Below are 137,500 nucleotides of genomic sequence, written 5' to 3' on the forward strand. Positions count from 1 at the left end.
GTGTCTGAAGCTATGTGATGTCTGTCGGCTGGGACCGGAAGATTGCCATTTACTCTGTGAGTACAAACGAAAAGAGAGCTCTCTGCAGCCTATCGGTATTATTTCTCCGTAGGATTTCAGAAAATCACTGCCTTCCATTCCAATTATTACTCCAACTCCGAGTCCTCCATTCTTCCAATTTATTGCATCCCACCACTCGCTACTTCATTGCCAGATATATACAGCACGTACAGCCTTTGCCATTGTTTGAACTATAGAGACATCTAATAAAGGCAGAACCGTCTGTCTGTCTGTCTGTCTGTCTGTCTGTCTGTCTGTCTGTCTGTCTGTGTCTATCCGCATAGCTCGAAAACTGCTCATCCGATTGACTTCAAACTTGGGGAGTGCGCTGCTTGGAACTCGACCGAGTGCATTGCTGCATTTCGTGCAATTCGGACACGAGCATAGTCATAGCGACACCTAGTGGCAACACTAGGTGCCTAATGCCCCGCTGACCTTGTATAGTTCCAGACCTTACCTCACCTTACCCTACGTTTGTGTTATATGCTGTGTTATACTGTATGTACTGTGCTCATGTAACATGTACCGACTGAAAACAAATTTCCTATGGGACAAATAAAGCTATCTATCTATCTAAAAGCGGTTTATCTTGAGAACCGTACATCCGACCGACTTCAAAGTTTGGGGGTGCACTGCTGGGAACCCCGACAGAGTGCAGTGCTGAATTCTGTGCAATTCAGACATGCGCATAGTCATAATGCCACCTACTGGCAACCCAGAAAGTGGTTCATCTCGAGAACCGTTCGTCCAATCAACTTCAAACTTATTGGCGGGTGCGCTGTTGGGGACCCGAGAATGTGGATTTCAGATTTCATGTGATTCAACCAATCAGAACACGGCTTTCGTGTACTTCGTTCCAGGACCACTTGTCTGATCGGCTTCAAACTTAGTGGGTGCGCTGGCTGGGGACCCGAGAAAGTGTCGATAATTGTGATATTGTAAGTCGCTTTGGACAAAAACGTCTGCTAAATGACGTAATGTAATGTAACGTAATGTAATGTCGAATTTTGTGCAATTCGACCAATTGTTCCAGACGACATTGTTTGCTGTTTGTAAGGATTTTATTGTGCCACTACATAGAATGTTCTACCGCTTTCACTACAGTTCAAAACACAAGGAAGTGCTTGAATATGAGATGTGAAATGTCTCCAGTGTGTTGACTGCGTGGCTGTGATGTGAAATGTCTCCAGTGTGTTGACTGCATGGCTGTGTTTTGTCAGGATGCACCTGAGGACCCTCATCATGTCCAGAGGCCGCAGCCTTCATGGCAGGATGATCTGGTGATTAATGAACTCCAAACTGTTTGGACAATAACTCTCAGATAAAGGCAGACAAATTAATTAGTAGTACAATGGGCGCCGACTGAGAATTTGTATTCCCCCAGGGTTAGGTTTTTGTTGACTGACTCAAAAGCTCAAAGTGAGATGGGTAATAAAGCGGATCTCTGGCCTGCTGTGCAACATTGCCTGCAGAAACAAATCAAAAACTTAAGCTATCTGTTACCCCCCCCCCATCTTTCTTTATCACTGTTTTCTTCATTCTTCCATTTCTCTGTTTTCAAGACTACTCTATCTATCTATCTATCTATCTATCTATCTATCTATCTATCTATCTATCTATCTATCTATCTATCTGTCTATCTATCTATCTATCTACTGTATCTATCTATCTATCTTTCTGTCTGTCTGTCTGTCTGTCTGTCTGTCTATCTATCTATCTATCTATCTATCTATCTATCTATCTATCTATCTATCTATCTATCTATTCTACTGTCTGTCTGTTAGAGAACAATATTTCCCTGCTGCTTCCCAATTCCAGGTTAGCCAAATTTAGTTAGTCATTAGTCACATTTAGTGGTTTGTTGTCGATGTACTGTATAACATTGTTGCTATCTTGCCCTGTGATAGCATTATTTGTGTTGAAGCACCAGGGCAGCAGAACTAGATCTCCACTGGATTGCATCTGTATGAAAGGCTCTGCCCCACTGTGTCTCAGCATGGTTTGACATGCATGGAGGGTTTTATGACTGACTCAGTTCAGCACCTGAGGTATATCTACCAAATAACCTTTGCCCTTCTATCACCATGCCTGAAGGTTTGTATGGGTTACAGTCATAGGTTACAGTACTTCAGTATTGAGGCTTCTCCCAGCCAATTCCCCATTGTTTCCATTGGAACATTTGCCAATAGCGATCCCACTACTAAAATGGCTAGTTATAACTTTAGGATTTGTGTTGGGACTCTGGGAGAAGAAAAGTTTGTTTCTGGCTGATACATAATTAATCTGACTCCAAAAGCCTATATATCAATTTTGGGACAAATCAACATTTCAATGTTTAACAAAGACACATTAGACCCTCTCAAATGTCACTATTTTGTAAGCCAAGGCAGGCACATAAGTTAATAACCTCGCTGATACTCCCTAGATAACTGATCATTTTGGCAGAATGGTGCGCTTCTCAATTTTGAAGTAAACTGTTGATGTTTGACTGTGCCCAAAGATTAGACAATCTAACCTTTCCCATCGCTGAAATTCAGTGAGATGCATTTAGATGCATGAAGTGACATTTCGGGGCTTTTTGGACTAATTGAAAGGAAAATATCAACATGTTCATGGTTCCCATGCTTGCCATATTTATCAAGGTGGTGTGAGGCAAACATTGACATTATTCTAACAAAGATCAACTACACTATATAGTCTGAATTCTGTACTTCTGCTTCATAGAAGGCTTTTACACAAGATTATAAACTGTTATGTACATTGCCCTAAAATAACAAACATTTAATACCCTTTGCAAAACGAAGTGAACCCTCACTCCACTATCAGCTAAAATCACCGACTGCAGCAATTACTTCAGCCTCTCACAATGGGAGAATCAATCCCCGCTAACATCACACATTACACTCCAACCCTTCCCTCCTATTTTACCTTTATAATAATATGGTCGGCCTCCCTCTGACAGCTGAGCACAATTCTCTCCATACGCTGTAAGAATCAAAATTGATTCTCACTCACAGGCTTTGATCCATTGTCGGAGGAGCCATTCAGTCCCTTGTCGTCCATGTGATTATGGCCGATGGATACACACACACCAAAGTGGCCCATTAACAGGGAGAAAGATAGTATTACAGTAGCCAGTAAGTAACGTGACCTCTTTTTATTATCTTCAGAGCCCTCTCGTGAATTGTCTTTCATTAATAGCCTACAGAAGATAGATCAATGTGTTCTATATTTATAGGCTTATATATTGGTCTACTATACTTCCCCAAGCATATAAGCCTCGGGTTAACTGAATTCTTATGGTGTGCCAGATGGCCAGTCTAGTATTGTGTCTCATTCAACTTTTTTTAATGTGTCCCACTCCTAGTTCAGCTTAACAGTATTTTGCTTTGATGTGGAAGACAATGCTGTGTATTGGCCCTTGTTGGTGGCGTTTCTCCAAGCAAATATTCCTGTTGTCTTCAGCAAGAAAACAAAACACATAAGCAGTGATGAATCACTCTTTCTCAGTGTTAAGTATGGTGGCAAAAACCATAATGATGTTTGTTTGGCTTGTCTGCTTGCTCTGGGCTTCAACATCAAGTCGATCCTTGATCCAACACCACCAAAGGCTGATACAATTTTCATTCAGGATTCCTCTCAACCAATCTCAATTCAAAAGAAAAACATCTATTTAGGTTGTTTTTTTGGTAAAGGGAAAAAAACTTTGATGTACTGAAATAGAGGTTCACTGCTATAGTGGTGCAAACTGATCATTTTTAAGTAGATAATGTAACGGTTGACATTGCTTTTATATCACATCTTGCTTTATCTATTAGAAAATACATAATGCTCAAATATTATGTTTAAAAATAAGGCCAACAGATGGCAGAAGCTTCACATAATGTTCCTCTGCCAGTGAAGCAGACTGGCAAGCTTAATACTTTTGCTCAGTTTGGGTTAACCACTGGAGTTTCCCATAGCGGTTCCCTTCGTAGTTGGGTTCCGGTTTGGCCATTAGGCATAGTGGTGCCTGGCAGAGATCTGCACTCTACTGAGTACACTTTTCTAGTTACCATTTGTTTCTGGCCCTTACCCTATTACATAAATCTCAGTCTAATTACCCAGATATACCCATTGTTAATACCAGGCTATTTACCTGGTTATTACTTTGGTAATTACTATACTTAATTATGATCACACTATTACCCCCCTATTACCATGTTGTTAGCGAGCTGTAATGTAAAGTGCTACCGAATACTGTTTTTTTTGCAAACAAAAATAGGATTTCCTGCTACAGTAACGACCAAAAATGAAGTCACGGTGGCCCTGTTGCACTACAAATTAATTTTGCCACGTCATCAATCAACCGTTTATCCTCCAGTTGTTTATTTATTTATGTATGTATGTTTTTTTTGTTTATTTATGTAGCCCTTCCCTGTTTCTGTCCCCAGAGAAATGGCCATAAGGACGACATCCTCTGCATTGCCCAGTGTCCCCCGTCTCTCCTGGCCACCAGCAGCTACGATGGAGAGATCATAGTGTGGAATGTGGTGTCCGGACACATACAGAGCCGGTTCCTCAGTCCTCTTCCACCTGAATACCAAAATGTTAAAGGTGATTTCATAGCTTTGAAGGGCGGGGTCTGGTGAAATGATAGATTCTGCACAGCCTACAACAAATATCAAGATCTGGTGATTGTCCAGGTGTTTGTCATGGTCTGTATAGCCTACTCATGTGTGGGTGTGTCCGTGTATGTCGACTTACTTTTTTTTTATATATATATATATAATCTTCTTACATTTTTATTCTCATCTTCTTTTATTCTTTGTATTCTTGTTCTTGTCTATTCTATTCTATAACTTTGGTACAAACCTGTTTTAATTAAGTGGTATTTGAACTTGAACTTGAACTGTATGAACTATTGATCTCATTATATGGTTTTTCTGTTATACAGGAGTGGATACAAGCATTCCAGCCATCATTTTCCTGAGAAGCTGCAGCTTACATGTGCAGTTTTCCTCTGCTACATCTCTTGTGTCATCAGGGAGCAGGGGTCAGTGTTGTGAACAGCATCCGTTACAGTATATGATTGCACCATACAACCCTTCGCAATTGTGGTCTTGCAATACAACACTAATGATGTATTTTCTTACCTTTATTTTTTTTAAAGGTTATATTAACTTCTGGAATGTTCTCAATGGAGGAAGACTTGTGAGCAGCTTTGAAGCTGTAAGATATTTATCTTTCAATCTCCACTTTGAAAAGTGATAGGACACCAGCTTCACATATTTTTTCTTCTATTTTATTTTATTTTATTTTATTTTTTATTATTTTTTGCAGTAGGCTAGTTCTCTCACCCCCTAAAATAGCTGATTAAACAGTAACAGAATCCACCATGCTCTACTTTGCTCTAGTTACTGGAGGGCTAGTGGTTACCTTGCTTGCAGCCACTCATTATTCCCACTGTAGGGAAGACAGGGCCCTCTCAGTAGATGGAGTCAGCGAGAGCAGCAGTGTCTCCCCAAGGTTGAAATAAAACTCTGCTTATAGTTCGCTGAAAGAAGGCAGGAAGCTGCCTTACAAAGTGTATAACGTAAATGCTGCCAATATGTACAATGAAAATAAATAAATACAATTGTACTTTGTTGGCTTTGCTATAATGCCACTTGAATTTGGTACCCTATAGCAAAAGTGCACCAGGTAACAGCTCTGAATATTTTTTACATTTGACATTTTCATGTCATTTCATTTCTTCACAATTAGTTTCTACAATTTGCTATTTGGCACATTTTCTATTATAGTACTGTGTGGTTTATTATTATAGTTATTTCAATAGGACTATTATCTGGGGGGTTGTATTAGGCCTAGCTGCTGGGAAGGTAAATGCTTATTTGCCAGAGGGGAGATAATGGTTGGAGTAAAATGGAATTTGGAATTAGAAAAGGATGGATTCCATCCCGTCTGTTCAAATAGTTACTTTAAGTGTAAGAGAACCATGCTAAAATAATGAAAAGCTGACATCTACATTTAATGTTAGACATGAAATCGTAAGAAGCTAATGTCTTTTTTGTTTCTACTTTTCAGTCTAAATTCCAGCAAAAGATAACAAAACTGGCTAAAACAGAGGGGGACAGGTTGCTGTACGCAGCTGACCAAATTGGTTACATCTATGTTTACAACGTGGAGGAATTTGCTCTTGCCCCAGAGCAAAAGCCACCAAGAGGTCAGCTTCATTTCCTCTTGCCATTACCTATGATCTGATAAACTGAAAATATGACGTTCTCTCTATCAGAGTATTCAAACATTTTCTTCTTCTTCTTCTTCTTTACCTTGATTCAGCAGAAAACTATTGGCGTGCCCACACCAGCAGCATCACTGGGTATGTGAAATGTGGACAAAGGACAATTGATACACAACATACTACCCTGTGGTTTTCTGTTATTTCATCCACAAACATTGACTGTATCCTTCATGCCACAAGTTTAAAACGGCAATTAGACTTTGCCTTATGGTCCTAACCTTCAGTGTTCAGTGTGCATACTCCAAACACCCCATGGCTACATGATCTTGGTGAAACCAATCATTAGGCTAGTTAGTTGGTTTAGCGGCAGCAGGAGCAGCATTACTTGCTGTTGCAGCAGCAGTAGACAAAGCGTGGAAGGCACTGTGTGTGTGGGATGGTCTTAAATAGACGACCATATTAGTACAGGTGAGGTGCTGCCTGGGGTGCATCTGCAGTGGATGATTTAGAGTGTCCCATCAGAAATGCCTTCTCCCATTTCATCCCATGTCTCTTCATTCTGTTCTAGCCTGCAGATTGTTGACAATGATCAAGTGGTGCTTACCTCATCCACTGACTGCACTGTGCGGCTTTGGAGCACCTCTGGAGAATTCATAGGTGCGTGCCATTTTGTATGTGTCATTCCTCTTGTTGTTGACCTTATTTAAGTTAATGCAAATAGCATTCATCTCAAGCATGGTACAAAACATTAGGTGGGTTAGTGTGACAGTAGATCCATTGCAACTCACCCTGACTTTTCTTCCAGTGTTGTTTCTTTAAATGCTATAGTAAGCAGTCACGGCATGAGTTCCTGAGCCACCCAGCTAAACATATAATGCCTACTCTACAAGATGATTGTTTCCTGGAAAGTAAAATTCATTATGGAATATCATTTATCAGCTACCTTAACACTTTTTGCCATTTGAGATCATGTCATTATGTTTTTGAAATATTTAGCAGTGCATTTTCTTCTCTAGGACTAAGAGGGATGTTGAGCAGTAAGGCACCACAGAAGAGAAAAGATCCCAAATGGAATCAGATGTTTAGACATTTTAAGAAGTTAGGGTTTTGGACTATGTGTCACATTCCTCCAACAGTGATGTGGATAATTTGGTCTCCATCCACAGGGACCTTTGGGCAGTCTGAGAAGTGGAGCACACACATCTCCTCTTCCTGGAAGCATCCCGCTGTCCCCTATGAGGTTTTGATTGATCCTCTGAGTATGCCCGTTCACCAAATCCTGAATGGAAATACACATGTTTCTGATGCCACTGATCCTGACAAGAAGGCTGATAGAGAGGAACTAAAGGTGGGTATGGCATGTTAATAATGGATTTTCCCCCCGCCTGCATTACTTCACAAATAATTATCTAAGCCATGCATGTTATGTCTCTCTCTTTCTCTCCTCTCTCCACTCCGAATGCTAAACTGAACTGAACTTGCCTGTTCTTCTTGATAATTGCAGTCAGAATCACACAGCAAACTAGAAAATCCTCTGCCATCCATCAGTGACATAGACATCGAGGAAGAGATTAAAAACATGTTGTACCCAGAGGAGCCGGGGAAACGGTGAGTTAAGAATGGCAAACACTCTATCATGCAATACAAGTCTGATACCAGACTCAATTGTGTGAGGAAGTTAATATATGCAAAGTGAATATGGCATTGTTTTGCATTTCAGGCTCTGCCATGAAATCAAGCATATTAACAAGCTGTCGGACCACAGCAGTGTGAAGTGCTTGGACATTGTAGAACTACCAAACACGTTTGTAAGAGCGGACCTCTCCCTTGCTGCTATGGATCCTTTCATAGGCAGTACAGAGGAGCTGGAGTCAACTGAATGAGATGAGATTATATGTCATTGCAGAAGCAAATTGTAAAAGGATACAGCAAAGAAAATCAGAATATAATGAACTTAATAGAGCAAATGTGGGTTATACATACTCAAGTGACTATTCCATCCATATAAATTAATGAGTGGAAAAAGTATGCATTACAATAGTCATTCTCAACCCTTTTTCATATCAAGGACCCCTAATTTAGTTCACATTAGGGCCACGGACCCCTATTTGATGAGATGTTGTCTGACCCAAATATGATGTTTAGTGTTTGATACAATTTTGTTGAGAATTCCATGACTAGCTGTATTGTATGTAGAGAGAGAACAGTGAAACTATGATCACAATAGTCATTCTGCATTCTTGTCTCAACTTCTTGGAAATGAAATAATGGTGAAGTTTCCCACTAGTAATTTCCCCCCAGGAGCCGCCTCAAGGACCCCTAGTGGGATCACGTTGAGAACCAATGCATTACATCAGTGCAAAGTTGCTGTGCAAAAAAGGCAGCAATGTTAGGAGCAGAACTTAGTGGAACAAAAATAATGTGAATGAAATATGCGACAATTCTAAAAGAATATCACATTACAGCAATATACTGTATACAAAGTACAAAATATTAGTAACATCTTCCTAATATTCCGTAGCAGCCCCCTTTGCACAATCCACAACGTAGAAATCTTTCACTAACTCATATGCGTCTTTCTCTACATGTCCTCATTGTGATTCATTAATTAAATAAACAAGTGACAATAGCTTCTACCTGCTTTCACTGTGTCAGTATACTTTATATGATTAGGTATGCCTGTAAGAGGAATACGAGAATATGGGAAAAACAATATATGAAAATTACATTTACATTTAAATTACATTTACAATTCCATTTATTTCATTTGTGATGTGCAAAGCATGTGCTCATATTCAAATTAATGTGTCTAGACAGCCAGCATGGTTCTAGTTATAGACCTGTATCATAATTCATAAAAGACTGAACTTTAGAAATGTTTTTGAATATGCAAATAACATTTGCAGAACATGCAGATTTAGATATTTGCATTACTGTCTGTCCACCTTGTCAAAAACTCCAGATGGGGGAACCATAAGAACAGAAAAAAGTGCCAATGAGACCATGGTGCCATGAATATAAATTAGCCTGTGCAAGTCCAGAGGGATTCTGGAGGTTTCTGCAGCAAGTTTGCTGTGAGTACAGCTCATCTGATTCCAACTGGAAGGACATGAACCCAAAATGCTTTCCAGAGTAATGCTACACTTACATCAGGCTGCTTTCTTTGCATTTCGAAAACGTGCAACTGTCCAGGTGTGGCAGTGCAGGAAGGGAATTGGAAAGGCATTGAGGACTTGTTACCACTGGTGATAACTTTCTCATTCATTATTTCAGACTGTGCAGAGGTGCATTTTCTCTTCAATGTTCCTGACACACAAGTAACCAATTTAGAGAGTGAGCTTATACAAAAAATTACCTAACTAATGTCTAAAGTAACATCCTTGCATACCTTTCTTTATAGCATGGCCAAATGTCTAAACTGAGAGCTGACAAAAGTGGTTTTATTGGGAAATTATTTTCACAGGAACATAGTTAATTACCCAGCACAGGCTATTACCTAACAATCAACTTTGGATGTAGGGAATGCATTTTTTTGTATATATATTTTTTATCAATCATTACTATTATTCTAATGAGGGACTACTGGCTGGGGAAGTGTGAGTCTAACATTACTGAGCCAGCTGCCCATAGTGGATTCTGACAATAAGCTATAATTAGCTCAAACATAATATATTTCAGCATTATAGCCTGCACACCATAAAATTTAATTATAGTGGCATAATTTTTTGCATAATATATTTGTTTATCTTAAAGATAATGATGTTTTCTGTTGTAATAAATGTAATACTGATGCTCTTTATGAGGTTCTCTGGCTTACGGGCTATTCACTTTTGAAACTAGACTCTAGACCTTCAGATTTTGTCAGCCTTATTTTACAAATAAATCATGTTAAGTTTCCCCCTTTTCGGTATCCTCATTAAAGTCTAATGCAATGCCCTACTTTTAGCCTCTACACCTGCTGCACAATTTCCAGGGATGCGAAAAAGTGGGCGGCCTATCTCATTCTGGGGTTTGTCCCATTAGATGCCACCTGGCCACTGTGTAGAATAGAAAAGGACAGTGAGTCTCATGGCACCTGATCAGACCACCTCTCTCTGTTATAAATAGTGTCTGCAGTAACATTTTACAGCATGTGACAGAAGACCTTGCAAATACATGCAGGTCTGCACACCGGGCGCCACATTCAGCCAATAGGAGGAGAACGAGCCACATTTGCCTGAAGTGCCGACACAAAATCATGTTTACGCACACAAATTAAACAGTGACGGAACCCAAACGAGGAAGCAATTGTGTTGTATGTACGTACTGTACATGCAATTACATTTTTATGCACTCGATCAAGAAAATTGTGGCGGTGATAATTAGGTTTTGTTGGGACACTGTGGGGTTCTGTAGAAATCGTACCCCACTGAGATCATGGGAAACATTTATCAGCTGTTCCACACACACACACACACACCACAACAACCCACCTTCTCCTATTTGGAAGGCATGGGGTCAACTTACTAATAGTAACCCTGGGGAAGGGTTTCACAATACATTTATTTATTGATACAGTGACAAATAGGACTTGGCCTTATAGCCATACATTCAAAGCAGTGCAGACCCTACATTATCCAGCATAGAAAGAAGATATGATAGATAGATAGATAGTTGTTTGTGTAAGGTACATTCACCCATTCACACAGACATTCATACACTAATGGTGGCAAGCTGCCATGCGGGGTGCTGGTACAACCATTGGGAGAAATTTAGGGTTCAGTATTGAAGGACACTTCAACATGCAGACTGGAGGAGGCGGGGATTGAACCACCAACCTCTTTTATCCAAGGCGATTGGTGGATTACCTGATCTACCTCCTGAGCTACAGCCCCCCCATAAATCAAATTGCAAACTTACAAAAATATCATTACAGGGACCAATGTGTCTATTTCCAACCAAAAATACTTCACTGAACACTGAATGTGTGACACGTTTTATGTGCATGAGTATGTGTGAGTGATGGATGGGTGTAGGTAGGTATGTGGGTGAGGGTGTAATTATATTGTTTTAATTGGGTATTTCATAGTTTATTTTACTGCCTTTCCAGGGACTACAGACGCATCATCTCTCATTATTTTTCAGACTTGTTTTGTTGTGCACTGTCCCTGCATGTCTAAATACACCTAATACAATATACATACAGTACATACAGTACATGCGTACGTACGTACATACATACATACATTACATATTATGTACCTCTACACATAACGCTACATACATACATACTGTAACAGCACAGGCGAGGCTGGTTTCGAACCTGAGGTCTCCAACTTACAAGCCCAACACGTTAACCATCCGACCAAAAGGACAATTGCTTTAGCCAAGGACCAACGTGCTTCCTTTATCCATCCAGACCCAGGATCGCTACAATACATACATACTGTACATACATACATACATACACGTACGTACGTACGTACACACATACACGCACGCACTACACACACACACACACACACACACACACACACACACACACACACACACACACACACAATACATACATACATACATACATACATACATACATACATACATACATACATACATACATACATACATACAAAACTTGCATACATTGCATAATAAAATGGTGGTATTTACGACTTGCGCGCTGGGAAGCAGAAGTTTCCCGGGAGCATTTGAAGGCAGCAGCAGTTCGCCTGTGCTCAGTAATCTCTCCGCCCAATAGAGGGCGTCCCTGCGCCTTGAACAGAAAGTGGGGATGCCTCCTACCAGAACACACTCCCCGTTTCCCGTGAAGCTGTGAAAAGGGAAAAGCTTGCTTCTCCTTCTTCTGTTTTGTTGAACACTGTCAAAAAGCCCATGCACTGCGAGCTTTCTCTGCCACCACGCAGCGCACAGGACAGCAGGCTCAGGATGCTCTCCAACAAGCCTCACGTCGGAAACAAAGTGGCAGGCTATTTGCTTTTCCTCTCATTCTGTAAGTATACCGTACTCACTTACTTTCTAATCCTCATGTCAGCGGGCTAGGCTGGACAGCTATGGGGGATATATGACAGACATGCGGGGTAAGCTTGTTGACTTGCAGACGGTAAACTGAATTCACGCACAAAAGCTGAACCGGTGTTTGGAAAGCGACTGACGTTACTGCTGTTCAGACCGTGAAAAAACATAGAAGCAGCTTCGTGTATTTCCATAACTGTTTCAGAAGTGTGGAGCCATGATTCTTCTCAACTTCCCGAGGAGTTGAAAGGCGAATAATAACACCCCCCCCCCTACGTGGGTAGCCATGTGGGCTATGCAGAGTAGTGTCTGTAGCGGTAGCCTAAATGTTTGTACTGTACTTCCAGTTAAACACGGATTTAAATACACTTCATTTGCGATCTCCCCCCCTCCCCCCGACCTCTCACTCGAGAAAAGCGGCAGCAGCCTGACACATCGGCGTTTAGTGGGAGTCAAGCCTGCAGGATTTGACTGTGAAAGCTGTGCAAAATGCAAATTCTATTTACTTCTAGATTTTTCATCGTGCAAAGTGTAATTTTGTTGTTTTTTGTTTGTATGTTTATTTTATGGACATGCATTTACATTCAGTGGAGCTTGCTGCTCCAATTCGAGCAGGTAGTTTCGTATCTCAATTAAGTAGGCTGTGAGTCCATCACACTTAATTGCTACAGTGATTTAGGTTTCCTGAGTTTCACAAGACATACTAACGGATGTTGCAAAATCGGACCTCACAAGGTAGCAAGGACAGAAAACTAAACATCTCTATACAGAATATATTTAATGTTGTGTTGTGTTGTGTTGTGTTGTGTCGACTCGTGTGCATTGAGCTGGGTGACACAGTGTGACGGCTGCAGCTGTAGAGGGGATTGCAGTGAGTGACCAGCAATGCCATGGCCCACTGTACCATGAGAGTGTTATGAATAGAGGGGAGATGTGTGCCATGGCCCACTGTACCATGAGGGTGTTATGAATAGAGGGGAGATGTGTGCCACGGCCCACTGTACACCATGAGGGTGTTATGAATGGGGAGATGTGTGCCATGGCCCACTGTACCATGAGGGTGTTATGAATAGAGGGCAGATGTGTGCCATGGCCCACTGTACCATGAGGGTGTTATGAATAGAGGGGAGATGTGTGCCATGGCCCACTGTACACCATGAGGGTGTTATGAATGGGGAGATGTATCAAATAAATAGTGAGAGCTGGAGCGCCTGCCTTCCTGCGGCTGACATGCACAGAGTTTTGCAAACATTGTAGTAGCGCAAGAAAAGGGCACATCCAAATGGACAAACATCATTGGGGGACAATACAATGCTGTCCTGTAAAATACATAAAAAGACAGACAGTGCAGGTGACTACTACAGAATCTATCAAACTGAATCTATGGAAGATTAATTACGGATCCTATTGACTAGTAGCCTGTTATTTATTGTAATTTGTAAATTGCAGTTCACTTGGCATAATCAATTTTATAATTTGTTTAGCCTGCTCTTTACTGTATGTCACTCTCTGTCCTACCTTCCTCCTGGCATGTATCTGATCATGGTCCTGCCTGTCTCCTATTTATTTAGCTTCATTTACCTTAGCCACCATGAATATTCTGGGAAGGCAGCGGTGTTTGTTCCATATTGTCTCGGTGCTGCAGCTCTGACCCTTTCATCCTTACTGCTGGCTGGGGCTCAAAACATTGAAGGTCATTCTATTCTTGCACGCCTTTTATTTTCAGTCACTTCTGGATAACGGTGTCGCCTACATTCCTGAAATGCCTGAAAATGGTGTGCATTAAAAAAAATATTAAGTTCAGTAAACCAGCACAGCTATCCAAGGAAATATATTTAAAAATATATCTGCTGAGCTATAGCACATGTTGATTGTCTGCTGAATTGCACTGACTAACCCATATATTTCAGTTGTGAGTCATAATATGAAACCCAGTCTCTTCATTTTACACATTTGAATGACACTTTCTAAATAAAGCACCAAAGACAAGTGAAGAAGTGTATATTGCCTTGCCCTGTGAAGAGATGCTACCGTATGCGCTGTAATGGGCCATGTTATTATAGTAGTTAATGTCACCTGAAGGGCACATCACCAAAGTGACATATCACACAATGTCTGGCTCAGCACACTGTAAAGTGATCAGAATTAATGCTGAGAGTCTTGGAAAGAGACTGGCAATATATATGTAATCTAATCAGATATAATCTAATCGGAGGAAAAGCAAGACAAATGAATAAATTATTCATGCTGTCTAATGTCACCGTGTTTGTTTACTTGTCGTATTATTATTTTTGGTTAGTTCAGTCAGTGGCCAAATTGTAGCCGTATCTATCTAGTACCACTGGAGTGTAAATGTATTATGCAACATCATAGGAAGTTTCTAAGCCTAAGCATGAAATAAACATGCATTTGTTCAGTTCAGTTCAGGTGAGAAAAGGAGTCTGCACTCTCCAACACAGCCAGATCCTGGGGGTCAACTTCAATGCCAACCCTACTCTTCCTCTCAAACCATTGGCAAGTTACTTTAGCCATAAAATATATGAGCATTTCAGCTCAATTATAGCTAGGTCGCTTCTTTCTTTTTTTTTACGCACGCACGCACGCACGCTCACTCACTCACTCACTCACTCACTCACTCACTCACTCACTCACTCACTCACACACACACACACACACACACACACACACACACACACACACACACACACACATTATGGAAAAACTACTGTGCCGATTTTCATGAAACTTGGTGGGAGGATGTAGCAGGGGCCAAGGAAGAACCCCTTAGATCCGGGGCGTGGCAAGGAAGGGGGTAGGGCTAGGGAAAAGGGCCCATAACTAGGGATAGGAATGTCTACTGTCCTCTAGAGAGAGAGTGGTGTCAGCGGAGGACCAAAATGCGTGACTCATTAGCCAATGAACAGCCAGGAAAGGGTCTCGCGCTGCTTTTGAACAATAAATACTTAAACAATAAAAATAAACAATAACAGAGCAGAACTTCCTCAGCTCCGTTGTGACGCGTTGTGACATAAAACGCGTCAGAACGGCACGCTTTGCCAGAGGAGGAAATGGGAGATCTCTGTGAGGTAAACACAGAGAGGTAAACACCGGGCATGTGGTTATATTACCGAGATTATTAATGATACAAAGTGGGCTGATTTAGGGCTGCTCGATAAATCGATTTTGAATCGTAATCAAATTAATTAGTTAGGACGATGTTAAAAAAATGAAACTCGTAAAATCGATTTTTTTTTTAACTAGGTACGGTAATTACGTTACGGCGGGGCGGCTCTCTCATGTACGCATGCTGCTACTCGTCCCTTCTCGCTGCTGTAAAGTCTCTCTGGAGGCTGTGACTACTGCTGGCTACAAAAGACCGCAGCAATGAACTTATTTCAACACCTCCCAAAAGCACAGTGTGTGAGCACTGAGCAGCGTGTTGCACTGCGGGCTGTGCAAGAGAACGATTACCACAACACACACGTGCGCGCACACGAACAAAGACGTTATCACTGGACACTGAAATGTTGCCTTTAGTTCACATAAAAACACGTGAGGCCACTGAGTAACGTTACCAGGACTCACCTCCAAAAGCGCAAATCCACCAGTGTCAAGTGACTGCAGGTTAGCAAGCAACAGCCAGGAAGTTAGGCATAGCAAGTTAGGCTAAAAAAGAGCTCTGCAAGGCAACAAATGTTTAGACAAGTATAATAGTATAAGAAAATCGAAAATCGAGTTTTGAGAGAAAAAATCGTCAATTTAATTTTTAGGCAAAATCGAACAGCCCTAGGTTGATTACCGGCAAAGCCATCCTCCCCAGGAGTAACCTTTGACTTGTGTTGTGAGCACCGTTTCTCTTTGCCAAAGCAGTTGATCTGTTCAGCATACTCTGATTTTCAAGACTTTCCCCCTTGCAACGTTATGTTGCATTTTTTGTGATCGATGACTATTTAGCATCTTTCAAACCCTTTTAGTTGCCTCATGTTGCTTTAAAAACTAACTTATCCTATAATAAGAATGCGGAGTGTCTGTGTCTGAGTGTGCGTGAGTGTGTGAGCAGATTTGTGTTCAGCCCAGCTATGCCATTTTACATGCGATCGGGCTGAATCTTTCAGGAAGTGTAAAGAGCACCCCTGCGGGTGACGTAAGGGAGCCAGATTTTTTAATTAGTTAATTGGGGCCAATGATGTGATGTCACTCGAGCAATGATGACATCATCTGGTGACATCTTCACTTCACGTTGTTGCTGTGCTGTACAAAACCTTATTAAATGCATAAAGGACATTCGTGAGTGCTGGCTATTGCTGTTTTTTGACATCTTCACTGATGACATCACTCACTGATGACCTCATCATTGAGTGCTCGAGTGACAGCACTGGTGACATCACCAATTATATACATATTGTGATATCATAAGTGCTTGAGTTCAAGGGAGAGGGTTAGGGACAGAATGTAGGGCAACAGTGGATGGATGAATCCAGAAGGAGGTGGCAATGCAACTTAAAGGATGCAAACTGCCATAAAACACCACAGAATTTATGATGAATTTGAGTGTGGTCTGGAGGCTTTGGAGACCACTGTGTTCCAGACAGGGCTTAACTCCCAGAGGGGTCTAACTCCCAGGGCGGATCTAACTCCCAGGCGGAACCTTAAAGACCACATGAAACAGGTCTCGGAGAGGGTCGGTGACGTATCCGACTGAAAACAAATATTGCCTGAGATGAAAGAGGGTTGAGAGGCGGGCCATAGCCTGTCGATGATTTGATTTGACAATTCTTGGGTCTGGAGTTGGTGTTGGCCAATCCTGGCACTTGTTCTGCCCTCAAATCCAGTGGGATTCAGCATGTTCGTTCTACCACTACGCAAGTGGGATCCGCAGAGAACCGAGGAACTGGCTGCCTTCGCGCGTACTGCTGTTTCAAAGCCGCAGCAAGAGTGCTGCCTGCCGACTTGAAATGTCCGAGGGGCCGGCCGGGGTAAGACCCACGGATGTTAACGTTATTCAGGGAATGTGAGTTAACGAGCCAGTTGCATGTCTTGTTAAAGTCATTTTTTATGTTTCCTTTTTTCATCCGTGCTCTGTAGACCCATTAACTCATTGAATGCCAATGACGACAGCTGTCGTCAATTCAAATACTGACGTAGAGTGCCAATGACGACGGTTGTCGTCAATTGCGTTTTTTGACGGTGGGACGTGGATCAATGCCTGATACATCTCTGGTACAACTATTGTAGCTATTGGAGGTCTATAACCTATTTTACAGAACCCTTAGGTGGCGACAGTGCTCTCCACATAACAGAAAGGCAAGGAAAAAACAAAGAAGAAGTCGTTATGGAAACGGAAATCGCATCGCATCCGTATGCATCGATATGCTGAAGCACGTTACTGCAGCTGTGCCTGCAGCAGCCAATCTGCTCCCACAATTGAGCCGCTCTGTGTCGGTTGCGACAGCACATCCGCACATCCACACCGTGGAGTTATTATTCTCAACTGGAAGCATCGTTGCCGGTGACAAACACACGCGGAACGCTGTAAAAAAGCTGCACCCTTCACTGTGCGCACAGCAAACTCAGCAGAGAGCCACCACAGACAGGAGGAGGAGTGTGCAGTTGAGGCGAGGCGGGGCGGGGCGGGGCGGGGCGGGGGGGGGGGGGGGGGGGGGGCACGCAGAGCAGCACGCAACACCCAGACAGACCCAGGCAGCAGGACAGGATTGACAAACGCAAGCCAGAATATCCGATGCCCACCAGCAGCAAATCAAGACCAGCAAGAAGCTGCAACCAGCAGCGCACGCAGGGGCCAGCGCTGCTGGTTGTAGCTAAAAATATTATTCTGCCAAACAAAATTCCCTGGCCTAAACTGTTTTATTGAAGGAAATTATTTTTGAGGTGTGACTACATTAGAAAAGATTAGCTTCAGAGTCAGTCTTGAAATGTTTAATTTCACAAAAGGCCAATTATCTCAGCTTCTAGAAAAAAATTGCTGTTTTTGGATGAATCAAGCTATCTTCTCCGGCTCATAACTAAAGAACGGAAAATGGGATCAATAAACTTTTTTTTGCAGATGATAGAATAGAGTCTCATCGTTCTTTGTGCGTGTTCAGTGTTTACATAGTAATATCACACAATATTCTGTGGGCCTCGAGAAATCACTGAAAACGCTCTGAAACTCTGGCACTGGGAGCGTCCGTTCTCCAAAAGTGGCTGGCACTCAATGAGTTAAAGACGGTTTAAATCCTGGATTTGAGTAACAAGTAAATCAGACTGCAGCCATCTGTCGAATGAGCAGATAATTATTTTTTACTCAATCACTCATCCATGCATGAATCTTAAATTATTGTTTTTACATGATTGACAATGACATATGTGTTATATACAGTATAATAGAGTTCCTTTGACAAAAAAAAATCCTAAATAAGAGTTCTTTGGAATTATTTTGTAAAGCATAGTACCTGCAATTATATGTGTATATTTTCTCTGCCTCTTTAAATTTTGCTGATATACAATCAGGACAACCTGATCCCCTCACATTGTTTTGACACGTTTCATTGGACTGATACTTTTGTTACAATGGCCAAGTAAAATGAGTAGCGTGTCAAAAAGATTTCAACCAAACAAGTTTTCTGAGCTTTCATCATGTAGATTAAGTACAAAAAGTTCATTATGCAGGTTGAGCATGGTGGTTCTCCCATCAGCACTCGTGACATCATGTAGTAGGGTGAACCCCCACTCCCCCATTCCATACTGTATGTCTCTGTCTCTTCCTCTCCATGGTGCGCCATGGAAAAAGATTGGAAGTTTGCGGCAGATGTAGCGGAACGTATTGTGAACTTGGATGTATTCCTGTAGGAAGCTTTGTTTCAAGCCAAATGTTGCATTTTTAATCCTGACAGGAACTGGGATGACAGATGAGAATGCATCAGTCTACACATTCTGTACGCGTCCGTCTGTGTGCTGAACCCGAGATTTGGTTGGATCAGATGTTGACAAGAATTGACATATTGACATATTCCTGAAGTAGACATTGCAGTTTGGATTCACTCACTTTTGAACACAGTTTTCTCAGCTTGAGTAATGGGTTTAGATGGCTGCTCAGTCCGCGTTGATGAAACATGAGGCAGTGAAATGGTTAAAGTTATATTTCCCATATTGCATTGAAATACTTGCTGCTTTGATCACAAAGCACAGGCTTATTTCTTTAAAAACCATATGTCCTGTGAGAGACAGTGCACTTACATGATGGTGCTGGTTTTACACTAATGGGATGCTTGATTAGAAACAAATGAATAGGGCTTCTCTGTATGATTATATGATTAGGATTTTAATTGGGCAGTCTTCTGCTCCTCTAAAAGCAACTCAGAGATTCATGAGGGTGTTTCGATCTCAGACATCGAAACATCAGTCTTCCTTTTGAAAGGAGCGTGGAAAAAAACCAGTAGCGCTACAGCTGGGATTGTAATTTTGGACTATGTGATAAACACTGGCATGCATCCCTGTTGTTTTTCCTGGTGCTTTCATTACTAAAATAATTAGGTTCATCACATTGTTCAAGTTTGATCTGATATGGTGTTACTCCAGGCTGTACACAAGTGTTTTGAAGTGACCTCTTTTGAATAATTTAAGAGGTGGTTTTCTGTGCAAGCAACAGGTAGTATTTATTTCTGACCAATTTTCTGCAGATTGGGTCATGAAAGGGGAGTCATTCCTATGTTCCCAGGGTCCTATGTCCTACAGATTTATTTGGCACATAATGGGAAGATGACAAAGCGTCCTATGTTGCCAGGGTCCTATGTTCCCAACTTCCCATGTTCTCAGGGCCCTATTTACTGTATGTTCCCCAGCTCTATATAGCACATAATGTTCCCCAGCTCTGTATTCGCTTAATATGACATGAGCTAGGGCTGGTTTAAAAAAAATCTATATATCAATATTGAATTGATATTCATTTGAAGGAACTGATATCGATTCATAAATCCCAATATTGATCTTTTAATACACACGATTTCAGACGGAAGCCCGTCTTTATTGTCACACGAACACACTACAACACATGCATGCGGCCACTACACACACTCATGCTGACGGTGGCCGGTGAAATATGTCCTCTGCATTTGACCCATCCAGGCTTGTCCTTTCCTCCAGGGGGCAGGCCAGGAGCAGTGGTCGCTATTTCTTTCCAGCGCCCGGGGACCTTCATTGGACCATCATTGGACCAACTTCAGATGTTGTTGTCACTGGTCGGATGATGATCTTCTGCATGTTTTTAGTGGGGGGTTATGTACGGAGGAACCCCCTGAGGGGTACGGAGAGAACATGCAAACTCCACACAGAAAGGCCCTTTCGACGAGATAGCCCACCTGGGCAGTAGGCACTGAAGATATGGGGGGGTCACAACTCCAGTGCCCACAACGTCCCAGGTGAGAATCGAACCCAGGACCTTCGAGCTGTGAGGCGACAGCGCTTACCACTGCCCCACCGTACCCACAACCTACAATGCCTTTTCCTGTGGATGCTTGAAGCTTTAATCCCGTTAGACTTGCATGGTTTGGTTCTTAGCGCAACGAGATCTCGTAAACATCTGTAAACGTTATTGTATAAGGTTCCTTACAATTACAACATTAGTTCTCTGAGACTCTCGTCCATTATAATCCAAGCAAAATTGGTATTGTAACTGAATATTAAATCGGAAATCGAATCGGGACCTTGTGTATCAGAATCGTGGGCATCAGTGGTGATACCCAGTCCTAACATGGGCTGTTGTGGGAACTCATCAAAAGGGTTATTTTTTGTTCCCCATCCCCAGCACTGCTGTCACGGCTCTCAATATACATCCCCAGCACTGCTGTATGGCTCTCAATATACATCCCCAGCACTGCTGTATGGCTCTCAATATACATCCCCAGCACTGCTGTATGGCTCTCAATATACAGTACATCCCCAGCACTGCTGTATGGCTCTCAATATACAGTACATCCCCAGCACTGCTGTATGGCTCTCAATATACATCCCCAGCACTGCTGTATGGCTCTCAATATACATCCCCAGCACTGCTGTATGGCTCTCAATATACATCCCCAGCACTGCTGTATGGCTCTCAATATACATCCCCAGCACTGCTGTATGGCTCTCAATATACATCCCCAGCACTGCTGTATGGCTCTCAATATACATCCCCAGCACCGCTGTATGGCTCTCAATATGCAGTAATAGGCCTTGATGGAACTTATCAAATGTTTGGAGTCATGGAATCACCAAAGGTCATAGTTTAATGCTTCCTTAGGTGAAAACTAGCCAGACGTTGGACCCTGGGAACACAGGACTTTGGGAAGCTAGGACCCTGGGAACCTAGGACCCAGTGAACATCCCATGAAAGGATACTTATGGAGAGTATATTATTTATGTTATCAAAGATGCCGATTTGTATTAGACTTTTTACCACAATACTGTGTGTGTATCTTTAGACCTTATAGTCGATATTCAACCATAGGAGCAACTTCTATCAGTGGTGGACTATTCCGAGAAGGCTTATCTTCTGCTTTTTAGATTTTCTGTCTTTAATCAACACTCTTGGTCGCGCTGTGATGGCTACTTCAGAGACAGAAAATAAATGTGACTACTCAGCCCTATCTTCTAATTCTTCTAATTAAAGTCTGATTTAAAGCTGACTGAAGTTGGAGTGCAGGCTGTTGCCAGATTTGATATAGACTGCTGTGTAAATTCATTGCTGGTGTTTTGATGTATTGATTTGAAATCTTGGGAATCCTCTCGCTACGGTTTTCTTGTCTTGGAATCGATGGCAATATAATTGGATAGAAGCTCTTTGGGCTCTAATTACAAACTTGGATAGATGAATGTTGTAGGCTACAGCTCAGGATCCAGCATAGACTGGTGTAGGCTACAGCTCAGGATCCAGCATAGACTGGTGTAGGCTACAGCTCAGGATCCAGCATACACTGGTGTAGGCTACAGCTCAGGATCCAGCATAGACTGGTGTAGGCTACAGCTCAGGATCCAGCATAGACTAACCATGAAGAATTAGGCTGCGAGGTATCTTTTTAAATGCTTCCCAAGTCCCAACTAACCTTTTTCCAAAGTTGCTTTTTGAGCTTCGCCTTTTAATGGTAGCTTTTATTTAGAGGAGTGAACTAGCCCCATGGCAGAAGGAAATGGTCTGTGGTTTGCTTTAAAAGTAAGGGTGTTAAGGTCCTTACACATCGGGAGCGTTTTTTTCATGCGATTAATTTGCACGTCAATAATATTTTCCGAACCTATATCAGTCAATGCAACCGTGCATACCAACGGCGAAGTTTCACCCAGCGTTATTGCGGTGTTTATTTTTTCGAACCACGGTCGATTTTTCAGAAATTCGCTTCCGACGTGTACACATCTGTGGCTGTGATTGACAGGTGGGTCAAAACTCGCATCGCAATTTCGTGCCGTATATTCGCATCGCTCTTGATGTGTAAGGACCTTAAGGGTACACAAAAATCACAGTTCGGTACATGTACGTACCTCAGTTTTTTAAAGTCAAGGTTCGTTCGGTTCATTTTCGGTACAGTAAGGGGGAAAATGACAAAATATTAAAATTGCTTGTTTATTATGAACTTATATAAACATCAACAGTTTATACATTTTTATGAACACTTTTATGTAGTGATCACTGGTGGTTAAGATGGGGTGGCAGTCAGTCTCAGTCTGACAAAATATAATTGTTAGAGTACAGCCAGCAAAACCCAATGGAACTGATACGGGTACCAACCAACCCCTTAATATGCCCCAGGTGGGAACTCGGATTTATTTAAATTTGAAATGTTTTCAAAATTCTGTACAGCTGCACCGTTTAGTACAGTTTCGGTACGGTATGAATACACGTACCTTTACACACCTATTTAAAAGGTTTTGTTGCCGTTTGTATCAGTGCCTAAAATCAAATGATTTTTCTCCTTCCCTTCTTTCAGTTCACATCAACCTTGCCACTGGCAGCTCAGGAAAAGGCTCACAGGTAAGGAGGATTGCCTTGGACATTTAGTGATTATTTATTTATCTATTTGTTTGTTAATGTTTATTTATTTATTTATCTGTATCCTTTTCCTGTATGCAAATTGGGCTGAAACTTTGTTTGGTGCTTTCTAATTACTATGCTTTTCATTTCCTGGTGGTTTCCTTCCCTCTGTTACCTCTGTCCTTACCTCGCCTTTATTACCTGAGCAACCTCAGGCCTTTTTCTTTTCTCTTTTTTTACAGATTGATCAATGGCCTTTAGATCAAAAGTTTCATTTGCATCGTGATACAAATCCATACCTTCCTTCTTCTCCCTCAAGGGTCAGATGATTTTCTTGCTGTTGCATTTCTAAGTCTGCAGTTGCTCAATAAGTAATTAACATAGTTCAGTTGCTCTACTTGTTATTGGCGTGAGAACATTTTGACAGTAAGGCTCTGGGCAGAGGTGCTTAGCATCACAGAAATGGGAAATTACCGTTTCCCATTCCTGTACCCCTTACCTTTGTCACTTTTTCATCTAGCTCATTGTAAAATGATGTTAGGCAGAAATTGTCATCGATGAAAAACTGCGGTGCAATCTGAAGGAAAGAAAAAAGAAAGACCCTCAGAGAGCGGCTTCTCTCTTTCGCATTGCATTTATTCAAAGTGCACGCCAAGATATCCATCACTAATTTGAACTTCAAAGGTTTTAAACTTTGCTTATCTGCTTCTTCCTGGAGTCATTTTTCTTACTACATCATTATTGTCATCTTAAAAAGACGTGCATGCTCCGTTAAAGTACATTCTCTTAAAGGGGTCCCCCCCCTCCATAAAAAGGAAGATTAGGGACAGCTGTGCCAAAGTAATGAATATCAATCAATTCACATCCATTCAGGAGCAGGGAAAGCGTTTAGGGAATGTAAATGAAAAATGGAAGAAGAACAGCGTTTCTGAAAGGACAGAAACACAATCAAGAACAAAAAGCCTACAAAAATACGTCAACCCCGTGGTACTCTATAGCCACTCCGAGTGCCGGAGCGCACACTGGACTGTACATCCGCGCTCTCGTTTCAGTGTAGAGCATCAGATTGGATTTGAATCAGTCCAGACCAGTGGGTAAAATTTGACAAGCAAGCTTTATTCACAAATGGCATGGCAACTAATTTTTGGCATAATGACTCCATGGTAAGATGCCCCTCTTCTTGTGGTGAGAGAGGAGGGCATCTGCTCAGTCTAGGATAGAGAATCCTCCCGCCTGTAGGGAATGAATTCTTCAGGAGTCAAGACGTTGGTGGTGGACTGGGGAGGTGGTTGGGGCGAAACACAGCTTCAGAGGATACGATCAGCCCAGGTACAGCAACCACTGAGGTGAACGATCAGGGAGGGAGGATGATGACATGCTGACCATGGCTATATGTACTGCCACGTCATAGACCTCAGCAGCAACGTCATAACAGACGTCATATTGACAGGGCTGATTGGCTATTGAAGATGGGGTGATGAGTCAGGAGACACACGTCATAACGGACGTCACACTTGACTTATGCTGAGAGCTGATGACTATTGTGATATGAGGTAACATGGCTGGTCCTCATCTTGAAACTAGGTCGAGACCAACATTTACGAACGCACCCAAAATCAATAAATATCCCAGGCAGTCGGCAGAAAAATAGGGCACGAAGACATCCCGCTGACTTAACCTTGGAGCAAACTGCATGGGCCATAGATTGGTCAGCAGGTCAGTTGGTCAGTTTGGTGCAGTCAGAAGCGGTACAGTTAGCATAGATAATCTTGCACTACAAAAGAGAAGATGTTTCAAACACCAAGGCCCGTCATTATTTGAATTTGGACAAAGCTGCATGGACGTCTATAGTGGGACATCAGCAATACTGATCTAAGAATGCAAGCAAGCAACTGCCAATGAGTTGAGTCCACAAAAAAGCACGGCACATTGAGGTGGCAAGCAAAAAAAGGGGGGTGGGGGCAAAGATTATGGTATTTTCTTAGGGAACCGTGGCAGTTCAAAACATCTCTACTAGCCTACATTGCCTACTTTTATGAAATTCCTCTGGTATTCCTGTTTATGCAAGAACCAAGGGAGCAAGACATACATATATTAACTATGCACTATGCATGTGAAGGGAGGAAGTTGCACACTCATAGCCATGTTCCAACAAATATATTTGAATAATTTACCAACTTTTCGACATGAGTCTTCTTCAGGGTATTGAACGCAGTATGCAATTTTTTTTAAAATATATATTTCATCATACAGTTATCCCTGAATATTGTGGTTCATTCATTATTGGCTATCTAGTTCTTGGTGTCAGGTGATCCAAGTTGTGTCATGTCATTTCCCCAATCATTGCCTCATCACTCCCTTCCCAAGGAGAGACAAGAAATTATTAAAAGAACATGTATTCATCATTTACCACTGTTCTCATTCTTGGGCAGGATTCCAAAAGACGTAGCTCAGCTTTGATCAATATTTGCTGCAAAAAGCTTGAGGGTAGCCTATGGCAGCTGCATCAGTAGACATCACACTGTATTTTTCAAGTTTTCTTTGAACACAGACCATGACTTCCATGCCTCCCCCCCTCCACTATATCCTCTCCTTTGAAGACAGCCCCGGAGCCTCTGATGACTGGCATCAATTTTAAGTCCGAATGACGCAGAGAAGTTGGCACAGGCAGGCACAGGTGCCGAGACCATCTTCTGCTGCAGGGCTTATAATAAGCAGCCTAAACGGCTAGTGTGCGCCTCCAACACTGCTAATGTAAAGCACAGGGGCCCTGATCCTCTGCACTCAGGATTCACAGCAGTGTGAGTGGATGCAAGAGCACTAACACACACACACTGTGAGAAATTATTGACCAACTCCCTGCAGAGCGTCCTGCAAAACCCATGAATAAACTTCAACTTGTTAATGTTCCTGTCACTCCGCCGCACCACCAGGGCCTTGTCTCGGTCCACAGGGACACACTCAGAAGAAATGGCAGGGCCCCGAGTACAACGCTTTTTTACACCAAAAGAGTGAACACGTGCTCCGCTTCGCTTTCAGGCGACGTTCCCAAAAGGCAGAGAAAAGGCAACACGGTTTAACAAGATTTACTCCATGTGCAAGAAGAACACAGGCAGCCACAAGATCCAAGTGGAGTAGAAGCAATTGAAAGTGCTGTTCCAGGATCCGCTCTGTGATTCATTGAATTATTCCAAGTGTTTCTCAGAGGCTAAATGGTGGCTCCATAAAATTATATAATAATCCAAACATTTTCTCGGCTTTGTCTTCCGGCTGTGTTCCCAGAATAAGAGGATAAAACGAGATTTGCTCCAGACAAGAGGAACACAATCAGACTTATTTCAAGGTTATTTCAAATGGTGTCCTCGTAAACGTGTCAAGCAGACAAGAGACCTCTTCTTCTGCCTGTTCTTATCTGCTGCCGTGACCTAATTGTAAATCTGCCAAAATTATTGACAGCCGCAGTGTCCCACTTAAAGCCTTGATCAATTCCACCACCCTTTCAGAGGGTAGCAATTGTTCTTTGTCTTTTTTACTTCAGCTTCCTGTAGATAACAATCTCAGAGTGCCATTTGTATGCTTTTTTCTTCTTTTTTTGCTTTCTGCCTAAAGGTCCTTACACATCGGGAGCGTTTTTTCCGAACCTATATCAGTCAATGCAACCGTGCATACCAATGGCGAAGTTTCGCTGAGCGTTATTGCGGTGGGTCAAAACTTGCATCGCAATTTCGTGCCGTATATTCGCATTGCTCTTGATGTGTAAGGACCTTAAGTCACATCAAAACAGATTTATTTCCCCATGCATCCCCTCAGCTTGTAAAGCTGCTGTTTCAGATGGGTTAGGACAATCACACTCAAAAGGAGATGACTGGGTCTGATGTTTTATCCCTTTTAACTTTGAGTGTTTATAGAGCTGAACAGTCACGTGACGTCTCCTGCCCGGAAGAGAGTTCCCCATTCATTCTCTCCATAGACATTTCAAAAAATCTTTATATAACAAGTTTTATGGCTGGAACCAAGCCAACCAGTGACCTACTGAATCATGAGTGACCATAAACATTTCACTTGGACCAAAAACAAAAAATAAAGACAGGGAAAATAATCGAAAAAAATTCAAAAAAAATTCTTTATTTTTTTCATTTTTCTTTTTTGTAGGCAAACGCTGCTTTGTTTCATGGAGCAGGTCTCATGTAGGCGCAGAACGTATGTGCTAGTTGCCCATTGGCTGTCATGTGTTCAAATGCAACTATTTGGCCCCAACACAGGAGACGTGAGGTGGCGCATCGGTCGGGCCAGAGTCCTGCACGGGTCCAATTTTGCAAACCCGTGCCCGCCCGGCCAGACCCGTCAATATAAGACCCGTGATTATCTCAAAATCAAAACCAGCCCAGCCCAGACCCATTAATAAAAGACCCGTGCCCCGACCCGTTACCCGTGGTTAATCACACAGGCTACAAACACAGTCGCTCACTTTGAGCCAAACCAAACTGCCCCCGTTTCACACAGGAGGCGAATAGCAGTCTTTCTGGCTGAGAGACTAATCGCCTGTAACATTAGCATTCGCAGCTGCTAACGTTAGCTCAGTCACAAGCTGGTCAGCACTTCTATGAGACAATACAGTGTTGTGCAACAAGAAGACTTACCAAATATTTCCCATACATGTCTGGTATAATCCACACTGCCTTTATGATCGCTGTTCCGCTGACAGAAATGCACTTTTACAACGTCCAACTAACTTTAACTTCGACAGCAGGACTTGCACTTTCCTCATTGTCATTATGGAAACGACAGCGTCTCTAGTCTAACACGTTGTTTTGAATGTTTATGTTGTGCAGTCCGTAGCATCAAACAATGCAGTATGCAGCATACTTGAACATGTCGGTTATGTAGAGAAACAAAGCGTAAAACTGTTTGACAGGGGGAAAGTAGCCTACTGCAAATCTCTCCTCTTGCCTCTGTCTGCCTAGTTACCGGACTGACTTCCGCCAACAACACACACTTCCCACCTCATGCACGATATTACCATAAGTGACTGTGAATTCAGTCTGAGCCCAACACAAAAACATACATGACTACGTTGTTCTCAAGCACTGCCCGCCCGCGTTTAGTTAATTTTTACCCGTGGCCGTTCCCGTGAATTTATAGATGTATATTTTTTTACCCGTTACACAAGCTTTTTGCGGGTAACCCGCAGGTACCCGACCCGTTGCAAGACTCTGGGTCGGGCTCAGTTCTCCTGGTGCGTCTTCTTCTGATGTTTAATGGCGGTTGGCAAACAGCATTTTGTGCATTACCGCCACCTTCTGGATATTAGCAGTCACAAAATATTCTCTTCAGTGTGAAAAACAAAATGACGTCCACCCAAAATACTCCAAATCATAATAGTGTCCATTCTGTCACCCAGACTCACTTGTCTGGGTTTTATCAAATGCTTCCCTCAGTATATTGTCTAGATCAGGGGTGCCCAATACGTCGATCGCGATCGACCGGTCGATCGCGAAGGTAGTGTGGTAGATCGCATGGCATTGATGGCATTTTTTTTTACATAGTGCCGTAGTAAGGATGGATGATAGGCTAATAGGCCCATTTTCCACTTGATTGACGTACAGGTAGCCAGTCAGATCTCATCTATACTGCGCATGCAAAAGTTAGCAGCCTATCATCCATCCTCACTATGGCATTTGCCACTTGATTGACGTACAGGTGCGCCAGTCAGATCTCGCTGTGGCAGCCAAGTTTGTATATATATATAAACAAATATGTTTGGTAGATCACTTTGACTTGGTCATTTTAAAAGTAGCTCCCAAGCTGAAAAAGTGTGGGCACCCCTGGTCTAGATCTTTCCCAGTTACATCCACCACGTCTAAAAACCTCCTGGCAGCGTCCAGCACCATCTCGATTCTCTCTGTCTTCCCCGTCACATCAACAGCACAGTTGATCACCATGGCAATGAAAGCCAAAAATCTCCTCTTTTCTACACAGATAACGTCAGCTCGATCCGTTTCCTCTTTTTTCTCCGGTTCCTTCTGTACAACCATCCTATTCCTTTCTTCATTTCTCTCCCACCCCCATCTCTTAGCAGCTTCCACATATGACATTCCCCTAGTTTCTCTTATCCTATTCACTTCCTTTTCTTTCTTTCTCCTTGGACACTGCACAGACCCTGTATAGTGATTTCCCTCACAATGTAAGCACTTAGCTTGTTCTTTCTCAGTGCACCTCTCTTCACTGCATTCCTCATTTCCACACCTGCCACACTTTCTCTCTTTATTACATACAGCAGCCACATGCCCGTATACTTGACAACAGTAACATATCAAGGGAGCTCTTTCAAATGGTCACACACACACATAATCACAGTACACTCTCTCTGGCAATTCACCATCAAATGTCAAGCACACAGATTCACTATCCTCCTTTTTCCCTTCATGAAATCTCATCAATCTCCTTCCATCTTGTACACCTTCAACCTGCAAAAAAACTTGAAAGTCCACTGACACTGGCACACCGCTTACCACACCTTTCTTCCATGTTTTGGCCCCGAGCGGGAAGCACTCCACACGCACACTTGTCAATTTGACTCTCGCCAAACGAATGGGTTTTCAGGGCTTCCTCCCTCTGCTTTTCTGACACACATTCAACTATAATCATACCACTCCTAGTTATCCTTATCGATCACACATCACCAACTCTTCTTCCAATATACCTGCCTACTGCATGTGGATCTTTAAAAACACCGTCCACCTTTTCCATAGCCACTATTCCAACAATGAAGGACTCCTTTTTCTTCACCCCACCTTCCTCGTCTGAATCACTTAATTCATGATCCTTCTTCCTTTTCTTCCTCTCAATTCCTTTCAAATCCTCCTCAACTTTGACCTTCGCACATCACTTCTGATTCACCCTCGGGACACCATTTCCTCTGCGCCAACCACTCCTTCATTTGCACAACAAACTTTATTCTTCTTCTTTTTCTTCGCCATCCTATCCTAAACCCAATGTTTTAAATACAAAATTCTAGAGTTCTCTTTCTGCGTTCAAACAATCCGCCTTCCGCACTCGTGTCTTGGGACCCACTTCCCACAATGCACTGCTCCAAACTCCCACCTCGCTTGCTATCCTTCCTGGTGCGTCTGCTGTGGCTTAACACGACTGTTATATGGCAGGCTTCCGGAAAGCTAGCCAATCAGAACAGTGTGGGCTCATCAGAAGGGGGACGCTTAAAGAGACATGAGCTAAAACAGCTGGTTTTACTTTAAACACAACAAATCAAGCATTCACATAATCTGAAGTTAAACTATTCCACCTTTCGTCCGCTATACCGACTTGTCTATATGTCACACATTTTCCACCCGTAGTTCAAAAATTCTGAAAATCCGGTAACCTTGAATAATCCCTGCCGTCACGGAACAGAAAGCTAATGTGACATGATGGGTCACTCCGTACCCTCTGGGAGTGACGGAGGCAAGGCAGGAAGCCAGCCTTGCCTTTCATGTGAAGGGCTGCCAAATCAAAGGCAGGGTATCAAAGGCTTGTCTTACCTGTCCTTGATTACATGACAACAATTATAAAGTCGCTTCAGCATTGGTCTTGACGAGTTTACAAATGTTCCCCTCTGCAGTCAGGCGGGCCTTTTTTCTGCTGCGGCGCTGCCGTTTCCTTCTCTAAGGTTACACGAGAGCACTGGCAGATTTATTGGCAGACCCAATCTCTCTGTCTGTCTGCATCAGTATAGTGGAGCATCACTCGTGCTCAGATCAAAACCACTCAAGGGATGGTGAGACTAACCCTTTCAGATGCCCAGTGTGGAATCGTTGCAATTCCTTTTTGAACACCCACCCGTGGGTTTCTGGACCCCACTGAAAATGGCAGACGACCTGCTGTCAAATGGGATTAAGGCAAGCCCTACCTGGGTGCAGCAGAAGAAGCATATAAAGACCAGAGAGAACAATTCATCTCTCAGTAATGGCGGAAATGATGCTGGCCCTGATCTGAGTGCTGTCAGCCACTGACCATAAAATCATTTACAGGGGGAAGATTTGTAGCCCACCATCATGTCACCCAACTGTGGAGGTTTTCCAAAGTGCTACCCAGGAATATGAATTGAAAACTCTTTTGTTAAAGGTACAATCCACGAATAACGAGGACAATGTGATGTCACACCAAGATATTTCCGGCAGAGCTACATTGGAGTTTGATAGCAGAGATTTTTTCAGCTATTCTAAAACATCAGTAGGAAAAGGTTTTGGTGTCAGCCCCTCTGGACTCACTATTTTGACGTTCAGTCATACAGGGTGAAATCCATCATAGACCGAGATACAAATTGATCCACAGACGGGGACATTGGTAGACCACAATGCAATACTGCCATAAGAGGCAGAGATGACGGACGGACATGTCACAATGTTTACAAGCTAGTTAAATAAATACAACAAGCTAGCCAGCTGTATTTGATTGGAAGCAACAAGTTATCTTCGGTTGCTCAAAGCCATTCTGGAAAACGATCTCACAAACCGAAGTTCAGATCAGTTATGTTTATAGCCCCTTATCACGCAAGCAAGTCTCAAAGGGCTTTACATACTGTAACATCACCACAGTATCTACTGCATCTACACACAACATACTATAGATGATATGCATTGCAATACTATACAAATACTGCATATCTTTAGACTGTGGGAGAAACTACAGTAGGGTGTACGGTGGCGCAGTCGGTAGCGCTGTCGCCTCACAGCTAGAAGGTCCTGAGTTCGATTCTCGCCTGGGACGCTGTGGGCGCTGGAGTTGTGACCCCCCCATATCTTCAGTGCCTACTGCCCAGGTGGGCTATCTTGTCGAAAGGGCCTTTCTGTGTGGAGTTTGCATGTTCTCCCCGTGCTCCCCAGGGGGTTCCTCCGTACATAACCCCCCACTAAAAACATGCAGAAGATCGTCATCCGACCAGTGACGACAACATCCGAAGTTGGTCCCCGGGGGCTGGAAAGAAAAAGCGACCACTGCTCTTGGCCTGCCCCCTGGAGGAAAGGACAAGCCTGGATGGGTCAAATGCAGAGGACAAATTTCACCGGCCACCGTCAACATGAGTGTGTGTTTGTGGCCGCATGCATGTGTTGAAGTGTTCGTGTGACAATAAAAGACGGGCTTGTCCGTCTGAAATCGTGTTTTTTTTTTTTTCGTGTTTTTAAACCCGAGCACCCGGAAGAAACCTACGCAAACACGGACAGACCATGCAATCTCCACACAGAAAGGACCCGGATGGAGATTTGAACCCACAACCTTCTTGCTGTGAGGCGACAGTGCTAACCACTGAGCGTGCTAACCACTGAGCCACCGTGCAGCTCAGTAGAAGTCATAGAGCAGTAGAAGAAGTAGATCCAGGAGATCCAGCATAAAAAGTAAATTACAACAGCTCATCAGAAAAAAGAAAAAAATACTCTGATGCACTGAACATCATAAATTGCCAACAACAATGAAGTAGAAGTAGAAGAAGAATATAGCGTGTTCCTTTTAAGGCTTTTGAACACACACTGAGATATCTTTCTTTAGACAAAGCTTGCTGTGGATCTGATTTAGGGCCGTGCACGAGACAAACATGCATGCGCAAACAAACAGTCGCACACACACAGACACACACACACACACACAAACAAAATCCATTTAATTGGCAACATTTCACAAGCCAGTCAATTCGTCACAGTGGACATCTTAATTCATTTGCGTGTGACAGTGACAGTGCAGTGATTTAGCAGTCGTCCTCTGCCTGAGAGTGGAGTTGTGCTACTGTTGAAGAGACTGGAGTGAAAGGCTGCTGCCGTCTCTTGAGCGTCGCTGAGAAGTCCTGTAGCTGCCACTCTCTGTCACTCTACTGTCACAGCCTCCATCTTCATCTCCACAAAGTCCTACACCGATTATCCTTACTTTCCCATTTGTTTATTGAAATTTGCTTCCTATTTTCCCCTAACTTCTCCTCTGAATTGACTATATGACTCTGTATTTATATTTTGTATTATTATTATTTCTAATGGAATATATGATCATTCTGTTCATCTGAGATGCAGTTTGCCTTCCCCTTCAGCGGAGGAAATAATTTGCACAGGAATTGTGTAAGATGAGATGAGACGGAAACCTGGTGGGCATGACTAATGCTACTGAGTCCAATTAAACTGATGTCTTGTACCCACTGAGTTAAATCACGCTGATAGGATCTTGTCTGTCTACGCATATATTTGCCACTAGCTCTGATCACCTGGAAAAAACACAGAGAGCTCGAAACATGCGCAGATCATCGCTCTCATCTGGGAAGTTCTACTTTGCCCTACTTGCTGTTATTCAAATGCCTTCGCTGGAAAAAAAATGTCAGGACGCTCTATTAGAGATGTGATGTATGTCGGAGGAAAGGCTGGAAGTGCAGGAAACATTTTAAATGATATGTAGTTATGACAGTTGTAGGGAGCCAGTCAGCAGCACGGAATGAGCTAAGTGAATTAATACTGTATTATTTAAATGGGTAGCGCTCTGAATGTGCTGAAATAGGTTGGTTGCACTGGCTCGCTCGCACAACCGCCACCAAATCACTGTGATTCCCTGGCTGTAACCACTGTACCAACCACACCCAACTGAATTTACCACTTGGGTAAGTTGTGCCCTCCGACGGCTGCCAAAGGATGTGGAATGATTGTTAGTCTAGATGAAGTCGCAAATCAAAACAGGCCTCAGTTTGTCGTTATCTATTAATACTCTGCTGCTCTTGCTGCTCTAGAGTTCTGGAAACAGTGAGAAACTTGCACATTCCTCGCTGTCACCCAAGACTGAAGGATTTCCTTCTGAAAGATGGAGGGGAAGAGACAGCTCTTGAAAGTTTGCTTGGCTTGTGATTGATTTAGTCATCCCAGCATGGTCTGCTGCCTGCGCTGACAGCTCTGGAGGTGGAACACTGTTCAATGCCTTAATTGAGCCAAATGCTCAGAGCTTCAATGCTGCAGGCACAAAACCCACACGATTAGGAAGGACTAATGACGTGCAGTATCGCCCATTATTTCTCCAAATAACCCATAGGGGTTTCCACATTTAGCATCGCTAAGTCTTAATGAGTGATTAGGGAGTGGTATACTTCACACAAGTCCATTTGAGTCAGTTCTACATCTTCTGGTGAAACAAAAGTGTTTCTATGTGGGTCATTATTTGTCATGTTTGAACTGCTTGTTGCAATTATTAAAAATGTCCGTCTGTCTTTTCCTTTTCAGAGCCAAGATGATTTGCATGTCATCTACAACAGTCAACTGGGTAAGTCTGATTCTCCTTTACATTGTGTAGCAATAGCAGCCAAAACAAAGAAAAACACGAAAAAGGAACCCAATATCAGTGTTAACGGTGTTGCTATCATTGCTATGAATATGAAATCTTGACACGGAATATGATGATTAAATGTGAACTTCAAAATGCTATAATGAACATTTATTTTAATTTTCTGCCTGATGTCAGTCTCAAAACAATTCATCTTTTCCCATCTTTGAAATGTAAGAATCGTTTAAACGTGTCCATAAATAGAGGCGCCTCCCCCTTTATCGATTTGACAACCAGCAGGAGTTTCATAAGTAGAGCAAATCAAAAGGCCTCATGTTTGCCTTTCATGCTTGGGGGGGGGGGGGGGGCTGAGCTCATACAGAATGCTCAAACTCACAGTGGTTTTCAGGAGCCTGCAGAGGAGTTTGTAGCCAACATGTTGGACCTCTGCCTGTTGTTCATTCAGCTGGGTTACCATAGAAGCAAACGCACAGTCGCACACAGAACCAAGTTCATACAGTAATGCTCTCATTTGGCACCTCGGCACAGAGACGGAATACAAACAGACAGCTATCTGAAAAAGGGAGCTGCACTATCTGGCACTGCCATAGTAATTCCCTTTGTCACACCGGCAAAGCTACGGCCGCCTGCAGAGAATATTGTTTGTGTGCAGAAATTCTAAAGATGATGAAATGAAAGCTGTACTGTACGTTGAGGCAGGGACTTTGTTATAGGGATTCTTTGAACAGCTAAAGGTAGAAGTGATTTATTTTCAGGAAACGTTTAGTCTCGCTGGCCCGCCTCCTCTCCCTTCCGTCCGAGGCGTCCGGCGCCGCAGGTCTCCATAGTGGGATTGCGATAGGCGGTGCTTAGCGGCAGTGCCCTTGGAAAATAGTTTCAAACAATCCAACTTGCCGTTTTCAGCGTGTAGCAATGAGCTAGCGTGTCGGTTTCTGCCGTTAGCTTGCTAGCTAGTTAGCGTTGTTGTTTTCACTGAGGCGGCAGTGGACTATTTACAGCAACACACAGGGAGGAGGGAGCGGAAGCCACTCTGATTGACATGGTCGGAGCCAATGACAGAGCTTCTTAAGCGGGGAGCGGAAATCCGACAGCGTCTGAAACCGACGCCTCCAATGGGAGAGCAGGGGAGGGTTTATCCCAGTTATGGAGACCTGCGGCGCCAGACTCCTCGGACGGAAGGGAGAGGAGGCTGGCCAGCGAGACTAGGAAACGTTTGACCTTTTGTGTGTGTATGTGGCTCAAATGATGTTTCTTTAGAGAGAATACATTGTGCTGAATCTAAATAAAGTAATTGCATGATACATGTTGTGTGGTTATTTAAAAAAGAAACCTCTCATACTGTACTCCGTCTCCTTACCAGTAAAATTACAGGGTAAAAAAAGTGTTCAATTCCTCCCCCCGGGCAGGAAGGTGTTGCATGTAATGATTCATAAATATGCAACATGCCACCTTCAACAACACAGATTGTCAGCAGAAACACAGTTCAGCGTCGCATATCTAAACCCCTCGGGAAAATACATTTCAAACTTTCAAACTAACGAACAATGTTGAGATGACTGTCTGGAACATCAAAATGCTGGGGCAGTTCATGCTCAAAATTGTGCATGCATGCGCAACATACTCCAAAAGTAGAGTGAGCCCCGTGTGCCTGTTCAGTGAACTGTAACCCCCTGCAAAATAGTCAACAAAACAGATGCATAATTCTGCGAGTGTTTTCCAGATGAGCAAATAGGCATTTTCTGATGTAGCGAACGTGCCTTTGTAGCGCCAACATCACTGATGTTCAGGAGCGCTCTTCTCCAAGTGATCATTATTTCAGTGCATGTAGGGAATATCCTGCTAACACTGAACCTGTCCTTAGATCTCTTCATATTAAATTACAATGTTGATGTCAAATGCCTAGCCGGAGCAGTTCAGCTAAAGTGTTGATTTATAGGCAAGGAGTCAGGAGTCACAACAATGAATAATAATGCTGAGAGTGTTGCGATTCATCAATCAATCCAACCATTTAATTAGGGATGGTGGTGAGATTCACATTGCAATGTTCCGCTCATCTCTTCTTAGATCTGTTGATATTAAATTATAATATTGTTAGCAAAGCAGCATTTTATCCTGCGGCACCACCACCACCAACAGATTAATATACAAATTGGGCAAGGCTATCGTCTACCAAGCTCTAGCAGTTCAGATAAAATGTTGATTCATAGGCAAGGCGTCAGGATAGATGAGTCACAATAATGAATAATAATGCCAAGTGTAGTACTCCATCAATCAGTCCATCCTTGTAGGTATGTATGGGTGGTAATAAATTTCAGATCATGTCCAGTGGTGTAACTTAGAAAATCTGCTCAAGGCTCACGTTTAAGGCTACAATACAGTATGTGTAGGTATATAAATACACTTTAAGACAATAATATTTATTTATGAGGACTGTGGACAATCAAAGAAGTTTTGCCAGCACTATAATTCTATTTAAGATACCGTCTCTGAGCCAGTCTGACATTTTGCTGTGCTTGCCAACCCCAGCTTTTTAAGTAAGTGGAACCAAGGCAATGATGTTCTGCTCTGTTTAGATTAAAATCCAGTCGGCTGTTCACCCAGACCACAGAATCAGGAATGTACAGAGTGTTATCACTTATTTTATCATTAGACTCGCTTTTTGATTCTATATACTTTGCGGTGGCAATTTATTTATTTCAGATGTGGATTACAGATGTTGCTGATCATTAAAGTCGAACTGAACCTGTTCGTCACGTGCATAATGAGTCCGTTTCAGACTGAAAACATAGTTTGTCTAAGATGACAGGTTGAGAGGCGGGTCATAGTATCATGTCAATGATTTTAATTCTGGGGACTGGATTGGGCTTTGGCCAATCCTGCCGTGTTCCGCCTCCAAATCGAGTGGGATTCAGTGTGTTGTGGCGCTCCCCTCGGGAAGAGCCTTTTGACGGGAGGAGTGGATGTCAGCGACCCGCAGGCAGCCAGCTGCCTTCGTGTTGCCGAGCGGAGAGTGCAGCACGTCGGCCTGGAATCTCCGGGGTGCAACCCCTGACAACCAAGCTCTCGGATGAGCGCGCCATTATCGCTGCTGTAAGGATACGATATCCCTGGAATGCGCGTTTTAACGAGCCAGTTACATTTCTTTGCATTCATAGAGATTATAGTTTTTGTTTTTTGTTCATGTTTCTAACAATTGGCCAAGTTAGTAGTTAGTTTATGGGATAGGAATTCTGCCAGATGAGAGACACTAGGCGCCATTTTCGACTTCATTTGGAAGAGAAAATGATCCAGAAATGAAGATTTGATTGACAGCTGCATGTCGTGATATGATTGGTTGAAATAGGGTAGAAATTTTATAGTACTGGGTGACGTCAGCAAACTGTAAATTACTGTTATCAATGAAATCTTGAAAAACGAACTTTTGATGTGAAAAACTAAAGAAATTAGATTGTTGTGATTTGTTTTGCATACATTATTAAATAGGTGCACTGCATACCCAGGTATTTGAACTAAAAGAAAAGAAAAGTAATTCTTGAGTTCAGCTCGACTTTAAATACTTTTTCCCCGGTTGAGCAGTCACCTTAAATGGCTGAATTTTGAAAACACAAGATTTTACTCTGCTGTATGATATTACAAATGGCCTAATTTTTATTTTATTTTATTTTATTTTATTTTATTTTTTATATAAATACAGGGAGGCCCTTGAGAGCAAGCTCTCATTTGCAAGGACACCCTGTTACAGTGCATTTAGACATTTATGAAAAATTACAGCAGAAATAGGTAATAAGATAAGATGATAAAAACTTTAAGAAAAACAAGAGCAATCCCTATGTAATGTATCTTCGAGAAGTACTCTGAATGACTCTATAGAGAGTTTGCATTAAACTATTTTTCCAGGCAAACTATCAAGATTTCCCCAAGGATTTTGAACTGAGACCCACTGAGACCTGATTATGAAATCACATCCCAATATATTAGATATCCCTTGAACCACTTTTCTGTTGTGACCCACCAATTGAGGAAAAACTGATTCAAGGAATATGAAAATAGCATGGAAAAACAAAACATATACCCTTAGTCTTTACACCCTTGTTGTTATGGTTATACATTATATTTTGTGACAAAGTGTTGTAATTTACTTTTTCAGTGTGCCCACTTTTCCTCGACCTGCATTGTAGACTTATCCTTCAATGAGGGATTTCCTACGTTTTGCAGAATGCCTTTGGACAACCTCCAGATAACGGATGTGGACGTGTTGCATTCAGCTGTGTAGGTGGAGAGAGCAGCAGTGATAGCAATAGTGGAGCAGGACTTTCTGCCTCTTTCTGCTGAGGCTGTACTCAGTGTAGAAATTGCTCCCTGCCTCTTCTAAGATGGACTTCTGCCTGTGTAGTTGTCTGTATGCTGAGGCTAGAAAGAAGCCCTTTCTCTTTGATACTGAGTGACTGGCTGACGCCAAAATCTATCTGCCATTATAGCTGCAATCTTGACGTGACATCACATTGTTTACATTTGGCTACTTATCCAGAAAAATACCACCAAACAACAAAATGTGCCCAGAAATGCAAGTTACATCGCAAAAATCTTTTTTACAGTGTTAAATTATTTTTAGGTGGATTTTTCCTTTTAATATGTAGAGCGTTTGATAGTTGAGTCTATAGCTCAAATCTGTACTTCAAACAGTGAACAAAGCTGCTTCAGAGCAAAGAAGGTCTGCCAGAGTTTAAATCAGATTATCGCTATAACAATAATTGGGCCCCAGGAAGACTGTCCCCTCTGCAGCAGCTCCATTGTATTCCTGCAGTGGCTGCAAGCCAGGCCCTCCCGGCCATGGGAAATCAGCACTGGAGCTCCTAGAAAGTATGTTCACAAGATGTTGATTGGACTCTTTTCCTGCCTACCAACTAGCACATGTTGTCTCTACCTCTTTCTCTGTCTTTCTCTCTCCGATGTTTGCCAAGTGCTGCTTGCCTGCAGTCTTGTCCCCAGAGACAAAAATCCATTGTCTGTGCTGAACGTGGCTGATGACTTCATTGTCCAGATTAAGACGGCACACCACGCATTCAACCTGAAATGTCACAAAACCTGCCAGCATTCTGGACACCTCGTGTTGCCAAGAAGACCTAATCTGTTCAAACGGTTGTCAAGCAGTTTCACTATTATCGGCTTGTCTTTCATGACATGTGGGCCTAATTTTAGATTTGATTGTATCCTGGTTTTAAACTCTGTGCATATGTTCTGGATGTATATTGTGTTATATATATAGTGGGACACCAGGAAGAATAGCTGGTGACACAGCTGCACAGCTAATGGGGATTCTTATCAAAAATGTGTAGCTTCAAAAAAGCTTTCCAGGAAGGTAGAGATACAGCCCTTATTTTGAAATGGACATCCTTCCATTTGTGAAATTCTATTATGGGTATTGAATGGGCTTCACAAGCAAAACTTGGAATCTGTTAAAAGTTAATTGCCTTAGGCTCCTGAATTATTGATGCAAAGTGGGGTTTAGGGCTGCCTTCAACCCTCATTAGTCTTCGGCAGAGTTGTCCATGGAGTCGTGAACTCATGAGAACCTATAATGACTGTGATTATTGCAGGTTGCAGCCACTCCTCTGAACTTCATGTGTTGAATCGTGTGTGTGTGTGTGTGTGTGTGTGTGTGTGTGTGTGTGTGTGTGTGTGTGTGTGTGTGCTTTCCTACTTGGAGAGAATTGTAATGAGCATTTTTTTACAGGAGAGTGGCTTTTTCTCTCTGATGGCATTCCCCTCATGCATCCTGCCCCTCTCTCTCTCTCTCTCTCTCTCTCTCTCTCTCTCTCTCTCTCTCTCTCGGCTCTTTTCCCAATCTTAGTGCATCGCCCTATCTCCATTGGTTTGCTTCTTGGTTTCACTCCCTTTCTGTTTTGCCTGCCCCTCCCCTCCCTGTTATTTTTCTCCTATTTTACATAGAGATAATTCTGACACTGACCTTTTGGGCAGTAAGCTAAACGTTAAATACAGCATGTTCTGTATTGATCCTGGAGCCGCGTAATTAAAAGTCTGTATTAATATGAGAAGAGGGCTGAGAGGAAATCGTTCCACTTGCTGCATGACACATAGGCCTGGCGCCATACTGCATGATTGCCTATAGAGGAAATATATTATTTTAATATGGCTAAATCAAAAAATCTGCAGCCTAACAGCTGGTTGCATCGGATTTGTGCCTCTAGATTGAATATCACCGCGTGTCTGTCGATTGGCTATTAAATTCTGGTGTTATCCAGTGTGACGGTCATGGTTAGCTTGGTCAGGAAACTGCAGCCCAATTCTCTCCGGTGCGCTCTGTCTCTCGGAAAGCGTCATTTGGGCACCGGGAGGGGGGATTTTTGAAGGAGAAGGATGGTTCTTGGCCATCTTGTCTCGGGGAGTGCAATGATTTGAGTCATCGGAGTGTGGCGGGTTTTACACCACTGGTGGACAGATACGGTAAGCAGGGCCTGCCGCCTATGGAAATGAGCTATTGACACCCTCCATCATCACTGATACTATGTGCCAGCGATGAAGTGCTCAGGATCTGTGGCAGTTCCATTGTTTCCCACAACAGCATAATGGCCCCCGCGCGCTCACTTCCAGCTTTTTTTCGACATTCGCCGACGTTTGTCATCGCGAGTGCCCTATTGATTTGCCTTCTGTCCTCCTGTGTGTTCTTCGTTTCGTAGTCAGAATTTTCCACTAGACTTAACAATCCCGCTGCCACACTAGACTAGTCACACTTTGATTTGTGTGTGCTGTGTGTGTGTGTGTGTGTGTGTGTGTGTATGTGTGTTACTGTTTTCTCTCGCTTGCAATGCCACGGCAGTCTGTTTACTTCACTGTTTGGCTGAAGTGGAAAGTTACTGTGAGGGCTGTGCTGACGACACACACCTGCTCTGTGACACTGATGGAGATGACAGAGCTGCAGGAGAGCCCACAGGTCACAGCTCCTCTGCCCCTCGGCTCCGTCTGCCACCCTGCTGTAAGGAAGTGTCACCACTGCTCAGTGTCAACGAGGTCACAGCGCCGCAGGGCCGGACCTCCACAACAACACAAACTACATTTATGTGCAGATTTCTAACCGCCACATGCTTAGGTTAGGTGAGGAGGTCGGTTAGGGCTGTAGAATAGCCAGATTGTTTTGCCTTGCTAAAATCTGCCCTTGCCTACCCTGTGTTTTTCCTGTTTCATTTTCTTTCTTGCCATGCTTGTTTTATAGAAGTTGTTCAATTCTGTTTATGGATTGTGTTGCGTTAGACCTATAAAGGCCTGTGCCGTTAAGAGGTAGTGAATACACACTGCACAACACTCAGAAAGCCTTTTGAGAGCTTGCTGTGGACCAGATGGTGATGGTCTTGAAAGGATGGCTCCATGCGTTGAGAAAAGCATCAGATCCGAGAGAAAGAGGCAGAATTCTCCCGTGTCTCATCCAATTTCATCCAATATATTTCAAGGCTGATAGTCTTTTTATCTATGGAATGGCCTCTATGGAATACTGAAGGAGCGAGGGCAGATAAACGAACACTACACTGGTGCTTTCTACTTCCATTGGTCTGGCAAAATAAATTGACTGTGCCCAGGTGACGAGGAGCCGGCCGCGGCTCTCCTGTGTCTCCCTGGGCACCTCCGCTCCGTCTCTTTCATTTGGGCCATATTCTTCTCAGCCGAGATCCAGGCATCAGCGTATCATCTCAGTGTGTCATTGGAAAGTGCTTTGCGCCTTCTTTAGCTGTTTCAAATCTTTGCCCTGTAATTCACTAGATTTATTGATTGCATACTTGCAATCTGGGATGGCCTTCAATGGAGTGTACAAAGGTGAGTGTGACAGCAGAGGAGAAGGACACAGGAGTGATGGAGACGAGAGGAGAAGGGGACTCTAAGAGGATTTTTCCTTTTCCCCTTTTCTCCCCCCGTTGTTTGATGATTAATCGAAAGCCATTAGTGTAGAGCCCAGGCCAGTGAATTCACTCTTAATTAGTTTCTTTTTTTACCCCTCATTCTCCCTTGCTTTGACATAGGCTCCGCATTATCTACACAATGAGGGATTGGCAAACTGCTTATCTGATTCTGCCTGCGAGTCTCATGCAGCTGCTCTTATTGCTGTACTGTGCAGTATCATGGGGCTGGTACTGCACCTGGGGCTTTAGAATACACTGCTTTATGTGGAATAAAATGCACACACACACACACACACATATTTACATGTGTGCACACACACACACACACCTTTCAATTTAGCAGACTCAGCAGAAGGACATTTAGAGGTGGTGTGGTGGTATGGGAGACATATTTGCTCTCTAAGCTCAGCTCTCGGCGGAGGTTAGATGTGTTGGAGATGGACATGCTGAGATTTAACAAGTAAATCCCCACCCCTTGCCAGGGCTGCAGGATCAATGGCTGCTTTGTTATGTGGGGAGCAAGGCGGAGACACACCCACCCAACTAAATAAAAAAGATCTGACACAGATACAGTGATCCCAACACACTGCCTACCCCTGACCCCACTGCTAATATCGCAGCGCAGGGTGGGAATAGGTTCAAGTAGTGTAATTGAAGAGGAGGCACTCCATCTAATCCTGCCTTTGTCAGCAGCACTCCCCCTTCCGCTCGCCCCGCACATTACTTTTCCCCAACTATTCCAAAGGGATGATTATAGACCCGTCAGCAGCTGCTGTTACTTATTTATGTTTTTGAGACGCTAAAATATCCTTACTCAGCAAATTTTGTGAAACTTCGTTTAAAAAAAAAATGTCTTCTGTTTAATCAGATTTTATGCCAAACGGTATATCCTTTATGACTACATTATGTACAAATACTTAAGTAGCCTAGCTAATTAAAATGTTTCCAGTTTGTGCAAATTATTTGGCACCAAGCCCCTTGTTTGTTTGAGCCCAGATTAATTGGAAAGTATGCACATCTCATTACCGGGAGTATCTGAGCCGCACATCATGGCAGCAAAACTGACGTCCCTTCCACTTTTCTACTTACTTTGGACCTGGATGTGGGCTGCCACCTCTCAGCTCTAAATCCTGGCTTTGAAAAGTTTTGTCTTGTTGTTGCAGTCATTCTAGCCAGGTGCTGCTGGAAATTTTCATTTTGATGTGGAGGACAGCTTAACGGATTTAAGAACTGGCAGATGTAATTGCACAGAGCAAAAGACAAAAGACCTTTTTTTTTTTTTTACCGTTTTACACCCCCAATCCTTCAGTCGAGTTTTGATCGTATTGGCCAGCCATGAGAGCCACAGGGTTTATATGGACTTATTTGTGCAGCTAATGTCACCGAGTCCTCCTGTCACTATTGCTGCACTTTAAATAGATTTCACATGAAGCGATAGACCTGCAATTTGCAGAACCAATAACAAAGATAGTATCTAAACATGTCATCAACGCTGACAAAGCTTATATTAGCAGCAGTTAAACTGACATTGGTGAGTCAGAGTTACCACACTGACTCAGTGTGAACCTTTGCCTTAACATGCATTACGAATGAATAATATTGACAATGTGGTTCGGAAACTCAGCCAGACAGCTGGGCTGTGTAAACCATTTGTTTTTTTTCCCACAGCACCAGATACAGAAACTCATCTCATTTTATTAAGTAACACAATCTGGGCTGTGACATTTACATACACTCTACCCCAAGCCAATTAAGCTCTTGATGTGGGGGTTATTATCACCAAGCCAATAAGGGAGATTAGCAAACGGAATCTGTTAACGCTGCCCTCCGCTGCAGAAGTCACCTCGCTTATACAGACACTGTCTCTTATCTTGTCTTGCTCTCAGAAGGTCATCGATTGCCATGATCCTTTTTCACAGTAGGTGAGCAGTCTCTGATCTCTGTCCTTTTGTGTTTCCCCCAGACCTGCGGGAGATAGTGTTTGTCATCCAGAGTCAGAGCAACTCCTTCCATGTGAGGCAGGCAGAAAGACGCAGAGCAGATTTACTGAAGCAGGCGCAAAGTCTGACAGAGGTAAGAACCTACAGTAGCGACCCTTCACATACACACACAAACGTACGCACACGCCCTTACATTCGCCAACAATAAACCTGTACAGGGGCACAGACCTAAAAAGATTCAACAAACAGTCGCTCTAATCCGGTATTTATCATCACCACCAGCACCCAAAAGTCCCATCTGAACGCGAGCTTGTGTAAAATGTTTTTATTGCCACATGGTGTCAGCACTGATTTTGAAAATGGATGCAAATACTGCTTGTTTAAATTGGTAGTCCATCTGAGAGGATGGATTTCATACGTTCTCGCATTGCTTACACAGAAAACAAAAACTTGCTTGGTTTATTATACTGCTTATACTGATTGCTGTTGTAATCTTCAACATTGAATTCTGGCACAAATAATTATTCGTGATAATCTTCAGATTAACCCCCTGCAGTACTTTAAAATATGAAACTTGAAACTAGGGATGTTCATCAATTATCGAAAATCGATAATCGATCGTTAAGGATTGGAATCGATCCTGTGGCATTTGGATCGATTTTTTAATTATTTAAAAAAAAAAAAAAAAAAAAAAAAATTTTTTTTTTTTTGGACTAGGTTTGGGTGGAATTCGTTCCTCCTCGCCCCACTCCATTGCACAGCCGACTAACGTGAGGTGGAGCTTCATATAGTCTCTAGTTTTCTGGCTGTGCACAGGCCTTTGTGCCAACAAAACTGTTTTAAACATGAGAAATTCACACCGGCATGCGCCGGGGACAGCAGTGTTGGAGAGGAGACACATTGAAATAAAGAGTTCATTGAGGAGAACACGTTGTCTTTCGTATTTTCTGCCATAGGCATTCATTTTGTTAAAAAAAAAAAAAAAAAAAAAAAAAAAAAAAAAATTGAAAAAATTGAAAATTTTCTAAGTATTAATAAAATCGATAATCGATAATTGATCGTTAATTCTCACCGATTATCGATTTTGGAAAATTTTCAAAATGAACATCCCTACTTGAAACTGCAATTTGAAATATGCAACATAATTTAGCATTAGACTGCATTAGAATTCCACAGCACCCTGCCTGCAAAGTAAAATGTATATATGTATGTCATGACATCATCCATTGTGGGACAGACATTTTAATAAACAGACAAACAGAGCCCACTTCCTTTTATATATGATGATGATGATGATGTATCATCATTCTACTCAAATCAACTCTCCATATCTGGGCTTCTTCTGAGTAAATTCTTGATAGAAATTGGTTGTCATCACACGGCGATGAACAAAAGAGAACTTTGCCGCTTTCTAGCCAGCTCTCTATCCGAAATCGGAATGTAGTGTGAAAAACAATGTCTTTTTTTTTTTATGTTGTCTCTGTCTCTGGGGCGCGGCTTCAGGTTCTGCTGCTCCTCTGAGAACCAGCTGCGCCGGCTCGCATGGCTGTTATTCCAGCTACAGATTGTATTTACTCATTTTTTATGCTTGCATCCAGGGAGAATCGGATGGAGAGCTTTAACGAGCCTTAACGAGCCATACCAGCTGGCAGGGGCAAAGTTTCTGTAGGCAGACGAACAGGGAGTTCTCGGTGCAGGAAACATGGAGTGTACCATGTGATTAGTGGACTCCAGTGACTGTCCTACTGAATATTTGATCATTTCAGTGAACATACCAGCATCATGTCATAGCAAGACAAAGAGCGCATCTGCAGTTCATGATGCCCTCTGCTCCTGTTAATTAAATCCCTTCCATGCCAGATGAAATGCAGCGTAGAAGTCGTGAGACATTATTATATTCCACCTGGCTGAATACCAGTGCCCAATTCGGCCTCCCTCTGTTTGAAGCTAATGCGGAAATTACATTCTTTCAAATGGCCAGTGGGGCGCACAGTCTGTCTTGCACTACCAGGTACAGTGCATGCAACTAAATGGGGAAATGACCCAACTTATTTCTTGGTCTATGTCTTAAATAAACACTTTCCAAATGAGTTTATGGTCTGAATCAACAATTTCAAGTATTTTTCATGCTCTCATGGGCTCCGTTTTCTAAATTATGGCCCCATTTCGAGTAAAAGAGGTGATAAATAAGACTAACTTTTGATTGTGATTGACACAAGCAGGAAACCAGGAAAACTCATCACAACAGCACAGCCAGGGCAGGCTTGCCCTAGCCTAGCAACATAGCCGTAGATTAATAGTAAACTACTAGAAACAGTGTTATCCTTATGATATTTTAATAATGTTAGTAGTCACATAACAGTATAGATCTCAGTTATGACCTCAGTTTATCAAAATAGCACCTAGGGGTTATATCGAAATCGGATTTTAGAGGACCAGGTAGCGACCAAACTGTACCAAGTCGGCTCCAGAGCTGATCACCAGGACACATTTTACGTCTGTGATGCCGGGCGAAATTACCTGATAAACTGGTCTGTGCGGCTCTGTGGTGATTAGCTAATGTCTTCGTAGAATTGTGATTATGATTTAATTCATTATGGAAGATAAATGTTGGTTTAATATTATGAAAATAATTCCCTACCATACATGTAAAGTACGCTTAATTTGATCAGACCATTTGGGCATAACGTTATGCAACGTGACATGAGATCACCACATTTCAACAAAGTTTGTGCATATTTGAATGCTGCTAGTCATTTGTTTAATTTGCTCTTTCTGTATATATTGGACATTTAAAGCTGATAGACAATTGTCTTGAGGTAATTCCACCAAGCTCAGTTAAAAATATAATCTAATGTGTCGTTGATTATTGGGAAACATACTTTATCGATATAACTTACTCAACATAAGATCACTTATGTTGTGTAACACGTGACACAATCAAAATAATGTAACTTTTTCACAGCAATACTGTACAGTCCAGCCCACCATGGTATGAGAAAGGAACCATTGTTTGAATTATATCAAAATATATGTTGCATGATGTAGCCTATGTAATGTCTGCTGAATTGTTACAGATATCACCATATTTCATTTCAATAAATATAAGGCACTCGTTGATTTGAACTAGCAGGCTGCTGGTCGATTGTTTCTCCGTCGTCATGTCCTCTGGTCCAAGCTTCGGGTTTGTGTCATAGTTCGTGTTCACTCGACATCAACAATCTTTATTATATATCACATCTGATCATTTTATCCAACCTGGCTCTGACCAGACAACTAATGGGCTCATTCTGCGATCATATTTGCGATACATTCAGATACATGATTTACTTAAGTACATAGCATACATAATAACAACAAGGCTTTGTTGGCAATGTTTATTGACATAAGCATTAAAACAAGCAAATACAAATATTCTCCGGTCACTGGCAGATACGTACAAATGGTTCAAAGCAAATCTCTCAATAGCCACTTCTTAACATGCACCGGAATCCGTATTATAACCCGCTCCTAGCTGGTTGGCCTGCATGTTAAACAACAATTATGTGGGCGGGTGGTGGCACTTCACGTTCACGTAGTTTATTAATTAATGAATCGTTCGGGCAATCGCTTATATCAACGAATTAAACGAGCAAACTCACGGTTTCCTCAAGTGCTGCAAAAACGGCTTGAATTGTTTGGTAGAGGGATCCCAACGCGCTTCAGCTATGCAGGCAGGCAGGTCCGGTGCATCAGGAGGGACGCTTACTGCTGCGCTGCTTGCTTGCTCCCATGTCAGAAAAAGCCTAACTTTTGTGGGGAGAAATACATTGAGAACTAGTCAGATATGACTTGAATGCCACTTGTAAAATAAATCACCCACAGTGATTGACGACGGTCCGACCACTATTTTGACTGGGCGGCTTTATGTAGCCTAACAAAGGCGGAAGCGCTCATTTTTGGCACATTGCCACTCATCGTGGTCGGAATGGACTCCGTTAAAACGGCATGTTTTTGAATGGAGTTTGGTTAAAGATTCGCTAAAGCTGTTTTCAATTTAGCACAGCGCCGACGACGACTCACACGACACGACAACTATTTGCCTTGTAGGGAATAACGTGCATGCTCCTGCACCCCCTCCCCCGCCCACTGGCAGAGAGAATACTGACCATTTCCAGCTGTTTCTAAACAAAGACCCCTCATGTTTAAAAAGGTAAAACCGGAAAATATCCTGCTCTGGCTAGCCAGAGATGATCCAGACTTCATGTTTAAAAGCCACTAATGTCTCAAATCTGTCAGCATTTGGCTTATGTTATTGCAATATCCTATGTTGAAACAACGTTCATCAGCAATATTAACCTGGACAGTAACAGCTTACCGTTATAATCTCAGGAGAGCAAGAGTAAATAATGTTAACGTTACAACATTTAATAGCGTTAATTTTCACAAATCCTTTGATTGTCTGTTGTGTGTCCCCATCACTGGTATTCGGCGATCATCCCTTGAAGAAACAAAACGTGTTATTTATCACTAGAACGTTAACGTTAGTCAGAACTGTGTTTGTTTACCCAACACTACATGCAAATCTGTGCAGCATGCAATAAAGTTTAACATTAACACGGTAACTTGCTACTTTATAACGTTAATACTCCTGTAATAGCTATTTCACAAATGGACATGTACTGTAATGTCATGCAATTACGTTAGCTAAAGACCCCCTGCAGAATTTCAATACACAACTTTTCAAAGAGGCTGCAGTAAATGCTTGACAGCTCTTCAAAGGAAATATGAGACTCATGACCTAAATTAGTTATCTTGACCTCATAGTTATAATGGAAATCACTTTAACCGTAAACGCAGGACTAAAAAAAGGGGGGAGGGACTACTCTAAGTGGCAACAATGGATAACACAGCCAGAAAAATAGCTTGGAAAGTAGGACCAGCTCCCTCCCACTCATATTTGTTTGTGTTGCATATTTCCTTACAAATGCCCAATGTGATTTCACAGAATAAAAAGGCAGAAGAAATAAAAACAAAGCGGGAAATTCTGATCACAGTACATGAGAAAAGTCTGGTTATCCACACAAAAATATACACGAGAATTGCACTCCCGCATCTAACCAATTTACCCTAACCCACTTACCACCCCAACCCTCCTAATAAGTTATTACACATAAAAGCTACACTGCCAACCTGTCACCACCACACTCCCACTCCCACCCCCACTGCACAACACAACACACAGGCACTATCATGCCCACCATATTATGTGTAAGCTCTACTGAATAATAAGGTTGTAAGTCTATTCTTGCATGAGCATATTGCCGGCGCTCATTTCAGGTCAGCATGCAGGCTATTCCATTGCTTGGGTGCGTAAACACTAAATGCTGTTTCACCAGACAAGCGTGTCTGATATACAGTATATTGTGCTGTGAACATTTTACTGGAAGCCAATGGAGGCATAGCCTATGTTCAGATTTTATTTTAATTTTTTTGCTACCAATCTTTTTTTTTTTTACGTCAACAGGAAAGTACAACAGAAGACAAGTAATTGCATAAAACAAAAACATAAATCTGAATGAAACCAAAATCTAAGAAACAAGTAATACAATACAAAAGAAAGGAAAAAGGAAATAAAAGGAGCACCACCCCCCCACCCACACCCACACCCACACCCACACCCACACACACACACAGGAATTTACATTACATTTATATTTCAGGCATTTAGCCCATGCTCATATGCAGAGCGACTTAAGACAGTAGAATGAGCTTAAAGTCCTAAATCTCCAACAATACAACCTAAGCTGCTCCACGGCACCAAGGGCAACTGAGAACGTCTCTCAGATGCTGTTCATGTCAACAACAAACAGCCTCTCGACTCCAAATGAAAAGCAGCCCTGGAATCTGCACAATAAGCCTCACTGACTTTAATGTCTTGAATGACTTTAATATGCCTTTACACAAAGAGATAGATAGATAGATAAAACAATAGACATAGGCAAAATAGAACAAAAGATCATTAATTGTGCCATTTTTTTTTAATCATAAACATTAACGCACACAAAGAAAACTTGCATTCTGAAATACTTTCCCATGTATCGCTTGTATTATCTAAAGGACCCCTAAAGTCTTTTAAGATGTATGTAAAATACTCTACTTTGAATAATAATTTGTTTCTGATATGTTTTCCCCCCACAAAAAAGTGTAATCATCTTCTTAAAATCTACTCCTTCTCCCTCATTAAAAATCTATTCCAGAGTCTATGAATATGAAAATAAAATATATTTCATCTCAAAAGTGATCCTACTGGGAACAAGATGTCAAGATAGGGATTGGCTTCCAATATATATATGTATGTATGTATGTACAGTGGGTTCGGAAAGTATTCAGACCCCCTTAAATTTTTCACTCTTTGTCATATTGCAGCCATTGGCTAAAAGCAATTCATTTCATTTTTTTCCTCGTTCATGCACACACAGCACCCAATATTGTCAGAAAAACACAGACTTGTAGACATTTTTGCAGATTTATTACAAAAAAACACTGAAATATCACATGGGCATAAGTATTCAGACCCTTTGCTCAATATTGAGTAGAAGCACCTTTTTGAGCCAATACAGCCATGAGTCTTCTTGGGAATGATCCAACAAGTCTTTCACAAATGGATTTGGGGATCTTTTGCCAATCCTCCTTGCAGATCCTCTCCAGTTCTGTCAGGTTGGATGGTGAACGTTGGTGGACAGCCATCTTCAGGTCTCTCCAGAGATGCTCAATTGGATTTAAGTCAGGACTCTGGCTCGGCCATTCAAGAACATTCACAGAGTTGTTCTGAAACCACTCCTTCGTTATTTTAGCTGTGTGCTTGGGATCATTGTCTTGTTGGAAGGTGAACCTTCGGCCCATTCTGAGGTTGTGAACACTCTGGAAAAGGTTTTTGTCCAGGATATCAATGTACTTGGCTGCATTCATCTTTCCTTCAATTGCAACCAGTCGTCCTGTCCCTGCAGCTGAAAAACACCCCCACAGCATGATGCTGCCACCACCATGCTTCACTGTAGGGATGGTATTAGGCAGATGATGAGCAGTGCCAGGTGTTCTCCACAAATACCGCTTAGAATTAAGACCAAAAAGTTCGATTTTGGTCTCATCAGACCAGAGAATTTTATTTCTCAGAGTCTGGGAGTCCTTCAGGTGTTTTTTGGCAAACCCGATGCGGGCTTTCATGTGTTCTGCACTGAGGAGAGGCTTCCGTGGGGCCACTCTGCCATAAAGCCCCGACTGGTGGAGGGCTGCAGTGATGGTTGTCTTTCTAGAACTTTGTCCCATCTCCCTGCTGCATCTCTGGAGCTCAGCCAGAGTGATCTTTGGGTTCTTCTTTACCTCTCTCACCAAGGCTCTTCTCCCCCAGATGCTCAGTTTGGCCGGACGGCCAGTTCGAGGAAGAGTCCTGGTCGTCCCAAACTTCTTCCATTTAAGGCTTATGGAGGCCACTGTGCTCTTAGGAACCTTAAGTGCAACAGAATTTTTTTTGTAGCCTTGGCCAGATCTGTGCCTTGCCACAATTCTGTCTCTCAGCTCTTCAGTCAGTTCCTTCGACCTCATGATTCTCATTTGCTCTGACTTTACACTGTGAGCTGTAAGGTCTTATATTGACAGCTGTGTGCTTTTCCCAATCAAGTCCAATCTATATAATTAAGCACAATGAAGGTGTAGGCCCATCTCAAGGATGATCAGAAGAATTGGACAGCACCTGAGTTAAATATACAAGTGTCACAGCAAAGGGTCTGAATACTTATGGCCATGTGATATTTCAGTGTTTTTTTGTAATAAATCTGCAAAAATGTCTACAAGTCTGTGTTTTTCTGACAATATTGGGTGCTGTGTGTGCATGAACGAGGAAAAAAATGAAATGAATTGCTTTTAGCAAATGGCTGCAATATGACAGAGTGAAAAATTTAAGGGGGTCTGAATACTTTCCGAACCCACTGTATGTATGTATGTATGTATATATATTGGTCACGTAGGCACAAGTCAGCAGATTTGCCATACAGTAGGAATTCCTGTGGTAAGCCTCTGATTGGCTGGGCTGTTATGGAAATCCGGCTCTCTGCGTGCATTGGTGCATCGTTTAAAATGTACCGCCCCACGAGTTGCATCAAGCAAATAAGGAGGTCTGTCGTCGTTGGTCAATTCCAATGTCTGTCACACATTTTGTTTTGGTCTCAGGGGGCGGTAGTTGTGCCCCAGACGTAGATATTTATCTACGGCTGGCTACTGTGAGACTAGCCCTCCCCCTAAAATTGGATTTTCAATTAATACAGAGACACTTTCCACTTTCAGCAGATGGATGTGAAAACAGCCTTCTAGTGTCAAACTCTGCACAGACATCATTCTGCTCAGTGAAGCTCAAACATCCAACTGTGAATGAACAAGAAGGAAAAACATGTTTTTGACTTTAGGGGGTCTTTAAGTATTTATGCAGATGAGTAAAGCCAGTCAATTCTGAATCAGAGCCTATATTAAAAAAGAAAAAAGAAAGTGAGAAAAGTCTGGGAATGAAAGTGTTTTAATAGGCTACACTGAAATTACAGATCGGGCCTTTATTGCATTAGCTATGGCTAACATATGTCATTCTTTACCCCGGCTCATTATTGATGTGGCATTGACAGGCGGCAGCTGTATCTGCAGTCTGCCCCCAGTCTCCTCTATGATGAAAAGCATCTCTTCCTGCCCCTCCATTATAACCAGCAGTCAGTGACCCCCATCTTCTCCCAAGCCACCAAGTAATCGCTGTCCTATTCATTGCTAGCATGTCCACACAAGGACAGGCTCTTATCTCTTGATTAGGAGTCTGCAGCTGGCAGCCAATGGCCACCAAGAAATAATTTCTGCTCTGATGCCTCTCTCATGACAGCCATGTTGACAGCTCTCTGAAGCGAACGCTGTTTCTGAGGTTGTACTATTATCTGAACATTACAATGTTTCCTTTCTTTTTAATTGTTTTCTATGTTTTTCTCTTTTCCCCTCGCAATGGACGTAATGTGACTATCATTATGCCATTAGCTTTGAGATAGATCTAATCTTAGACGAGTGCTAACAAAGCCTGACTGACTAATGGGGTTTAATAAGTGTAAACAGTGTCAGACTGTTTGCTTAACTCAAACAGGCCGCAGTTAGACAGAGTGTGAGAGAGCTCAGAGGATAATATTCCCCCTGACTTCCTGCATGATGAGTGGACCGTGCAGTAATGAACCTCAGGGTCTTACGCTCCGCTGCTTTGTTTTCTTCACAGTGTCTGCTCTCACTGTCAGTCCTCCAACACCTCTCCATTCCTTCCTCACTACACACAATTCGACTGAGACACAGAGTTCCCTTATTTTGGAACGACCGGAACTTTCCATGTCCTTGTCTTGCGGCCTAAAATAGGCTGTCCCTTTTTCCCCGCAATGGTGTTCCTGGGGGGGGGGGTGTTTTTTTTAGAAGTTTGTTTCATATATAGACTGCAAGAAGCAGCACCCCTGTAGCAGATAGACACCGTATCCAGTTGCAGGGAACAAACTTGTGGCCTTCCAGTGAAAAGCAGAGATGGGAAAATGTACACATTCTTTACTTAAGTAGAAGTGCAGTTACTTGTGTAAAAAAAAAAAGGCTCTGGTAAAAGTAGAAGTACTGATTCAACTTGTTTACTCAAGTAAAAGTAAAAAAAATACACGCTCTGAAATGTACCGTAAGTAAAGTAAAGTACTGTTTCAAATTAAAAAAGTATTTCTACACTACCGGCTGTTTCTGTGCAAAGCTAACTGAAACTCACGCCATATTAATATAATTCATAGACTATTACACTTAAAAGATCCCCTCCAAAGATGTTTTAAGATGTACAGTATAAAGACTGTAATTTGATTAATAATTGGTGTGATATGGTTTTTCCACAAAACAGGTGCACATAATGCATGAAAGCTGGGAGAGCACGAGACAAGAGAGACAGACAAACAATATTAGATCGTTTTTGTCTGTTGTGCATTAAAACTAAAGTAACTAGCCTGTTTTGAAAATGTAGTAGAAAGTACAGATAAGTACAGTACAGGGAGCAAAAATAGAAAAGTTGTCAGCAAATTACCGATACCTGAAAATTTTACTTGAGTACAGCAACAGACTATTTGTACTTAGTTACTTCTTATCTCTGGTAACAGGACAGTCTCTCTAACCGCCCCTCACTTTACAAGGTCTACCTTGATCATCCTTAGCTTAGCTTTGTGTAGACTTTATAAAATGGTCTCTGCTTGTCTCTTTCAGAAACCACCTGTGGTATTGCTTCTTCACAGTCTATCAGATCATGAAGGAGACTGGAGTATCCTCCCTCTGCTGCCTTAGTAAGTGCAACAGAGCTTTCTGGTTTAAATTACCTGATTAACCAAAGATTTGAGGCTGCAAAATGTGGCCAGAATAACACAAACAGCAAAATGGTGTCTTCTCACAGGTGGGTGCTTTTGCGTTTTGGCGGCATTTAGTTCCTTTAGCCATGGTTTAGGTTCAGCACCTCTTCAGAAGGCTACTGTATGTAAATCACTGCTGACACGATAACTGATCTCTCACCCGATGGATCTGTAACGATGACAGTAAGCCTATTGGCAACATGTTTGTAGTCATCCAGTGGTCTGAACAGCATGATAATGATGGTATGTATGTGTATGCTCTGGTCTCCTCAATAACCAAATATGTACCAGTATTGCATAAATAATTTAGAGAGCTGCCAAAATAGCGATGGAATCTGTCTTTTCTCCTGCCATGATAAAGACTGAGGACCCAGATGACCAAAAGCCAAAGTGTTACAAAGACACCCTCCATGAAAGAAGTGTGTATGCTGGTGTTGCTTTTATAGCCTCTCTGCCCTCTAGGGAAAACTGTGTGGCTGCTTTGGTCTGACTGGGTCAGGAGCCGCAGTATGGTCACTCAGAGCGGGCTGGAATAAAAATACAAATTTTGTAGGTTTTCTCTGTACATGGATATGTTCAATTGATAATTTATCATTGTTGTAAGCTGTTTGAACTAAGGGTAGAGCACTGCCATTTGGCAAATTTGTTGATGCATTTATTTTTATTTTATTTTTATTTTTTGTCTCCTAAGTTTATCTCGCTCCTTTGGCAAAAACTCATCCTGGATTATATTTCTTGAGGAGGAAACCCATGTGAAGATGACTAAACTCGTTCAGGTCCTCGCAAAGTTTGACTGGAATAAAGTGAGTACCGGTATATACTAATTTGCACTTCTCACTCTCTCTCTTCTCTGCCAAATTCATCAAGGCTAAAGATTTCTGTTTCAAGCTCCAAATTGGTTGTTTATCATTGGCTCTATTAGAGGCATCAGGTTGGCTCCGGTTCCAGGGCAGCTGCTGAGCTTCACTTCTTAGTAAACTGGCTGGAACTTATCAGACATAATGAGTCACTCCAACTGGAGATGTAGATTGGAACAGTTGGAACATGGAACACGGAACACTGTGAAAAACATTGGATAAATGTCAGTCAGAAAGTGATGAATTGGCGTTGTGATGAAAAGTCACATTACTTGTTTTTTAACCAAGTATAGCAAACTAGCTTTTCCCACCAATTATATTTGCTTCATGAATTCTTTATTAATCTTTTTCTGAACAAGAAGTGAGGTCTCCAGACCATATTTCAAGCTGAAGGCCACTCATGCATAATCCGATCATCCCCTGACGACAGTCAAGTCCTAGCATAACGTGGTCAGTCAAAGTCCTAGTATGACGTCTGCTATGACGTCAAATATGACGTCAGTTAATCCTCATATATATAGCAAGGGTTCTACGTCACCTCTCTCTCTCTGGCCGATCATAGCAGGAGTAGCTTCACGGCAGTCCATCTCCCTCGAAGCCGTCCTCCGAAGCGTTGTTTTGCACCAGATCTGCAGACCGAATCAGCACCCACAAGCCTTCTCTACCCGTGGAAGACGTTGGCGAAGCGACCGGACCACAGGCTGCCAGCATAGCCCCGACGAGAAGGCCCAGCGCGCGTTCCCGTGGCACGGGGCGCGCCACTGCGACGGCCCCGGTAGGAGAGCAGAAGACGAAGCGCCGCGCCGTGGACGCCCAAGAACGCGTGCGAGCGTGCCGGAGGGAGAGGCCGCTCGTCGCGGACGTGCGAGAGGCCGCGGGCGAAGACCAGTAGAGGCAGCTGCCCCGAGAGCCGGGAGCCGCTGGGGAAATGCAGGCCGCGGGGCCGCCGCGAGACGCCACGTACTTCCTGGTCGCACTGACCTCCAGGCCGTCGGGCAGATTCACGGTGATTGACGGGAACCGGCTTGGAGAAGCGCTGAAGCTGGAGTGCCGTAGCATCTCGGGCACTCTGGGCAGACCGAAAGGTCCATGGGGCGAACGGTTCATTCTGGCGGCAATAGCTGAAATGTAGTGCAATTTGCTTTCCCTTCCAAATCCAGCGACGTAAAATAATCCATTCACGAAAAGAATAAGCACTCCCAGGAATACATGGACGAGAAAAGTTTAACGTTACATGCAGTTAAGCAGAAAGTCGCACTCTGCAGTAAAACTCGCATCCATGTAACGTTAATCCATCGGGTGTCCTGTTCTTTCTGTCACGAAGACTATAATCCACCAGATCACATGACGTTTTGTCATCAAGTCTTTAATCCACCGTCACACTTCAGGACATCCTCTTAATCCAAAACAGAGTGTGAAAAGTAGTTGTCTCTCTCCTTGTTGTTGTGTTTGTGAAACTGAGGTTTACGGTAACCAGAGACCTTTTATTGTAAAGATGCGACAGCACACAGCCAATCCGCCATTTTGGAGACTAAGCTTCTGCCCCAGCAAGGAGCCGTATTTCAGGCCAAAATGGCCGCAGCGCTGTTTTCAAAAAGGCACTATATACTCTTGCCTTCTCATTCTCAATTATCTTTGCTGTTACACGCAGCTGAGTTTGTTTATTTTCTACCTCTGGGTCCCCAGTGACCCCATGTGACTGATGGTGACTGATAAATTAAATTAGGAAGCTTCTGTGATGATGACAATGATAATTTCTTAACTTTAGCCGATCTGAGGGGGTTTATTTGAACAACAATCTTAAAAAAACAACTCCACTATCACCCCCCCTTCCTGGAGCCCGACGACACCTTCATAATACCAGACTCGCTGTTAGTCGTCTTGGACATGGACGAGGGGATGTTAGGTTTCATAGTGGACGGACATGACCTAGGGGTGGCGTTCGGAGGACTTAAGGGCAGGAAGGTGTACCCCGCAGTGAGCGCCGTGTGGGGACACTGAAATACGAACCCGGTACATAAACGGACTCGATCCGGATCCCCTCCCTCTGATGGACCTGTGCAGGCGCTCCGTGCGGGCGGCTCTAGGAAGGGACCGCCTGAGCAGAATCCACGGACTGCCCCTGCCCGCCTCTCTCAAGAGCTACCTGCTCTACCAAGGACGGGGTTGACGACCACAGCACACCGAGCATACCCCGGAGGACCAGTCACCCGTGGATGCGAAAGGACCCATGAGGAAAGTATCAGTACTTCAGCATTTAAACGGGCAATCTACCAGTCCAGTAAAATCAGACGTATTCTCATCTCTTTAATACTCCGTCTGCCCGCAACGGCCCGCCCCACCAAACAGAAATACTGTCTTACATTGCTCTGAAAACACCACATGTACCGTAGGTGTCCCTCGTGCGTTGACTACCGTAAATTCCGGACTATAAGGCGCACCGGTATATAAGCCGCAGCACCAAAATTGACTATTTTTTTCTTATATAAGCCGCACCGGTCTATAAGCCGCGGGTGTTTTGATGTTTAATTACCATTTCAATCATGAGAGACTCGTAATATAATTTTAACAAACTTTATTGAATCAGAATAGACAGTTTGAGTATGGCGTATGACTCCATGATGTGACGCTCCTCTTGCTTATGAGAGAGGGGCGTCAGTGCTGTATGAGATAGGACATCCCCCCTAAGGGGATTTGTTTCCAACAGGAGTCATGACATTGGTGGTGATCTGGGGAGGTGGTGGGATGAAGCTTTTTGCTCTGGAGATGCTGGATGAATGCGTGATGCTGACACAAGGTGAGTGATGACTGCACAAGTGTGATTTAAGCTGTGGTGATGGGGGCTTTATATAGTACCAGGAGAAGGGCATTTATGATGTCATAACTGATGTCATTTATGATGTCATAACTGATGTCATTTGGGAGAAGGGCATTTATGATGTCATAACTGATGTCATTTATGATGTCATAACTGATGTCATTTGGGACGTCATGGAGAAGGTGACGTCGGAGATGGAGACGTCATTTAGTGACGTCATTTGGGCTGAGGGTTATGACAGCATGGGGTGCTCTATTAATGCCTTATTTGGTCTTCCATGATTGAACTACAGTCTGCGACTACACTTCAATCATGAGAGACTCGTAATATAATTTTAACAAACTTTATTGAATCAGAATAGACAGTTTGAGTATGGCGTATGACTCCATGATGTGACGCTCCTCTTGCTTATGAGAGAGGGGCGTCAGTGCTGTATGAGATAGGACATCCCCCAAAGGAATTTAAAGTTATTTCAGGAACTGGGAGAGTGAAAACGGGGGTCATGGAGCTCGCCTGGGGTATGCTTTAGTCAGGTCGTGGGCTGACGGGGGGAGAATTTAGGCATGTCGGGAGATGAGGGGCTGACCGGGTTTTTTTAAGGCAAAGCGGGGTTGCAAGGGCGTGGATGTGGATAGCCCGGGCATGGGCGCATTGATGAGGAAAAGGAGAGTTTGATCACCACCAACGCAGTGCTTGTTGCCTCTTTAGTCATGGAAGGAGGGATCTTTGGGCTGATAATATGGTGTCTTGCTCTGGTCGAATGAAAGATGCATAGGCGGATGAGGACCAGCGCCCCAGTTGTTGAAGGGAGGCGGAGGACGCCCCCTGCATGGCTGCTGATGTGGCTGCTCCGATCCTGAAGGAGTGACTGGAATAGTTCTCTGCAGGGATGTTGCATTTCTGGAGTGTGGTCTTGAAGTGAAGGATGAACCAGGATCCTGTCATGTGATGATGGGGAGAGATGAGGAAAAGGGGGCCAAGGGCTGATTGAGGTTTATGCAAATGCCGGAATGATGGGTTATGCAGATTGTCGGGACATTGGCTGACTTGTCAGGACGTGGGCTGACTGAAGTTTAAGCAGGATGCAGGGATAATGGGTTGAGCAAGTTGTCAGGATGTGGACTGACTTCTCGGGATGTGGGCTGACAGGTTTAAGCAGAATGCAGAGATAATGGGTTGAGCAAATTGTCAGGACGGGGGCTGACTTGTCAGGACATGGGCTGACTGATGTTTAAGCAGAATGCAGGGATGATGGGTTGTGCAAATTGTCAGGACGTGGGCTGACTGAGGTTAAGCAATGGCAAGGACACTTATGGGGTTATATGCAAATTGCCCGGGCATGGGCACCAAACGGGGATTGGGAGAGAAGACCGCCACCAACGAAATGCATTAATACTTCCTACCGATCATGGAAGGAGGCATCTTTGGGCTGATAATATAGCAGCTTGCTCTGGATGGATGTAGGACGCATGGCTGATGAGGACAGCGGCCCAGTTGTTGAAGGGAGGACCCCCCCGGGAGGGGACCACCCCCCCCAAAAGAAAAAGGTCAGCGATGACCTGCATTTTTTAAGGTCAGTAATGACCAAGGTCGCAACAACCTGCATGAGCATAGCCAGCAATGGCTTAAAGATGCAATATTTAACCTTTAGCATTATATTATTATGGCATGAAAATGTCTAAAAATGAGTAGACATAATGTTATATTCTTTAGTTGTGCACTTACTTTATCCCAAATTGTATGAGGCAAAGATAGGCTTGATATTTTTCTCATAGTTTTCCTATCTATCCGTTCTATTCCTAATAGATGCACGTTCTGATTTGTGCATTTTGACATTTGGAATATTAAAGGTGGGCTGACCATTGTTAATAAGTACGTTTTCCCCTTGGATTTGACTTTTAAGTTGCGTGTCTACAGTATGTCTATTATGGGCCTTTTTCATTTGTTTTGACAGTCGTGTACTGTCACTTCGGGAGAGTTGCACCCGCACCCTCGGCTGAGCTGTTGTACGGTGGACTTAGTTCAGTTGAGGCAGAGACTGGCTGTGGAGACACGCGGTTTTCGTGCCATGACCTTTTTGATTAGTTTTGACGTCCAGCGGGAGGGGGAGCAGTGAATGTGCTGCATCTGTAGAAAGTTTTAAGTCATCGGCAGACGAGATGATTTCGTCGTAGAAAAATGAGATTCCGTTCCAATTTTCTAAGAGGTGTGCCCAGGGGGTATACTTTTGCTGAAGCCACTGTGCTGTGCCCGGCTATATGCTTTGCTGGAGCCACTGTGCTGTGACCAGGGAGGAGCTCTGCTGAAGCCACTGTGCTGTGACCGGGGATATGCTTTGCTGAAGCCACTGTGCTGTGACCAGGGAGGAGCTCTGCTGAACCCACTGTGCTGTGACCAGGGATATGCTTTGCTGAAGCCACTGTGCTGTGACCGGGGAGGAGCTCTGCTGAAGCCGCTGAGCTGTGCCCAGGGATATGCTCTGCTGAGCCACTGCTGTGACCGGGATACAGTGTTGCCAGATGGCAAATGTTGAATTATCGTACCAGAGGGTCAAAATTATCGTTTTTGGAGTGAAATTATCGTACGCCCCCTCCCCAGCGCGCGTGCCTTCGGCGCGCCTATGTCGGGGGGCTGCGCTGATCACAGGCTACTTTTTGGACTTGGCATGATTTTTCAACACTGTGGTCTCAGCCTGCGTTGCAACAACAACAAAACACCCTGCACGTATTAGCTGCAAATATGTTTGTTTGAAGAGATTATTGTATAAACAGATAGAGTGATAGACGTAGGATTCGTCTAAGTGTCACGAAATGATGAGATTCTCGTACGTTTGGGGGATTTGGGGATTATTGATCGTACATCGTACAGAGGTCAAAATTATCGTACAGGTACGATGATTATCGTACAGGTACGATGATTATCGTACGTCTGGCAACGCTGCCGGGATATGCTCTGCTGTAGCCACTGTGCTGTGACCAGGGATGTGCTCTGCTGAATCTACTGCGCCGTGACCGGGGAATGAGCTCTGCTGACCTGACGAGTTATGCATAACGGAAAGCCGGGTGATGCTGCACTGCACATTAAAGCCGTGGTGGACTGGGAGGAGCACCTTTTGTTTATGATCGAGACTGAAGCTTCGTATGCATTTGCAATACCAGAGTAAATCTCGTAGAGGAAGATCGATTCCCTACTGGGAGAAAGTAGGGAACTCATGGTGCCTCTTTTCTGCAACCATTCACCTCTAGAATACCCCCCAAAAAAAACTTAATTCAAGCATATGCTGAAGCCAGAACCACCCGCGAGCATTTTTCGGTTGAAAAGACGTTTAAATTTGAAAGTGAAAGTTTTTTCACCCACTATTTGCAGACGTTTATTGAACTTTCAGATTTAGACCATATTTCACCAGGATCTTAAATTAAAATATCAGCGCGCACACGGGATTCGAACCCCGCTTTCCCACCTTCAAGCCAGTCCGCTCTAGCGCTGAGCTATACATTTTCTTATATTTTGAAGGACGGCAACAGCAGAACTGATGATTATCGCCATTTTGCCTGAAGCATGCGACGGGAGACGATAGTGTCGCATCTTGCATTTGCAATGCGCATCTTTGGCAACGCTAGACCAGCCACGCGCATGCGCAGTATAGCATGGAAGGCCGGTGGCCAGCCAGGTAGCTAGCGCGCTACTCAGCATGGCCGGAAAAGTTTACAAGGGTTATACTTTATCTAAATGACTGGGATTGGATCGATGGATTGGATGCGTAAGAGAGGAACCATGCTATGAAAAAGAAAAGGTTGACTGGAAACTGGGACTAGAGGCATGTTGTTAAAACCCGAATGGACACGGGAGAGGGAAGCGGCCGTATGCCGTATGCCGTATGCTAAGGGATTGGCACCCGGCCTGAAATGAGTGCAGCAGCAATGCCGCAACGTTGACTGAAACCAGGGACTAAATGCATGTTTGATAATACCCGACCGGACGCGGGAGAGGGAAGCGGCCGTATGCAACAGGGCAGAGTTGCTCGGGGATTGGCACCCGGCCTGCAATGAGTGCGGCCGCCGGAAGAGACGCCGGCTGAAAAGGGGGGATACGACCTGAAACCTGGGGCAGGGCTGTTTGGGCTGCTGCCGTGGGGAGCGTCCTCGGCCGGGCATCGATGTCGATGAGGGACCCGACCAGTGAAGACATCGTTGCGATCAGGGGATCTTGGAGCCTGGAGGGGCTGGAGCCTTGGCGCGTCCGCCGAGGAGCCGGCGGTCGTGGTGCGCTTCGCTGGGCCTTTCTTGGAGGTGGACTTCTGGGCTCTTTTGCTGCGGCCACGGCCTCCGGAGTGCTGTGCGGACTGAGATCCGGGGGAGGTGGACTTCTGGGCTCTTTTGCCGCGGCCACGGCCTCTGGAGTGCTACGCGGACTGAGATCCGGGCGAGACGACTTGGACCTCCGTGGCGCTGGATCTCCTTTTGCGGCTGCGGCCCCTGGTGAGAGGAGCGCCCCTTGTGACGCCGAAGATGAAGCCTGGGGATTGGAGATTTGCCCGGGGCTGGTCGGGGCGTTGATCGTGCTCTGGAGGAAGGCGTCCAGGCGGGGTTGACCCTTTGCTGCTCGTCTTCAGACTCAGACATGATGATGGACTGAATGAAGCTTTTTGCTCTGGAGATGCTGGATGAATGCGTGATGCTGACACAAGGTGAGTGATGACTGCACAAGTGTGATTTAAGCTGTGGTGATGGGGGCTTTATATAGTACCAGGAGAAGGGCATTTATGATGTCATAACTGATGTCATTTATGATGTCATAACTGATGTCATTTGGGAGAAGGGCATTTATGATGTCATAACTGATGTCATTTATGATGTCATTTATGATGTCATAACTGATGTCATTTGGGACGTCATGGAGAAGGTGACGTCGGAGATGGAGACGTCATTTAGTGACGTCATTTGGGCTGAGGGTTATGACAGCATGGGGTGCTCTATTAATGCCTTATTTGGTCTTCCATGATTGAACTACAGTCTGCGACTACACATGTAATGGTTCGTGCACAGAGAGGAATGTCGGGAAAGAGATGGCTGTTTGGGGAAGCTCCCATTTATTAACATTTCAACAAAACAAGCATTACGGTAGGCTATAAGAAGCTCCCATTTATTAACATTTCAACAAAATAAATACCGTAGCTATAAAAAATAAAACAATAATAATAATAATAAAACAATCCTCAAAAGGATAATGTGCTGTAAACAATAAAACAATCCTCAAAAGGATAAAGTGCTGTAAACAATAAAACAATTCTCAAAAGGTTAAGGTAAGGTGCAGTAAATAACTGGAAAACAATAATATAACAATCCTCAAAAGGATAAGGTGCTGCCAACAATGAAACCAGGTACCGTAATCCTTGTCTTCATCTTTTAGGTGAAGGTGCAGCAAACGGCTGTAAACAGAGTCAAAGTCAAGTCACTAATCCTCGTCTTCCTCTTCTTCCTCCGTACTGAAACCAGCAAAGTCCTCAACTTCAGTGTCGGAAACGAACAGGTTCAGGGTGGCTTCGTCAACCACTCTCCTCTCTCCTTCGTTGTCGCTCTCAAAACCAACGAACTCCTCTTCGTCACTGTCGGAATCGAACAGCCTCTGAAGGCCCTCAGCTGTGGCGGCGTCCTCCTCTTCATCACGCAGCAGTCCAGCCTTTCGGAACCCGTTGGTGATCGTGGATGTTTTAACACTCCTCCACGCTGTCAGGACCCACTGGCAAACTTGTGCGAAAGTTGCTTTTCGCATGCGCCCTGTTTTTGTGAATGATTTGTCGCCGCTCGTCATCCACGTCTCCCACTCAACGCGTAGTGCCACTTTGAATGCGCGATTGACACTGATGTCGAGTGGCTGCAGATGCTTGGTCGTGCCCCCAGGAATCACAGCTGGAATGGAGTTTGTGGTCTTGATGGCTGCTTTCACCGAATCTGTTATATGAGCCCTCATGCTGTCCAGAACGAGCAAAGCTTTCTTTTGGTGAAAGAATCCTCCAGGGCGCTTGACGTAGCACTCAGCCAACCACTCCTTCATGACACTTTCCATCATCCACCCTTTCTTGTTGACTCTGACGCATATCCCACTGGGAATTTTCTCTTTCGGCATCGTAATCCGCTTGAAAATCACCATTGGCGGCAGCTTTGCTCCAGATGCTGTGCAGCCGAGAACACAAGTGAAATTCGTTCTCTCGTGCCCAGTGGTTCTCAATGTGATCGACGATTCACCTTTCTTGTTAACAGTGCGAGTGAGTGGCAGGTCGAACGTCAAAGGCACTTCATCCATGTTTATGATCTGCTCCGGTTCGATGGAATATTCCTTGATCTTCCTTTGTGTGTATTCGCCGAAGTTTGCGATTTTCTCCTGGTAGTCGGGAGGGAGTTGTTGGCACACAGTCGTCCGCGCCCTGACGGACAGTCCCTTTCGTCTCATGAATCGGAAGCACCAAGATGGCCCACCTCTGAAATGTTCAATTTTCATCTCGGTGGCGACTGTTTTGGCCTTCAGTCGGATCTGCACCGTGGAAACGCCTCGGCCGTCTGCTCTCTGGGTCAACACCCAGTCTTCAAGGGAATCTTCTAGTTCCGGCCATCTGCTTTTATGGCCTCTGAAGGACTTTTTGGTCTTCTTACACTGAGACAGTTCCTCCTGCTGCTTCTTCCAACGTCTCACCATCGACTCATTGATGCTCAGGGTACGCGCTGCTGCTCTGTTTCCCTCTTTTAGTGCGAGTTCGACTGCTTTCAGCTTGAAAGCTGCGTCGTGTGAATTTCTGCGTACCTTCCCCATTGTAAGTGAGAGAGAGACTGCTCGTCTTGTTGTGATTCCGGGCGGCTGATGAACTTTGAACCGGTAGGAGTAACCGGTTGATTTCCGCCAATGATGTCAAGTCTTTAATACACAAAGGCAATTCAAGGTGCTTTACAAAAAAATAATCGAAAAAACAAGCAGCAAAGCAATGCACATAAAATGTGCTGATGAAGCTGTGTAACCTGTAAAATCCATCGATTTTGGAGGTCACCGAGTGGCCGTTTGCTTACCGTAATTACCATATGTAAGGGTTCACGCACAGAGGGGATTGTTGGCTGTTTGAGGAAGCTCCCATTTACCGTATTACCATAACATTTCAACAAAACAACATAACACAACACCTTTGTTTATTTCGACAGTGCACACAGTGTCCGCGGTGTGGTGAAAAGAGGGCAACAGAGGAAATTAAAACAGAAGTGGATTTATAGGTAGAAAGAGTGCTAAAAAAGAGAGATTTTATTTGTATTTGGAATTTTTTTTCTGAAAAAATCCATAGATAAGCCGCACCGTTATATAAGCCGCAGGGGCCAAAAAACGGGAAAAAAGCCGCGGCTTATAGTCCGGAATTTACGGTATATAAAGCGAAGCTGACTGACAAGTTATTTGGCCTGTGATCTGACTATTCTATCCAGTGGGCATCTCAGCCTGCCTATTTTCGACGCCTAAGCGGAAATCGCTTTCTGGCAAATGGCCAGCGGGAGTCACAATAATAATAATAATAATAATAATAATAACAATAATAATAATAACCACGCAAGGGGCCATTCTAACACCCCTGGCCCATGGAGCTTGTCTGAGCATCAGCTAGAATGAGCGTTACTGCATAACTTTCGGACCGAAGCCAGACGGCCCAGGGAATGCTGACGTCTCTCCGTGTTAAGCTACCCGGTCTTAATACACCACTTCCTGTTCTTAACGAATTTCAAAGTAAAATGCCTCTGGCATTTCTTCAGAAGCAGAATCAGAATGACTTTAATTCTCAGCCTGCCTATTTCCGACGCCTAAGCGGAAATCGCTTTCTGGCAAATGGCCAGCGGGAGTCACAATAATAATAATAATAATAATAATAATAATAATAATAATAATAATAATAATAATAATAACAACAACAATAATAATAATAACCACGCAAGGGGCCATTCTAACACCCCTGGCCCATGGAGCTCGTCTGAGCATCAGCTAGAATGAGTGTTACTGCATAACCTTCGGACCGAAGCCAGACGGCCCAGGGAATGCTGACGTCTTTCCGTGTTAAGCTACCCGGTCTTAATACACCACTTCCTGTTCTTAACGAATTTCAAAGTAAAATGCCTCTGGCATTTCTTCAGAAGCAGAATCAAAATGACTTTAATGATCCCCGAGGGGAATTCGGGACAGGTTACAGTAGCTCGCTCACAGAACACACATAGCTTAAAATAAAATAAACAGTAGTAAATGCAATGCAAATGCAATATTAAGCAATAAGCAGAAGAAAGAAAAAGAAAAAAAAAAAAAAAAACACAACATAGCATAGAATAACTAGTAAATGCGCTAGAAGCAAAAATAAGCGGAATGTCTAAGTAGCAAAATACAAAATACGTCAGGTAAGTATACATTCCGTGTCAATTATCATTATTGCACCCTGGACTATATTAAGTCGGCTTGCCCTATACACTACACGTGGCTCAGCCAGGCACAGTTAACCTATCGGCTGTGAGCGTCTCCGAGGTGCTCTTTTAAGAGAGGCATTAAATAGACCAATGGCCACAGGCAGGAATGATTTCCTGTGCCTCTCCGTACTGCATCTAGGTGGAATCAGTCTCTCACTGAATGTACTCCTGTGTTCGACTAGCACGCCGTGGAGTGGGTGCGAGTCATCGTTCATGATGGAGTGTAGCCTGGACAACGTTCTCTTCTCTGACACCGCAGTCAGAGAGCCCAGATCCAGCCCCACAATGTCCCTGGCCTTACGGATCAGTTGTTGAGTCGTTGGCATCCGCTGCCCTCAGCCTGCTGCCCCAGCACACAATAGCATACAGGAAGGCACTAGCCCCCCTTCTGCCCCTTCTCGTCCATGGCTCACTACGTCAAGCTCAGGCCTCGGACCGGCCCCTCGGCTCCCCTGTTCCTCATCGCACCCTGTCACCACATGACAAGATCCTGGTTCACCCTGCACCTCAAGCAGACGCTCCAGCAATGCAACCTCCCGACGAAGAACTACTCCAGCCACTCCTTCAGGATCGGAGCGGCCACCTCGGCCGCCGAGCAAGGAGTGTCCTCCGCCTCCCTCCAGCAAATGGGCCGCTGGTCCTCATCGGCTTTCTCCAGCTACATCTGTTCCTCACCGCACCTTGTCACCACATGACAAGATCCTGGTTCATCCTGCACCTCAAGCAGACGCTCCAGCAATGCAACCTCCCGACAAAGAATACTCCAGGCCGCCGAGCAAGGAGTGTCCTCCGCTTCCCTCCAGCAAATGGGCCGCTGGTCCTCATCGGCATTCTCCAGCTACATCCGCCCGGAGCAGGCGGCCATACTGGCGGCCCAAAGAACCCTCCTCCCTTAAATCGGTGAGCATGGCAACAAACAGTGTCCCGGACTTCCGTGCCGAAAAATGTCTCGTTGGTGGTGGCCCCCCGAAAGCATGGCGCCCAGTAAGGCGCAGTAAATTCCCCGGTTCATTTTTGGGGGGGGATAGAGAAAGAGAGAGTCGGAGAAAGTCAGGGTAGTTGCGCCAAGGCAGCCAAGTAGGCCAAGCCGGGAAGCGCCAAGCTAAACTTTAATGTACCAAGATCGAAGGCCCGACCGAGTTGGGAGCGCCAGCCGCAAATAGCTGTAAGTCGCTAAAAAGGTTGAAGGCCGGAAAAGTACAATCGCGAAGCGCCAAGGCGGCCAGGTAGGCCAAGCTGGGAAGCACTATCGCGAGGTGCCCGACCGAGTTGGGAGCGCCAGCCGCAAATAGCTGTAAGTCGCTAAAAAGGTCGAAGGCAGGAAAAGCATGTACCAAGGCCCGACCGAGTTGGGAGCGCCAGCCGCAAATAGCTGTAAGTCGCTAAAAAGGTCGAAGGCCGGAAAAGTACAATCGCGAAGCGCCAAGGCGGCCAGGTAGGCCAAGCTGGGAAGCGCTGTCGCGAGGTGCCCGACCGAGTTGGGAGCGCCAGCCGCAAATAGCTGTAAGTCGCTAAAAAGGTCGAAGGCAGGAAAAGCATGTACCAAGAACGAAGGCCCGACCGAGTTGGGAGCGCCAGCCGCAAATAGCTGTAAGTCGCTAAAAAGGTCGAAGGCCGGAAAAGTACAATCGCGAAGCGCCAAGGCGGCCAGATAGGCCAAGCTGGGAAGCGCTATCGCGAGGTGCCCGACCGAGTTGGGAGCGCCAGCCGCAAATAGCTGTAAGTCGCAAAAAAAGGTCGAAGGGAAAAGTACAATCAACTACTGGCGCCTGCAGATCTCAATTAACCTCCGGTAATCAGATCTTCCTTTTGGGGGATCTCCTAGCCTATGCAGGTGCCCTCCTCTTGCCTCAAGAGCAGCGCCACTGGCCAATGGAGTCAAGCGCCAAAGTATTTGCCATGCATGCCGATTGCTAAATAAAGTTTGTCTAATCCTACCAACTGGCCTCTCATGATTGAAGTGAGGTCTCCAGACCATATTTCAAGCTGAAGGCCACTCATGCATAATCCGATCATCCCCTGACGACAGTCAAGTCCTAGCATAACGTGGTCAGTCAAAGTCCTAGTATGACGTCTGCTATGACGTCTGCTATGACGTCAGTTAATCCTCATATATATAGCAAGGGTTCTACGTCACCTCTCTCTCTCTGGCCGATCATAGCAGGAGTAGCTTCACGGCAGTCCATCTCCCTCGAAGCCGTCCTCCGAAGCGTTGTTTTGCCCCACCCACCTCCCCAGTCCGCCACCAACGAGTCTTGACTCCTGATCCCCCACGGGGGGGGGGGATCTCCTAGCCTATGCAGGTGCCCTCCTCTTGCCTCAAGAGCAGCGCCACTGGCCAATGGAGTCAAGCGCCTAGCCTATGCAGGTGCCCTCCTCTTGCCTCAAGAGCAGCGCCACTGGCCAATGGAGTCAAGCGCCAAAGTATTTGCCATGCATGCCGATTGCTAAATAAAGTTTGTCTAATCCTACCAACTGGCCTCTCATGATTGAATTGTATTTATCTTCATGGCCTGATAGCAGATTTAGCAGTTTTTCATGGCTAATTGTAGTTTGACAACACACTCGCATGCTTTAGTAGGCTTTCCACTGAAACAAGACCTGCTTTAGTAAGCTTTCCACTGAAACAAGACATGCTTTAGTAGACTTTCCACTGATACAAGACATGCTTTAGTAGACTTTCCACTGAAACAAGACCTGCTTTAGTAGACTTTCCACTGAAACAAGACATGCTTTAGTAGACTTTCCACTGAAACAAGACCTGCTTTAGTAGACTTTCCACTGAAACAAGACATGCTTTATTAGACTTTCCACTGAAACAAGACCTGCTTTAGTAGACTTTCCACTGAAACAAGACATGCTTTAGTAGACTTTCCACTGAAACAAGACATGCTTTAGTAGACTTTCCACTGAAACAAGACATGCTTTAGTAGGCTTTCCACTGAAACAAGACATGCTTTAGTAGACTTTCCACTGAAACAAGACATGCTTTAGTAGACTTTCCACTGAAACAAGAACCCAAAACGTTGCTAATTACTCTTGGATGTGAGGCCTTTGCTCTGCCTGAGAAAAGCGACGCATAAAAATGAGTAGAGCAATTTTTATATTCATGCTGGGGCATTTTGGAACCTGCACGCTGTTTCAATTCCAAGTCAGAGATGGAATTCATTATTGTGTCAGTATCTGTGACTTTGCCCTGAGGAGGAAGAGACAATGAATACAACATCTTATGATTTGATTCATTACAACATGCCCTAAGGCACAGACTTGTGAGCCCTCTCTCACAGGTGTTACAATTCAATATGACCAGCTTGGCTGGTATTGTGCTAAACAAGACAAAAACATCAGCTCTCTTCAGAATATATCAAGGATGCACGGCTTGTCTCATTTCAGAAAGGTCTGAGCTTTCAAATTAGCATTCACAAAGACACCGAGATAGATAGCAAGACAGTTAATTAGATATGCAAATTTTGACACATGTATTGATTAGTTTGATTGACAGGCATAATTCCTGCATTCACAGACATTTAATAGGGCTGGAATAGAAATATTGTTTATGCAAATATTTTTGTAATGTCTGTGAATAATATACATTGGCATTTGGAAGACAAGCAAATAGATGAAGAATATGCATGAAATCTAAATATATTAATATCATACTATCTTGTGGTCAAATTAATCCGTCAATTAATTTGCTACTGCATGAATTCAAATACCTCATTACACACGCATACAAATCTATGGCACTTTCTGAATATAAAGTTATTTTTTACTCCAAATATGCCAAGAAATGTGATGAGAACCTTTGGAACTACATTCTGGCAACTTTCTCATTATTTACACACTCGGTTACTAATGCACAACTTAAGTCACTGGAATGAATTTCAAAGATTTTGTGGCAAGTAGAGTGTGAGGACTCCCAAATTGGGCCAAAAGCACAAATACTGTATGTCATCACAATAAATCCCAGTTATACAGTATTTACAGTAATGGGGGGTGGAGAGAACTGACATGTATCTGGTAATGACGCTGTGCCCATTTCTCAGGAGTGGTTTCTGGGTAAGCCCCTCCACGATGCGGAGTCAACCATCATCCATCATTACGCCTTTGCAGAGAATCCCTCTGTCTTCAAGTACCCAGACTTTGCTGCTGCTTGGGCCTTAAGCATCCCGCTTGTTGCACGGTTAGTTTGTGTATCTGTAGACTTGAACCTGTAGGTTGTTGAGTTCATGTCACAATGCAGTACTGTTTTCTGCTCAACAAATTGGCTATTCACTATATCATTTCATTGTGCACTGCTTTAGAATTGCTGAAAACACTGTTTTTATTATTATTTTAGGCTTGCAAACAAAGTGAGAGACGAGCCACTTAAATCTGACTTCACTATTGACCTGAAACATGAGGTAAGATAACAAATTTTGCCATTAGGTTTTGTATTGAACATCCCAATGAGGTTCCTATAGGCTTTCAGCCATTTTCTCTTATTGATTCCTTGTTTCTCACACTCATGTCAACACCAGCCTACTGTCATTTATTTGTGCATAGAGCAAGGCATGAAATTCATCTAACCTTGAAGCAAAATCTCATTACTTCCTACAATTGTCATGGTGCAGTATTGAGGTTCTTATTTCTTCACAAGGGAATACCATCGAATTTCAGTCCAGGAGGGAACGATGGATTTTGACACTGGATAGACAGGGAATCAAGCTGCTCTGCTGGATTAGGTGGTTCAGTTACAGATGGCATGGAGTTCTTTCGCCAAGATCCAGGGAAAATATTGTATAGCCTTTCCACATGGGAGCATTACTATATTAAGCTATAAGTTTGTCTTTTTTCTTTTTTGCTAAATGTAAGCACTTGCTAGACTGGTGCTAGGACCCTGGGGATGTCAGTGGCAAAGTGAACGTTGAGGAAATGTTTAGGCAGAGAGGAACACCATGACATGAGTGTAGCTTTGCCCCCTGCAAACCATCGTTTCTAAATACTGTAACTGTCTGCAGGGACGTGCAGAGAACATTAGAGGGGCAGGGGCTCAAATTCATAAAAGGGCACTACAGCCGGAGGGCGGCGGCGGAAATTTGAGGCAATTTGAAGGCCAATTTAGGGGTATAACTCATTTTAAATATTCCGATTTTAACCAGATTTAGAGGAATATCTCATTTTAGGATGAGACTTTGACAAACATACATACCTGATTCACGTTGACTGACTGATATATCTGTCAGACTGTGTGCGCCTGTGCTGCTGCTGTCCGTCTGCATGGTTGCTCTGGCTGAGTGGAGTGCGCACTGCTGGAGTGGGTGGGGACGGGCCACGTGCGTTTTTGGGTTGGTGCCTTCAGGGGCGGTTTAGAAAAACACTGCTCCATGCAGAGGCCTATTACAAATGGTGCATTCAAGGCCAAGAGAGCTCGGAAAAGGCAATTCTCTTTGAATGATGCCTTCAGTGATAGCATGGAAAGGGCAATTTCCATACAAAGCATCATTAGAAATGCATTCATGGTCAGGAAAGGGCACTTTTTATTTTATTTTTTCATGTGTCTGAGCTGTTTGTTTTGTTCATGTGTTGTTGGAATGAAAATGAAAAATGTATTATAAGAAAAAAAAGAAAGAAAAAAAAGGCACTTTTTAAAGACTGAAAAAAAGGCAGGGGCTCAAGCCCCCTTTCATGTCTATGTGTGCACGTGCCTGACTGTCTGTGTTCCCAGAAGAGGTTGAAATTGTCAATGTAGGACAATGTAATGGCCTACATTACAATGTAGACAATTGCTGATATTCACAGTACTGATTGTGCTTTCAAGCTTTTTCACGTCAAGGACCCCTGAACTGACACAAATAAGATTAGATTTTAGCGTTTTGATGTTTTATTACAGAAAGTATATGAAACCCATGACCAAAACAGTCATACATTCTGTCATTGTCTTACTTACTTACTAAAGAATTAGAGTGAAAATAAATTATTCTCCTTTTTGCTGGGGGTCCCTGGACCCCACTTTGAGAACCACTGTTCTCTAGGCTATGAGAATGCTTAAATTGGTGGTTTCACCACATTACACAATATGCTTTTACTGTAACTTCTGCCATCTATCTCCTGAAAGCATACTCACCAAATCCTGGATCTTTTTTGTATTCTTACAGGAAAGTGGTAATCCTCACCACTCTTTTTTCCTCCCTCTCCCTCATCCCCTTTTCTCCTTTGTTAGCCCTAGTACACTCACCAGGCTTTTTCAGATTACCTGACACACTGTTGTTCCTAGAGCACGACTGGAGTATTTACCTTGAAAGACAGAAATGATCCTCGCGTCTTAATTTAAAATAAGGCGTTTTGTGTCTACAAGGTGTCGTATCGTGACTCATAATCGGGACAAAATCAATCTCTGTCACCGCAGGTGGCGCTGTACATCTGGGAGAACGGGAAAGGTCCACATCTGACTGCTGTGCCTGAGCTGTGCACAGAACCGGACAACGTGCCTCGAGCCCAGCAGTGTGCCACCACCCTCAGCAGCCTGCCTCCCCTGTGTGTGGGTACCTGCTCCCTCCATCACTCTTAAAAGCATCATTCAGAGAAGGGAAGACGATGATGGTTGTATTACTGAAAAATTGCTGTTGTATATCAGCTGTGAAATGATCATTCTTGTGTTTGGCTTCTTATTTGTCAGATGATAGGAAGGAAGATGAAACAATTGTTTCATTGTGAGGGAGCAAATGACTAGGAGGGTGAAGGGCGGGCCAAGAGTGGCAGTGGCAGATTTAAAGGGACAATAATGCCAGGGGAAATAGTGAACACTTTTATAGGCAGACTTTGTTTTGTGGTCAGAGGCATAGTGGATTTAATATTTTGTGGAGTGCACCGTGCCGCGCAAGAATGGCAGTTGAGAGTGAACAGCCAGGTAAAAAGAAATATCTGGATCTGGGCCAGAAATCGTAAAAAAATGAAATAAAATCCTTTCAGAGGGTTTGTGGTCCTAATTCGATGAAACCGCTGTGAAGGGAGATGCCCGCTTGATAAATCCACTGACATAGGCACACTCTGACACACACTGTAACATTTGGATTAGGTGGCTGGTGAGTAGTCCCGCCTGTCTGACGGCCCAGTATAGATTTATGCCTGTTCTGTATGGTCACCGTTTGTGGGGTAGTACATCATTCCTTTGACATCTGAAACGGGCTTCTGTAAGAATTCTCGCCCCGGACCTATTAGAGATTGTTACACCACATCCTGTGTATTGGTAAATGCTCCGTCAGAATTTGCACTGTAGCTCACGCTGAAGACATTTTTTAATGCATTCTTTCTGTTGTTGATTTAGTTAATCTCTTCGTGTGTGATATACTGTATATATACAGTATAGATTTTTTTTAGCTCGAGCAAAACCATTTCAGCATCCTGACAAGTGCACTTCTATTTTAAGTTGTAGGTCTATTTAGTGATAAAGGGCACAGTGACGCTCCAGTTCCAATTTCGCTCTGTCGCTCTCTTTGCTTTTATTCCTCCACATGCCATCACTCCGGTTCTCATCGTTTGCTATCATCCCTACAGTATTTCCAAGCCGTTGATATGCAGGAAATGCACACCTAATTCAGCGTAAAGCCCTGACACTTCTAGATAATGCTGTAGTTAATATCAGCAGAGTGCATTGTGTCCCTGCAGGTTCAGATGAAGAACCAAAGTCAAGAGGGCCAACGGACCTGAGACCACATACAGAAACATCCAATTCAGATTTCACTCTCAGATGGCAACCACCACTGATTGCTACCACACTTACATAGCAAAGAAAGTTACTCTGGTGTCTGGATCTCAAGTTTCAACCATGTGCCTGCATAGTAGTTACAATTATATTTGATTATACAGTGTTTGATTTGTGCAGCATTTTCATGGGAACATTTCTTTGATTCTTGTCTCTCCCTGCTTTCTCCAAAGGGGGAGCCAGTGAATACAGAGGATATATTTGTTGCTGTGAAAACGTGTAGGAAGTTTCACAGTGATCGAGGTGAGTCATACACCCAAGATGAGCCACCAAAGACAGAACATTTTCCTGAAATGGCACATATTTTTCTCCTGTGTTCTCTCATAATGGATTTGTCATACCTCTGACATCTGTGACTGTGTAAGTGCTTTTTCTCATTATCATGATAAAGTCTTTAACTAAATTGTTCTGCTGTCATGTCTTGAGGCCTGAATTGTAAACCGAGTGGAAGCTGAAAAAATGCTCTGTATATGGTAGCATCCCCCCTTGATGTAGGAAATGCAACATCCAGCATATTTTAAAACATCACTTGACGTTTAGCCATTTCTTGGCGAGCTATGCTTGACATTAGGCTATATACTGTAAATCTGCTTCTCTTCCAACTTGATAAAAAATGTGGCAAGTTGAATGGATAGATTGTATTGCAGATTTCAGAGGGATCAGACAAAATCTACACCATGTTCAAATGATGTCACACAAAACTAATTGCACTGATTATCTTAATTACCATATCCTCTGCCAAGTTATCTTGATCATAAAGTTAGCAGGATTAAAATTAATATTAGAAGATTATCCTAGACCCATAAGGGATACACATGAAAGAGCCTCTCATCTAATTTACTGTTTCACTATGTTTTAAGTCCTTCTAATTTCCTAAAGGGGTGTTTTTCTAGTTGTTTTTGTAAAAGAAAGAAAGAATGGTATTAACATAAAATACACACTGCAACTTTTTAGATATCAGAATTAAAATATTATTGGATTTTGACTAATTGCTTTTTATGGCAGCTCTGGGGAGCACATAGGAATAGTTCATCCCAAAATAAAAATGTCTACTCAATGTTATGCCCACACACAGCGAGCTAGCCTTCTCCAAAACAACTGTGAATGGGGGGAAAAATTAGAGTTCCAAAAAAGGGGGGGGGAAATGCCATAAAATTATGCTAAACAGCATAACCCAAGTGTTAAAGTCGAGCTGAACCCAAAAATGACTTTTCTTTTCTTTTAGTTCAAATTTAATAATGTATGCAAAACAAATAACAACAATCTAATTTCTTTAGTTTTTCACACTTTTTCACATCAAAAGTTCGTTTTTCAAGATTTCATTGATAACAGTAATTTACAGTTTGCTGACGTCACCTAGTACTATCAAATTTCTACCCCATTTCAACCAATCATTTCACGACATGCAGCTGTCAATCAAATCTTCATTTCAGGATCATTTTCTCTTCCAAATGAAGGGGAAAATGGCGCCTAGTGCCTGTCATCTGGCAGAGTTTCTAGCTCATAAACTAACTACTAACTTGAGCAATTATGCAAACTAAATCAAACAGTAATGTCTAAGAATGCAAAGAAATGTAACTGGCTCGTTAAAACATGCATTCCAGGAATGTTATTTACAGTTATAACGATAATGGCGCGCGCCTCCAAGCCTGACAGCTTCCCTGGCTGTCAGGGGTCGTCTCTCGGAGATTCCAGGCGGGCGGGCAGCACCTATGGATCGGATTGTCCGCTCGCTCCGCACGAAGCAGCTGGCTCCCTGGTACTCTGCGGATCCCACTCGCGCAGCATGACAACAGGCTGAATCCCACTTGATTTGGGGGTGGAACACGCCAGGATTGGCCAATGCCAAAGCCAGTCCTCAGAATTGTCAAATAAAATCATCGACACGTATATGGTCTGCCTCTCAATTCGTTTTCAGTGTCCGACGCTCGCGCTGGTGCATTCCGTTCCCGTTCACTTCGACTTTAAGATCACACTTGGGGCTGAAGAGCCTAATATTTACCTCATCAAGTTTTGCAAACATTGGGAGGATTGAAGAAAACATAAGATGTTGTCCTACTCTCCATGTTAATTTTCATCTATTCATCTATCTGTCTCTACTAATATAATTCTATAAACATTTTCTGTGGTCTTTAGTGTTTTTATGCCTCCGCCGGCGGTAGCCAGGCCGGAGGCATTATGGATTCGGGTTGTCCAGAAAAGTACGGACCGTACGTCCGACCGTCCCATGTTCGTTAACGCGATATCTGAGGAACGCCTTGACGGAATTTCATCAAATTTGCCTCAAACGTCGACTTGGACCCAAGGATGAACTGATTAGATTTTGGTGGTCAAAGGTCAATGTTTAAGGTCACTGTGACCTCACGAATGCCATTCTCAAGTTCGTTAACACGATATCTCAGGAACGCCCTGACGGAATCTCTTCCAATTTGGCTCAAACGTCGACTTGCACACAAGGATGAACTGATTAGATTTTGGTGGTCAAAGTTCAATGTCTCTGTGACCTCACGATCGCTGGTTTCATGCTCGTTAATGCGATATCTCAGGAACGCCTTGACTGAATTGATTCCAATTTGGCTCAAACGTTGACTTGGACTCAAGGATGAACTAGTTACATTTTGGTGGTCAAAGGACAAAGGTTAAGGTCACTGTGACCTCACGAATGCCATTTTCAAGCTTGTTAACACGTTATCTCCAGAACGCCTTGACGGAATTTCATCAAATTTGCCTCAAACCTCCAGTTGGACTCAAGAATGAACTGATTACATTTTGGTGGTTAACGGTCAAAGTTCAAGGTCACTGTGACCTCACGAACCCTATTTCCAAACTCGGTAACGCCATATATCAATAACACCTTGACGGAATTTCTTCACATTTGGCTCAAACATCAAAGTCTAGACAGACATGAATGTCGACTGCTCACTTGTTGGCGGAGGCATATATCCGCTGTGTGGTCGTTCTAGTTTGCTTTTGTTTGCTTTTTTGTGTGTGTGCACAAAATGAAAATAAAACATACTGTATCTGGGAGGGAATGTATTGCAATTTATGAAATAACTTGAGTGAATTAATCATTTACTCAGGGAACAAACCAGTCCACATTGCACAGAACCAGAGGTCTGCCTGTTGAGGAACTTTTAACCACTGTATTGATTTTTTTCTCTCTCTCCTTCACCCTAGTTCCAGTGGTAAAGAAGACTTGGGAGAAAGATGCCTTATTTTTAGAGTACTACAGTGACCATGCTGATCCTTCAATACCAACCATCAATCTAGGAGTACCTAATACTGAAAGAGGTCAGTTCTCCCATTGCAAACTTGACCTCTTGGGCCAAAGATGCCCCAAACAGATGCTGGGTAATCATTCAGAATTAGAATCAGAAATACTTTATTGATCCCCCAGGGGAAATTGGGTAGCGCTGCAGTTGCCCACATTGTAGAAGGGAAATATATATAAACCTAGAAACACTCGTAAAAAAAAATAATAAGTAATTCAAATATGTGCATTATCCTACAGTATATAACAACAATAATGTAGAAATATACAGTATCAGAATATTTACATGATACTAAAATATATACAACAGAGTAGTTGTTGCACATAAGTAAGAAGTAAAGGCAAGTAATTGCAGTAAGTCAATAATTGCACATAGTAACAGTGTAAAATTGTTATGCCACAGTTGAATTATTGCACAAAATGACCCTAGTCAGTATTGCACGCTTGAGATATACATTATAAATTATAGGTTATGAGTTGCTGACAGCGGTGGAAAAAGTCCAAGGGCCAGTCTATTGACTCGAGGAGTTTGAGTTTGATGGCCACAGGCAGGAATGACCCCGTGCACCTCTGTGGTGCATCGCGGTGGAATGAGTCTTGTAATGAATATACTCCTGTGCTTGAGCAGCACATCATGGAGTGGTTTGGGAGACATTGTCCAAGATGGCATGTAACTTGAACAGCATCCTCCTCTCTGACACTGCCGTCAGAGAGCCCAGCTCCACCCCCCACAATGTCAGCTGGCCTTGAGGATGAGTTTGTTGAGTCTGTTGGCGTCCGCTGCCTACAGCCTGCTGCCCCAGCACACGACAGCAAAGAGTGAGGCACTGGCCACCACAGACTCATCAAATGTGTCGAAGCACCTCAGCCTCCTCCCTCTGGCCCTTCTTGTAGAGGGCTTAGTGTTCTTAGCCCATGTAATTCACCCATGTAAATGATCAATCTTATTCAAAGTTCGAAATAATTGCATTTTTGTGTAGTTCGTAATGCATAAGTGAGATCTGTTGGTATTATGTTCACTGCATGTCATGTTAGTCAGGTTACCGTTTTTGTGCTCCATGTTGTTTATTCATGAGTTTGAGGCGCTCCTCCCTGACTGAGAGCTATAAACGGCACATTTACTCACCAAAAGTGGACTAATATCCTCTGCTCTGAAGACTGGAGGAGTGTTAGTATTTTATAATGGAGATGTTTGCTCCAGATCCTCGTTTGTTCCAGTGGTGGTGATAAGGTAACATTAGTTCGCTCTACATTGAGAGGGACCAGTAGTTTGGGCACCTGGTAAGGACGCCCCCCGGCTCCTTCACTTTTTGAGGTAGTCTCTCAAGCCAGTCTATCGCTTCCACAATCTTCGAATGCTCCAGAGACAGTCTGTACTTCAGCCCTTAAAAATTTGCCTAGAGGAAGTTGTCATCTTCCAAAGAAGTCCGATGGTATTCAACCAATCACGACACATGTAAACAAAACTGAGGCAGGTGATTGGAGAAATTATCAGATGTCCCGTCTTGAGCGGATGTCCCGCCTACCTTCCGTTTTGACCAACTTTCTCCTCTATGAAGTACAGATGGGTAGGTGGGAGCATTTGCAAATTGCACGAGCCAACACGTGTTGCTTTAAGAGAGACTACTTCAGAGGTGTACCAGGCTTGGTTGACTGGGAGGAGACCTCCAGGGCAAATTTGAGGACCCTGGAGGGACTACATGTCCCCGCTGGCCTGGGAGCGTCTGCAGATCCCCCAGAGGAAAGTGAAGGATGTTGTTTGGTTAAAGCATGCTGAGCTGCTGTGATAAGCAGCAGGAAACAGGTGGAGGGATGGATGCTCCTAATTAAAATGTCTTTTACCGTGCCTTCAAGTCAGAGATTATTTTGGTTTGGCAACTTCACTCGTTTATCACACAATTGCATCACTAGCCCTCTTGAGATGATATTGATGCCATTTGATCTACAGCCCCATATATTTTTCAAGTCTAGGTTTATGATTAAATTGTCACATTCATTTATGAATTTGATAAGATGAAACTTCAATGATCCCTGTGGAGAAATTGGGTTGTTTCAATAGCAATTATCAGATATAACAAAGGGGGGAAAAAAGACTAACAGTAAACGGATGACAAACCATGGGAATGTGAATAATGTGCATTTACAGCAGATTGACATGATATGCCAATGTGTGCCATATTCATATGAACTGGTCTACAGAAGGCCATACCCATGCACAGAAAGTGCAGATGTGCAAGCTATGTATGTATTCACTTTACAAATGTGGATAACACATGCAGAGAATGTGCTGATCTACATCACTCGGTGCCCCCTTATCAAAACCCCATATGGAGATATCATATTCACAGAAAAATGACAATGTGCGGTGTCTGTTGTTCTCAATATCACTTTAATCATCGGAACAAGAAAAGACATGGCATAGCCACAGAATCATGTTTCATGCGTCAATTGATATGCAGAGAATGTGCAGACATATGTAAAGATCAGAAACGAGTTTGAGAGCAAATGTTGGAGAGCAAATCCCAGAGCATTGGAGTGCTAAAGGCAATACAGAGTGTAGTTTGTAAAGACAGTGCAGGCACTCTGCTTCAGCACCCTTCATTCTTTATTTGGATAAAGAATAAGCACTCTCCCAGTTGCCTGAGGCAGGGGTCATTTGGGCAGGAAGCGCTGTACAGTCTGATAACTGTCAGCAGAACACCTTTCTTGTTGCACTTTCTTGGAGGGGTGAGACATTGGCTGAAGGCATCGGCTTTTTAGCAGCATCAGCTCGCCACAAAGGGGGGGGAGGGAGGTGATCTCGAGGAGAGAGAGTTCAATTTAGTCCTCATCCTCCCTTCTGCTGTTTCCTCCAGGCAGTCCAGGCTCAGTCCTATAACATAGCCAGTTCTTTTAACCAGTTTGTTAATCCCCCCTACAATCCCCTGCCTAGATGCAGGCACCCACAGACTGTTACCTTGCCCTCCGGCTACAACAGATTGATAGAACATATGGAGTAATCCATTGCATACTGTATATTGGAAGATGGGAGCTTCTTCAAGGAGAAGTGTCTACCCTCTCTTGTGCAAGTGTGTTATCAGCCCAATCCGGTTTGTTGATGTTATTGATATGCAACCCCAGGTGCTTATAGGTAGGGATGGGGCGATATATCAACATTATATGTGACAATAATGTGGGGCAGAAAAATTAATCATGATATTGGCTCCATTTTATTCTGCTGTAGTCATCACAAATGAGACGGCTTGACCATCACAAGTTCTCAAGCTCTCCATCGAACTTATATTACTTCCACTTTATGATGGCATTTTTAAATTGTTTACATTCTAGCAAGCCAATGTCATTGCTGGAAAGATTTGGGACTCAGAAATTAACATGAGTCAGACTGTTGTCATTGAACTTTCATTTATTACATCGTACAGTATCATGGGTCCGTGTACTGGATCGTGAACCCCGGCCATTCATTAATACACAGGACAAGATGTTACTATCCCTTGTGCCAAAATCTCAGGTAAAACACATTTAGAAGCCCAATCCAGATTAAATACAAACTAACAAACAATATAACAAACAAGCTAACAGCAAGCGAACAAGCTAACAAACAATATACAAAATTAATCACCAGTTACCTACCCTAGCCACCAGCAGTATGAAGTCAAGAAGGCTTAACGTGTGTAATCCAGCATCTTGGAAACAGTAACACCCCCTCTATGCTACCACCGCACAACTCCATTTTACCTCACCATCTAATGCCTTCCATCAACCTAGTATTAACCTAGCAGCCTTATCGTGTATCAATGCTGCATGTCGCCTGTCCCTGCACGAGGGATTTCCAAAAGCCTTGATGAAGATTCAAGAGATTTATTTGTCACATGCATAATTGTACATGTACAGCAGCAGCAAAATGGGTTGCAACAACTGCGACTGTGCAAATAGCAAACGCAACCCTTGTGGCGGAGTAGAAGGATTTCTGCAGCACTGTGGAAATCTTGAACTTCCTTAGCTGCCTGAGGTGATAGAGCACTGCCTTGCCTTCTTCACCAGGGTGGAAATGAAACCTTCAGGGTGTGTAAAGGGCACCCGTGCGGGTGACCTGATGGAGCCGGATTTTCTAATTAGGCTAATTATCTAATGATGTGATGTCATCAGTGATGATGTCATAAGGGCACACACACACACACACACACACACACACACACACACACACACACACACACTAGAGCAGGGCTACCCGGCCCGTCGGACTCGGAACCCGAACCCGGCCCGACTTACGGGCCGGGTTCGGACAGAAACATTGAAGTCGCGTTCGGGCTCGGGCCGGGCTCGGTCACGTAATCAGTCACTTGTTTTTGCCTTCAAATATATCTATCATCAGCTCCTGAGCTAATTTACTACGGTAATGAAAGCACCTGAAGGCATCGAATGAAACACGCCCAGACATGCACTCTGCTGCCCTGCCCGGAGTCAGCTGCGTGTCGCCTCTTCAGCGCTGGTGTCGCGGACACCGTGCAGTACTTCTTTCAGCGATGTGGGACTGTGTGGGCAGTGCACGGCACGCACAAATTAGGCTGTTTGGTGCTTTGCTTTGTACATTACGTATTAATCATTGACTGCTTTGAATTACGAGGACTGATTTTGGTTTGGGATTATATAGGGCTGTTTATAGGCTGGACAGACTCATTGAATTATGCGCTCGCTGCGCTCCGAGGGGGGAAAAAAAAATCAGGTAGGGGGTTCGGGCCGGGCTCGGACAGATTATCAATTGACACCTGTCGGGCCGGGCCGGGCTCGGCTAATAATGTGACGGGCTCGGTCGGGTTCGGTAAGGAAAATTCAGCCCGAGCCCAGCTCTAACACACACACACACACACACACACACACACACACACACACACACACACGGAGGCATTGTGACAAGACTGATCAGTGATGTCACACACACAGGGAGGCATTGTGACAAGACTGATCAGTGATGTTATAGAGGGGCACACACACACACTCTGATGATGTCATCAGTGATATCATAATGGGACACACACACAAAAGGAGGCATTGTGCCATCACTGATGCAATAACATTTAGTGAGCAACACACACGCACAGTCAAACTTAAAATTGCCAGCACTAATTTCATATGACGCCTTTGGTTCAATTTTTTTTCAACGTGGAAGTATTGGAACTTGCTGCTGTACTTAATCTCATTAATTATGTAATTTCAAGTCTCCCTCTTCAAATGTTTATTTGTGTGTCTGTATGGAACCTAAATGTGTTTGTTTTTTATGCTGCCCTCTTGGCCAGGTTCCTCTTGTAAAAGAGATTTGAAATCTCAATGAGTATTTTACCTGGTTAAATAAAGGTTTAAAAAGAAATTGGGCAGGTGAGGCCGAGCTAGGCATCGAGCGTGCAAGATGCCTAGTATATATACAGTACTGTATGTCTACAAACTGTATTGCTCTGTCATCCTTATGTGAACGGAAACAACCCAAAGTGAACTTGCTTGATTAACCAATACTTTGTAGAGGGCCACATAATAGTATATTTTGGGAGACAAGCCGCGGGCCGCAATTGGCCCCCGGGCCGGACTTTGGACATGCCTGGTGTAAAGGAAGTAGAGCAGTGGACTCAGTATACTCACCTTGGGGGGTACTGGTGTTGAGGGTTCCAGAACTGGAGCCACCTGCCATCTGTCAGTCAGGAAGTTCTGGACCCAGGACAAGATCATAGTGAGGAGCTTAGCCCCATGGTCCCTGAGCTTGGTGCGCAGTCTGAGGGGAACTATAGTGTTGAATGAATCATCGATTACAGTTTACAGATTACAGTAGTTCAATGAACAGCAGACATGCATAGTTCCCCTTTCTGATGTGCAGGTGTGAGAGGGAGAATGTGGAGGACACAACAGAGCACTTTGGTTTAACTAAGGCATTAAACTCTCTGATTGCTTTTCTGTTTGCCTATTCTAATGCTCTTATTGAATGACATTAACATATTGGCTTATTGATCGCACGCCTCCCATCCCATTTTAAACCGTGAACTAATGCCCCTGTAATGAATGGTACTGTTGTGTATTTGCCATTACTGTTGAACTGGTTAAGATGCAGCATTTGCACATAATAACAGCAACTTTAAGAAGAAGTTAATCAAATGTGTTATAACTGTTTTAGTGCCACTTTTTGCTCATCCTGTCCACTAAGCTTTATTAGTCGGATAAAAAATAATACATAACAATACAAAACAAAACTCATACACACACACTATTCAACTCCCAGAACATCAAATGTGCCTAATTACGGAAACAGCAGATATGCATCTCATATTGCATTTAATGAGGCTAATGTTAATCAGCATTAATGTTAAACGGGTGCCATGGCAAACAGACCCAATATGTGTCGTTCCATCTGGTGTGGAGAGAGGGTCAGGTCATACTAAAATGATTTAATATTTGCTTATTGACTATGGCACTGTATAACATGACTTTTAGATCTTTTATAGATAATTTGGGTCTCCTGGTAAATTTTCCATATAAGTGATCCACCATGCATCACTTAAAATCAGACTTATTTGGTTTAAACCGCTCGCTAGTGCCCATAACATTGTATTTAAGTTTTTCTTTTTTACTGTGTGAATAACAGGCAAACAATTGTAAAAGTTGAGATTGTATCAAAACAAGAGCTGCTTGGTGTATTGGTTGAATTGAAGTGGCTTCTAAGGATTTCTAAAAGGTCTTATGTCCAACTAGATTGTTGAATGATGTTTGGTTGGTATGCTATTCTCTGTATGAGAGAGACTGGCATACTGGGGCCAGGGCAAGCAGCACTGCTGTGCTCATATTCACAGTTTGAACACTGCCATGCTAACGAGCTGGCTGTTAGCTGCTGGCTGTGCCATGGCAAGAAATTCCAGTGCAGGATGTCTCAAACACGGTCATTTGTCTAACTAGACATGTTAGCGAATCCAAGCGTACCAAGCATTAGTGTTAATTACCTCGATGTTGTGACCTTTTAGTCCACACAAAAACCACAGCTACTTTAAACATCAAATTACAAGTCAGTTACAGTGTTGCAAAAGACAATGCAGACAACGTTTGTAGGACAGAGTGAGTCCATCCCTCTAATTGGGCAATCCACTGCATGCCAGTACTTCTTTCTTTTTGGGCGTGTTGGGACTGCGACAGCCGTCAACAATCTGTTTAGTTTGTGTAGTGTTGGTAAGCGGCCACCTGGCTACCATCTGACGGACTGCGGAACACCTCATTAACTTCGCATAATGAGAATCAGAACATTCATAATGTCATCTCTACCGAGATGTAATTTGGGTTTCTAAAATAGTTTGATTCTGTTGACCACAGAGAGAGTTGAGAGTTGCAGTGCTTACAACAGTCATAATACTTTGGGTAGCTTTTCATTATCAGGCCCTTGATCAAACGGTACCATGAGAATGGGAAATGCAGTTCTCATTGCACTGTATCTTTGAGATAAAATATGGAGTAGTATCTCTTTACAGTAGGAGAGCCACTGGCCACTGCGTTCATCTGATAAGTACTATACTGAAATGATTTATGATCAAGTAAAAATAAGGAGTTTATCTGCCCGACAATACTGGGAAATTCTACAGTATCTACTGAATCAATCATGGGACATAATTTGTATTTAAAATCAGGACACACTTCATTTTTATTTTTGTTTCGTTTGCTTCTATCTTTTCCGTTCCCAAGGCCAGTGGTGTGTGTGCTGCTTACTGAGTGCAGAGTCCATCAACAGTCAACAGACATCAATATCCCAGGAATCTGCAGTCACCTCCATCATTCTTGCTTTTTCCACCTTCCATTGACATGCCTATACTTCCAGAGCCACTTCAAACACACACACACACACACACCACTGATGCATCGATGGACTGCAACTATGCAGTAATAAACTTTATTTTCCTGTATTAAGGGACAGTTCTGAATTCCAAGAGGCCTATCTACAGTAATTAATTAAGTCCTTTCAGTCCATAAAAGTGGTGCTTGTAGAACAAAAAACAAATTACCAGTATGATGTGGAAAGATATGATTACCATACTGACTATACTCATTATGATGCCTTCATTGTAGAATAGTGGAATTTGGCGGAGCTTTAAGCCAAAGGCATTCGGCAGATAGATAAATAGATGGATACTTTTCAAAATGTGTGTGTACGTGCATGCATGTTTGTGTTTGTGACTGCTGGAAAACTACCAAGGAAATAACTGCAAGACATTACACTAACTTAATAAAGTGGAAGAAATATATATTGAAATAGTAAGACTCAGTAGTTTATTCTGGAAAGCCCAATGGAAATACAGTATCAGTATCATATAGGAACCCCCTTCACCAAAACATGCAATATCCTGGTTGTTAATGTGGTTCCTCCTCTGGTCGTTAAGGGCGCCTGTTCAGAGGGAGGGGAACTCGTTGGAATAGCGTGAACCTCCCACGTGCTATGTCCTACCGGTGAAGCTTCCTCTGTCAGGTGAAAGGAAGCGGCTGGCTAACTGCCCATGTCTCGAAGGAAGCATGGAGCCAGTTTCGGCCCTCCCCAGATCGGCAGAGGGTGGAGTAGCAACCAGGATAAATAAATTAAATTAGCACTAATGGGGGATAAAAATGGGATAAAAAATCAGGAAAAAGAAAAGAAAAAAAGAAATACAGTATCAGGAAAAAAGGACTTCGAAACATTTAAACCTTCAAAATAAACTTCCCTCCTCAGTGTCTGTTTGCTTCCAGAAACCAGCTTTGACCCCATTTGAAACTCTGTGGGTTATCACACTGCCATCTGCAGTCACAAAGAAACATTTAATCAGTTACTTAGAAAACACACAAGCTTTATATTTGAAAATGGGAAAACATCCTGTAACTCTATAGTTGAAGGTTAAAAATTCTCGATAATCTGAGCAAGTGAGGACAAGAGTGATGCAAGAGCTTGACACAGGATTATGACAAAGAAACGTTATACAGTAAATCCATTTGCTCTTCCTGGTCAAGTGTATTGTTCTTATGTCCAGTGATGCAAAAAGAAGCAGACACTTACAAATTATATCTTCTTATAATAGAGCATTATGTTGGTGTGAATGTGCTGTTAAGTCCTGCATGAGAATTGGACTTGGTAGCTGGTGCGTCTTACCCAGTAACCAGAACACCCGGCTAGTCTGACTGGAGACCTGCCTCTAAAAGTGTCTTTTTGGAATTTGTTCCTGTCAGCGGTTCAAGGTGTCCTTCTAAATTCAGATACTAAGAAAAAACACCTTGGGTGCCTTATAAATAAAACAGTAGGGCCTCAGTACTCTTTGTGATGCTTGCCACCAGGGATTTCTGTCTCTCAGCTCTCAGCCCTGATGGTGTGTAGATATCTGGATTCTGATGGGTATATACATTTCCCTGGCTTCCTTGTATTTGTTAGAAGTGCCCCCCCTGTTGCTGTTGTCTTCAAGGCGATGGCAGAACATTTTGCTGAGTAGTTTGCTCCTTCCGGCCCATCATGCCAAACACCGTATTATTTCATTGTGGTTCTTTCTTGTGATGCCTTTCTTTCTGCTCAGAAAGGTCTTCAGTACATACAGAACTTCCCATGTCTTTCCATTAAGCCCAGAGTGGATTTGCATGAATGCGTTACATTAGAAACCTTGAAAAGGTACTGTAGCTTAGTAGTTTGAGAGACAATCCCATAACCTTGAGGTCACTCATTTGATCCCCACAATACCCAATGTGTCTGCAGACCAGCAGCCACGCATGCTGGTGAAGTGTCCTTGAGCAAGACCCAAAAAAAAACACCTGCTCACTCATTGTAAGGCGTTCTGCACAAGGGTGTCAGCTCCATGCTTAAAATATAAATGTAAATTGTATATGCAAAATAGAACTATTCCGCTGAAGCAGATTTTCTGCATACTATACTGTAGTAAAAGCTCAATCCTGTCTCATGGGCACAATAGTTCCTCTTAGTTTCTGTCTCCTCAAGGGCACTTCTGCGAGTAGAATGAAAGTCCAATTAGTGTTGTCCGTTGAAATATATAGGCTACATTTAGTGGTTCTGCAGCTTAATGGGTAGAGCATTGGAACTACCACTGACAATAACACAGCCTGGGTTCTGTTCCCACTGGGGCCGCACATGCTAAAATATATAGGTACTGAAGGGTGCTATGGTATATGTTATGTTAGTTCCTTAAAGCGGAGATATTCAAACAACAGCCAGCAAAGCCATGTATCACTATTCTGGAAATTATTGATTTTGACTCTTGGTCAGCCTGCATTCTTTCAAGGGACTTTATCATAACGATGTCTGCAGCTTTGTGCGATTGTGCATTTGTGTGAATGAATTTGTGTGTGTGTGCGTGTGTGTGTGTGTGTGTGTGTGTGTGTGTGCGCGTGTGTGTGTGTGTGTGTGTGTGTCAATACCTAATTATGTCAAGCCTGTTTTGGTTATTTACATGGTTATTTATCTTTCTGAAACGGTGTGTATCACCTGGTCAATATGTGCTTAAGTCCTGCAGGGCAATCTGTTGAAAGCATGTCTCTATTTGCAGGCCACTGTGGGAAAACCTTTGCAATCCTAAAGAGGTTTCTGAGCAACGATGTCCCAAAGACCAACTGGCTCCTGGTTGTGGATGACGACACACTTATCAGGTTTTCAAAACACTCCCAACGCACTCATAATTTACAGTAATTTGCTGCTTTGCCCCTTTTTCATCTGGTGTACCAATCTACAAACACCCTACTCTTGTTTTTCAAAAAATATAGATATAGATATTATTGTAATTGTACATTTTCTACTTCGGTCTCACAGCCATGCAAAAGATGTGTACAAGTGAATGAAAGAACCGCTTTGAATGCATTGATTTTGAGAAAAATGGCTCCAACCATATCATCATTCTGTTGAATATCTAAAATGCTGCTCAGTACCTATATTCAATTTCAACTGGCTTCACCTTGTATCTGTTGGATTGCCTCTTCATGTGGAAGTTACTGGATGTGTAATAGCGCCTTAGGGAGAGTTTTTTTTATTTCAGCATCTAAAAGGAAGGTTTTATGTGTGTGTGTCTGTGGACGTGCACTTGTGTGCGCGTGTGTGTGTGTGTGTGTGTGTGTGTGTGTGTGTGTGTGTGTGTGTGCGCACGCCTGTGTGTGTGTGTGCACACAGACATCGGTGTATAATGAGTCTGATCTGTGCCTTTTCCAGCCTCCCCAGACTGCAAGTGTTGCTGAGCTGTTACTCCCCCTCTGAAGCAGTGTGTCTGGGGGAGAGGTACGGCTACGGCCTGAGCCAGGGCGGCTACAGCTACATCACAGGAGGTGGAGGGTGAGTTACAAGGCTCCGATGCTCAGGGAATACTGATGAAAGAACCAGACTCAGCAGAGCTACTATCAAACTTGTAATGAAAAACCCATAATGAGTAATTTACAGATGAAACATTTCAGTGCAATTCAAAATCGTGTTGTCCCCCTAAGGGAAATTTGCTTTGTAGACGGCGTTTACAGTAAAGGCACTCAATAAAAACCTATAATAAATCACCACAACATACAGCATACAGACAAACATCAGTTGATAAGACCCGACAAGGAGTCAATACTTACTCATACCCACAAATCCAAAAGGCTGCTGTTGGTCACTGCAAGAAAATCCTATCATATAAAACAATTGCCGATACATAAGATGCATTCTTGAAAGTGAATTCTGCAAACATTCCTGACCTCTTTATTCCATGCAAGTACATTTCAAAATGACATTGATTCAGATTTTTTAAAGTCAACAAGAAGTCATTTCTGAATGACAGCTCCCGTCGCTGGAGGTAAAGTCAAGACGAACCACAGGTAAGAGTCGAGCTGTGGCTGAACTGCAGGAGGAACTCTGTTTAGGGAGACTTCAGTTGCTGTGACGTTTTACAACACAACAACTGCCAGTTTTCTTAAAAGCGTTCTCTTCTAAACACTGTTTTTGTGTGGCAATGAGCTGCATTCTGGCAGCCTATATTTTGTCTTTCTAGTGTGATTGCTTCCCTTTTCAGAGAGATGTGTCACATCTTTGTAGTGCCGAACCACACAAAATGATCCAAAGAAAACAACATATTCCTCTCAGCTTGATTTGCACAGTTTGACTCCCTACTTTGTCTACCTTTCAATGAATAAGTAAAATAAATAGAGCAAACCTTGTGAAAATGATTGGAAGTGGATATATTGTTTTCAGACAGTAGCTCCTAAAATGTACACAGTATATTTCTAATGATTAAATTTGTGATGACCTTTGTGTTGCTGCAGCATGGTGTTCAGCAGGGAGGCAGTAGCCCGACTCCTTAAGAGTGGCTGTAAGTGCTACAGTAATGACGCGCCGGATGACATGGTGTTGGGAATGTGCCTCAACGCTCTGGGACTACCTGTCACACACAGCCCCCTCTTCCACCAGGTTACATTCACACTCTTCAACTACACCCTGTCTGTATCTCTCTATATATAATGTGGGTTTTTGAAAGCTGATATGATACCTACTGTTTTCATGCCAAATTATCTATTCAGCGTTTCCCTGAGAATTGTATTTTTGGCAGAAACAACATTTAGAGAGCATCAACGTAACACTTAAAACTCCAGCACTTGTTCGGTGGTAGTGGGAACTCTGGGATGGGAACATTAGGCTTTTAAATGGAAAAGTAATATACAGAAAACGTGAATTGAACAATTACATGAATAAGTCAAACAAAGAAAATTTTAATTTGATTGCCGGTTTTACAGACTGTTATTATGTAGCTGTGGTCCGGGAAGAACCTCCATCCATTGGTATTGGACGACATATCTGGCTCATATCCAATAGTTAATTTTTAAAAATTATCGTCCCATTTTTATTGGCAAACCAATATATATCAGTTTAACCCCTAATTATATGTTTGTGTGCGTCAGTCTGTCTGTCTATCAGCCAATCAAATAAATAGACTGTTACTGATTACCAATTTACCAATTTGTGGGTAAAAATATTTTCTGCAAACATTAAAATATCACTCCTTAGTGTTTGATGCATGCAACATAATCTTGCACTTTCAGGCTCTCACTCTTGCACTGCGCTAGACGTTTATGCAGTCTCTTGTGAGTGCTTCCAAATACAAATTACTGCACTTAATTATACCTTTCAGGCACGGCCAGAGGACTACGCCAGAGACTTCTTAGCTCACCAGGTGCCCATCTCTTTCCATAAACACTGGAACATTGACCCCATTGCCGTTTTCAACAAATGGCTGAAGAATGACCTGAGGGCAGCAGCTTCGGATGGACTTAATAAGAGCGCTAAGACAGAGTTGTAATCATTTAAGCACACAACTAGCCTGTGTGTGTGTGTGTGTGTGTGTGTGTGTGTGTGTGTGTGTGTGTGTGTGTGGGTGTGGGTGTGTGTGTGTGTGTCTGTGTGTGTGTGTGTGTGTGTGTGTATGAGTGCGTGTGTGTGTGCGCTTGCATGAGTGCGTGTGTTTTGTGGAGTCATGGGCAGACATTGTCAGAGTGTGTATCCTTCATAGATGTACATGTTTTTTCTTTTTGTTTTGTTTTTGTAATTGTGAATCTTGAAGAATTATTAAGAGGGACCATGCAAGCCTGTGTCCATGACTTAATATTTGAGTATTTTCATGACTGTGAGGATTCATTGAGTTGCATGTTGAGGTTATATGGTATGTTGGAAATATGAAATATGTGTGTGTATTTATATCACATGGATACTCTAAAACCTTGCCATGTACAAAGAAGGATCTCCTTTTCTGGCGGATCTGTATAATGTATCTTTCAAAGGTATCACTAATGCTGTACAATGTGCTCTATTTTAACATAAAAGTATCAATATTTGACAATGTGTTGTCTTTCCGTTTCATTGGAGCCCTTCAAAAACAAGCAGTTAACATATGAAGGGTTGTAATTACTCCAGACATGTTGAATATCTATAAGGGTCCAACTGATTCAGGTCTATCCATTATTCACACCTTTACTAAAGTTTAAACCTTAAGACCTTTCTCCATTACTTAATGTATTTTGGCCTCAAAGTTAAGCTAAAAGTTTTCTTTGACCTCAAGCGATGCTAATGTGGTGTTTAGGGGGAAATTGATTTTTTCCCCTTCATCGAGACAATTACCAAAGTTTAATTTGTACTTTTTTCTCACCAAGTAGGCTAACTGTCACAAATAATTAATTGACAGACTCAGCAATTGGCTGGCCATTATTAAAGGTCTATCAAAGACCTTCAGGCTTGTTGGCTTTTTGCCTTCTTGAAAAAGTTCATTTTTGCAGCTGCAATGCTTCGTTCTCTCCAAAAACTATAGTTATTGCTCCCTCATAATGGTACTAAAAACTCGAGTTCCCTGAGGATTATTTAAAAAAAAAATGGAAATTTGAAATAATAACAAGGCAATATCCAATATTCTCTGTCTGTATAACTGACACACTGTAATAGAGAAGATGTCCTGATACTTGCTGATTTTCTGAATATTTTCAGTGATAAATGTCCACTTCCTTATATTAAGTTGGCTTGAGTTCATGAAAAGTCAGCCAGAGGCATTTGAAACAGGGCAATAAGTCAAGTAGACATCTCATAACACACCTATGAATTGTAACCTGCTTGCAGGAAATAATTCAATTCAGGAAATAAGTTAAATTCCTGCAGGGACTGGCTACTGCCATCCACAGATGGAGTGATGAGCTTTGGTGAGACAGTATATTGCAGTGAGAAGAAATGTCTCAAACAGCAATCCTGCTCTTGGTCAGGTGTTGCATTTTGAATTTCTCGTTTCATCGTTTCATCGAAGCGGAGGTGGAGGTGTGTATCACTTCATTTCATCCTGTGATCTCCTGTGTCCCTTTATTCAGCTCCGAGTTTCCTGGAGCAAACCCACCAAAAAGGTGGCTATGAATGTGGCTTTTATGATCTTGTATTTTGCTGCATCATGCACCAGTGTGCTTAAAGAGACACCACAGGCTGTTGTCTGAATAGTTGCAATTGTTTGAGCCACAATGTAACTCTCTAGGCTGTTTTTAATTTTACCAGATATGTTAATGCATAACAAATATTAATATTTATAATATAAACCATTTTTATTTTGTATATAGCAGTTCCATATACTGTGCATGTGAACCCAAATGGTGTCCTTTAGTCCCAGTAGGGTATTTGATCTGGTTTTATGTTCATTAGCTCCAAAGAACTTAGTTTGGACAAATACTATATTCAGTCAATCAGCATTGTTAGCCCAGTATTACTGATATCAAGAGTTGGAATTGGGTTAAGACCAAAAACAATCATATTTTTTTCTGACTAATACGGATTTTGAAAAGTCTTACAGTCTTACATGACCCTGGACACTCTTCAGATTTTACCTGTTGACTTTGTGTCCTTCTTGAGGTCTGTACTATATTGTACTATATCCATAAGGAATTTATCTGGCTGGATCTGAGTCTCTCATGCTGTGGCCGATGGAGACTAGCCTTGGGGTGGTATCCTATGGCCCATTTCCACCGCTGGTATTAGTGAGGCCCCGCCCGGCTCTTTTTGTATCATTCCACTGGTCAAAAACCGAGACTGCCCGGGTTAAGTTGTGCTACTAGAAGTACCACCTCTGTTGAGGTTCCAGCGCTGTGGACCCGGTACCATACAGTGACGTGAAAACACTGCAGACGAGTGATTGGTCAGGCAGAATCGTGTTTACTGTGTTTACTATCAATGCTGGACACCAGTTTAGTGGCACTTACCTTCTCTTCTGTTATTTCCATCAGTCTTTTGTCTTGTTGCCTTTGGCTCTGGTGAAATAAAATCGATCTCCTTGCTCAGCCTTAACATGACGGTGGTTTTCAATTGTCTTGAGAGAGAAAAGTCCATGGCTCAACCCCTTGTAGCTGTGTGTTACATCTACGGCTCCGCTAGGCCGGAGGCGGGGGTTTAGCGGAGCCGCGGCTTTTCGTGGTGAGTGGCCGGGCTGTAGGCTTCTCTTCTCCCCGTAGCGTAACCCCCGTCCTCCGCGCAGCACATGCATGTAAATAACAACAAATTGATATCCATTCTCCTAGCGGATGGTCTCATTTGCTCATCATGTACTGTAGGTCATATAGGTCATCTCCAGTCCAGTGCTCAGTGCTGGTTCACAAGCCTGCTGAGAAATGTACATGTCAGGCTTGAGTCTCTCTTGCTGCAGCCGATGGAGACTGTCCTTGGAGTGGTGTCCTGATGACATCCTGTCCATCCTTCAGGCTATGGCTGACTGGATGGGTCTGGGGTCTTCTCGGACTCTGTGTTCATTCTGAGTAATGAGACCTATGTGGAATTGACCTTCGGGCCTGGGTCTCTCATGCTATGGCCGATAGAGACTAGCCTTTGGGGTGTCGTCCTGTTGACGCTCTGTCCATCCTTCAGGTTTGCGTGATTGGATATGTTTGGGTCTCTCAGGCTCTGTGTTCATTTCAAGAATGATTCACGAGACCTAGGTGGATTTGACCCTCAGGCCTGCATCTCTCCAGCTACGGTTCGATAGACTAGGCATTGGGCTCCCCTGTCCAGAGGCAGGGTGGTGAAAATGTTGGGGCCCGCCCCCTCTGCAGGGGACAGGCGGGTGGGTCCTGTCCTGGCTGACCTTATACACTGTAGCACTATGCAGTCAGTCCAGGCGTGACATGGCATGGTTGTTTGTTCTGGTGGAGGTGGAGCTCTCGGGCTGTGACCCCAGAGCATAGGAGCTAAGGGGCGAGACTGTGAGAAATATAATATTACGGTAGTTACGTATTGTAACTCTAGTTCATTGATCACAGGTGGAGCCCCTTAGCTGCTGCCCTGCCGTGCCACGGTTGCTGAAAAGTGACTGAATGGTTTCAGCAGTGGGGTTGACTGAGGCGTTTGCAAATTTCAGTGTGCTGGTCCCCTCTGTAAGTGTCCAGAACATAGGAGCTAAGGGGCTGTGATCATAGAACTAGTTACCTGTACAATATGTAACTATCAATCTAAAACTGTGCCCAGAAAGGTGCCATGTGCTTTCAAACTAAGCTCCAACAGCACTGATATTATTTCTACCAGAATTTCATTTTTCTTCCTTTTTGATTAAACCTTCCTCGCCATTCAATATGTCAATAACATAATTGGAGTAATTTGTGTCTTCAAATGCCAACCTTTTATGAGTAGTGAAGACCCCCCAAAAAATCAATGAAGGGGCTTATTTTCCACATATTCCAGTGAGATAAAATGGTGGTTTGAGAGTGGAAAAAGTTACTCAAAGTGATACTCAACACCAACAACTCAAAGTTATCACTCAGCCTTATCAATTTCTGACATTCTGTTGAGGTGAGCCCACTGACAATCCACTACTACTTGGTCTGACACAGGGCCAGGAGTCAAGTCTAATGAAAGCTACTGTATTTGTTCAACTGACAGGCGATGAACAGTGTTGCACGCAGAGCATGTGAGGTGTCCAGACTCTTCCTCTTGAATTGAAATTTGGTTTAGCTGAGGGAAATTTAACTCTGATGGCATTCAGTAATTAGGCTGTATTGACTGTGATAATTATGTATTAAAAAGGTTTCCCTCAGCTGGAGTCAGCTCTCTCCTTGTCTAAGTAGTAAGAGAGTCACCATAATTAATACAGTCCTACCAGGCAAATTAATTATTTTGTGTCCTGAAAGTGTAATGTGAAATGTGAATGTGCCCACATAGACCCTTGGTATAAATTCAATATCAAGGTAAAATACGGTTTGAGAAGAATCCATTTGATGTGGATAAAAGTATTCAACTTTTGCGGATGTTCTGGTGACTGGAAGGGCTGCATTTTAAGCCAGAAAGATGAATTATACTTGGCCTAACCTTGCGTCACCAGTCTCTCTCAAAGGAGAGAGAGCCTGGTACCCATTACTACAGGCAGGATGACCCCCCCAGTGTTCCGGCCCTGTGTTCCGCTAGCCTAGCTCCAGACCTTCGAAGCCATGCCCACTCCACAGTTGTGGATTTGGCTCTTCTTGGTCTGGCATCGCCATGTGCAAACAATATTTCTCCGGTTGAAAATCCAATCACGGGCGCTGATTTGCTAACGCTGTGGTCAGTCATGCACAACAGAAACAGACACAGCTGTGGCCAACGCAGAGATTGACTGAAGCAGATAGCAGTTTAACACACAGCCTACCGCGCCGTAGCTACTAACGTTAAGCAGCCAAAGCCAACTTTGTACTTTTCGTTTTAACAAATGTCTTATTAGTTACTGCAGTGTACGATAAGACGTTCGTTAAAACGAAAAGTACAAAGTCGGCAGACTTTGGCTGCTAAACGTGGAGAAGCTGGCTAGCATTAGCTAGTTACATTAACTTGCCCTGCCGTGCCGGCCGGTTGCCTCGGGAAGAGCCTGGTGACGCGAGGCTAGGTTGCCGTGGACACCTTGGACTCTAGTGATTGGTTAATGAAGACCGAAGCCCACCCCCTCATAAGAAATGCTCTGAAGTGAGTGAAATCTCAGACCAGAAGAGGAAATGAGTTTATGAGTTGACGATGAAGTCTGAATATCTGTGTTCTAGTGTTCCACCGGAACACAGTGGTCTTTCCACTTTGTCCCCCATAGAAGGATGGTTTTATATGGTGTTCGTTCATTTTATTTTTGTAGCTACATAGCTCGATAACGCAAATCACATTTATTTACATTACTATGACGCCCTGTTTTCAGAGCAGAATTGTTTTTTTGGGGGTGTTCCCGGCGTGTTGCGCCGGAACACCAATTGTGTTTGCGCCGGATGACGTGGCGCTACGCTTTTGGCCCCAGACTATACTTGGCCAATTCCCTGTCCCGGTCTTTGCTCCACCCCCTCTGTCAATCTGGGGAGAGTTGTAGACTAGCACATGCTTCCTCCGATACATGTGCAGTCACCAGCCGCTTCTTTTCACCTGACAACGAGAAGTTTCACCAGCAGGACGTAGTCCGTGGGAGGATAACGCTATTCCCCCCCCCCCCCCCCCCCCCGAACAGGCGCCCCGACCGACCAGAGCCCACCTGCAGATACGGCCAATTGTGTCTGTAGGAACGTCTGACCAAGCCCGAAGTACCGCTGCTGGGAATTGAACCCGAGTCTCCACTACTAGATGCCCCCTCCAACACAGCTTCATGTAACTGAGGTGTTAGTTTCATGTGGCTGCCTGTTCCATGGTAGCATTGTGGAATTGCCACTGTCTGGTAGGCTTCTGCTGATTCTGAATTGAAAATCATTTTTTTGTTTTGCTTCCATTTATCAGGAGGAAGTGGTCGTCCCGCCACTGGGTACAACTGTCAGCCACATGATGTATGAACTGCCATGTTGATTTTGTTTTGATCAAGCCAAAGATGGCTGAGTCATCTGAGAAAATAACAATGTGGATGCTGGGAGTGTTGATTTTACAGGAATTAAGTGTAGCCTAGAGTGTAAAGAGGAAAGTGCGGGGAGGGGGGGGTGGGGGCGGCTCCTCTGCTGATTGTCACAGTCTGAGAGAATGTGTCATTAACTTTAACGAGCTCGGTTTGTTAAAGTGAGAAGGAAGTGATACCACTTGATTCTGTGAGGGTTCACTTCTAATTCCTGCAACTGTCTGAGTAGCATGTTTGGTGGAGGTGTGACACAGATGCAGGAGTTGATGCACAGTTTCGTATGAATGACACCATAAGGGAAAATGTAGTCATTCTGATTCTGCCCCAGCTGTAACCCTACAAACATCTAGCTTCATCCATGCAAACACGAGGAGTGTAGAAAGAAACTGCAGTACGGTCTGCTTTTTACTGCAGACCGAGGATAATGTGTTTGTCCACTATAAATATGCTGCTCCCCCATTGCCCTTACATTATGGTTTGTGCATAGTGTGGCAATAGAGCTATGCTGAAAGCATGCTGGTCAGCTCTGCCACACTTTAGGATACCAGCATTATGTTGCTAATGAGCACAGATGCACATAGTTACTGAACAACAAATTAAAAACCAGTGTGTGTGTGCGTGCGTGCGTGCGTGTGTGTGTGTGCGTGCGTGCGTGCGCGCTTGTATGCGTGCGTGCGTCCGTGTGTGTGTGTGTGTGTGTGCGCGTGCAGCTTGGTGTTCTGTGCAATACAAAAACTCCAACAACATGGCTCCGTATGTGCGATGAAACTAGTAAAAATTCCTCCCACACATGCTAATCCACATTTATCTTTGAGACACAGACAGCAGAGGAAGATGGCCACCTGTTCAGTTTAATCTCAGCATGAAATTACTTTGTGAGCTGTGAGTAACTTTGAGAAGCTTAAGCTCCATAAGTTAAAGCTACAGTCTCTGGTGTGAGAAGAACATTATGAAAATAGTGCTTTTGGAAATTCTGCACTTTGGCAGCCCAAAATGGTAGTGGGATATCCTATCCTATCTTAACCTATAATAAAATGTGGAGTGTCTGTGAGTGTGTGAGCACAAATTGTGTTGGCCGCAGCTCTGCCATTTCACGTACGATCAAGCTGAATCTTTCGGGAAGTGTAAAGAGCATCCCTGCGGGTGACCTAACAGAGCCGGATTTTTGAATTAGGTAATTAGGGCAGAGTAAATGGGCAGAAATGGCTAATTTTAGGGGCCAAAATGACTCAACACAGGTTCAGCACCATGGAGACCTCCAAAGTGGAGGAGCACACCTGGAAGTGAACTGTGAAAACCCTCTTGGGAGAGAGAGGAGAGGCTACATGTCAACTCTGTGAGCGAGGCCTGACTAAATGGCCAGTGATTGCATAAACCTCTTTGCCATTTTTGCATAAATATTGAATGCTTCCAAGTTGATCTTGAATGCTTTAAGTTTATCTTCTATAACTTGTGGTAAAACATTTACATAATTTGACGAGATCATCATGTCTGTTAGGAGATGGGATTGTTATTGTGTTTTTGCTACTGCATATTGCAACTACCTTACCCACAATTGCATTGTGTTAAAGGTGATGTATTTAGCGGTCTGCGCACAAAAAAACAAAGGCTTGAAGCACAAGTACCTACTAATTGAAGCACATTGTATTCATTTGAATGGTGCTGTGTTTGAATAATGATATTACAACTGTGTCGATTTTTCAAAGATATATTCATGAACAATGGAATATTTTTTTCTCTACCCCATTTGCTGTAACCAGAGCTATCATTATCAGTTATAATTATGTAATGTCTGTCTGCCTTCATCTTGCTCATTTCTCTCATTAAACTTTCAACATGGAATCTCTGTGACTACTAAAATTCTACCTTTCATGTATGAGGTGTGGGTGAAAAAAATAATTGGAATGAATTCAGAGAAGCAGATAATCCTCTTATTGTAATAGTGGTTGGTTGTTGGACAGTTGTTAAATAAAGCTGTCAACTGTCAAGATGAGAAGTCCTCTTTTTTCTTCTTCTTCTTCTTAAGAAAAGGGGGCAATACAGGGAGTATGGAGATGTGACAGTATAGAGTCATGGGGGTGTGTGTGTGTGTGTGTGTGAGTGAGAGAGTGTGAGAGAGAGTGAGAGTGTGTGTGTGTGTGAGAGAGAGAGAGAGAGAGTGTGTATGTTGTGCTTGCTGGTGCATTACAGATGCTCCGAAACGCTAAGCTTACTGTGAGATATTATTACCGATAATTAGATTTTCCTTTTGATTGTTTTGATGGACTAGTTGAATTGATCGGAGGGATAGGTGGTACAGGACGATAAGCAGTTGACTCTACACTCTAGCTTGCTCTCCTTATCTTGTCTTTTCTCTTGACATCAGCAGCAGCAACATACTGCAACCTCACTACTGTTGGTGATGTCATGCATGAGGAACTAAAACGATGGGAGATCGTCTTCTATATGCACGAACCTTTCCCACAAGAACCAATCACATTACAATGGTGCAATCAATATACAGACTGAAAAACAATCATTCCAGACATTTATTTTGGTAAGGTGACACAATCTGACGCACGCACGCGCACGCGCACACACACAGACACACACAGACTACTAAACTAGTTACCACAAAAAAACCTGCAAACATCCAGTTGAGTGATATCTCTTCCTTGTTGCCTCGATCCAGACCCAAATCTCCCCAAATGCATTCAACACACACACACAGGAGTCACTTTAGAAGCGGTTGCACCACTTAAAAATATACAACCGTGGTTAGGCAAATACAAATAAGACAACAGTCCATCTCCTTCTATTCCTCTGCCTCAGTCTAATAGGCCTGTTGAAGACTTGTGCACATTTGTGAGGATGCTTGCAGTATGTGTAGAGCGGTGAATAACAATGCTTTGAACTTATAACCTCTAGCCCTTTAGCCAGAATTATGGTGTGGACAAGGACAAGCAGTTTGGCAACAAAGTGCAACATGCATTTTAATGAGGACCTGGGAGAACTGTGAGCTACAGTAAGCAACAGAAATTCCAAAGACAACCTGAGAAATAATGTTATTGTTGTTGTAGTTGTTTTAAACTGGATGGCATTTCTGTATTTTTGTGATCAGACAGGTGGGAGAGATGCGACTTAGGCCATGTTCACATTACAGGCAAATCTGATTTGCTGATAAAGTCATTAATCATCATTATCTTGATTGGTTTCCCAAATCTGATTTGGGAGTGTGTCCGCACTGCCACAAATCTGATTCTCAAGTCGGATCTGTGTGTGCAGACCTAAACAGCCTATCTGCATGGGTTGCTATGGTAACGACGTGGGCGTCAGTAAATACGTACGTTGGTGACATGGTTTTCCTGCGCAGAAGCATTTGATGACGAGTTGCGAGTGACGTTCAAATCACATTTGGTGGACCTGCGCGTCCACACTGACGTCACATCAGTCGAAAGCAGATTGGAAACTACCTCCATATGTGGTTTGGGGCAAGTGACACAAATCAGACTTGGAGCATCCAGACTCATAAAACCAATCTGGATAAAGTCATTAATAGGTCAATAAAGTTCACAAATCAGATTTGGCCTCCTAGTCTGAACATGGCCTAAGTTCATAAGTTTGTGTGTGGTGACATGGACTATGTAATGCTGACACCATTAGTGCATGGTACAGTATCTGCCATTTAGGCCCATGGATGCTTTTATCCAAAGTGTGCATATATTTTTAGCATGGGTGGGCCCGCAGGGAATTGAACCCCTAATTAGCTCTTACAGTACCATGCTCCGCCCAGTGAGGCAAACGGGTCTATGTAGTCTATGTAGCAGTGATAATGTCATACAATACAAATACACATAAAAAATAAATTGCTCACGGGAGGTTGAGACATTGATCAAAAATAGCTTCAAAATAGTACTTCCTTCTGACAACTTTTGACAAAAGAAACAGAGGTGATTGTGCTAATGATCGGCTGACTGTGTGGCAGGATGTGTGACTGGATCCTGGATTTCCTGACAGATTGCCGCCAGGTGGTGAGAGTGGGCAACCTCACCTCCTCCCCACTGACAGTGACCATCAGCATAGGAGCGCCCCAGGGGTGCGTCTCCAGCCCCTTCTGATACGACCTCTACACCCACGACTGCGTGGCGACTCAATCTTCAAACACCATCGTGAAGTTTGCAGACGACACAGCAGTCGTGGGGCTGATCTCCAAGAGTGACGAGACGGCCTACAGAGAGGAGGTGGGGGCCCTGGAACAATGGTGCCAGGACAACCACCTCTCTCTGAACGTCTCCAAGACCAAGGAGATCATTGTAGACTACAGGAGGGGGGAGGGCGCACACCCCCTAATCACCATCAACGGCACAGTGGTGGAAAGGGTGGACAGCTTCAAGTACCTGGGAGTCAACATCCACCAGGACCTGACATGGGCCGGTCACACCGCCACTGTTGTCAAAAAGGCCCAACAGCGACTACACGGACTCAGGCGCCTGAAGAAATTTGGGCTAAGGCCAGAAATCTTTAGGGACTTCTACAGAGGCACCATTGAAAGCCTGCTGACTGGCTGCTTCACCACCTGGTACGGGAACTGTACCACCATGGACCGCAGGGCGCTACGAAGAGTGAGACGCGCGGCCCAGCACGTAACAGGATGTGAGCTGCCAGAACTGCAGGAACTGTATAACCAGCGGTGCCTCAGGAAGTCCCTGAAGATCATCAAAGACACAAACCATCCCCACAACAACCTGTTCTCCCTGTTACCCTCAGGGAGGAGATACAGGGTCCCAAAAGCACGCACAAATCGCTTGAGGGACAGTTTCTTCCCACAGGCCACGAGACTCCTTAACATACACAAATAGTGTAGTAGCTGTACTGTACCGTACTGTAGCTGCTACCATTATGTATGTAATGTTTAATTGTATGTTTAATTAGGTATATGCTATTTGCACCTGTACGTCAAATACGTCGAATTTAAAATGTTTAAGCACGTCTAAAGTATGCACATGACATGTGCATTGTGCACCTATGTGCAGTGAATATGCCACTGTCTCTGACTTGTCGTATCACTCTACTGCCTTATTGCTTGTTGTGTCTCTTGTTGTTTTTGCACTCATATGCCCTGTTATATTTGTACTATGTTGTAAACGGAGTCCACAGCACAAGAATTTCACATGTGATACTTGTACCATGGAGTGACAATAAAAATATTGAATCTTGAATCTTGAGGAACAGGAGGGTGAAGTAATTATTTTACTTGAGCATTTGCATCTCCAGTTTATACCAAATGTGAAAGAATAATACAGGGAATCCTTGGGTGTGTGTGGAATTTTAATCAGACCAGTAAACTGGTGGTTTGATTCTAAGTAAACCATGCGTATAATTTTTCTATCCGGTTGACAAGATAACATGCACTCAAGGCCAGTTTATGTCCCTTGTTGGTGTTTAAATGGCAGCGATGCACTTTTTTGGCCCATTCAGGTTTGATCTCGATAAAACTGTACAGTATTTTGTAACCTATTTACAGTGGTGGAAAAAGTATTCAAATCCTTCACTTGTCTGTTAAGTAAAGGTTCTGTGAGGTGTCCCGGTGGCTCACCTGGTAGAGAGCGTACCATTCAGTCCTTCGCACGACTGACCCGGGTTCGAATCCGACCCGTGGTCCTTTGCCGCATGTCATGCCCCCTCTCTCTCCCCACCCTTCTTGTCTGCCACTGCCTACTGTCCTATCTAATAAAGGCAAATATGCCCAAAAAGTAATCTACCTAAAATAAACATTCCCAACCTGTGGTTGGTTATAATAAAAAAAGTTCTGCATTGAAAAGTTCAGTTAGGTCCAAGTATAGAAGCATTTCAATCATGAGAGACCAGAGGGTAGAGTTTTAACAAGCAAGCTTTATTCAAGTATGGCAGAGCGATAAGATCTATGGCATGGGACGGTATGGCAACTAATTCTGATGGCATGGCAGCATGGCGACTAGTTCTTTGGCGTCATGACTCCGCGCTAAAATGCCTCTCTTCTTGCGGTGAGAGAGGGCATCTGCTCGGACTAGAATAGAGAATCCCCCCCGTAGGGGATTCTTCAGGAGTCAAGACATTGATGATGGCCTGGGGAGGTGGGTGGGTCGAAACGCAGCTTTCAGAGAATGGGATGCGATCAGCTCGGGTACAGCGACCAGAAGATCAGGGAAAGGGAACGATGACCCACAGAGCATGGCTATAAATACTGCTACGTCATAGCCTCGGCACTGATGACATTATCGGCGTCATATAGGCAAGTGCGTCACGCGGACGTCACGCTGGGATTACACTTGTGCTCGTCACACTAGGATTACATGAGGTGAGGTGAGGTCACTAGGATTGCGCGTGGTGCGAGGCAGCGTGTCTGGTCTTCATCTTGAAACTAGGTCGAGACCACCATTAGTAGTAAAAAGTATGAAATGTTTTTTTTATCTTTATTTTGAATAATTACAATGACAATAATCTCAATTAAGTATCTTTCAAGTACAAAAATATTCTGAAACAAAATCACACCTGATATAAGAAGATAGTAATAGCTTATATTGCATTGGTGCATAGCCTATATTGAAAATGATGAAACCGCACACTCTGGCTCAGATGCAAAGATGGCCTTCGACAAAGCCCACCAGGCCGAGACGCTGTCTGTCTATTAAATCTTTGCATCTGAGCCAGAGTTTGCGGTTTCATCTTTTTCAATGGATTTTTGCCCGTGACCAGCACCTCACTGATACTGATACGGTTTTCTTCACTTTGATCATTGGTGCATATATTGCCATCAGTTCCTATAGGAAATAGTTTATGAAAAGTAAAAGTACTCATTCTGAAGAAGATACTTTTCAGAGTGTTAAATGATTGATGCATTAGTATAGCCTCAGTATTTTAATGTTGTAGTCTGGCTCCATATACAGCTCAGATAAATTTCCCTTTGAAATGTAGTGGAGTAAAAGTATTAACTCTTAAGTACAGTACTTGAGTAAATGTGTAATCTAATGTGTAAAATTCCCACCTCTGCCCAATGATTATTACCGTATTTCATTCTGCTGTCCTCATGAAGTCTGACAAATTCACGCATAAAGGCGTGGTTGTCTTCTCTGTAGGGACTTTTATTAGGAGCCAGATACAGATCATGGTCTCCACTTTTGTTTCATGTAGTAATCTCACAGCACTTACTGTTGTGTTTCAAGTGAAAGCGCACTTAGCGGTGTGTGATTCTTGAGACCAAGCATGGTCAAAGATGTTTTTTATATACTGCATCAGGTTTCCATTCATGATAGAACACAATTAAATTACTCACTTCACAATACTCGCAGAACATTTTCCATGGACATTATCCCACGGACACTATCCTGCCCCCCCCCCCCCCCCCCTGCGCCATTATATATTACTTAAATTACTACTGGACATTTACATGGACATTATCCTACCCTACCCCACCCCTCACACACACACCAATTATATGTCACTTTAAAGCCCTTTTGCTTTACAATTTATAATTTGAGATTTTTTTCTGTTTGCTTCATCTTCTGCTATATGTGATCGCTGCTGCCCTGCATACTGCACAAAGTCAAATTCCTCGTTTGTAATATGATCACTCACTATGGCTTTTAAAATGAATCTTGAATGTTGAACAGTGAAAGACAAAAGTTCAAACCCAAGTAAGCTTGTCTTATTGCCTCTGTTAACCTTCTCACCCAGACATGATTGCTTTGCCTACATTGTAATGGATTTTTTTCTATTGTATTGCTGTCATCTCTGAACAGAGAGTATTCATGGTTTGCTTTGCTTAATGTTTACACTAGTTGCCACTTATCTAAAACATTTCTGAAAAAACAGATTTAACTAGCAATTAATTTCTAAGGACAACAAAAATGGTCCTGTTAAAAAATATGAGACGACTGATTCCACAAGACGAGGATAAATCATCTCCCTCTGATTCTGTTGCTGGGGAACAGTTTGAACCCTAGTTTATTTCCTGTCAGCTATTGTATTAGAGACGCTGCAACAGGGTCCATTTAGAATGTTTATGTTGTCAAGTTGAAACGGTCTATACTGAAATAGAATGTCACATAGACAGCATTATCAGTGGCGTAAGTACAGTAATAAAATATATTACAGTAACCATGACAGTGATATTTGTCTGCATTTGCTTCTCCACAAATGCATTGTGTGTGGCTGAATGTCTCTTCATTTTGTTAGTTACCTCCGCCAAGGAGGTTATGTTTCGGAGTGTCTGTTTTGTCTGTTTTTGGTGCTGTTTTGTCTGTCTGTCTGTCTGTCTGTCTGTCTGTCCGTGTGTCTGTCTGTGTGTCTGTCTGTCTGTGTGTCTGTCTGTCCGTCCATCCGTCTGTGTGTCTGTCTGTCCGTCCGTCCGTCTGTCTGTCTGTGTGTGTGTGTGTGTGTGTCTGTCTGTCCGTCTGTCTGTCTGTGTGTGTGTGTGTCTGTCTGTGTGTCTGTCTGTCTGTCTGTCTGTCTGTCTGTGTGTGTGTCTGTCTGTCTGTCTGTCTGTCTGTCTGTCTGTCTGTCTGTCTGTCTGTGTGTTTGTTTGTTAGCAGGATTAAGGAAAAACTACTGTGCCGAGTTTCATGAAACTTGGTGGGAGGGTGTAGCTTGGCCAAGGAAGAAGCCATTACATTTGTGCACAGATCCGGACCGGGGCTAGGGAAAAGGAGCTGTAAATAGGGATAGGAAGGTCGTAGAGAGTCTGGGTTCGCGGGGTGGGTATGGGGAGTGGCTAGGTGTATCTGGGTGGTGTGAGGGGCATGGTCAGGAAAGGGGCGGGGCTAGGGAAAAGCGGCCATAGCTAGGGATAGGAATGTTAGAGAGAGTCGGGTGGGGTGGGTAGGGGGAGTGGCTTCACGGTCAGGGTTCTGATCTGACTCACTCTGACCAGGGACGTGCACAGAACATTAGAGGGGCAGGGGCTCAAATTCATAAAAGGGCACTACAGCCGCCGTCCGGAGGGCGGCGGCGGAAATTTGAGGCAATTTGAAGGCCAATTTAGGGGTATAACTCATTTTAAATATTCCGATTTTAACCAGATTTAGAGGAATATCTCATTTTAGGATGAGACTTGTCACGGAAAAATAACTCCATAACTGAATAATATTAGTATCTAAAAGTTGCATGCTGTTGCAATACTGTTGTGAAATCATTTAAGCATCAATATTTATTTGCTCCTTTTCTCCCTTTAGGTTGTTGTACTACAACAGATAGCAACACAGGCAGAAACATTGAACAATACTGAGTGAGGCTTGTAATATACCATGCATTTTAACCATAATTCTAAAAAGCAAGACAGAAGATTTAGATAAGGTGTATTAGATTTTTTTTTTTTTTTTGCTGATTCAACAACACAACATCCCTTTCCAATAGTGTAAAGTAAAAAATATTTTCAAGAGCAACAATTCTGCATTTGTTCCCTATATTTTGGTTATTTATTTATTGGGTGGTTTATTTATTTATGTAATTATTTATTCATTCATTTTTGGGTTCATTTTTGGGTTGGTGCCTTCAGGGGCGGTTTAGAAAAACACTGCTCCATGCAGAGGCCTATTACAAATGGTGCATTCAAGGCCAAGAGAGCTCGGAAAAGGCATTTCTCTTTGAATGCTGCCTTCAGTGACGGCATGGAAAGGGCAATTTCAATACAAAGCACCATTAGAAATGCATTCATGGTCAGGAAAGGGCACTTTTTATTTTATTTTTTTATGTGTCTGAGCTGTTTGTTTTGTTCATGTGTTGTTGGAATGAAAATGAAAAATGTATTATAATAAAAAAAAAAAAAAAAAAAAAAGGCACTTTTTACAGACTGAAAAAAAGGCAGGGGCTCAAGCCCCCTTTCATGTCTATGTGTGCACGTGCCTGACTCTGACTGACTGCACTTCCAGTTTGTATTGAATTTGCCACCCGCAAGAGAAATCTCACATTGCGCGACCCACAATTGCTCAACTGCGCAGTCACTGGAGCCCAGCTCTCCAGTGCACTCACATACATGTAATGTAAATATTATCTGGAGCTCCGTGGCAGTGTTTCTCTCTCTTCAATACTTTCTCCCAGCACTCACAGGCCACCATGTCCTGGTGAGGACGGACAACATGACGGCGGTGGCTTATATCAAAGGCCAAACGGTCGCACATGCTGGCACGCAAACTGATCCTCTGGAGCGACAAGCGTCTCCTCTCCCTGAGAGCGACGCATGTCCTGGGGGGTCCCACGAACTTGTCGTCCATGTGCGGGCCAATTTACGGGGATTGGTCACTCCACCCCGAAATTGTGGAACAGATATGGACATGCTATGTCTGAGCACTGGTGGACATGTTCGCGTCATGGGAGAACACTCACTGTCCTCGCTCTGTTCTTCTCCTTACGCGTCAAGGACGCTCCCCTAGGCCTAGACAAACACCTGTCTGCACGAGCTGCTCTATGCCTTCCCCCCTATCCCTGATTCCCCCCACTCTAGCCAGAGTCAGGGAACACGGTCACACGCTAATTCTGAAAGCTCCACACTGGCCAGTAATGTACTGGCTGGTGGAGATTTATCGGATGCTGCAAGGCCAGACTTTGCAACTCCCCCTGTGCAGGAACCTGCTGTCATGGTGTTCCACCCACACCCAGAACATCTGGCACTGAGTGGTGCCCCTCTTGGACATGGGGCTCTCACAGAGAGTGATTACCACCATCCAGACTGCCGGGGCACCCTCCTCCACTAGGTCCTTATACAGTATGGGGCTAGATGGTGGCTATGTATGAGGAATTACAAGTTAAGAGTGGAAGCCATTTTGGACTTCCTACAGAATCTCATGGACCAAGACAAAGCCTTCAACACTGTCAAGGTGTACCTGGCAGCATTATCAGCTTGCCACTTGGGTTTCGGAGATAGAACACTTATGAGGGGAGCGAGTAAGCTTGTCCCCGTCTCCAGACCTCTGGTGCCTCCATGGGACTTGGCTGTGGTTCTGGAGGGTCCCCCCTTTGAACCATTAGAGACTGCAAGCTTAAAACATCTGTCCCTCAAGACAGTGTTGCTGCTGGCCTTAGCTTCAGCTAAGAGAGTTAGTGAGATTTACGTGCTCTCGGTCCATCCCTCACGTGCGCACTTCGCCCTGGAGGGCGGCGACAATGACATTGAGACCCAACACGTCCTTTGTGCCTATAAAGTTATTAGCTCATGTTCTCCTATTGACCTATCGGCCTTTTCTGCTTCTCCTGGGGAGCAGCAGGTGTGCATGTTATGTCCAGTTCGTAGCCCTTTGCCACATGTCATCCCCTCTACCTTTCCTGTCTAACTATAAAAAAGGATTTGCGGCCCTGGTATGTAACTGAAATATATATCAAATCAAAAGTTTATTTGTTCAAATAATTATGTAAATACAGTTACTATAAACTGAATATAAACTAATCGAGTAGACTTTAAGACACTTTAGGACATTTTACATTGAACTTATGTAATTGAAATGCATGCAAAAACGACATGTAATTGAAATAGTTAAAGTCTGTTTTTTGGGTATACTGATTTCTTTGAGTGATACTTTCCTATCCAATAAAGGGGAAAATGCCTGAAAAAGTCATCTTAAAAAGAGATTCCCTCTATTATCAGAAGGCTGATGCATAACTTCTTTTGACTGTTAATGTCTTTGAAGAGAAATTGCCAATACACATACTGAAGAAGGGCGACTTGCCCGAAACGTCCGTCATGTGGCAATAAAAAAGTCAATTTTGAGTGCTGTCCTTGTCTTTTTAATGTCTTTGAAGGGAAAATTCCACCGTCAGTCTCACATGATCTTGAGACGTAGGAAACTTGCAACGAGGCAGATTTGATCGCCCAGCTGCATCCTCAGCCTCTGTGGCTAGCTACATTACAGATCATATCTCCATCATTGGGAGTTATTCCATGCCCAATAACCTCCATCCAAAGTCAAATTGATAAGCCCATGTGGGCCTTTTTTGTTATTGCAATTTTGAGCAGTACTCTTTACAGCAGCATCATAACTTGAAGCAGTGTCGTCTTGTAGTGTGTTATATTTCCAGGAGAGCAGATTGTTGATGAAAGTCAAAGATAAACAAGCAGCCGTCCTGCGTGCCTCTGTGCCAGGTCTAACCTGCTGTAGCTCAAGGGGGAGATTAGCAGGTGGAAGATGGATTGAAAGCAGACAGAGAGCAGATGATGAAGTGGAGCATCACTCAGCTCCAAATGATACACAGCACTCACCTCTGCTGTCCCATAGGGTCCTGGCACTGAGACTGAAGCTATTCACATGCAGATGTTCTACCCGCTTTCCAGCTTTCATATCCCTATCTGCGCATTCCTGTCTATAACCTTGTGTTAGATCCTCATATTCACTCGTATAATTTATATTTTTTATTGTCCCACATGGGAAACAGTCATTAAGAATTAGAGCCATCATAGCAACAACAGAAACATCAAGGGGGAACAAATCATCGGATGCAATAATTGCAGATACCGCAAATGAATCCGGTTGACAATGAGATATAGAAGTCATTAGATTTAATAGATTTCATTTTTGGCGCATTAAAACAGCGGTTAAGAGGCAAAGCTTCAAACTACTTATGAGAATCCAAGATGGAAGAGACAATTCTGACTGCTTCGTACAATCTTTGCGCCCTCAGACAAGTGACCTTACACTCCAACAGGGCAGAGTCATCATAGGTTTACAGACATGAAAGTAATGTATTTAGTCTACCTCGGGAAGACTAGACAGTATGACACCTCTTCAGATGGCACCGCTGTTAGCACAAAACAGCCTTTTTCCAACAGTGCCAATGCACTTCAAGTTACGAACTTGCCATAAAAAACACTTCTATCCTACTGAAAAGATCCCTCATGCTAGCCTGGTAGCCTACCCTCATGCGGGATCATCGTTCAAGAAGGCCATGGAGCCCTCGGTGGCTCCAGGGCCTTCCCCTGCAGGTCCCACCATATCCAAACCCTAACCCCAACCAAGAAACTACCAGTGCCCATACCAACCCCCCTCACCCCCCGTGCCTCACCCCAACCCCAAGGTGTCACTTGAGCTTTGCCTAACCTGAAACCTCAACCAGGTGCATGAAGGGTATGCACATGGGTACTGTGCGTGACTGCGTGTACACATCTGACGCACAAGGTGCATGACAAAGTGGCGGTATTTGATGCCTTCGGAATGAGAATGTGTTGCAACAGCAGCAAGGGAGTGCTCTGGCCAGAGACTGAGAGAGAGCTGGACTCACCAGATCTTTTGCCTCTCTCGTCCCTTTTCTATCAGCTGGCAGAAAGCGATCACCAGTCGGGTTAGCAAACATGAGTGTGCTGTGTGCAATTTATTGACATGAATGCTGCTTATTTGCAGTTCAAATTTTCAAACACCTCTTGCTGCCATGGCGCCGCCGATACGTGAAGTTGCCAAGTGGGTCTTTAAAGAGAAGAAAAATCATTGATTGAGAGCCTTGCTTGAGTATTTGGCCCATCAAGATACCATATAAAAACACAGTGAGTGTAAGGTGGCATCTTTACACCTCCCCTGTTCCTGTATGCAAATTGTAAGGGATCTAATACACTTTCCATCTGTCTGAAAACCATTAGTCGCATCAACCAGCTGTTTATTAGAGTCAAACCATGCAGACATAAATCTCAGACCCTCCAAGTAGCCTTTAAGTTAGCTAATAAAAAAAAAGTTAAAAGTCAAAAATCTGTGTTCCTACAGTTAGATGTCTGAGCTTCACTGTGCAGAATGATGTCTGTGCAGAGTTTGAAACTAGAAGGCTGTTTCCAAAATTGTCTGCTGAAAGTGGAAAGTTCCTCAGAGCTCACTGAAAAGACCATTTTCAACAAGCATGATTCGTGACATCACGAATCTTGGAGCCAATCCCTGTCCAGTATTCAGCAGTTAAAGCCCCAACACATTTTCACTCCTAACTCGTCATATACTGCAGATCGGTCAGTAACCCTTGTCATCACTTTGTCACGAGTGAGAATGTGTTGAAAGCCTGTGTTGTATGCTGTGATTGGCTAGTTATGTTCTAGATAACCCTGATTGGTTGCTTTGGATTTTTAAATGAGGGAGAAGGAGGGGAACTCATTTTAAGGATTTTAACAAGATAATTTAACCTTTTCTGTGGGAAAAACCATCAGACACAAATTACTATTCAAAGTAGAGTATTTTATACACATCGTGAAACATGACTTTCGGGGTCTTTAAATATCTGAACAGTCAGTGACACAGTGCTTTGGTTCCTTCCTCTTGGTATTTTGAATGTGAATTCAATTATGAGGTGTAAACACAGAAGGTATTTCATCTATATTAGATGAACTGTAAATGTAATTTTGTTTATGTTTTTACTAAAAGCTCCCTAAGTCTCTAAGTCTTGGTCAGATGCAGCTTATATTCCTCGACTTCACAATAACCTGACACAGCCATCCATTACAGAAGCACACAGCCATTACAGCAGAGTGTGGAGCCGTAACAACAAACGGCGTGTCCTTGTTCAAACACTTAGCAGAGCTCGCAGGAGCTGCACACCTCAGCCGTGGACACATCAATATTGTTTGTTGAATCGTGTAACACAGAGCGATCCATGCAGTCAAAGAGCCATTGATCCAGTCTGACCTGCTGCTTCACTGCCTTCTTCCTCTGCAGCCAGGAAACTGATCTATTCATTGTGCTGCGTTTCAAAGGTCTGGGCTTGGCTCCCTCGAATAACTGTGAATAGAGGCCAAAGCAGAAATCTGGGGTTGTCCTTACTAGTTGGGACTTGTGCTTTGGGGCGGCAAACGGGCCCCAAAAGTGCTCAGTGGTTGTGTCATATTACAGCGATAAGAAATCTCCCCATATGAAGTTTATGAGGATTAGCAGCGATAGGCTTCAGCTGCAGAAATGTCCCTTTCTAGCAGAAAATGTCTGGCCATTATTATCACTCTCACACCCCGCATGCTATTTCCGCCTTTGAAGAGGATGTGGCTAATGTGATTTTTTCCGCGTGTGGTGTTTGGGTCACGGCTCTCAAAACCAGCATTGGGAATCTCTTTTTAATTGGTTTGCAAGACTTTCATCCGAGCTGAAGAGTACCTGCGTGTGCATCAGTGCGCTGTGACAATCATTCACATCCTTACAGCTGCACTTCTTTTATATTGCATTTTCTGCAGGGCATACGTCCTCCTCAATATTTAGAACATGTGCATTTGTCTCATGAAGGTACCAGTCATTGAGGCAGAGAGAGAGAAAGATAAAAGAGTTGATATAGCTTACTATTGTCAGGATTCCCATGGTTATTAAATTAGGCCTACTGGAAAGTTTGATAACTAATGTTGCCTGCCCATAAAAGCTTACTAGATGGCTAAAATAGCAGCAGACAAACTAATCCAGCATTACCTGTGCAGCAGCTGTCCAAAGACAGTCAAAAAAATGTCAGCATGTGATTTGACAGCGTGGGATATTTTAATTTGAATTTCATTAATTGAAATGTATTAACATATTATGAATTCATATGACATGTTGTTAAATAATAGATGTTTTCAACATGAACATCAAGGCATTTTTGTGCAATCTGAGATTAGAAAACCTTTTTACTAGTGTGACGGACACATCACTTGGCTTTCAGGAGCACCAGTGGGCAGAGTAAATGTCACTCAAACTCACCCATTTGAGGGATTTGCTAAGTGCCGCGCGTGTTAGGGAAGTTTGGGCTGTGATTAGTTCGGACCTGGCTGAGAGGGCAGCCCTAGGAGCTGTCAATCATCATTCCCCCGAGAAACGGGACATGCAGCAGATGAGTGAGAGACTCAGAGGACGCTTACTATGATATCACTGTGCACACACAGACACAAGATTTGATGTACGGAGGAAATAACTGCAATATCTGACTCAAAGCCTCGTTCACGTTGAATGGTAAATAACGGTGCCTATAAGCCTTTATTTATGATCCTGTGTGGCTTATTTATACATACTGTATAGCTACTGTACATCCCCCCCCCCCCCATTTTCTCCCCAATTGTACTTGGCCAATTTACTACTCTACATTCTTTCATGTGTTTAAGTACACACATGAATGCGTGTGTACACACATCTATCATTATCTATAGATAATTTACATTACACCACACTTATTGTCTATATAGTAGTTAATGCAAAATTCTGTGTACCCATGCCTTGTTTGTTTTAGCTTGTGCATATTATACCTCTTTCTGTGTGTGAGTATTTTGAGAGCAACGCTAACCAGAGTCAAATTCCTTGTATGTGTACATACCTGGCCAATAAAGCTGATTCTGATTCTGATGATGGATCGTTTGCCATATGGACTCTTGATGGAGAGATGGATTGATTGATGACACTTTTCTCCTTGAACTGAAGTGCACTGGATGTTTACATGTCTGTACGTCTGTGGACCTATCGAGGTCCTCCTACAGCACGAGCTGGCCAATGGCGTCGGCCGAGCAGAGAGCAGCTCACATGGAGCGGCATGGGTCAGCGCAGAGAGGCTGCGGGCAGAGCTATGTTTCAGGTAGGGCTGCAGTCTTCACTGCTAAGTCATGGTCATGCTGCTAAATACTAATGCAGTCCAAACAAACCAAGTGTACATTTCACCTAGATTGCAGTAGACATATTTGGATTGTGTTAAACCCATAGACCAGAGGTTTTCAAAGTGGCTCCAAACAATTTCAGGCAAGAAACAAATGAAATGCTATGCAAGTGAAAACAAATAGTCTATTTAATTATTATTACATTACTTATTACATAGTTGTCAAAAGGAGATCACATAGAATAGTATGTGTGATCTGGTTAAAGAAATAGTTCAGAGATATTGGGGAATTTCACTGTTTTCCCACTTTTCCAAAGTCAGAAACAAATAACTGACTTTAGACAGACCTTTTTTTTAATAGTCTGAAGCTATTGTCTCAATTGTTGGGATCAAATACCATAATCATGATCACATAGGCATCCATTTAGCAGGGGAAGGGGGGGGCTTCGTCCTAAAGCTTTGTCTGAGGGGAGGCCCACAGCCTCAGACTTTGAAAAGCCCTGCCCTAGACTGTAGACAACGATGCCAAATTAACACGATAGTAGATGAGATCAACACAGCGCCCGAATAATTTGGCTATTAAGGAAAGTTTGAAAGTTAATTCACTTGCACATTTAAAGAGCAAACAAAAGAGGACAGAATAATATCATGAGTATAGTGTTGACTCAGGAGGGATCATATTTAATGGGAAAAGTTGATCTACAGGAGAATAAATATTTGAAAGCAATAAAGATAGAATGCCTGAGAGCCTTACTGCATTATACTTCATTAGATATTTTGAATTGCCGTCTGGTGCCTGAATTTTCTTTTCCTTCACATAAATAAAGACATTTCCACCATAAATTTATGCAGAAAAGGCCCAAATTGGTACCAGGCTAACATGGTGCATAAAAGCAAACCACTAGAATGCAGGAAATGAAGTGTTGGGCGCTCAAAATGTATTGGAGTAAGACCCCTGCTCAATAGAGAGCCAAAGCCACGCCCACTTCTGGGTTAGGCATACGAACCAAGGAATTTCATCCACCATTTTATTTTATACATTATATTATCTCTCCTGATTCTAAATAGGCTATAGCTGAATCGCTTGGTTTGACCAAGTACAACTATTTTTATAAGCATTTTACGGAATATACCTAACCCGGAAGTGGGCGTGACTTTGTCTCTCTATAGCGTGTCCCCACCAGTGTTTACACGAAACATACACCCATGCCAGGCGGACACCAAAAATTAGATGGTGACATTGTTTACACGTCCAATAATGATCCAGGATCGGTAGCTTATGTGAATAGCGTAGTACAGAATCAGATGACGTGTGGCTATTAGCAGGAGTGTTTGAGAAAGAAACATTAACCATTAAACAGCCGTTAAATGGGTTGGAGGGGCGCTTTAAGATTGTTTTTTTTATTTTTTTATTAGTGCAGCCTAGATCAGCTAAATTGCGAGGCAGCTGACTCGCGAGAACGAGATCAAAATCACGCCAGAAATCCATCTTGCCATGCTGCCAGACATGCGTTTACTCGACTCCACCAGTGGTGCGAACCAATCAGCGTCCGAGGAAGGAGGAGGTGGTCCTAAGTGGTTGAAGTTAGCCCGTGATACAAGGGTGATAGACAGATGGTTCATCCAATCACCTGCCAAGTATTTTTTGAAAGTGCCTTTTAACCAGTTTTTCCAAGATCGAGTTCCCAGATGGTTCTAACTTCTGTGAAACAAACCATCTGGCAGCATCCGGTCATATATATTTCCACACACACAAATGTTTATTTCCTGCTGATTTCAATTGTTTCAAATCCTATGTTTTTATATTTATCTTTCTCTGCACCTGGTGCCCATAACTGTATGGCTCTGCTGTCACCGTGACAAGTCATGGTGTGTGTGTGTGTGTGTGTGTGTGTGTGTGTGTGTGTGTGTGTGTGTGTGTTTGTGTGTGTGTGTGTGTGTGTGTGTGTGTGCGCGCGCGTGCGCGTGTGTGCGTGCGTGCGTGTGCGTGTGTGTGTGCCATTGAGTTATATGTGTGCGCACACATGCGTGTGCGCGTGCATACAGTTCACAAAGCAAATTTCTTGCTTTAAGCTCTAGAGCTGGAGCTCTTGGGGATGCTATTGAATCAGTACTGCGGCCTCCCTGAGAGATAAAATGGTATGTCGGAGTCTCTGAGAGTTTGATGGCCAGCCATTGAACTCTGTGTCGACCCCAGTCAGGGTATCTGCTCCCATCAATAGCTGCATCTACAGTGCTTTTGGGTTCAGCCACTTTAAGGATTCCAAAATCAATCCAGGTGTGGGGTCTTAACTACAGCCACCTCTATTAGTTACATGGGTGAGGTACTCAGTCTGAATGGTAATGATTGTTGAGAAAATGCCAAACCCTGTGTGTGTGTGTGTGTGTGTGTGTGTGTGTGTGTGTGTGTGTGTGTGTGTGTGTGTGTGTGTGTGTGTGTGTGTTTGTGTGTGTGTGTGTGTGTTTGTGTGTGTGTGTGTGTGTGTGTGTGTGTGTGTGTGTGTGTGTGTGTGTGTGTGTGTGTGTGTGTGTGTGTGTGTGTGTGAGTGTGTGTGTGTGTGTGTGTGTGTGTGTGTGTGTGTGTGTGTGTAGTCATGTTTTCTTGGTGGTCTTGATAATCATCCTTTCTACACTAGTCAAACATATTAATTTTCAAAGATCACAGTGGAAATAAGCTTTTTTTTTTTAGCTTTATTGTGTCATCCATCATTCTATCGATGTGTACTTGAGTTGAAGATGTCCCACACTTGTATATTACACACACACAAAATCCACTCAATCAACTGCATGTCAGTGCTGCTGTGCTTCACCACCGTTTTGTGGAAGATATTTCCAGCCAGGTATTACCGTTTATTCTTCATCATGTTCTCTGATGCCATCTGCTGGATCCTCACACTCACACTGATTAAATTAATTTGAGTTCAAAGTGGCAGACCCCACTCAAGCTGCACAGTGCACACTATACAGTAGTATACGCTATACTCCAGGGGTTTCCAAAGTCTGATACTGTGGGCCTCCCCCCAGACAAAACTTGGAAAAAGGCACCCCCCTCGCTCAATTGCTGGATGCCTATGGGATCATGATTATGTGATTTGATCCCCTATAGGCACTCAACAATTGTGCCAAAATAGCCTGATATTGCTGTTTGAAATGCTTCAGACTATACCAAATACATAGAAAAAGGTGTTTGAAGGTATTTTTTATTCATTCTATGTGATCGCCTTCTGATACCTATTGTAATAACTGTAATATTTTTTCACTTCCATTCACTGAGCCTCCCCTGAAACTGCTTGGAACCCCCCTGAGGAGGCCTGCCTCCCACTTTGAAAACCCCGCTCCTATACTCTATTTCTGTGTTTACCATAAATAGCATGCTGGATAGTTTGCAATTGCATGATATTGTTAGGCTGGGGTCGAGTGGATTCATTCACGTGCAGACACTTGAAGAGTTTGGAACACTTAAATTGGAGCTGCTGTAGCAACAGACGCATAAACAAAGACTGAAGGCTGTTGCAGAAGTTGACCAAAAACTGAATTTACGATCGAGCACGGAAGACTGGCAGAACCCACTCTTATAGCTCCTGAACATGACATCACTTTACATTATGACATCATCAGTGGAACCATCAATGAATGACATCATCAGTGGGGGGCATCATCACTCATCACTGTTGACATCCTTGGTGGAGGGAGAGAGGTGCAAACCTGGTAGGACCTGTAGGGAAACTGGATGGATAAATCCAGAAGGAGGCGGTAATGCAACATAAAGGATGCCATAAAACACCACAGAAGAAGAAGCAGACATCCAAGGGCAATCAAAATACTGTCAACTCAAATTTGGCTGCGTTCCAATCAGCTAGTAGTTCCCATCGAAGTGGACTGCACAGGGTGTCCAGCCATAGTAACATGGCTGGACACCCTGTGCAGTCCACTACGAAGGGGAACTGCTAGCAGATCGGAACGCAGCCGTTCCATTTGGAGGCCCTGAGCCCTATAAAACATTTCTATTTTAGCCCGCCATTCCCCAACCTTCTCTCCAACCCTCCCCTCAAACGTAGGGAGCCATGGCCCCCCCATGTACCACGGTATGATGACAGGATTGACTATATTTGGGGCTACGTAAGAAGGGCCAGCAACGGCCTCTGTACCATCCTTCGACATGCTGAGCGCGTGTGTAGAGGGGGGGTGGAAGCAGGAGGCAGGGCTGCACTGGAAGCTTGCTTTGCTTGGGCTAAGCTGACAGTCTCCGCAGGGGCAGGGGGAGACTGAGGAATGTCACGCCTAACGAGTTGTTCTGCAATGCGCCCCAGGAGCTGTTCCGCCAATGGTAGCTTCAGGTCTGCCATCAACATTGACCCAACAGTGGCTTGTTTAGGAGCAGGGCAGCCGACTGAACATGAACTGAGACCCAGGGTCAGGTTAGGTGTTGGCTGATGACCGGGACTCTGGATGTTCGAACTTGATTGATGAAATCTTGAGAAGGCCATAAACCTACAAATATCCTAGCTCCCAAAAAGTCTAAATTTATGCCCTGTCATATTCAATACAAGTAGGCTAGTCCCAACAACATAGATAATTCAGAAGTTTGGCTGGTAGTGGACAAACTGTCTTCTTCTAATTGCACACACTTATTCCTAATGAACAATCATCATACTAGTCCTTTAAAATGCTGTTTCTTTAGGGATTTTTACTGTCTGCATCTGTCTCGATAGTTTAAACTGTATAGTGACCAAGGTATTTTACCAGTATATAACTATTTACGGTGGTAACATTCTCGCCTATAGGTTGTTTGTATTGTATTGTATGTGATATTTGTATAGCATCCTTCTCAAATGTATCACAACAACAATATTTGTTTTTCTTTCTTTCTCAAAAGGGGTGGCATGCCATGGCCCACAGCCAGGTCATCAGGCAGAGTGAAGAAAGGCAACGCTTTGCATGCTTTTCATTATTCAAGAAGGCATCAGGCGTCGTGTGGTTGCTGGGGGTGGAGTTTGTCTCTCGGTTCATGGACAGACCAAGTGCCAAAAGTGCATGTGAACAAGTGGAGCAATGAGCTCAGCTCTGAGGGACCAGTGAGGCAGCAGCAACTTGGACGCCATTCACAAGACGAGATGGAGGAACCAAAATAAACGTCCCGCTGCTGCAGACAGTCGAAGGTAGGCTATATTTAGACACCCAGACACCCACACTACACTCAGCTTTTCCAGGAGTTCAACTACCTGCGCGTTAACAGATAGCTTGTTTACATTTTCTGCCACTAGTAAAACAAATAAAAATAAACAAATAAAATCCGTTTTCCCCCTGTATGTTGTGTGGCTTTTCTGTAGCCTACAGTTAACGACGCCACGATTTGAAGTTTCAAGTTTGGTCCTTGAAATTGTGTCCTTGAAATGCGTTGAAAATGCGTGTAGCTACATCAATCTTATCTTAAGTTTAGTAGAGCGAACTTCATGCAACACTTGTGGCCATCCCTTTTTCAAATGTTTTTTAAGGGGGAAATGACATTTCTTTTTTTCTATTTCGCCCTAAAGCAAATAGATGCGAAGTCCATTTGTGACATTGAAAGCTGCAGCGAAGTTAATCTTAGATGATGTTGAACGCAACAGCCGTAGGTAGGCCTATTGCCACCAGTCACTGGTGTACTTGGTTGGATGATAGTGCAGTAATCCGCGGATTTAACTGCCTGTAGGGGGCGCTATTTTGTGCAAAAGAGGTTAGCTGACAAAGTCATGGGTCGCAAATAAATGTACAAAGACCATCTAGGTTAGATAAAGCAGTCATTGTGGTGAAAAGCCACAATGAAAATGTGGCAGTCTCGTCCTGCTCTTCTGCATGATAAATACCATAAATATAGCCTATAAAAACGGTGGGAAACGCAATTTAAATAACAGGAAAACAAAAAAACAAATTGATTCAAGTTAGTATTAAGTTTACTCTCCCTTGTGTCCCATGGTCTAAATTGCCCACACAAAATGTAATGTTCTGGCCTTAACTTGGACCCTGCATTTTACTGAATGTATTTCATCCATCCCAAATATGAACAGTTGTGTCTCTTGTGGTTTCACTACAGGGTCATAGTGCAAAGATTATCCTTCAAGCTCCAACCTGTGTTGTCAGTTTGTCAGTTTTGCTTATACGCCTCTGTACCAAGGGATTCTCAAAGTATGACCTCCAGATGGAAAAACATGTAGGGGTTCCCAACTTTTTCATTCCACTATTACTCAACTACAAATTCAGTTTGCAGTGCACCATTATCAGCATTTCAGTTCACCCTTAGTACTTGTCCTTAAAGGGAAATTGTTATAATGCATGCTATATTAGCTTCCATACAGTAAAAGTAATGATAGCCTACTCAACTGTCTTCACTTATCAGTAATACTACTGAAAATGTTTGCAATACAAGAATTTAGATTTTCACGTGTAGCCTTTTTTTTTTTTTTTTTTCCCCACATTTAGAGTCTTTTGTGGTCATTTAGAAATATAATATATCATACCAGGAAAAATTACTAGAAATTAGTTTTTGAAGGCAGGTTCAAACTGAAGCACCTCCAGGAAGAGCGCAGCCCAGGATCACCCAGGCATTTTTAGCGGAATAGTGCACTTCTACAGACTTCCAGCCATCTGTGTTTGTGTGTGTGTGCGTGCCCGCGTGTGTGTCTTGTGCCTGTGGATAAAATGGTAGATGGAACAACTGAACTAAGCATGTCTTTCCTTTTTGATATTCATAATTCCTTCTAAGTTATTTAGATAAAGCCCTGGGCCATCAGCTGAGCAGAAACTATGACCGTTGACTTACTGTATGTTATTGTACGTGTCATGCCTTGTATATCTCAAATATCCATCAAGAGCCATCGATAGGTGACTTTTTTTTATTATTATCTTAAAAGGAGACAATGAGATGTTGACCATGTTGATGCAGAATGCATAAGAACATAATCACCTCACTGTAACTGGATATGCATGGTGTTTGTTCACCTCGCAGGTCTCCTGTTTTCCACGGCCACAGTGGGTGCGAGTGTCTCGCTATATGAAGCCCCTCCCACGCCAGGTAGATAATAGGCAGGTAGTGGAGGGAACAGGTGCAGTTTGCAGCCAGTGAATGGTCCTATTGTGTGTTAAGCCTATACTCACAGAACAGTGTGGAGGAGAGGCCACCTGATGAATAATTACTGAGTCTAGATGATGGCTTTTTGTTTGGTTTTCTCTTACCTGTCACATGGTGGACTTACCGCTATACATAAGGCTTCCAATGCAGTGTGAAGCTTTTTAGTACGGCTGGATGATATGGTTGAAATCAATATCACAATAATCACAAGTATTTTTTACCTATATCGATATATAACCATATGGCTCACATAAGCGAAATCATCATTAAATAATCAAATTAATGGATTAATTGGATGGCACGGTGTCTCAGCGGTTAGCACTGTTGCCTCACAGCAAGAAGGTCCCGAGTTCGAACCCCGTCCCGTCCCAGGCCCTTTCTGTGTGATGTTTGCATGTTCTCCCCGTGCTTGTGTGGGTTTCCTCCAGGTGCTCCGGTTTCCTCCCACCACCGAAAGACATGTATGTTAGGGTTAATACTCCTGTCAGTGCCCCTGACCAAGGCAATGGCAAAAAGAACTGGAGTTGGTCCCTGGGCTCTGCACTGCGGCTGCCCACTGCTCCTAGTTCCAGGAAGGTTCCTAGTAGAGGATGGGTCAAATGCAGAGGATGAATTCCCCCATGGGGATAAATAAAAGATAACTTAATTTAACCTAATGTTCATCATATTGAACCGAATGGTAATGTTTGGTGTGATGTCAAACTAAACTGAAATTTTAACATAATATTCCAACCATACTTCATTTTGTCTGAGTTTCTAAATAAAATGTTGTTTGTTCTCAGTTCACACAGCAGAATTGTGAATCTCGAGAGCCCAAAATCACCATATCAGATAAGCTGATTCCGATTAGAGGCTTCAAATACTTGGTGAAGGGTCTAGAAGCAAATTCAATTGGGGTTTGTAATTGCTCCCGTAGCTAGTCCCGTTTTTCCTCCGTCTCACTTCAGGCATATGAATTTATGAGCTGCTACTGTATGTGCTTTTTATTGATTATTGCTTGTCTGTTGAGTCCTCCTGTTTGTCCTTGAGGCATATTGATTCAGTGAGCTGTATGTGTCTGTGTTTATGTGCTTTTAATAGTTTGCTGTGTGGAAACGGTATTGCTGCTTTCTTGGCCAGGGGGCTCCTTCGGGGGACTCACCTGGTTAAATAAAGGTTTAAAAAAAATCAAATGTGGAGATGGATGCTGAATGAAATGTGGGTTCAGGAGGTTGTGGCATGTCTGGGATGTAAGGGGGAAGGGTGAAGGAACACCCTTGATCCCATGTGGTGTTGGATAGTCAGTCATCATGGAAAGTCCTTCCACTTTGCATGCAGGGGGGGATTGTAAATGTTTAACAGCACTCTGTACAGTACAGTACAGTACAGTACAGTACAGTACAGTAGTAGTGTATTACTTCTCTGAACGTCCTGAGAGAGGGGGGAAGTGATAGAAATGCACTGGGAGATTCACACGCAGAGACATTACTTTTCTTGTTGTCTGCATCCACCATCAGCAGTATCCTATAGTTGTTGCACGTGTGTTTCTATTCAGGAATCAATTAGCATAGCTGGAGTTAACTTACTAACATGTACTAACATTACAGCTTGATATCTATCAATTATTCAACATGCTCTGCTCTGCTGGTACAAATCCAAATAGTTCTCACCATGGTAACAACAGCCTCAGGGTATTGGTTTCTCCGGCCTGCTGACTCCAGCTCTGTTTCTCCGTCCACGCTGCCCCGCTCCGCTCTGCTCCACATTCTGACACAGATAGACGCCACGGACAGAAAATCTTTGTCAAATTAGAATGTGCAAAATCCTGTTAATACAGTACAAACAATTCACAATTGGGTAGATGAAGTAGGAACTTCGGGGCCGAAACCCATAGGTTCGCCCACTGCGCGGGCTCGCCGCACGCAGCTCGCCGCACATTTGCCCAACTTCGCATCACTGATGACATCACTGTCACTGATGATGTCACAATGCCTATGACATCACTGATGATGTCACAATTCATATGACATCACCAGTGCCTATGACATCATCAGTGATGTCATAAGATGGGTCAATAATGTCACTGATGTCATAGACATTGTGACATCATCAGTGGGACAAAAATTTAAACAGAGCCCACTTCCCTTTTATCCACCTTATTTTTGGCGGCCATGATGCACCATGGGTGCTGCTTCCTTCTGCTGTCCTCTTCCCCCGTTACGTCTAGCTTGACACAACACAGCCCGTCTAATGTACCCGTCTGTAAATGGTGCAGCTGAGCTGATAAATGCCGACTTGTTCAACGAGCAACAGGTTAGCGGTTGTGATAGATAACATCATTAGGCTACATTCCCAAAACGAGTGTTATTTTGTGACGAGCAAACTTTTAACGTCGGAGTTCGACAAGGAAATGCGATGCGAGGAGGCACGGGGCATGCGCTGCAGTCATGGGCTGCAGTGCACAGTCCTATCCAGGCAGCGTCAAGCCAGCGTAAACACAGCTGCTCACGTTCTAGACCGGATATTGCTCCCAGAATTATTTTACAGCGGGAGCCTCACAAAAATAAGGTGGATAGCTAGCTAGATAGATAGATAGATTTGCCCGAGGAACCCACTCGACCTGATGATGATAGATAGATACCGTAGATAGATAGATAGATAGATAGAGATAGATAGATAGATAGATAGATAGATAGATAGATAGAGATAGATAGATAGATAGATAGATAGAGATAGATAGATAGATAGATAGATAGATAGATAGATAGATAGATAGATAGATAGATAGATAGATAGATAGATAGATACTAGATAGATCAATCGATCGATCGATGGCTATAATTTGTATTCCATAGTAATGTAAGTAGACAAACTGTCAAATCGCTAAATTCTATATTGGATAATTCTGTGTTTGTATTATGTAATTCTGTGTGTATAACTGCAGTTGTCTGCATGTCAGTAGACCTGGCCACACATTATTGGTAAAATATTAACCCAGTGCCACTAGGGCTGTTGAATGATGACAGGACTGCAGCCAAATTAAAATCCAGGAAAAGCTTCTGTATCAGAGACATAATTTGCATCCCCTCATGATCTGTTTTATGGTTTCAATGAACAGTCTGTTTTGGTGAGGTTCAGCTCACACATTCATCCAGCAAGGCAAGCAATAACTGTGTTCGCACGGTAAACTGCAGACCTGGTTTCAGTGTAGGCCAGCAGGAATTCAGTCAGTATTTGCAGGTATTTCAACATCTCTCTGTCAAATTGAGACAAAACACAGCCAAAAGTCAAATCTGTAATGTGATGAAACTATACTTGACTGCAGTATTTAACTGGGGAGTTATGCAATTATCCTTCAGTGTGTGTTTTCCTAAACAGTACAGTAGAGGGAGCACTATTACCACAGCATCGTTTGCTCTTCTGTTTTGTTATTGATGTTTAACTCTACATTGCAGTACATCTAGTTGTCTCTGTGTGTAAAATAGTTTGCATGTATATCTTACAAAACAAATTAAGGGTTGTCATTGTTTAGTTTGCCTTAGGACTTTTAGTGTTGTGTTTACTTGAAAAGATATGCATGGATATGGGGAGGAATTTACACACTGTATATGACAAGATGCCTTTGAGATGGTATAAGCTCATTTCCTTATGGACAGAGAAAAGTGTTTAAAATTAGACTAAAAGATTGAAAGTTAAAAGCTCAAATAAAGAAACTTGAAAACTTGAATACAGTAAATGGAGTACAGTAGGAGTAGGCAGAGGTGATGTTAACTGGCTTCCTTTTTAAGCCCATCATGTGTGTTACTGGATTATTTATTTATTTATTTATTTATTTATTCATTTATTTATTCGTTCCTTCATTCATTAGTTCCTTCGTTCATAGATCTGCGGACTCACAGTGCAAATCCTTGGACCCAAAACAGAACGCATGCCATTAGATGTTGTGCAGCAATTCTCTCTACTTTGTTTGTTCTGCCTGGCTTTATGTAGTATGACAACACGATCCTCCCTGTTCTGAGGGAAGCTTTTAACTAGGTCAGGAGGAGCATGCTGAAAGGTCATTGTAATTTGTAATACAGACTCAATAATTAGGAGTGGCAGAGAGAAGATGATTGTACTGTGTGTAGTGTGTAGTGTGTGTGTGTGTGTGTGTGTGTGTGTGTGTGTGTGTGTGTGTGTGTGTGTGTGTGCGCGCGCGTGCGTGCGTGCGTGCGTGCGTGCGTGCGTGCGTGTGTGTGTGTGGTGTTGGACATATTTCTCAGGTGTTGCTCTACAAGCGTTCCAGTGAAAGTTTTCTTTAGGCTACCATTTTCTCTGACAGGTGGATGAGAATGTGATGACAGCTGAACTCGTTAGATTGTTAAAACGTGTTGCCGTGGGGCGCTGCTGTGCAGGTATTCTGGTTGACGTATGGTACTGCATAATGTTTAGGTGTGACGTTTGCCATTTTAATTGGGGGCCGCATTTCTCTACGCCGTAACAGTAAGGCCACTGAAAACAAATCAGCAGCTGGAGAACAAGAACAGTAATGGGCCAGTTGTTCCATGTTCTAACTGTGGTTTCTTTCTAAAACAGAAAACGCCTTCACACACAGGGTGTTTGTATTGCTGATGTAGGTCAGACTTAGGAAAAACTGGTTCATGTGGTAGGTGTGTCCAGTAGGTTCGTGCTCTCACTCCAGGGGCTGAAAAAGATTGATTGAATAGTAGAGCATGAGCTGCAATCCGTGTGAACGTCTCTTTGGCTTTTCTTCTGAGTAACTTTTGCTGCAATTGATGTTCTCACACTTTTCTCTAATTTCCTCAATGACACCAGCCCTTATTAACGTCAGGAAGTAACGCAATGAGAAGACTAGGACTGGACATGCAGGAGAGTGCTGTGAATGTGCCGTGGAAGTAGTATGGACTTTAGTTTTCTGCATGTGGAGGAGGATGTATAGTTTTCTATCCAAACATCACAACATATGAGGACTAGTTGTGTAACTTTGAAATACAGTTTTTGTTTTACAACCTGATCATTGAAGAAGTGAATGTGCATCTCATAAGGCAATGAAAACAGCCAGGAGCGTAACACGTCTTCCATGTATACTCGACAAATAGAGGATATTTATTCAGGAATACCTTGTGGGCATACAGTAGGCGGTAACGTTGTAGCTGTCAGAGCAACATTTGTTCCTGCTGCCTCTCTCTCTCTTGCTCTCTCTCCCTCCCCTCCCTCTCTCCCTCTCTCTCTCTCTTACTGCTTTGCCCCTCTCTTCTCTGCCTCTCGCCCTTTTTGCAGAAAAGAGGAGGGGCCGTGTAGTAATCCAACACCTGCCCAATTCATGAATGTTACTGTAACTTGCTGAACTGCCCCGACAAGTGCAGGGGTTAAAACACATGAACAGAGCGGAGCTGGCATCTCCGGCACACAGGAGACGCTTCGCTGCTTGACCGAGAGAGAGGAAAGAAACCGGGCTTGTGAGCAGGAAAAAGGAAGAGGAAAAATTAAACATTATATGCTGGAAAAAAAAGTCTCCCCCCTTCCTGAGACAGCTTCAAATGACTGCTTTGGAAGAATGATTGAAGTTGCAGCAGTGGGCTCCCTGCCATCCGACATGTCTTTAGAAGAGAGCGCTGGGAGAGACAAGGCTGAGAGTGAGACGGAGTGCTCTGAGGGACTGGATGAGGTTGTCCTGCTGGGGCGCATTGCCAGCTTACCTCTGGATCTGTTCCCACCCCGGGACTTCAGAGGGAAGTTTAAAAAGATGCGCCAGAAGAAGAGGCCAACCATTCTTGAATGTAGGTACTGCTTCTAACCTCTAATGAGAGTTTAAAATTATGTTTGTGTAGACTTGAGTACCGGCAGACTGATGATATTGGACACATTTCAGCTACTACGTATCCTGTCGTCACTGTGTGAAATGCCTCACCTCACAGTTGTATTTGACAAAGCTATGAATCTGGTGGCTTGTTAATAATAATGGACTCAGATAGTGGGAGGGTCCATCACATAATGAGTGTGATAAGAGGGCTTTTAATTGGCAGGTTTCGATTTTTGACTTTGTCACTGGCTCCACTTTCCAAAACAACTTCTCTCCTTGTGTCCTCAGAGGGGGAAAAAAGGAGAAAACTGATTATTAATAACCATAACCAAGCGATTTGGGATAGAAGAGATTGAAAGAGGGAGAAAGACGAGAGGCGCCAGGGCCAGAGAGAGACAGAGAGAGAGAGAGCGAGAGAGAGAGAGAGACAAGTTTGAGCTGATACCATAAGGATGGCTGAGCTGGACAGACATGCCTCGCATTCCTCACCTTCATCAGAGCTTGATAATGCTTTTAATAAGTGCTTAATGTGACGGAGCCCTCGCCCACTTAAAGTCCATAGGAAAATGTTTACAATCATTTTTGCCATTAGCAATGCCTATGTGATTGATGTGGCTTACCGACGTCACACTACAGTATGAGTGTATTTACTTTGAGACCCATGCTGCCAATAAACACATCTGCAGATTTGATGCTAATTATGAGTGTTTCACCTCAACAGTTCCCAATTCATATAAGCCCACGTCTTATATATCTTAATGTTCGGTAGCAGTGTTACCCTTGACAAGTTTGAAGACATCTAGATGGTGTTATGCCCTAAACACTGTATTAAAGTTCCTCAAGCGTGACACTATAGGCCTGCTATTTTTACGATATCCACTTGTGGCTGTTATGACACCACTGAGTTGTCTTGTCTGGCACATTCATCATTAGACAAATCTGTGATCTCCAGTACGGTGAACTCTGAACGACAGATCCGTCAAAGCTGTTACTGCTCCTCACATACAGTAGTTTGGTTATAAAGAGGAAGCGCAGCCTGTCCGGAGAGGCCCATGAAGCTCATACTCTCAGTGTAAATATGAGGTATAAATGCACAATGAAACTAATGCCTTGTTACTTCTGTGCTGCAATATTTACTTGGGAGTTTTATTGCCAAGTTCTATAGTTGTTCATGACTTTAGCTAATATCACATAGTTTCAGCTCCACAATGATATTCTTATTTTAGACTACAGGTATTGTATGGTGGTTTTTAGATCCTCTTTGTGCAATATGCACCGTGTGGTTTATTTGTTTTGAAACAGAAGTAGTTCATAGTTTAGTCTTTTCTCCATTCAGCTCAAGGCGCAGAGAAGTCTGCGATGTCTCCATCCGTCTGCCTCCACTTTAACTTGTTCCTGTTTAGCAGTCTTGTTGCGAGAAAAAAAAGAAATTATTCAACTAGGGGATGACATAATCATTTGCCCTTGGGAAGGCCTCTTACTGGCCAAGTCAAGATGACTAGATTATAACTGATGGATAAGGTGGGGGAGTGAACTGTGAGTATTCAGCTTTTAAATGATCCATTAGGGCCAATTGCTGTTTTCAGCAATACTTTAATAAAGTGTTTTTGCTGTAATATTCCAAACAATTGCAATAAATTAAAATAAAATAAAAAATGTTAAATGATCCACAACTATGAGACAACAAATTAGCACTTGTCAAATTATCCAAACAAACCTCTTGTCGCTGTTTGGCGAAACCATTGGACAAGTCTTAAGCATTATGTTTTTAGATCGGGTGTTTTTGCAGACATCGTGACAAGGATTGCTTTCTGAATGTGCCCCGATCATATCTACTCACAGCTCCATCATGTATGAAATTTTTTTATATTACTGATCATTTGCAAAGAAAGGGCTGATGGAGTGATTGATAGATAGATAGATAGATAGATAGATAGATAGATAGATAGATTGATTGATTGATTGATTGATTGATTGATTGATTGATTGATTGATTGATTGATTGATTGATTGAGTGTAAAGTATGTGCTGTAAATACCCATAGAGTGATACAGTATAGTGTAGTTAAAGTGTTTTCCAGCATAGTTTTCTTAGTGGCGCATATTCAGAGGATAATGTATGGTGATTATTTGATTTAAGGCATGTGGCTAAGAGCAGGGCAGTCATACTGACATTCATCTCTCAAGACAGACTTTCGAGAGAGAAAATATATTCCCCCCCCCCCCCCCCCAGATTTTACTGACATTGACTCATAGCACTTTAGATTTACTTCTAGATACACAAAACAGAAGAAGCTAGCATTCATATGGCTTAGGTGAGAATGTGGGTGTTGTTTTTTAAGTAACAGTAGCAACTTCAAATAATGCTTCTTAATGCTTTTCCACTCTGCTCATACCACCCCACATGTTGATTGTAATTTGTTCAGTGTGTCATTTGTTTCCATTATTAGCTGGTGCTCAGTTCCTCTAAAAACTAAAGCATTTAGGTCACATGAGTGAATGAGTCACATAACCAATAGTAAGCAATGTGTTTTGTGAATAAATTGGGGACTGGATAACTAAAAACTCTCAAAAACGGCTGACACTTTTTTAAGAAACAAAAAAACTATACAAAAAGATTATCTCTTCATCTCACAAAATGCTTGAGAAATTAAAGTTGACCCAAGCTTTAGATGTTATGTTCAAGCCACTAGCTTCATGCAAAATCATATAAACCCATAATGGTGTGACAGTTAATGGTATGTTTTGCCATGTTGCTACTGGGAACCAGCTTTATGACATTTTACATTGTCAAGTGAAAATTAAACATGGCAGTCATAGCGTTCATGGCTTCATCACAAAACTGCAGCACAAAAACAAACTCAGCAAATACAGGAAGAAGCAAGCAAACAAACATTTTATTATTTATTTACTATTGTAGTTTCATTTTTAGTTTGTGGGGCTTAACATTGTGATTCTTCAATTGGGCAAACTGGAAGAGGCAAAACATTGAAGAAACAAAACAAAAGTCAGCTGAAGTGGTCGTATATTGATAGCTTCATCTTCAACTCTTCATCCTGAGGTAGTGTTACAGTAGTGTAAGCAGCAGTGAGCAGGTGGACTGGGTGGAACTAGAAGAGACAGGAAAAGCTTGCTGCTGCTGTGGTTTGGCAGTTTGTCAGAAGGAGATGGTGGGTTGACTTTCTTTTTTCAACCCATAAATAAATATCCTATGGTGTGACACCTCAATATTGCATGAGAACGATTTCCCCAAGCAGTGTAACCACACTAACTGAAACAGGAATTAACACCCTTGAGGACATGTTAAAGTCCCTGGAAACCAAAATCCACAAAAACGTTCTAACTATGTTATTTAGGGTCTTATGTTAGTAACTGTCTGCCTCAGAAATTATTATACATTACTTTCAACCCAAAGCCTTAAAATCGACACTTTTCTACAAGATTCTACAAAGTACTTCCTCATTGAAGAGAGCAGTGCGTGAGGTGCTAAAATGCAGGAGCTTATGACGTCATAAGCTCTATATAACCTTTGTACACGCGCGCAACTCGCCCTACTGTGTGTGTGTGTGTGTGTGTGTGTGTGTGTGTGTGTGTGTGTGTGTGTGTGTGTGTGAGTGAGTAACTTCGCGTCACCAGGCTGTGTCGAGCGCTATGCTGTTCTCTCTCTCTCTCTCTCTCTCTCTCTCACTAGTCCCGAGAGAGAGAGAGAGAGAGAGAGAGAGAGAGAGAGAGAGAGAGAGAGAGAGCACACAGAGTGGGAGACAGACACGCTGTGGGGGCAAAGAACGGACAGAGATCTCTTCCTCTCAGAGGAACACACACACACACACACACACACACACACACACACACACACACGCGGTGTGTGCACAGTGCACACACCGACACTCATCTCTCTTTCTTTCTTTCTCCGTTTCCCTCCCCCCCTCTCTCTCACGCTCTCCGAGAGACAGCAATTTCCCTGCTGTAGACTGGACACGCCCACACAGTCCGCGGGAGAAAGTACACTCTAAAAAATAATGAAATCTCATGAGTTTTGCCATGGCTGTCAAACCTAAATTTATATACTTTGCGACGTTCATCATCGTTCAAATTCGGCTGGTGGCTTATTAACATAGGATCCTGTGATGTGATGAACTCAAAATGCTAAATAATAAAGAAATATTTCTGGTTTCCAGGGACTTTAATGTTATGACTGAATATTAGTCATCCTTTCTTTTCCAGCCTTATGCTGGTGTTCCACAGTGTTTTGTGTTTTAACTGTTGCACTAATTGGCCCTGTATGCCACACCACAGGACACATGGAGAAAAAAAGAAAAAAGTGTATTTGTTGTCAAATCAATCATATTATGTTCACTTATCAGTGATATACAGTATGAGGGGGGGTGGGGGTTGGGGGCAGGGGGTACTGTTTGATTAGAAGTATTGATTGGGCTAGCCTGCATCATAGTAGGTCAATCAATTCTTAAACTTCAATCCCCTTTAATGTGAACTGCTTACTGTACATGTAGCATGTGTATCAGCAGAGCCAGTGGAAGTGCTCCACAAAGTATCCAGTGTCACCAGTCATGATCGTAACATATTTAAAGCAGAGCAGCCTGGCTCCATTCCCTGGACTGCAAATGGGTTACATCCTGACAAATGCGTGAGTGTGTTACGTAATGAAGGTCAAGTGGTTATCGCTTGATGGACAGACAGAGGCCTGATAGGATTAGTGATAGCGCAGAGAGAGCCGGGAGAGGAAGGCGGGGGGGGGGGGGGGGGGGGGGGTTGGGACATGTATATTATAGCTCACATGGTTAAAGTTATGCATCTGCTCTAGAATATGGCAAATGGGACCAGAAAAAAGTGAATGCTATTTTACTTGGAATTGGAGTATGGTAAGACAACCTAATGGCATCCATATGAAGACAACCAGGGAATTGCTTTGCCTGTATAGGGCATGCCTGTTTCTTGTTATTCACCATGGAGATGAATACGTAGTGTACTAATAAGGAGCCTTGCCTGTTCCCACCCACTTACAGTAGGAACAGATTGATCACTTCTTAGCTCTGTTTGGGCTTGTGGACCAATGATGCAAACGTCCGGGAGCCTTTGATATCAGATTTGCAGCCCTGCCTTCCTGTCTCTCTCTCTCTCTCTCTCTCTCTCTCTCTCTCTCTCTCTCTCTCTCTCTCTCTCTCTCTCTCTCTTTCTCTCTCTCTCTGCAAAAGTAAAATACTTTTTCATTGATTTATGGATTTTCTGTAAAGCATACAGCAGTCATCACGGGATTGTCTGCTGCCTGCATGAATGAAGAAGCAGAGTGGAAAACTGAGGGCAAATATTGACTAGAAGCTTAAGTTGCTGCTGTAAAGAAGGAAAAGGGTTAAAAACCAGCAGTCAGCCGCTGTCGGGGCCAGATCCCCTGGGCACAGTGAAGGAAAGCTCTTTAATCCCAGTGGCCTGTGGACCACTTGAGTGTCTTCTTCTTTGCTCCTGTCTCCCAGGTGCTCTTCTGTGATGATGTGTCATCATGCCTCCCTCCATCCATCCTGCATCCTCCATCTCTCCTCCATCTATCAGTGGTCGACTGCCCGGGCTACATGCTCCGCGGCGCGCTGAGAGACGCACGAGCCCCATGATGCGCTATCATGGTTATCAGCCTCAGTCTGCACGCAGACAAACAGTCGTTATTATTAACTGCGCTCCGCTAAGAGGATTGCTTCCTGCGCTCTCAGCCTCCATGCAGTTATTTAAAGGGAGCTTGCATCGCCGCCCACTGCCTGCCACAGCTTTAGAGAAACAGAGAGAGAGAGATAGAGAGAGAGAGAGAGAGAGAGAGAGAGAGGCTGGGAGAGTGTGGAGGGGGCAGAGCGAGGGAGATTGAGAGAGAGAGAGACGGCTGATGGCCAAGGACAGGACACAGGAGGAGGAGGAGGAGGAGGAGGGGTAGAGGAGTGTGTTTTCTCTGGGTCTCGTCAGCGCCACGGCACTGCGCGCGTCATAGAGAGGTGACAGCAGGCGCTACCTGCTGGTCCCGGCTCAGCTGCTGCTGCCTGCTTCTGGAGGGAAGTCACGACTAGCAGGGGGGCAACACAGTCAACAGGGAGCTGCAGCCATGGCCAGCCAGCAGGACTCTGGCTTCTTTGAAATCAGCATCAAATCCCTGCTGAAATCATGGAGCGGCAGTGAGTAATGAGTATAGTAGTTGACTTGTTGCGATGGTGGATGTTGTTATGTCGTGTTGGTCTCAGGGGGGGGGCTAACTGAGGCTGCTCTCTGCCACTGGGGACCTGACTTTATATAGCCTCTTTTTCCTGTTGTGTTCAACGGAGATGACGTGCTGCTGATCGAGCCGAGCGTGATTTTGCCGTGCCCACCATTTGGTGAAAGTTAGAAACGTTTCGCTTTTAGCAAAAAGGGCACCGCACTTCAAAACAGGGGCTTTAAATTGTCTCATAGCAACAGTCGGAGCCATAACTACGACCCCAAGCATCTGCTGGCAGAGAAAGAGCTGCTCATTGCGCACAGACAGGCCCTCACTGCACCAGTCACAGGGCATGAGGGGTAGGGTTCAGATTCAGATTTACTTAGTGAACGTGTTAGATTCAACATGTCATTTGTGCTGTTTACGTTTAGCTTCCAGCTTTATTTGGCTGTAGGTGAGTCTGCCACAGAGCCTAAATAGCTGCTAGTATGTGCCAGGACAGTGTAATAGGATTAGTGGGGGTTCAGCTTGGACGCATGTCCTGTGCAGAGCTCACAGCTCCATGGCCTGCCAGCATGCCCATATGGATGAGATGGGATGCCCTGTGTGCTTTTGATTTGAGCTATGAGAGGTTGATTCTGTTTGGAAGTATATATACACACACACACACACACACACACACACACACACACACACACACACACACACACACACACGCAGAAAGAAAGAGGCAATAACACATGCAGGGTGGGAATTACACAGAGACCAATGGCCTCCATTGCCCTTCCCACTGGCCGTGATGCCCTGAGATCCCTAAGGCCACCTTGGCAGTGCCCTGCTACCAGCCTGCTACTGTCAGTTGCTTTAAAAGCATCAGTGGTCTCAGTTTAATGTAGCCTGCCCTATGCAAAGGATGTGTCATTGGCTCATTTTAACAAACATTTCAGAAAAATCGCTCTTCATGATGTCAATAGAGCAATGGCCTTTGTGCCCTGGCAGGTGGCCTTGTGCCCTAAAAGAAATTGTGACGTCCGAAGGCCAGATGGCCCCTAAAATGAAGAAATTCCCACCCTTCCGGGAAGTAACATCCCAGCAGGTCTGGCAGATTCCCGTCCTACAGTAACAACTGACATTCTATACTTATTAGCAGTAAATCAGATCTAAGCATCTTTTTGTACGTTTTGTTCAAATAGGCTGGTAGAAAACCAGCTGGAACCCTCAAGCAGCATGATGTGTATCTCTTGAATCTGAATGTAAAGAGATACCTCAGCACAGGCCGTCCCTGTATATACACACTGGACGTTGTGCCATCATCTCCTGATGATGTTGCATAACCCTCAGAGTAGGTCACTTTGCTGATAAAAGGCACAGACAGACTATTTGTATCCGCAGAGACCCATGGCGCTATGCCTTTAACTTTCTCTATGTGGTCTCCTAATCTCATCCCCCCCCACCAAACACATTGCTTCCATTTATACGAGCCATTATGCAGTGAATCACAAGATAAGATGGCAATAGAAACAGTATAGCGAATCATCTGAAAACACTTATTTTGTGTGAGTAGGATGTCTAGTTTTGCGTGGATCTCTTTATTTTTGGCTATTTAAGGAAGGATCTGCAGTGATCGTAGGTGGAATAGTGCTTTGAACTAGGATGTTCCGCTGCTGTTCATTGCTGTTTGTATTGTAACTGCAATGTAAATAAAAGAGAAGGGCCTCAGGGTCTTGTCTCACATAACAAGTCAATGTATCCAACTCTAATAAAAGACTGTGGACTAGCAGGACAAAACTAGCATTGTGAGGTAGAGGCGTCAGGTCTGGTGTTCAAATGTATTTTTTTTTTATTACTCAATGCCTCACTCCACCACCCATGCCCTCCCCACCTCCTCCCTTTCCCTGCCCTCTCCTCCCCCACACTCCCTGTCCCCCCCACCTCCTCCCTTTCCCTGCTCTCTCCTCCCCCACATTTCCCTCCCTCTTTCTCCCTCTGGCTCTCTCTATCTATCATGATCAATCATGTTATTATTACTACTGTAATTGCTATTGTTGTGTCAGCTAGATTTAGCTAGACATTCTCTGTGAAGTCCTCTGAGACATGCTTGTGATTTAGGGCAAACTTGACTTGACTTGACCCTAAGGATCAGAAGGATGGTCCGCTCTCAGCCAATCAGAGCAGGAGATGAGCTGCAGTGAGCCAAGCAGCAATGATCTCTCTAATGATTGGTCGAAGCTGTGGTGTTGCATTTCTATTTCGCGTCTGTTGTCCAATTCAGTTGTGTTCATTTTCTGTTCTCCTTTTGTTTGTCTTGTTTTTTTTTATCATTTTTCATCGAATCTGCACACCTTTACTGTTGTCCCCCTCTTTTTGTGTTCATTATTTTCTGTTATCTGTCACTTATGTTTTATCTCTGCAAGTACAGTAAGTGAACCCAACTAAGCTTCTATGTGAGGACATCCTACTATCCTACTATAGAATGAAGGAAACTGTCTGTCTGTCTGTCTGTCTGTCTGTCTGTCTGTCTGTCTGTCTGTCTGTCTGTCTGTCTGTCTGTCTGTCTGTTTGTCTGTCTGTCTGTCTGTCATTTATCTCTGCAACAGGTTGGCCGATCGATCTGAAATAGCACATAGGCATTTTCCCATTTCCTCCAACTTTAAACTGCTTATGAGCATTTAAGCACAATACTGTAGCAGAATAAAAGTCCAACACACACAATAAAAGTCCAACACACACTTCACACAGCGCAACGGGCTGGCCAATCAAACTGAAACTGCACATGGGCATTGGCACAGGCAGGGACTGACGAAGCTGGTTTTTCCATTTTCTGTTTACATTTTTACCATTTTTGGCAAATCTGCACAGAGTTGTGGCGCAAGAGTTGGAAACAGGATTTATTTATTTATTTATTTATTTATTCATTCATTCATTCATTCATTCATTCATTCATTTATTCATTTATTATGTATTTATTTGCACATATTTAAAAAATAAGAAGAAAGAAACAGAGAAAAGTAAATCAACGAAAGGCGAAAGCATGTGCAGGTAGAGACAGAGAGACCTGAAATTGCAGAAGGTGTAGATGAATCCCCTCTGTTGGGCTGTAAGTAATCTCTCGAGACAGACTTTCCACTTGCATCGAAAAATCTGTCGGCAAGCTCCGTGAAAAGGTGCAACATCGCTCGCAGGGTGCAGGCTCGCAGGGTGCAGGCTCGCAGGGTGCAGGCTCGCAGGGTGCAGGCTCGCAGGGTGCAGGCTCACAGGGTGCAGGCTCGCATGCTGCGCTTTACCCGATCAAAATGGAGTGGACGTGACCGCTGTGTGTAGTCAAAACGTACCGTTTTCAGCGTGTAGCAAGTTGTAGCGTGTAGCAAGAGTTGTTATTGTTGTTTCATAGCGATGGAGGGATTTGAGAGCGACACGCAGGGAACGCAAAGGAAATCCATAAATGGTCAGAGCCGGTCAGTTGGAGCCAATGGCAGAGCTTGCAGGGAGCGGAAAGGGATTTTCTTCCGCTGCCAACGGAGCCTCTTGAGTTCCTGTTGCACCAGATTGAAACGGGGCTGCTGCCCCCAGAGGTTAGAAAAAAAAAAAATGATTTTTTGTGTTTAATCGATGGGTTCCCAGATTGGGCTGTAAGAGACAGACGTAGGCTGTGTTTTAGGACTGATATAAATGGCCTGAGATGCCCTCTCATAGCAGGCGACAGTTTCCAGCATGATGTCAGCCTACTAAAACAGGACTGATGGTCAATACTTTGAGACCAATGTTTTAATCTGCTTTTCTCAGAGGTCTGTAATCACTCATTCACTCTCTCCACGCTCCTATTCTCGCTATTATTATTCTTTCGAGACACTAAACTGCCAACTTGAAACATGTATTATGGTTGTTGCTGCATCGGCTCCAGCTGTTGCCTCCTATTTCTGACAAATAGCTCAGTGACCAAAGGCCCTACAGTTGGTGAATAGCATGCCGGCCTTGCCAGGCAGGCTTGGATGAAATAGCATTTTCTTTCTGGCTTCCTCCCATTTTCTCCTCAATTGTACGTGGCCACATCCCCCTGTCCGTTGCTCCACCCCGTCTGCCGATCTGGGGCTGGCAGTGCCACTGTTGTCAGTTGTTAATTTGGGTTTTACATTTATTGTAGAAATCACAGTTCTCTGTGAAATCAGGGTCAGTTGTTAATGACTGAAGTAATACATTGGATGTGAGCTCCAGTGATTCATTCTCTTTCATTTATAATATGGAAATATTGCCGTTATGGGACATCTGGCTGTTAACAGGGGCTTGTTTCCTTTAACCTAAAACTTAATGAGCTGAAGCATTACGTGACATGACGCACAACTTTTTACTAACACTTACCTTCAGTGGAACACCTCAGGACAATATGCCTTTACTTACCTTCAGCGGAACACCTCAGGACAATATGCCTTTACTTACCTTCAGTGGAACACCTCAGGACAATATGCCTTTACTTACCTTCAGCAGAGCACCTCAGCACAATATGCCTTTACTTACCTTCAGTGGAACACAGCACAATATGACTTTACTTACCTTCAGTGGAAC

The 137,500-nt window shown here is 43.4% G+C and overlaps 3 protein-coding genes across 4 annotated transcripts in view; all 3 read left to right on the plus strand.

The window, feature by feature from the left end:
- Nucleotides 1–8,166, plus strand: part of wdr95 (WD40 repeat domain 95) — a gene marked incomplete at both ends in the record, with an annotated part of 19,464 nt that extends 11,298 nt beyond the window's left edge. Inside the window, 9 exons of the mRNA XM_083636659.1 lie at nt 11–56; nt 1,281–1,340; nt 4,494–4,682; nt 6,127–6,265; nt 6,385–6,421; nt 6,852–6,940; nt 7,450–7,631; nt 7,788–7,891; nt 8,004–8,166. Coding sequence (XP_083492785.1) covers nt 11–56; nt 1,281–1,340; nt 4,494–4,682; nt 6,127–6,265; nt 6,385–6,421; nt 6,852–6,940; nt 7,450–7,631; nt 7,788–7,891; nt 8,004–8,166 — 1,009 coding nt within the window. The remainder of the gene's footprint in view (nt 1–10; nt 57–1,280; nt 1,341–4,493; nt 4,683–6,126; nt 6,266–6,384; nt 6,422–6,851; nt 6,941–7,449; nt 7,632–7,787; nt 7,892–8,003) is intronic.
- A 3,984-nt stretch (nt 8,167–12,150) lies between these two features.
- On the plus strand, nt 12,151–91,754 carry b3glcta (beta 3-glucosyltransferase a). The gene is made up of 15 exons (XM_083637768.1): nt 12,151–12,272; nt 23,254–23,297; nt 34,538–34,577; nt 44,472–44,581; nt 54,724–54,800; nt 55,555–55,666; nt 71,062–71,198; nt 71,355–71,418; nt 73,404–73,535; nt 74,933–75,002; nt 77,937–78,050; nt 88,563–88,662; nt 89,216–89,335; nt 90,292–90,436; nt 91,155–91,754. The coding sequence occupies exons 1-15, from the start codon at nt 12,155–12,157 to the stop codon at nt 91,320–91,322; spliced, it is 1,551 nt and encodes a 516-aa protein (XP_083493894.1). The 5' UTR covers nt 12,151–12,154; the 3' UTR covers nt 91,323–91,754.
- A 34,714-nt stretch (nt 91,755–126,468) lies between these two features.
- frya (furry homolog a) overlaps nt 126,469–137,500 on the plus strand; it is a 74,670-nt gene continuing 63,638 nt past the window's right edge. For both annotated transcript variants that reach the window (XR_014552737.1, XM_083637554.1), the window contains exon 1: nt 126,469–126,728. Coding sequence is in view for 1 of the 2 variants with exons in the window: in XM_083637554.1 (XP_083493680.1) it covers nt 126,506–126,728 (223 nt within the window). In the remaining variant the exon portion in view is untranslated. The remainder of the gene's footprint in view (nt 126,729–137,500) is intronic.

This window comes from Poromitra crassiceps (genome assembly GCF_964638095.1).
Source record: "Poromitra crassiceps genome assembly, chromosome: 5".
In the NCBI taxonomy this organism is placed as follows: domain Eukaryota; kingdom Metazoa; phylum Chordata; class Actinopteri; order Beryciformes; family Melamphaidae; genus Poromitra; species Poromitra crassiceps.

Excerpts from the sequence above, each read along its gene's own strand:
- b3glcta (XM_083637768.1), top strand. The coding sequence starts at position 12,155 with ATGCACTGCGAGCTTTCTCTGCCACCACGCAGCGCACAGGACAGCAGG. Across the intron at positions 73,536-74,932 it reads GCAGCCTGCCTCCCCTGTGT|GGGGAGCCAGTGAATACAGA; the intron begins GTGGGTACCTGC and ends CTTTCTCCAAAG. Across the intron at positions 75,003-77,936 it reads GAAGTTTCACAGTGATCGAG|TTCCAGTGGTAAAGAAGACT; the intron begins GTGAGTCATACA and ends CCTTCACCCTAG.